The sequence below is a fragment of the Nipponia nippon genome, unplaced genomic scaffold (assembly GCF_047370975.1).
Source record: "Nipponia nippon isolate SJK-2023a ecotype South Korea unplaced genomic scaffold, ASM4737097v1 scaffold_22, whole genome shotgun sequence".
Lineage (NCBI taxonomy): Eukaryota > Metazoa > Chordata > Aves > Pelecaniformes > Threskiornithidae > Nipponia > Nipponia nippon.
Genome location: NW_028262339.1, coordinates 1,365,655 through 1,509,316, shown reverse-complemented (window position 1 = coordinate 1,509,316; position 143,662 = coordinate 1,365,655). Strand labels below are relative to the sequence as shown.

Below are 143,662 nucleotides of genomic sequence, written 5' to 3'. Positions count from 1 at the left end.
TAACCGTTACGCATGATGGAGCCCTGCTTTCCTGAGGATGGCTGAACACCTGCTTGCCTATGGGAAGTAGTGAATGAATTCCTTGCTTTGCTTTGCTTGCGCGCGCGGCTTCTGCTTTACCCATTAAACTGTCTTTATCTCAACCCATGAGTTTTCTCACTTTTACTCTTCCGATTCTCTCCCCCATCCCACTGGGGGGGAGTGAGCAAGCAGCTGTGTGGTGCTTAGTTGCTGGCTGGGGTTAAACCACGACAGTTTTTTTTGGCGCCCAATATAGGGTACAAAGGGTTCGAGATAACGACAGATTTAATTGGAACGTGCTAGATCGAAGTTATAGCAGGTATTGCTGTTTAGCTATTAATCGGCAGGCTTCTGTGCTTGCCACAGGGCTTGCTTGCCTTACTGTATATTAGAGTCTAATGCTCGTTAGTGGCTGCTTTTTGCTTTCACTGCTTGCTGTACTGCTGAACTGCTTATCATCTTACTCCGCTGTGCCTGGGAACATTTTGATAACAGCAATGGCTATGTGCCTGGGCTGGCAGATGGCCAGGGCATCTCTGCTGTTTTTCTGTACTGCTGTCCTGGACAGGCTGGAACTCCAGTGTGAACTCGAGTTGAAGGGGTGGCCTGTGGGGCACAGACGGGGCCGTCGTTACTGGGGGCTGAGCCAACAGAGGAAGGGGAGGCGCAGGGAGGCTATGGCGCAGCGGGAACAAAGGAGTCGGGAAAGGTGTTCCCGTTATGAGTGGGGAGTCTAGAGCAGCCGCCCACGGAACCTTCGGCACCTTCTGCACCAGCGGATCCACCACCTCCTCAATACCCCTGGGGCGAGTTGCAACAATGTGTGGAAAGGGAGCTGACTGATAGGTTGCTGGACTGGGTCCCGGGGGCCGATGTGGGATCCCAGCGGTATTGCGAACTACGTGAAGGAAGATGGCGGGAAGGAGAAAAGGAGGTCAAGACACCATCACCTTCTGAGGACGCCCCGTTGCATCCCAGTGATCGACGGGTGCTGGACACACAGAGAGCAGAGCGCAGGAAAAGATCTGAGGAACAAGGAGAACCGGCGTCACGGCTGACGACATCTAGGGGGGGTGGTAGGGCTCCCCCGGCGCTGCCAGTGATACCTGAGCTACCAGAGGGACCCCTTACCCCTGGGGCAGTGGGAAAGCGAACTGGTATTACTTTGCAAGATGCTCGCTCTGTGATTGTTGCTTATCCTGTGTGTTCCAAAGGTCCCCTCTGGGAGGCAGGGATAAACCCTCGAGGGTTGCAGCCCAACCAAATATGGCAGTCTGATGTTACAATTTATGAACCCTTTAATCCACATAAGTATCTGCATGTCACAGTTGATACCTGCAGTGGAGTTATTTTAGCCACTATGCATGCTAAACAAAATGCTCTCGCAGTTATTTTACATTGGCAGGACTGTATGGCGCAACTTGGCATCCCACAAAAAATTAAAACAGATAATGGAGCGGCATATGTCAGCAAGAAGACAAAGGACTTTTGCGCACGCTGGGATATTCAGTTGAGTCATGGCATTCCCTATAACAGTACGGGCCAAAGCATTGTAGAACGCGCGCACCGCACATTAAAAGGGTTACTCGACCGACTTAGGGAGGGGGAAAAGATAAGCCCAGGAACAGGGGTTCCCCCTCCCCTTGGCCCTCCCTTATTTCGGGCACAGCGTCTGTTAGCAACGGCACTAATTACCTTAAATCATACCATTTGAGGGAACACCTATAAAACCCAGACTGCAACCCAGGCACATTTCTGGCTCGATGAGAACGAAGGGCCTTACCCTTTGGTTCAAGTACGGGACCTGCAAACCCGTGAATGGAGGGGCCCGTATTCCCTCCGTTGCCTGGGACGTGGGTATGCGTGTGTGCAAACCGAGAAAGGGACGCTAGAATGGGTACCCAGTCGAAATATTTGACTGTATAGACATTAATCAATTTATTGAGTCTTATCTTGACCATTTCCCTATGCATCCTGATGGTGTGGGGGAGCAATGAGGGAGCCGCAATGAACTACTGGCTGGATTGGGCAAAATCCATGAACGTAACGGATGCGTGTCTGTATATGCCGGCTATTGGACAAGCCTCTACCTGTCTATTGTTCACCCCCTACTTCACTAGTGATAAGGAGGACAGTTGCTGCCACAAGTCAAACCAGAGCTCCACTATCCCAGGCTTACAAAACTGGAATGTTAATAACACCCAAACTTTTAATAACCGGGCTCATAGTCTTGTTACTTGTTCTTGACCTTGTTGTGCTATTACCCTGTCTGTTACGCTTAATTATGCGTTCTATGAGTCGTATATTAAGAAGTCTTACCACATATCGATTATTTTACGCGCAGCTTCCCCAGCGACATCCAGAGCTACTGGAGCTAAGGGAGGGGGAAATGTAGTAAAGATAAGGGCTGGCAACCGGAAGATCACGCGCTGTACGGAAAGAGTTAAGGGTCAACCCTCCCTTGTGTCCGCCCCTTATAACATGACACGCCTACTGCTGGGAGTATAAAGGTAAACTACTGCGCAATAAACATTGAAGCTGAACACCCACACTGTGTGTGCTGACTGTTCCTTCCCCAGCCCGGGTCGGCTGGAGATCCGCCGGTATAACCTTGATATGTAACGAATGCTACAACAAGGGTTTTTTTCCTCTCTCTTTCCAGTTGCGGGCAGTGATATTGGAAGAAACAGATAGACCCAGTCTATTAATACATGGCTCTGTGGATGGTGTCACTGCCACAATTTTGGGTTTTTTTGATAATGGGCTGGCCTACACGGCACCAGGCTTGCTGGCATCAGATGGGATTCACCTTTCTCAAAGGGGGAAGAGGGTCTTGGCTCAGGAGCTTGCCAGGCTCATTGACAGGGCTTTAAACTAGATTTGAAGGGGGAGGGGGTTGATATCAGGTTTGCCTGTGATAAGGGGTGGGATGGCACGCCATGGTTAGAGGGATGGGGTACCAGCAGGGGATGGGATGCTAGTGGGGGCCCTCAGCCGGTTGATCTGAGGCGTGCTGGAGACACTGCAGCACAGTCAAAGTCTTATGGGGATGAGCGGGGCGCTCTTGAGGTAATAGGAGCCAACAGGGCAATATCGGAGAAATTCCTCAAGGGAACCAAGGGGTGTTCCTCCAAGAAGGTGACATGGACGGCAGCCTAGCTGAAGTGCCTCTACACCAATGCACGCAGCATGGGCAACAAACAGGAGGAGCTGGAAGCTACCGTGCTGCTAGAATGCTACGACCTAGTTGCCATCACTGAAACTTGGTGGGATGAATCTCATGACTGCAGTTCAGTTATCAAAGGCTAAAGGCTGTTCAGAAGGAACAGGCAAGGTAGGAGGGGCAGAGGCGTTGCCGTCTACGTCAAGAAATGGATAGAGTGTGAAGAATTGTCCCTGAAGAATAGCCAAGAGCAGGTTGAAAGTTTATGGATAAGAATTAGAGACCGAGGCAACAAAGGGAACCTTGTGGTTGGGGTCTACTACAGGCCACCTGATCAAGGGGAGCCTATTGACGAAGCCTTTTTTCTCCAACTACAGGAAGCTTTGCACTCACAGGCTCTTGTCCTGATGGGGGATTTCAACCACCCTGACGTCTGCTGGGAAAGTAACACGGTGGGCGGTAGGCAATCTAGGAGACTCCTGGAGTGCATGGAGGACAACTTCTTAAGCCAGGTAATAGACAGCCCTACCAGAGGGGATGCAGTACTGGACCTGGTGGTCACCAATGTGAGCTCATTGGTGATGTCAGGATTGGAGGCAGCCTCGGCTGCAGTGATCACACACTGGCAGAGTTCACAATCCAGAGAGGTAAGGGTCGGGTGAAGAGTATAGTCAGGACCCTGAATTTTAGGAAAGCAAACTTCCAGCTCTTCAAGGAGTTAATTAATAGGACTCCCTGGGAAATGGCCCTCAGGGACAAGGGAGCAGAACAGAGCTGGCAGGTCTTCAAGGACGCCTTCCATAGAGCACAAGAGCTCTCAATCCCCAGGTGCAGGAAATCAGGCAAGGAAGGGAAGAGGCCGGCATGGCTGAGCCATGACCTGTGGGTCAAACTAAAGGGCAAGAAGAGAATGCACAGGCAGTGGAAGCAGGGACTGGCATCTTGGGAAGAGTACAGGGACACTGCCTGGTTGTGTAAGGATGGGATCAGGAAGGCCAAGGCTCGGCTGGAGCTGAACCTGGCAAGGGACGCAAAGAATAATACGAAGGGCTTCTATAGGTACGTCAACCAGAAAAGGAAGGTTAAGGAAAGCATACCCCCTCTGATGAGCAGAAGTGGCGAGCTGGTAACAACGGACCAGGAGAAGGCTGAGGTACTCAACAACTTCTTTGCCTCAGTCTTCACTGGCAACCTCTCTCCTCACACCTCCTGAGTCAATGGGCCATTTGACAGGGATCGGGGGGCAGAGGTCCTCCCACTGTAAGAGAAGATCAGGTTTGCAACCACCTGAGGAACCTGAACATACATAAGTCTATGGGCCCCGATGAGATGCATCCCAGAGTCCTGAGGGAATGGGCTGATGTAGTTGCCAAGCCACTCTCCATGATATTTGAAAAGTCATGGCAGTCAGGTGAAGTCCCTGGGGACTGGAAAAAGGGAAATGTTGCAGCCATTTTTAAAAAGGGTAGAAAGGAGGACCCTGGGAACTACCGACCTGTCAGCCTCACCTCTGTGCCTGGGAAGATCATGGAACAGATCCTCCTAGAAGCTATGCTAAGGCACATGGAGGACAGGGAGGTGATTCGAGACAGCCAGCATGGCTTCACCAAGGGCAAGTCCTGCTTGACCAACCTAGTGGCCTTCTATGATGGAGGGACTGCATCAGTGGATGAGGGAAGAGCTATGGATTTCATCTGTCTGGACTTCTGTAAGGCCTTTGACACGGTCCCCCACAATATCCTCCTCTCTAAATTGGAAGGATATGGATTTGATGGGCGGACTGTTCGGTGGATAGCTAATTGGCTGGATGGTCGCATCCAGAGGGTAGTGGTCAATGGCTCGATGTCCAGATGGAGAACAGTGACGAGTGGTGTCCCTCCGGGGTCCGTACTGGGGCCAGTGCTGTTCAATATCTTCATCAATGACATAGCGGGATCGAGTGCACCCTCAGCAAGTTTGCAGATGACACCAAGCTGAGCGGTGCAGTCGACACGCCTGAGGGACGGGATGCCATCCAGAGGGACCTGGACAGGCTGGAGAAGTGGGCTCATGTGAACCTCATGAGGTTCAACAAGGCCAAGTGCAAGGTCCTGCACCTGGGTCGGGGTAATCCCCGGTATCAATACAGGCTGGGGGATGAAGGGATTGAGAGCAGCCCTGAGGAGAAGGACCTGGGGGTACTGATAGATGAAAAGCTGGACATGAGCCGGCAACGTGCTCTCACAGCCCAGAAAGCCAACCATATCCTGGGCTGCATCAAAAGAAGCGTGGCCATCAGGTCGAGGGTGGTGATTCTGCCCCTTTACTCTGCTCTGGTGAGACCCCACCTGGAGTACTGCATCCAGCTCCAGGGTCCTCAATACAGGAAGGACATGGACCTGTTGGAGCAGGTCCGGAGGAGGGCCACAAAAACGATCAGAGGGATGGAACACCTCTCCTATGAGGAAAGGCTGAGAGAGCTGGGGTTGTTCAGCCTGGAGAAGAGAAGGCTGCGGGGAGACCTTATTGCAGCCTTTCAATACTTAAAGGGGGCTTAGAAGAAAGATGGGGACAGACTTTTTAGCAGGGCCAGTAGTGATAGGACAAGGGGTAATGGTTTTAAACTAAAAGAGGGTAGATTCAGACTGGATGTAAGGAAGAAATTTTTTTACGATGAGGGTAGTGAAACACTGGAACAGGTTGCCCAGAGAGGTGGTAGATGCCCCATCCTTGGAAACATTCAAGGACAGGCTGGATGGGGCTCTAAGCAACCTGATCTACTTGTAGATGTCCCTGCCAATTGCAGGGGGGAAGGACTAGATGACCTTTAAAGGTCCCTTCCATCCCAAAGCATTCTATGATTCTATGTTATACATTAAATAGCCAGTTTTCAGAGTTGGTGAAATTTTAATAGCTGATGAAAGGTGCTTGTTTTAGAAGGACATACATTCGCTCCCAATTTTTTTTGACACCAAAGCAAGCCACTTTTCAAGTCAGGTTAAAGATCTGAGATTTCTAGCATTGACTTTGTCCTCTGTGGTCTGTAGTTTCTAATGATCTGGTGAATGATGTGTTTGACTTTGCAAAGAATTTATGTTCCTTACAGCTGACTGAGGAGGAGATTGCCTTGTTTTCATATGCTGTTCTGATATCACCAGGTAATGATTCATTCCAAATACTGCAATGAATCCCGCTTTTTTTATTTTTTTATCCTTGTCCACCTGTATTTCTACCTACTTAAACAGCTGTTGCTGTGAATTAAGCAAGTGTCTTAAGCAACGGAAGAATATCTGGATTACTGCCCACTTATTTCGGTAGACTGTCAGCAGTTATACAATAGGTCCAGTGTGGTGACCCCATCATAAAAATTCAGATAGGCAGACTATGCAACTTATCAATTATACAAAGAAAAAAAGAAAAAAAACCCAATTGTTTGCTACCTGAACTTTAACTATAGGAAAAGATTGGCTGAGTTTGAATTAAGGACCATCTCCTTATTATCTGTGGGCTCTGTCACGAGACAAAAGAAATACGGAAAGGAACTTGAGAGAGACATAAGGGTTGAGAATGGGGGTAACAGACATGGAGAGGGACTGTGTGGATGAGCAGTGCAGGCTGTCATTCCTCCAGACCACATTGTCCTGGTTTCAGCTGGGATAGAGTTAATTTTCTTCCTAGTAGCTGGTATAGTGCTGTGCTTTGGATTTAGGATGAGAATAATGTTGATAACACACTGATGTTTTGGTTGTTGCTAAGTAGCATTTATACTAGTCAAGGACTTTTCAGCTTCCCATGCTCTGCCAGGTGCACAAGAAGCTGGGAGGGGACACAGCCAGGACAGCTGACCCAGACTGGCCAAAGGGCTATTCCATACCATATGATGTCATGCTCAGTATATAAACTGGGGGAGTTGGCCAGGGATCACTGCTTGGGGACGTGCTGGGCATCAGTCAGCGGGTGGTGAGCAGTTGCATTGTGCATCACTTGCTTTGTATATTCTTTATTATTTTTATTTTATTTTATTTCAATTATTAAACTGTTCTTATCTCGACCCATGAGTTTTCTGACTTTTACTCTTCTGATTTTCTCCCCATCCCACCAGGGTGGGTGGGGAGTGAGTGAGTAGCTGTGTGGTGCTTAGTTGCTGGCTAGGGTTAAACCATGACACACATATAGAGAAGCGTGATACCCAAGGAGCTACTTATTCCTCCTAGGATTTCCAGGGAGCTCAAACCTCACAGCCCTCAGCAGGTTAGAGACTCCCTAACTATGATGGGCTCTTTTTTTGTGAGGATTAGAGCAGGAGCAGTAAAAACCTGCATGAGGTCCTGTCTGAATTTAGCCACAGGTGAGACATAGTGATTCCTGGTAACTCTTCACAGGCAAGCGTACTTTGAATGACCACTGTCTGCCTGACCACTAGAAAAGAGGCTCTTCTGGCTGAATTGATTCAGAAGGTGGATCTAAGTAGATAAACTCACAGTTTAGTGTAGGATTTTAAAACACGTCTCAAGGGAGTTAGCTCCCATTAAGAATAACCTCTTGAAAGCAAAAAATCCCACCATGAATTATTTTTCCAGCCTGTTCTGCTAAAGGCTTCTTCTAGGCCACTTTGCCCTTTTACACATCTATGGTAGAGATTACATTAGACAGATTTAGACTAGCACAGATGGTGTCAACATGTTCATTCTCATCATTAATAACACCTACTGAAAGGACTCTGCTCCTTTTATTTTCCCTTCGAGCAGTATTTGTGATGGTTTGTTGTCTGCTCTGAGGTGAAAGGGATTAGCTAGTGGCTGTTTATGGTTTGAGGCCAGGATGCTCCAGAGTGGGCTCTGCAGCCCCCATCCCCATGCGTGCCCCTCAGCCATATCCCAACTATGTACAGGGGTGAAATCTGGTTGTGCACTGTCCCCCCCAGGTGCTCTGGCTTCCTCTGAGATGGGGGATTCATCGTATCCTCACAGGTGCCTCTCCGCCATCCCTCCTCCAGTCTGAGAAGACCAAACCTGTGACCATAATGAGAGGTATGTAGCCAGTGCTTGCTCTTTGTTAGTGTTAGAAGACTGTTAGATAGAGTCAGTCAGTGCAAAGCTGAAGACAAGGAATTTGTTTGGGGTCTGAGCCGTGAAGTTCTTCAATAATATGTTAACGGCAAAGGCAGCAGAAGATAGTTCAGATGTTTCCAGCTGACTTCATATTATGAAACTGAGATAAGTAGGAAGGGGGTGGAATCCTTGTAAGCAGAATCTGTATTTGTCTTTTTTTTACAGCTGGGTTTGTGTTTTACTTTGTAGTGTATTTTCTTACTGTTAGAAGTTGGAAAAGTGGGAAATAGCTGAATGGACAGAAGCATTAAGATTATTATTTCTGCTGACTTCAAAGCACTTTGGATCAGGTGGGGATCTCTCATCTGTTGAGAAAAAAGCCCTCACTGATGTGATTTATAGCCAAATTTAAAAGTCATATTTCTATCCAGCATCACCTCCTAGGTAATCTTGGAAAGGAGAGCAAGTTATAGTGCTAGCCAACAAAATCTGGTCACAGAACCATTTCAGCAACTCTGATCCTCCTGTGCCTTAGGCCTGGGCAAAGCCTAATAGTAATGGAAAGTTTCCCATTGACTTTAATGGATTTGGGGTCAAGTCATTTATGAAATGTGCTTAGCTGCAGGTAGGTACTAGATGGGTATCAAAATTCTAATTCAGCTTTGTAGTTCTTCATATGCCCTTTCAGTTTGCAAAGCACCAAAATCTCTTGCATTCTGCCAGCACTGAGAATTCGCACTCATTTCTACTTCTTGTAAAACATCTGCAGCTGTACTAAGTGCTTGAAAAAGCTAGCAGCTCATCACTGGCTTTGAGTCATCTGTATTGCAGATATATTGTGAAAGCTTTCCCATTAACTCTAGTAATGCATTTCAGTCCTGATATACAGCAGTCCTGATATGGCACTCCAGAGCTGGGTGTCTCTTGAATAGCAGCTTCTGTTTCTGTCAAGTAGCACAGATGTGTAGAAGCAATTCCAAGTTCTTTTCACCATGATCAAGCTTGAGGGTTGAAGCTGGTGGTACAAGATGAAATACTTCAATAATCTACAGTTCTACCTTTTGTGTCCAAGTTGACTTTTTCCTACATGTGGGCAAGAGGACACTTGCAGTCTATTTCTCTCCTATTTCTTTAACCAAGAAACAAATGTGGAAGTGTTTGATGCATGCTGTCTACTTCTTCCTGTAGTCTATCAGCACGTGTATCTTTAGTCATGGAAGAAGCAATAAGAAAAAAGTGATGAGCTGAAGCAGCATATACATGAAAAGACTGCAAATTTGAATTGTGCAAGTAGCTCCCCTTTCAGCTGGGCTGCTGAATTTAGGAGTGGGAAGGCAAGGAAAATCAGTACAGACTGAAGTGACATTGAAATTTGCTATTTATTTTCTTACCAAAATAACAATAAATAACAAAAAAGGAAATTATTCCCCACTATACTAAATGTTGCAGTTGCTTCACAATGCAGTGTTTCACTTTGGAAACATATGTAAAAGTAAAAAAAATAAATCATGGGTTTATGGAAATACAGCCCTGCACCAGTCCTTCCACTAGTTTAGGGACAAAGACACTCATTATGTAAAATACTCATATTCAATGTTTTTCTTCTACAGAAACTACCACCCTGAAAGTTGATTCTTGTGCTCTCAGTGTTTAGGTAGTTTACAGGAAACAGGGAAGTCCCAATGGGAATAAGGAGATCTAAAAGCATCTGCTAATGTAGTTGCTAAGGTTGCAAAGCCCAGTTTTAGACCCATTTTCTGCCTGATTCAGGGCACAGATTCACATGTTGCATTTTTCACAGGAGTGTCCTAACTACCATGCTTGTGCATAATTCTTTGACTTGATTTCTTATTTCCAAGCTTAACACATTGTAGAACGACTCCAGTAAAGGATGTTGAGGCATCTCTACCTGCAAACATGTTGGAGCCAGGTGGTAAGACATAAACTTGGCTGGCCCCCTCAGTTCTAGTCCCTCTTCTTAAATTTTGACTGATCATGTTCCTTTTTTCCATCTTCCTTTTTGCAAAAGGAGAGCTTGTAAGTTGTCCCTCTTCCTCTTTCCTACACTATGATCTGTCCTAGGTCTGTGCACTGTTTAAAGACAAATGAGTTCAAATCTTGAAAGGAAAAGCACAGAACTGAGCCAATATTTCTCATATCTACCTGTATGGGTAGCCACTGATCTATTGACTTCTTGCTACACTTTTGTGAATATAACTAGAGGTACCTGGGGAATTTGAGCCAAATTTGCAGATGGTTTTCAGATGGTAGAAACCATATTTTGAGAGACAAACAATATTCCTTGTAAAAGTTTCACCTAGCTCTTGTAATGAATTTAGTAACTCCTGTATTATATACAGCATAATTGTGACAGATAATTCATTAAATCAGTGCACCAACAGCCTCAGTCTATTTTTAAGCTTATTTTTATGACAGAAAGATAAATCTTTAAGGATTGCTCTCATTGATAAATCTTTTTAGCTCCAGTCTGCCACAATAGGGCTTGATTTAACACTATTGAAAGACATGTTTTTGCAACAACATAAAATTTGGCACCAAGCCTATGAAGTCTCAATACTGTTATATGCTTATATGTGCAAGTGCTGTTTCTATGGCCACTGGTGCTACAGAATCCATTGGCTTACCTTCCAGGATCATGGTTCTCTAAGCTTTGCAAAAAGGTGTTTTTTCCCTGATCATCTGTTAAGTATCTGGAGATATCTGCACTCCTCTCCACAGAGCTGGACAAATGACAGAATCCTGCACCTCCTGTGCTGAAATACCACTGTGATTTGGTCTCTGTGGCATGAGTGCTCACTGAAATGGTTGACTGATATTATTTCTGTGGATTATTTTAGTGACTGAAGGGAGGAAAAGAGTTCTGAAAGGGAAAGGGACTTTTCTGCATCTTTCAATTCTGACTTTAAAATTCATGCCCTGTGACAAAATAGATTTTTTTAATTTCCTTTACGAAAGTTAAAATATATACCCAAGAATCAGTCTGGATTGTGAGAGAGAGAGGGGGAAACAAGGTTGCAGCATGGGAGCACAGAAGGTTTACTGGTGGAATAAACACATTGTATTAATGGTTTGGGGATTGTCTTGGGGGTCTGCTACTTCGCTTTGTGTGTTTGTTTACAGAAGCTATGACTTGTGAGATTATAGATCTTAAGAAAGACCTATACTAAGGGTTTGAGTTCAGTAGAAACCATGTAGGTTTCCAGATAAGTGTATGTAATTTTTATTCTCCCAGATATTTTGTGTCCTTTAAAAAAAGAACATTTTTAAATAATGAGAAATGTGCACTTCAAGACATTGCAACAACTCATAATTCTTTTGAATTATTTAAGAAATTATTTTGAAGGTGTTAAGTGATGTTAAGAGAGGGGCCACCTCCTCCAGCCACTCTGGCTCAGGACTCCCTCCTGCCCAGCCAATGGAGCCCAGCTCGGTGCTCCCAGGGACCTGGGGGTCTCTGCCCAGGCTGAGGGACCTGGCTGCAGCTTTCCCATTTCCAGGTTCAACCAGTAGTGAAGCTCAGCACATATCCCAGAGACACACACACACACACACAGAGGACTCAGCCAGATACACAGGCTGCTACAGACAAGGCACTTGCCTTCAACAGCACCTACATATAGGACTCACCTAAAACAAACATAGACAGCCAAGTCCCCTTCCTCCTTTTCAGCTGGCAGAGATAGAAGTTCACTAGCTGTTGTGGTTTAGCCCCAGCCATCAACCAAGCACCACACAGCTGCTCGCTCATCCTCCCCACCCCAGTGGGATGGGGGAGAGAATCAGAAGAGCAAAAGTAAGAAAACTCGTGGGTTGAGATAAGAACAGTTTAATAATTGAAATAAAATAAAATAAAAATAATAATAAATTGTAATGAAAAGGAAAACAACAAAAAAAGAGAAAGGAACAAAACACAGGAAAAACAAGTGATGCAACTGCTCACCACCCGCTGACCGATGCCCAGCCAGTCCCTAAGCAACGATCGCTGCCCCCCTGGCCAACTCCCCTCAGTTAATATACTGAGCATGACATCATATGGTATGGAATAGCCCTTTGGCCAATTTGGGTCAGCTGTCCTGGCTATGCTGCCTCCCAGCTTCTTGGGCACCTGGCAGAGCATGGGAAGCTGAAAAAGTCCTTGACTAGCACTACTTAGCAACAACTAAAACATCAGTGTGTTATCAACATCATTCTCATCCTAAATCCAAAACACAGCACTATATCAGCTACTAGGAAGAAAATTAACTCTATCCCAGCCGAAACCAGGACGCTAGTGAAGGCACACACACAATGCTCTCTAGATTCACAAGCACATGCACATTCATGTCTCCTTTAAGAACTTGCATGGCCCCTCTTACTCCTCTTACCCACTTCACAGGTCCCCCTACTCACCAGCTAGTCCAGCTTGATGCTTGCTAGCAAACACACACGCACTCACAAGCTCATTGCAGAGGCACTCCACATTCACAAGCCCCCCTGGGCATGCCAGCATGGACCCTCTGCCTGCCTGATGCCCCATCACAGACCTGAGGCCCCCCCTACTTGCTGGCTAGTCCAGCTGGAAGTTTGCTAGTGAATATACGTGCATGCACACTCCCACGCACACCAGGTTTCCCTTTTGTAGTCTAACACATAAATTCATTAATTCATCGCTTAAGTCATTAAGTTTCTAACTCATAAGTTCTCTAATTCATAACTCAACTCGTAACTGATAACTCGTGCACCTATGAGCAAAATAGTTACCTAGCCGATGGTGAGGGTGCTCATCCTTCCTCCTCCGTCATGGTGTGGGCATCCCCTGTATCACACCGGGAAGCATGAAAGCCTCAGCAGTCCAGCTGCTGTTGGGATCCGCTTCAAAATCTTTTTGGTTAAGCTGACATTTTTATACCTCCCAACTTGGAAGTTTGGTCTATACCATTTCCATGAGTTAGCAGAGTCTGAAGAAAACTGCCAGACAATCAATATGCAAGGATTATGGCTGCAGCAGACATAATGACCTTTAGCCCTTTCTGGCCACTGTGTCCTGCCTACACGTTGCCCTCACTTTGACCTAATAGCACTGCTCCCAGCATACATCAGGCCTTAGCACAAGCTGTGTGCTAGTCAAAATATGAGCAGGAGTTGAGTGAACAGTCACAATTATATTCTATTATTTTCAAAAGAGTGAGTGTTTTCATCGATATTTTTATTATTTACGTATTAAAAAGACACTGAGATGACATGATGTTTTTCACCTAGGCAGTATGAAGCTAAAAGAACACTGACTATACCAATGGAAAATAATAGAATGCTTGGACCTTGTTTCATTTCTGCTCCCATCTTTCTCTCTAACATATTGGTTCAAACAAACAAATGCAGAGCCAACATCATGTTGCTGTAAAGTTTGTATGTGTTAAACTCTCAGATGATCCTTTAGTGGATTGAGATATTCTGCTTCTGAAGCCATGTGTTAATTATCTTGCAGTCTTTCCTCATAAGAATTATGACTGCAATGAATGCTTGCCAGCATGGGACATTGTGTCCATCCATGAGCATGCTTTCTGTGTCTTTAGCCCTTGCCTTTCTTTTTCTCAGATCTGAACCTGGTTAATAAAGCAAAGGAAGGTCCAGAAGCTTCAGGAAAAGATTTACGAGGTATTTTCCTTTATTACGTAAATGCACAGATATGGGTGTATGGTTGTGGCAGTATGCTCCCCCTGTACCCTCCTGCCCCCCCCACCTGACCTTTTCCCATGGCCCTGCTCGGGTGATAATCACCAGTGGCAGTTGTGATGGATGCATCCAGCTCGGAGTGGATTCGGGGGAGACAGGCAACAACACAACAGCCAAGGGCTAATTTATGGCGATGTGTCTACCTAACCACAGTGCTGGTCAGTGTCCAACTCAAGCTAGATTTGGAAGAAACTAACATACGGAGTTGGTATGTAAATATGACTATGAGTTAATCATCTTACCCCCATAAATAGTGAGCAGCCCAAGAGCCCTTTGAGCTCTCCTGCACGGCAGCAGGCTGCACGCCAGGATCTCCCCTTGAGTAGGGACACCTCTCAAGGTTACTCCTTGAGGTGTTTAGCATGCTAAACTTTGAAATCTTAGCTAAGTGATATAAAGGATTGGTTGTGCATATATAATCCTTTAGACATAAACCGTTGACCAAGTCTGGGACTAGGATTGGATCCAGCCACACCTAGACTCCTCTCTGAGGAGTTTAGAAAGCAATGGGGTTCTCTCTGAACCTCATGACTCAACGGGAGGGTGTCCCTGACAGTCTTGTCTGACCCTGTCCTCTATGCAGTAAATAATCGTGTATCTTGCCATCGAATCTTGTTAAAACACTGTCGCATTTATTATCAAACTTTGTTATCAATAAACATATTGCTCTTACAAGTGCACTCTCAGTCCATCCGTGACAATGGTACAAACCAGCACACCACTGATGTAAACTAACAGTTATTTATACACAGGATTTTAACATATTTAGTCATTTAATACATATTCATTGAGACTGTTAAATGATTAAAATTCTTTAAAAAGGTTAAAATTCTTCACCTACCGTGTAAATTACTATGCATGCTCACTATGATTTTCGAGACCTTTACTTCCTTAACCTTTTGGGTCGGCGAGTTTCTTGAGTGGATGGTCTTTGAGTCGGTGGTCGTGATCTCCCCCTGCAGGAATTACCTTTCCCCTAGCTTCACTTAACTTTGGCAACACTAAGCAGTCCTTCACGGGCCATTAACGAAGCAGACTATCATTCACTTTGGGTTTTTTTTCTAAGACAGATATCCTGTTTCACGATGCCATAGTATTGTTAGGGTAAAATGAGATAAATTAATCTTTACCAATATCAACAGAACTTTGATGAAGGCAAATTGTTAAAATGAAGAGCTGAGTACTCCTTAGTCCTGTGTCTCTTTTTTAGCAACTTCTCTGTGCATTGGGGCATTAATGTGAGTTAAAAGCAGCGAACTATGCTCTTGCTCTGTGTAGGAGAAGAAGGAAGGTTTGTTGCTGTCCCTGGTTGTCTTTCCTCTTACTTCTTTGTTCAATCCACTAATCACTTTGGTACCCTTGCAAGAATGAGACTGCTCTAAAAAAAAACACCCTTGGAGACAGTTTCATCTTCTTAAATGCGTTCTTTGTCATTTGGCTAAAATTTACAGGACAGTTGATTTAACCTCTAATGGTAAGAACAATGTCTGGTCCACTGGGTGGGTAGTTTTGATGGAGTTCGAAGTATTGTGTGCAGTAACCCAACAAGATGCTACCTTAGTTCATCAAACTGCAATTTATACTTAATTTACTTCCTCCTTCTTCCTCTTCTTTTTCTTTTAATATCTCACCATTAATAGCCAAGTGTCCTGGTTTCAGCTGGGATAGAGTTAATTTTCTTCTTAGTAGATGGTATAGTGCTGTGTTTTGGATTTAGGATGAGAATAATGTTGATAACACACTGATGTTTTGGTTCTTGCTAAGTAGTGCTTACACTAGTCAAAGACATTTCAGCTTCCCATGATCTGCCAGGTGCCCAAGAAGCTGGGAGGGGACACAGCCAGGACAGCTGACCCAAACTGGCCAAAGGGCTATTCCATACCATATGATGTCATGCTCAGTATATAAGCTGCGGGAAGAAGAAGGAGGGGGGGACATTCGGCGTGATGGCGTTTGTCTTCCCAAGTAACTGTTACGTGTGAGAGAGCCCTGCTTTCCTGGAGATGGCTGAACACCTGCCTGACGATGGGAAGTAGTGAATGAGTTCCTTGCTTTGCTTTGCTTGTGTGCGCGGCTTTTGCTTTACCTGTTAAACTGTTCTTATCTCAACCCATGAGTTTTCTCCCTTTTACCCTTCCGATTCTCTCCCCCATCCCACCAGGGGGGAGTGAGCGAGCAGCTGTGTGGTGCTTAGTTGCTGGCTGGGGCAAGCACGACACCAAGATACCAACCATTACTGCACTTTGCAACTTGCATGGAGAGAAACTGCAGGTATTTAAACAATCTCATCCATATATAGTGAACACACTATTTCCTCCATTATATAAGGAGCTTATCAGCCCTGACTCCACCACTGGCTGCAAGTGAAGGGGACGATAGAATTGTCATATAGTCATGGAACGCATCACTGTTAAGACAAAAGAAATGTTTTCATGAAGAATCGATTAAAATGCCACTACTGCAACACTAGGAATGTCCTGCACTTAATAGAAGTATTTTTCACTGCTACAATATAAAGAATGTAAATATGCATCTCTGAGAGGGGTTCTTTTATTTTCTTTGTTTACTTTTTTTTTTAACTGACCATGAATATAGAAATATAGGACACTGGGTGTGATCTTTTTTAAATTTTACTTTATTGGGCTATGTTTTGGGAGACGACTGTTCGATATAAATAAGTACTTTGCAGTATTACTCTTGCTGTATATTGTTCAAATATAATTCAAGAAAATTCCACTTATTAGACTTGCCTATTTCTGGTTTTAGATAGTTTAATGCATGTGGAAATTTGTAGCTGTCTTGGAAATGATTGTGCATGTATGGAATACATATATATGTATATGTGCTATAGACATATATATGTATGTATTATATGCATACATACTGTAGCTTAAAAATCCCATGTCTACTTTCAAAGGATGCTCAGCCAAGCTCTCATGCATTTCTTCCTCTCTAAGCAATATATTAGATTTACTTTGGGCAATCAAGATTTGCTTTGCCAGCCAGAGTTAAATCATCAACTGCTAATGTATAATGACAGGCTCACTTCTGAGACGTGTAATGTAGTGCATGTGTACAGTCTGCAAATGAAACATCAGGAATGTATCAGTGCTGCAAAATCCTTGTCTAGACGATTCAAGTGGAAAGATAAAAAGGGGTTTTGGAATTTTCTCCCTATTTACAGGGATAGAGCTTATATAAAAGTGAACATTGTAGGACCTGATGTCAGTAAAGTATCCAAAACAGAGTAAAAAATGTAGATTATCCCACCTGTAAATTTTTCTGATTCAACAAAAGAATTTATTTTATATATACATCTTTGAAAAGTAGTTGCAAGACTTGGTTTGGTTTTTTTTCTGAAGTCACTGGAAAGGCATATAATGACTTCAGTGAAATCATAGGGAGCCTAAAATGTAGCCCTGAAGGGTAGAGGCAGGGGAGGGAGGGAGCTGGAAAGACAAAGCGAGCAATGGCCATGGTCACAAAAGTGACCACAGTTATCACTATTTATGACACAGCCATCATCTAAATGGGACTGATGGTTTCCATTCCACATATATATGATATATACATATATATACATGCACACATACATATATAGGGTTGATTATAGGAGAGTAGGGATACATAGGGAGCAGATGCAATTCAGGAGGGGAGCAAAGGCTTGGGGCTTTCTTTTTGTCTCTCTCTGAATTGACTTTATATGCAAAGTCTTGCAAAACCAAAGACAAATATAGAGGGGAGTGGAAGACAGTCACAGATTTAATCTTGTGGATTAATTAGGTTTAATTAGAAATCATGATTAATGCATTTGAATTCTGCCAGAGCCACAAAACATAGAGTTTTTAACCTATGGAAGAGCAGGGATTCAGCTTCTGCCATGGTGCTATCCTTTTATCCTGTGGGAGCTTTTCCAGAGAAGTCTCCTCCAGGAACACCAGTGGAGGGAGTAGAACAGAAATAACTGGAAGCAGGCAGCAGAAAAGAAATGAAGTCAGGACCACAAGCAGCTGTATATACTTATTTCAAATCACATAGAAGTCAATGTAATCTGAGGCACGGTGAGGAGTAGCACGCTCACAGGGAGGTCGAAGGATCCACCATCTGTGAGGCTGCATGGCAGAGTGGTGTCATGGGGAGCCCATGGGGAGACAGCTGGTCCCCAGGGCAGATGCAGCAATGGAGGGTTGTTGTAATGATAGCTTAATGCCTCTAGCTTTTCCATGAGTCCCACATAGCTCTGGTCTCAATTTTCCATTCTTCTTTCTGCAGAACCAAATAGTTCACAGAGTATTCCAGGTATATTTTATAGAGTTTTCCCTTGTCCTCCATCAACTGGTTTCATGACACATTTCATGACAGAATCTTGTCTAGACAACATCAACAGTTGTTTGCTTTGTTCTTTCTTCTTAGTAATCCCAGACCAGATACAATGGAAGTTACAAACCCTTAGTTAATAGATGTTTCGCTGTAAGTCCATTCCACACACCCCCCAAAAAAAATGCACAGCAAAGTTAGTTGTGCTGAGAATAATTTTATTGTAAACATGACAACATTTGCAAAATTACTGTCCTGGTTCCGGCTGGGATAGAGTTAATTTTCCTCCTAGTAGCTGGTATAGTGTTGTGTTTTGGATTTAGCATGACAGTAATGTTGATAACACACTGATGTTTTAGTTGTTGCTGAGCAGTGTGTATACTAAGCCAAGGACTTTTCAGCTTGCCATGCTCTGCCAGCGCGGAAGTGCACAAGAAGCTGGGAGGGAGCATAGCCAGGACAGCTGACCCAAACTGGCCAAAGGGATGTTCCATATCATATGATGTCATGCTCAGTATATAAACTGGGGGGAGTTGGCTAGGAAGCAGTGATCGCTGCTCGGGGACTGGCTGGGCATTGGTCGGCGGGTGGTAAGTGGTTGCATCACTTGTTTTTCCTGGGTTTTGTTCCTCTCTCTTTTTTTATTGTTTTCTTTTTTATTACAATTTTTTATTATTATTATTCCATTTTATTTTACTTCAATTATTAAACTGTTCTTATCTCAACCCATGAGTTTTCTTACTTTTGCCCTTCCAGTTCTCTCCCCCATCCCACCGGGGGGGGAGGATGAGCAAGCAGCTGTGTGGTGCTTGGTTACCAACTGGGGTTAAACCACAACAGTCCTTTTTGGCACCCAACATGGGGCTCGAAGGGTTGAGATAACAACAGATCTGACCAGAGCGTGTTAAAATAAATTTGTTATAAGCATTCATTATATTAGTTTAATTGTCACTCCTAAAAAACCCTCTGACTTATGAAGGTTGTTTGCTGAATTTTGTTTCTCTTCTGCCTTTGGCCAAACAGCTTGCAGATTGGTATGATGCCAAGAAACATTCAGAGTAGGTGGAAAACTTTCATCATCACATATGCTGGTCCTTTGTCATTGATTTAGTTATTCAAAACTCTAGCTTAAACAGTAATTTCCAGCTCAGAGGTCAAACTGAACCCATTCAGTTTGTCAGTCTGTGTTGCTGCTGCACCTTTGCCCCTGCAACAATGCTTTTTAGCCTCAGAAGGGGGGCTGTAAACAGAGGGCTTTGAGCCCTCAGTAAAGCAGGTTTAAATTTTACTCATTATGCAATTTAGATGATGTTGCTAAGTAATTTTATAGTCATGTAGGTCAAACTGCAGCAATGATAGCCCATAAAGATAGGGTTGCATACCACCACCCACCTGCATTTAAAAAAAGCATTAGAAGAAGAAGAAATATTCTCTCCATCCCATCTGGCTGAATACCTCTGTGCATGTGCTGCAGCCCCAGAAGCTAGAAAGTATAGATGGGTCCCTATGGAAACACTTGGATAAGTTCAAAAATTAACTCTTTGCTCTCAAGAACAAGCAATTTGAGTGTGCTATGTGACTCGGTTGGCTCCAAGCGCTACTAGGGGACTGTGCAGCATTCCTGAGTAAGTCACTGTTGAGACACAACACTGTTCTTCCTTCCCTGTGATTTCATGTGCTTTTTTGGGCAGTCACAATGCTAACCAACTGGATATGGGTGAAACAAATCGGAGCCTGTTTGCCCGCAAAGTCCTGTATGTATCTGAGGTGCATTTCTACATGCAGAGTGGTTGTTTGGGGAGCTACTCTGCTGAAATATGTTTATGCGAAATAGAGAATGCAGTGAAAGTACAAGGTTTCTGTAACAAGTGCTGAAGGTATGGAGACAGTAAGGTTTATAGGAATATGGAAAATGTGAAGCAATGTGAAGGCGTCAATGGAAGAGGGAAATAATGAAGTTTAGTAAGGAGATGGAGCCCACACTCTAGCTCAGGTGCTACAGCACACCAAATTCTCCCAGTCCCCCAGTTTCCCCTCTCAGTGAAATCTATTTTAATTCTCTGTGCTTCTTCTCCACTTCAATTTGAATTCAGACCTCCTTGAAATAATGTATTCTGCCCATTTAACTCCAACAGGAGCAGAGAACTGCCAGGTCCACCAGTCTGTCCTGACTGCTCTGTAGCCCTGAGGCACCTTTTGTGAGTGACTGGGACTCACCCAAGTAGCTACAAAGTGCGAGTAGATACACTACAGCTACAACTCTGTGTGACGCAGTGCATCCTGCTGTAAGGTAAGTTCACTAATTAGAGGACATCACCGTGCTAATAGAGCTAGTCAGCTTCTGGACTTGCATCTAACTCACAGAGGGAGTAGGCACAGATCTTGCATCCACCTCCCTTCCCTGATTAACACTCAGCCCTCAGAGATGGTCCCAAGCATTGCCTCCTCCGTCAATGGGTAAAGATGAACCATGCTTTTTGAACCAAGTTCTTCCAAAGGGCCTATCATTCTTCTCTGTAACTGTAATGCAAGAATTATTATGGCTCTGGTCCTTGTTTTCTGGTGGAGATAGCTTCAGGCATTTAAGGTCTCACCAATCCCCAGCATCCACGCTGCCCCTTTGCTGGGTGTTATTGGTTGTGGAATTGGCATGTTGGCCCCCTACATCTCACAAGCTGATGTATTAACCAAAGCCACCTTCATCTCTTTCACACTGAGATTTGCTAGAAAGTAGTAGTCAGCTTTTAGGTTACAATAGGTAACAATTAGGTACAATAACAGTAACAAATAGGTACAATTAGGTTGACAAGAAATGTTTCTTGTAGAGCATATAGACCCTGATAAGCATATGAATTCCTGCTTGATAACCTGGGAATCCCTGGACAGAAGCCTCTTCTGACTACAAAAATCTGTGAAGGAACTTGATGCTAAAAGCCTTCAGTCTGAGAAATGCTGTTTAGTTTTATCTTTGTCTCCTCTCCCAGTTTGTTTCCAAGGCACAAGAGTCAGAAGCAGATAACAATGTGAGAGGGTACAGGAAAAAAGCTAGGAAAGAAACTAGGCAACATACCTATCTGGAAAGCAGAGGACTCTAGTCTATCCTCCCTAATATGGGCTGACAAGTTTGACTGACCAGCTCTTATTTCTCAACCTTCCAATGCCAGGGAAGGAAAACTCTTCTCTAGCAGTGCCTTCATTAGAGAGGAACAATTGGCTCCATATTTAATGCAACCCATAATTAAACTAGTCCATAATTGCTCTGCCCGGAGGTGGGGGTGTGTACAAACCTTTTAGGCTGATGCTATTGACTCTTCAGGAGACATTAAAGAATCTCTCAGGAAAAAAACAGCCTTGTTTGGCCATGAGTTTACAAACAAAAAAAGAAATAATCCCACCTTCAAAAGCCTTAAAAGAAAACAAGCTTCAGTCAAAGTGGTGTTACTCATGCTCAGTCTATTCCCCCCTCACTGTATATCAGTGCAGTTTTCAACTAACAAGAATGGGTGCCCTATTTGACCTGACAAACCCTATTTCCCCTGGAGGGAGAAGCACTTACTGTCACCGAAATTGGGAATAAACCTCTTAACACCAATGTAGCATTAAGAAGCAGGCATTCTCTTTATTGCAGCGCTGGATGCACGGGGGACAGTTTCACCTAACGTGCGTGCATGCCGTATGTTGCATCAGTCAAAGCTTATATCCCCCTGTTACATACATACGCATTGGATTTCCCAGAATTACTACACCTATTCATTCTATTTCCTGGAACTAATTATCATATTTGCATAGTCTTTACACATACGGCCTGAGTCTCCCAGGGCTTCCGTGGGGGGTCTTCGATGGTCCCTGGTGGTTCCTAGTGGTTACTGAAGAGGTGTCTCTTAGTGTTCTTTTCATGAACTCTGAGTCTTTTCTTCCAAATGTGGTCTTGTCTTCTCAGGTTCTTTGTCTTGGTTTCAATGGGTTTATCTGCACTCCCCCAGGATATGCCAGTCACAGTTGGAAAGTCCTGTCCTTGGGTGCATTCTTGTCTGAGGCCCCTGATAACAATCTGCATTCTTGTCTGAGGCTCCTGATAACAAATCCAGATGAAATGGTAGTTTGGACCATGTAAAATGAAGATGAAGGATAAGGGTAATAGTCTGAGACTCAAGTGAATGAGATTAGCATTTCATTTCCATGTTGGCTAAGGGAGGCTTAGTGGGTTTGGTTGGGATGGAGTTAACTTTCCCCACAACAACCCTCATATTGCTGTGCTTTGTATTTGTAGCTAGAAGGGTGTTGATGACACATCAGTTTTTTGGCTACTGCTGAGTAGTGCTCACACAGCATCAAGGCTGTGTCTCCAACATCCACCCCACCCCCGCCAAAGACCAGTAGGCTGGGGGTGGACAAGAGGTTGGGAGGGGACACAACTGGGACAGCTGACCCAAACTGACCAAAGGAATATTCCATACCATATGACATCATGGTCAGCAATAAATCTAAGAGAAAGGAAGAAGAGAAGGGGCATTCATTATTAAATCATTTGTCTTCTGAAGCAACCACTATGCATACTAAGGCCCTACTTCCCAGGAAGTGGCTGGACATCGCCTGCTGATGAGAAGTAGAGCATAAATCTTTTTGTTTCCTTTTCTTCCACATGCGACCTTTGCTTTTTTTTTCATTAAACTGCCTTTATCTCAACCCATGAGTTTTTCCATCGTATTTTCTCCCCCATACCGCTGAGGAGGGGGAGTGAGAGTGATACAAAAATTCACGGATGCTTCTCCTCACAGTCCAAATCTCCCCAAGGGAGAAACAGAGTATTCAGAGAGTCCCTGAAATGAAAGTCAATAGCAACGAAGTTACTATTAAGCAGGTATCCTTTATTGCAGTGCTGGGCAGCACTGGGGATTCTCCACTGAAAGGGTTAAAGCGAAGATAGACAAAGCCACTGCATCAAAATGCCTCCTGAAAAGCCTAGGGGCAAGGAGTATATTTAAATATCTTAGTCACTTAACTAAACAAAAGAAAGGCCTTTGTGATTTAGGGAGTAGTTAGAACGGTTGTAAGATAAGGGGGCTCAGGGATAATCCCATCTCAGACAACTGGGCCTTGGGAGAACAAATGCACGGAAGATAGGAGGTCACAAAAGAATGACAACAGCCTTGAAGGACACCCTTTACGTGATGCTGGGACTGAGTTTGCGCAGAAGCAAAGGTCAATCAGCAAACACAGTGAAGAAGACTACAAGCCTTCATCTGAAGACCCCCAAAGACCACCTGAAGACCACCACGGGAGACGACTGCGCATGCGGATCGTACATTTGCATATGTTAATGAATCCCAGGAAACCTCATGTTTATGTAAATGATTTATCGGAAATCCTGTGAATATGTAGGATTTTATAGTATATAATCTCTGAAAGTCCACCAAATCGGTGGAGCACTTATGGTGGAGAATCCCCAGTGCTGCCCAGGGCTGCAATAAAGGATACCTGCTTAATAGTAACTTCGTTGCTATTGAGTTTCATTTCAGGGACTCTCTGAATACTCCGTTTCTCCCTTGGGGGATTCGGACTGTGAGGAGAAGCATCCATGAATTTTTGTATCAGTTTTGGCACCCCAGATGGGACCCTTCTCTGCTCGGCTGCAGGACCCATTGAGAACGGGACTCCCTAGGAAAATTTCCGGAGGGACTCCTTGCCTCAGTCGGATCGCTGCGGGAGCAGACAAGGACCGTCTTCGGAAAAAGGTATTCTTTCTTAAATTTGGTTTGGGACTAGTCATCTGTCGGAAACCCCTGTAAGCCGTGAGTGGTTCACGCTTGGTGGAGTATACCGGGCTGCTAGCGCCTTAAAGGCATACACTGGGGAGCACTTCGGTGCTCATCTGGGAGTACTTCGGTGTCCATTTGGGGGCACTTCGGTGCCCATCTGGGAGCACTTCGGTGTCTATTTGGAACGCTTGCATTTGAGTATATTGGAGCTTGGCTTTGGAACTCGGTTATTTGATTTTGGGATTGTGTTTGGCATGTTATAAGGACAAGTAGTTGCTCTGTGTTTGCTTTTAGGATTTTTGTTCATTGTATTGGTATGTGAGCGTTTTTGTTGTCAAAAGTGTCTATACTGTCCTGCGCGTCTGTGAATGAGATGTACATTGTATTGGTATTTGAGTGTTTTGTCGTCAAAAGTGTGTATGCTGTCCTGCGCGTGTGTGAATGAGACGTACTCTTAGTACGAAGCGAGTGCGGAGTCCTGATCCGCGGTTTCGTTGTCCCGCGAGGGAAACGGCCGGAGACGGACGAAGAGAAAGAAAAAGGTTGTAAGGACGTAAAACAGTAATTCTGTAACCCTCTAAGTGGTAAAGTGTGGACCGTGGAACTAACTGTTAAGATACTGCGGGAATACAGGAGAGAACTGGGACCAATAAAATGGGAGGGTCACAACAAAGTAAAGAGATACCAAAGAAATATCCATTAGGTTGCATTTTATATCACTGGAAGGACATAGGGGGTCCTCCTGGAGGAAATGTGAATAAGAAAACTCTGTATTGTAATCAGTGATGGCCATTGTATAAATTAGATGATGAAGAAAAGTGGCCTTTGAATGGGACTCTGAAGTATAATGCCTTGCTGCAACTCCTGTTATTTTTAAGGAGCGAGGGAAAATGGGACGAAGCTATGTATGCGGATATGTTTTTCACCCTCCGAAATCACCCTGAGTCCCAGAAAGATTGTGGTTTTAATTTTGCTCCCCAAGATCCCATGGTGTTGGCTTTGGAAAAGGAAAATCAGAAAGAGTTAGGGAAGTTGAAGCAGTGTTGTTCAGCATGTAGTATTGGACAGAGGTGTTTGAAGGTGAAAGAGAGACCCAGAAAGGCAGAAGAAAAGTGCCTTTCCAGATGGATGATGTGGATAAGTGGAAGGATGCAGTTAAGAGGTACAGGGAGGACCCAAGTGGGGTTGCGAAAAGGTTTGAGTGGATTACTAAGAATTTGGACCCGGATTGGAAAGATGTGGATCTTATGCTAGATGCTATGACTGAAACTGAGAAGCAGCTTGTATTAAAGGCAGCCGGAGCTCATGTAGAAACATAGATTGAGGGACGAGTGTTACAGGGCACAGCCGAAGATCATGTGCTCTCCAGGGACCCAGGTTGGGACCCTAATGATCCAGCTCAGTACCGTTTGTTGCAACGATACCGAACCTGGATCAAATTGGGAATAGAACATGCGATCCCAAAGGCAGTTAACTGGTCCGCTCTGTATGCTATCAAGCAGGGGCAGACTGAAACGCCCACGGAGTTTTTAGATCGCTTACGGGCTGCTGTGAGAAGATTTACTACTATGGAACCGAAGTCAGAAGCTGCCACACAGCAGTTGGTATCTCTGTTTCTGGGACAATCCACTAATGACACCAGAAAGAAACTTCAGAAACTTAGGGAACCAGATATAAGGAATTTAGAAAAATTGCTGGAGGAAGCGTGGAGAGTATATCGGAATGGGGAGGGGGAGGACAGAAGGAAACTGGGAAAGGAGATAGTGGCTGCGTTAGCCACATTCTCTGTATTGAATCAAACCTTGTTACCTATATATAAGTAAACAAAATGTTAATGTTGTGGGAGCCACTGGGCAGATTGAAAAAGCCTTTTCCTTGAAACCATTAAAATTTAGAATTGGGAAGAGTGTGGGGATTCACAAATTCCTCTACCTGCCTGAGGCTCCTAGACTATTACTGCGAAGGAACCTATTAGAACAACTAAATCCCGAAATAAAATTTAGAAATGGGGAAATGGAGTTTAAAATACCAGACAAAAATCACATTGGAATTTTAAGCTTGGTTCTTACTGAACCCCAAATTAGAGAAGAAGAAATTATACAAGAAATAAAAGACCAGGTATACCCAGGAGCGTGGGCCTCAGGAATACCTGGAAAGGCTAAAAATGCTGAATTGGTTGTTGTTAAACTCAAAGAAGGGGCATGACCTGTTAAGATAAAGCAATACCCCTTGAAATTGGAAGATAGGCGAGGGGTAAAAAGTATTATAGAAGAGTTTATAAAATTTGGACTATTAATTGAATGCTCTTCAGAATATAACACTCCCATTTTGCCCGTCAAAAAGCCTGATGGCAAACCTTATCAATTGGTGCAAGATTTGCGGGTAATAAATAGTTGATGATTTGTATCCAGTAGTGGCAAACCCATATACTCTGCTGACTGGTTTAAAGGAAACCTATGAATGGTTTACTGTGCTAGATTTAAAGGATGCATTCTTTTGCCTTACCTTGGCTCCAGAAAACTGCAATTTATTTGCCTTTGAATGGGAAAACCCTGATACAGGACGAAAAACCCAACTGACCTGGACAGTGTTACCCCAAGGATTTAAAAACAGCCCTACCATTTTTGGAAATCAATTAGCTAAGGAATTGGAGACCTGGGAGAGGCCCCCAGGAAACGGGATTCTTTTGCAATATGTGGATGATATCTTAATAGCCACAGAAAAGGATGAAGAGTTCCGACAGAGACCGAAAGGAAGCTATCTGCAGAACTCCAGAACCGACCACGGTAAAAGAGCTTCAAACCTTTTGGGTAATGACAGGTTGGTGCCGATTATGGATCTATAATTATGGACTTTTGGTTAAACCTCTATATGAACTGTTGAAAATAGCCAGACACAATTAATATGGACTGATGAAGCTAAGAGGGCATTCAAGGAAGTGAAACTGGAGCTAATGAAGGCTCCAGCTTTGGGCCTACCAGATGTAACGAAACCTTTCTGGCTGTTCTCCTATGAAAGGCAAGGAGTGGCTCTGGGAATTCTGGCCCAGAAGCTGGTCCGACTGGTGGAAGCAAAGTCACCCCCTAAGGGCACATCTGCACAAGGAGCTGAAATAATTGCCCTAGTGAGAGTGTTGGAGCTGGCCGAAGGGCTGCGAGTAAATATTTGGACGGATTCAAAATATGCCTTTGGTGTAGTCCATGCCCATGGAGCAATTTGGAAGGAACGAGGACTCTTAACTGCTCAAGGGAAAGGTATAAAACATGCTGATATAATTTTACGACTTTTAGATGCTGTACAACTTCCTTTCGGTCATTCCCGAGCTGTCTTTGTCCCTTGGAAATCACGAATCCCAGGTATATTACTTCCTTCTTCAAGATTTGGGCTTTCTGTAATGAGACTCGATAACCACTTTATCCCAGAAAATTTAACAAGCTCACAGTCCATTCCTTGCACTCTTCATCCTTTTCTGTGGCTATTAAGATATCATCCACATATTGCAAAAGAATCCCGTTTCCTGGGGGCCTCTCCCAGGTCTCCAATTCCTTAGCTAATTGATTTCCAAAAATGGTAGGGCTGTTTTTAAATCCTTGGGGTAACACTGTCCAGGTCAGTTGGGTTTTTCGTCCTGTATCAGGGTTTTCCCATTCAAAGGCAAATAAATTGCAGTTTTCTGGAGCCAAGGTAAGGCAAAAGAATGCATCCTTTAAATCTAGCACAGTAAACCATTCATAGGTTTCCTTTAAACCAGTCAGCAGAGTATATGGGTTTGCCACTACTGGATACAAATCATCAACTATTTATTACCCGCAAATCTTGCACCAATTGATAAGGTTTGCCATCAGGCTTTTTGACGGGCAAAATGGGAGTGTTATATTCTGAAGAGCATTCAATTAATAGTCCAAATTTTATAAACTCTTCTATAATACTTTTTACCCCTCGCCTATCTTCCAATTTCAAGGGGTATTGCTTTATCTTAACAGGTCATGCCCCTTCTTTGAGTTTAACAACAACCAATTCAGCATTTTTAGCCTTTCCAGGTATTCCTGAGGCCCACGCTCCTGGGTATACCTGGTCTTTTATTTCTTGTATAATTTCTTCTTCTCTAATTTGGGGTTCAGTAAGAACCAAGCTTAAAATTCCAATGTGATTTTTGTCTGGTATTTTAAACTCCATTTCCCCATTTCTAAATTTTATTTCGGGATTTAGTTGTTCTAATAGGTTCCTTCGCAGTAATAGTCTAGGAGCCTCAGGCAGGTAGAGGAATTTGTGAATCCCCACACTCTTCCCAATTCTAAATTTTAATGGTTTCAAGGAAAAGGCTTTTTCAATCTGCCCAGTGGCTCCCACAACATTAACATTTTGTTTACTTATATATAGGTAACAAGGTTTGATTCAATACAGAGAATGTGGCTAACGCAGCCACTATCTCCTTTCCCAGTTTCCTTCTGTCCTCCCCTCCCCATTCCGATATACTCTCCACGCTTCCTCCAGCAATTTTTCTAAATTCCTTATATCTGGTTCCCTAAGTTTCTGAAGTTTCTTTCTGGTGTCATTAGTGGATTGTCCCAGAAACAGAGATACCAACTGCTGTGTGGCAGCTTCTGACTTCGGTTCCATAGTAGTAAATCTTCTCACAGCAGCCCGTAAGCGATCTAAAAACTCCGTGGGCGTTTCAGTCTGCCCCTGCTTGATAGCATACAGAGCGGACCAGTTAACTGCCTTTGGGATCGCATGTTCTATTCCCAATTTGATCCAGGTTCGGTATCGTTGCAACAAACGGTACTGAGCTGGATCATTAGGGTCCCAACCTGGGTCCCTGGAGAGCACATGATCTTCGGCTGTGCCCTGTAACACTCGTCCCTCAATCTATGTTTCTACATGAGCTCCGGCTGCCTTTAATACAAGCTGCTTCTCAGTTTCAGTCATAGCATCTAGCATAAGATCCACATCTTTCCAATCCGGGTCCAAATTCTTAGTAATCCACTCAAACCTTTTCGCAACCCCACTTGGGTCCTCCCTGTACCTCTTAACTGCATCCTTCCACTTATCCACATCATCCATCTGGAAAGGCACTTTTCTTCTGCCTTTCTGGGTCTCTCTTTCACCTTCAAACACCTCTGTCCAATACTACATGCTGAACAACACTGCTTCAACTTCCCTAACTCTTTCTGATTTTCCTTTTCCAAAGCCAACACCATGGGATCTTGGGGAGCAAAATTAAAACCACAATCTTTCTGGGACTCAGGGTGATTTCGGAGGGTGAAAAACATATCCGCATACATAGCTTCGTCCCATTTTCCCTCGCTCCTTAAAAATAACAGGAGTTGCAGCAAGGCATTATACTTCAGAGTCCCATTCAAAGGCCACTTTTCTTCATCATCTAATTTATACAATGGCCATCACTGATTACAATACAGAGTTTTCTTATTCACATTTCCTCCAGGAGGACCCCCTATGTCCTTCCAGTGATATAAAATGCAACCTAATGGATATTTCTTTGGTATCTCTTTACTTTGTTGTGACCCTCCCATTTTATTGGTCCCAGTTCTCTCCTGTATTCCCGCAGTATCTTAACAGTTAGTTCCACGGTCCACACTTTACCACTTAGAGGGTTACAGAATTACTGTTTTACGTCCTTACAACCTTTTTCTTTCTCTTCGTCCGTCTCCGGCCGTTTCCCTCGCGGGACAACGAAACCGCGGATCAGGACTCCGCACTCGCTTCGTACTAAGAGTACGTCTCATTCACACACGCGCAGGACAGCATACACACTTTTGACGACAAAACACTCAAATACCAATACAATGTACATCTCATTCACAGACGCGCAGGACAGTATAGACACTTTTGACAACAAAAACGCTCACATACCAATACAATGAACAAAAATCCTAAAAGCAAACACAGAGCAACTACTTGTCCTTATAACATGCCAAACACAATCCCAAAATCAAATAACCGAGTTCCAAAGCCAAGCTCCAATATACTCAAATGCAAGCGTTCCAAATAGACACCGAAGTGCCCCCAAATGGACACCGAAGTACTCCCAGATGAGCACCGAAGTGCTCCCCAGTGTATGCCTTTAAGGCGCTAGCAGCCCGGTATACTCCACCAAGCGTGAACCACTCACGGCTTACAGGGGTTTCCGACAGATGACTAGTCCCAAACCAAATTTAAGAAAGAATACCTTTTTCCGAAGACGGTCCTTGTCTGCTCCCGCAGCGATCCGACTGAGGCAAGGAGTCCCTCCGGAAATTTTCCTAGGGAGTCCCGTTCTCAATGGGTCCTGCAGCCGAGCAGAGAAGGGTCCCATCTGGGGTGCCAAAACTGATACAAAAATTCATGGATGCTTCTCCTCACAGTCCGAATCCCCCAAGGGAGAAACGGAGTATTCAGAGAGTCCCTGAAATGAAACTCAATAGCAACGAAGTTACTATTAAGCAGGTATCCTTTATTGCAGCCCTGGGCAGCACTGGGGATTCTCCACCATAAGTGCTCCACCGATTTGGTGGACTTTCAGAGATTATATACTATAAAATCCTACATATTCACAGGATTTCCGATAAATCATTTACATAAACATGAGGTTTCCTGGGATTCATTAACATATGCAAATGTACGATCCGCATGCGCAGTCGTCTCCCGTGGTGGTCTTCAGGTGGTCTTTGGGGGTCTTCAGATGAAGGCTTGTAGTCTTCTTCACTGTGTTTGCTGATTGACCTTTGCTTCTGCGCAAACTCAGTCCCAGCATCACGTAAAGGGTGTCCTTCAAGGCTGTTGTCATTCTTTTGTGACCTCCTATCTTCCGTGCATTTGTTCTCCCAAGGCCCAGTTGTCTGAGATGGGATTATCCCTGAGCCCCCTTATCTTACAACCGTTCTAACTACTCTCTAAATCACAAAGGCCTTTCTTTTGTTTAGTTAAGTGACTAAGATATTTAAAATATCCTCCTTGCCCCTAGCCTTTAATTCTTTCAGGAGGCATTTTGAGGCAGTGGCTTAGTCCATCTTGGCTTTAACCCTTTCAAGAGAGCAGCTTGGTGGGCACCTGGCAGCCAGCCAATAGTAACCCACCACAGTCCTTTGTGGTGCCCAACGTCGGGCATGAGACAACAGCAGTTTTGAATTGAGCCTGCTATAGCTATAGTTGTTATTAAGTAGCAGACTTCTGTGCAGATCATAGAGTTTACTTGCTGCACTGCTTATCTCTTTATTTTTCTTGATACCAAAGACTTAAACAATTTAGGAAAAGATCAGGCCCCTTTTGTTCTTGTCCTGGTTTCGGCTGGGATAGAGTTAATTTTCTTCCTAGTAGCTGGTATAGTGCTGTGTGTTGGATTTAGGATGAGAATAATGTTGATAACATTGGTTGGCAGTGATAGGTTAACGGTTGGACTCGATGATCTTAAGGGTCTTTTCCAACCTTAACGATTCTATGATTCTATGGTTCTATGATAACACACTGATGTTTTAGTTGTTGCTAAGTAGTGCTTACACTAGGCAAGGACTTTTTAGCTTCCCATGCTCTGCCCAGTGCACAAGAAGCTGGGAGGGGGCACAGCCAGGACAGCTGACCCAGACTGGCCAAAGGGCTATTCCATACCATATGATGTCATGCTCAGTATATAAGCTGGGGGAGTTGGCCGGGGGGCAGCGATCGCTGCTCGGGAACGGGCTTGGCATCAGTCGGTGGGTGGTGAGCAATTGTATAGTGTATCACTTGCTTTGAATATTATAATTTTATATTATTATTATTATTATTACTACTACTACTACTACTACTACTACTACTACTACTATTCTATTTCTTTTTACTTCAGTTATTAAACTGTTCTTATCTCAACCCACGAGTTTTGGTTAAACCATGACAGTCCTTTTGTGTAAATTTTGTAAGATGAGTGGCACTGCTAAAAAAACAGGCTCCTTTGGTGTAAGCTTTGTAAGATAAATGAGTCTGCATGTGTCCTGGTTTCAGCTGGAATAGAGTTAATTTTCTTCCTAGTAGCTGGTATAGTGCTGTGTTTTGGGTTTAGGATGAGAATAATATTGATACACTGATGTTTTGGTTCTTGCTAAGTAGTGTTATGCTGTTGCTAAATAGTTGCTAAGCAGTGCTTACACAGGTCAAGGACTTTTCAGCTTCCCATGCTCTGCCGGTTCCCCGGGGCGGGGGGGCGGGCACAGCCAGGGGGGCTGACCCAGACTGGCCAAAGAGCTATTCCATACCATATGATGTCATGCTCAGTATAGAAGCTGGGGGAAGAAAAAGGAAGGGGGGGACATTCGGCGTGATGGCGTTTGTCTTCCAAAGTAACGGTTACGCGTGATGGAGCCCTGCTTTCCTGGAGATGGCTCAACACCTGCCTGCCAATGGGTAGTGAATGAATTCCTTGCTTTGCTTTGTTTGCATGCACGGCTTTTGCTTTACCTATTTAACTCTTCTATTTTATTTTACTTCAATTATTAAACTGTTCTTAGCTCAACCCACGAGTTTTATCCCTTTTACCCTTCCGATTCTCTCCCCCATCCCACTGGGGGGGAGTGAGCGAGCAGCTGTGTGGTGCTTAGTTGCTAGCTGGGGTTAAACCACAACAGCATGTCAAAGGTCTCAATAGTAGTATCTCATCTGCTGGGTTGTAAAGCCTGACAGACTGAAAGCAGGATGTGATAAGGAGGAACTGAAACAATGAGATGAGGAAGGAGGAATGATTACATGTCTGAAGGAATAGTTACATGTCTGCTCAAAACCAGTTTCAAACAGTTGAGGCTTTAGAAACTTGTCCATAATCTCATCGTGTAAATTACTAACCAATCATTGTAAAGAGAATGAGCTTTGCAGTTTTTGTGTATAAATATATTGTGGAAGTCCTGTTCGGTGTGCATGTTAGGAGGAGAGATCCCCCATGCACCCAGCGCTGCAATAAACCAATGTCGGCTTTCTAAACTATCATTTGGTTTGGAGAGTTTTCTTGGTTACTATTTTCGGTAACATTCTGAGCTTGGGAACATTTCAGTACAAACAATGGCTATGTGCTTGGCCCTAGCATTGATGCCCTTACTGTGCTAGGGGAGTCGTCTTGTAGAGAGGATGAGGGAATACAGCTCCCTCTTCCTATCCAGGATTGATGTGGGTGGTTTCATTACGCAGGCTCCCAAGGTCCTTGTTTACCCTTATGTGAGCTAGGAACAAACATTGCTGGCTCATTGTCAGGTTTGTGGAATCTGATGTCATCCTGGTGTAAGAGGAGACAATTTTTGGGTGAGACAATACTTCAACATGCCCTGAGGCGGCTGGCCCCTGAGTGGCAGGGTATGTGGAAGGATTTGGGCAGGTGCATAGGGCAGTTATCACCTCCCATAACCTGTGATTTTACACATGAACAGGTGAGTAATCCTGGTAAAGTGGCACACCACCTGATAGAAGGGTGCCTTGCCTACCCCAGTGAAAATCAGCAGCTTCTAGCACTGTACTGGGGCTTTTGTGCCTATCGAGCCACAGTTCAGTACTATCAGTGCAGCATGGTTGAGAAAGGGACCTAAACTACATCTAAGAACATGATAATTGAGACAGAGACCCAACCTGCATCTGAGGACACCATGGTTGAGATAGGGACCCAAACAACAACTACAGTTATTGCCCCAGTAGCGAAAAAGAATACGGAGATCGATGGGTCCATATCATAGATTAGTCAGGGAGGAGGAGGAGGAGGAAGGGTCTGATCAGGAAGCCGGTCTTTCAGCAAAGAAACAGGAGGAAGAAGTGAGAGAAATCACCCAAGAGGTGGAAACTACCTGGTCCCTGACCTTGAAAAAACTTCGAGACATGCAGAAAGATTACAGCCGCCAGCTGTGTGAGCAGATTGCTCATCCCCACAGGCCAGTGCCTTGGCTGTCAGGGGCACCCCATGGAGCAAGTTTCCTCCTGCCCCAGTCAGAGGGAAAGGGACCCCCAGGCACATGCTGCGTGGCACACTGGTTCTTCCTGCGTGACCAGGGGGAGGACATGAGGAAGTGGGATGGTGAGCCTTTAAGCTGGAAGCCCATGTACGCAAAGTGAGGGGGAAGAGACCTGCTAAGAAGGTGCCACGCAAGGAGGCTGTCAGCATAGTTGCTGTAGAGACACAAGAAGGCAATCAGCAATCTCCCAGACATAGAAGAAGAACTGAGATCACCTCTGTTGATTCCGGTGAGGGGACTTCTGGTCTGGCACAGAAAGGGTCAGAGAGTGAATACTCCGACCAGGAACAGGAATAGAGGGTCCCTGCTTTCAGCCAGGAGGAGGAAAGGACTGGGTTTACTGGACTGTGTGGATTGGATGGCCTGGCACATCAGACACACAGAAGGCTAAAGATTTGGTAGACACTGCTGCACAGTGCCATTAGGGTATAGGGGCATGGAACCCATCTGGATCTCTGGAGTGACAGGGGGATGCCAAGAATAGTCTGTATTGGAGGCTGAGCTGAGCTTAACAGGGGACAAGTGGGAAAAGCACCCCATTTTGACCGGCCCAGAGGCCCCTTGTATCCTTGCAATAGACTGCTTCAGAAGAGGGTACTTGAAGGACCCAAAAGAGTGCCGGTGGGCTTTTGGAGTAGCTGCTGTGAATACAGAGAAGATGTAACAGCTTTCTACCTTGCCTGGCCTCTCGGAAGATCCCTTTGTTGTGGGATTGCTGTGAGTTGAAGAACAGCAGGTGCCAATTGCTACCAGGACAGTGCACTGGTGGCAATATCGCACCAACCGAGGCTCCCTGATTCCCATCCATGAGCTGATTCATCAATTGGAGAGCCAAGGAGTCATCAGCAAGACTCACTCACCCTTTAATAGTGCCATATGGCCACTCACTCACCCTTTAATAGTGCCATATGGCCAGTGACAAAGTCTGACAGAGGGTGGAGGTTAACAGTAGACTATCATGGCCTGAATGAAGTCATGCCACCGCTGAGTGCTGCTGTACCAGACATGCTAGAACTCCAATATGGACTGGAGTAGAAGGCAGCCAAGTGGTATGCTACAACTGCCATTGCCAATGCGTTTTTCTCTATCCCTTTGGCAGCAGAATGCAGGCCACAGTGTGTTTTCACATAGAGAGGTGTCCAATACACCTAGAATCGACTGCCCCAGGGGTGGAAGCACAGTCCTACCCTTTGTCATGGACTAATCCAAACTGCACTGGAACAGGGTGATGCCCCTGAACATCTGCAATACATCGATGACATCATTGTGTAGGGCAACAAGGCAGAAGAACTGTTTGAGAAGGGAAGAAGAATAATCCAGATTCTTCTGAAAGCTGTTTTCGCCATAAAAAGAAGCAAGGTCAGGGGACCTGCACAGGAGATCCACTTCTTGGGAGTAAAATGGCAGGATGAAAATCATCACATCCCTATGGATGTGATCGACAAGATAGCAACTGTGTTTCCACCAGCTACCAAGAAGGAAACACAAGCTTTCCTAGGCCTTGTGGGATTCTGGAGAATGCATATTCCAGGTTATAGTCAGCTTGTGAGCCCTCTCTATCGAGTAACCAGAAAGAAGGACTATTTTGAGTGGGACCCTTCCATCTCAATAGCAAGCCTTTGAGAAGATCAAACAGGAGATAGCTCATGTAGTAGCCCTTGGGCCTGTCCATACAGGACCAGCTGTGAAAAAAAGTGCTCTACACTGCAGCCAGGGAGCATGGTCTCACCTGGAGCTTCTGGCGGAAAACACCTGGAGAAACCCAAGGTCTACCTCTAGGGTTTTGGAGCCAGGGAGATCGAGGATCAGAAGCCCACTACACCCTGACTGAAAAAGAGATACTAGCAGCATATGAGGGGGTTTGAGACGCTTAAGAAGTTGTTGGTACAGAAGCACAGCTCCTCTTGGCACCTCAATTACCTGTGTTACACTGGAAGTTGAAAGATGCAGAAATGAAAGCCATCCAAGTTCCCTTGTGATTGCTGAACGAGAAAAGTGGCCAGTACTCTATATACCAAGTCATGGATGGTTTTCAAATGCCCTGTGTGGGTGGCTACAGCAGTGGAAGAAGATAAATTGGCAGTGCAGAGGTAAACCCATCTGGGCTGCTGCGCTGTGGCAAGACATCTCTGCCTAGGTAGAAAACGATGGATATGGATGTCATCTATCTGGACTTCTGTAAGGCCTTTGACACGGTCCCCCACAATATCCTCCTCTCTAAATTGGAAGGATATGGATTTGATGGGCGGACTGTTCGGTGGATAGCAAACTGGCTGGATGGTCGCATCCAGAGGGTAGTGGTCAATGGCTCTTGGAAACATTCAAGGACAGGCTGGATGGGGCTCTGAGCAACCTGATCTAGTTGTAGATGTCCCTGCCAATTGCAGGGGGAATGGACTAGATGACCTTTAAAGGTCCCTTCCATCCCAAAGCATTCTATGATTCTATGATTCTATGAAAACTGCACCACTGAAGAATAGTGAAACAATGAAAACAAGTAAACAAGGCTGTCAAAATTGAAGTGGCTCAGGTGGACCTGCACTGGGAGCATAAAGGCAAGCTATTTGTAGCTCGATGGGCCCACGAAACATTGGGACATCTAGGGAGAGATGCAACATACAGATGCTGGGATTTTGATACAGCAAGGCCTGGCAAATTGACTATATTGGACCACTTCCATGAACACACCAAGGCAAGCCCTACATACTCAACAGGTGGAAGCAACCACTGGGTGGCTAGAAACATACCCTGTAAACCATACCACTGCCCAAAACACCATCTTAGGCCTTGAAAGGCAAATTTTGTGGCGACATGGTACCCCAGAAAGAACTGAATCAGACAATGGGAGACATTTCCAAAATAACCTCATAAACTTCTGGGCCAAGAAACATGGCATTGACTGGGTGTATCACATCCCCTATCACCCACAAGCCTCTGGAATGATTGAAAGATATAATGGACTGTTAAAGACTATGTTGAGAGCGTTGGGCACTGGGGCATGGAAGCACTGGGATATAAATTTAGCAGAAGCCACTTGGCTGGTTAACACCAGAGGATCTGCTAACTGCCCTGGTCCTGCTCAAACAAAGCCCCTACATACTGTGGGGGGAGATAAGGTCCCCATAGTGCACATAGGCAAGTGGCTGGGGAAGGCGGTGTGGGTTGCTCCTCCCTTGGGAAAAGAAAACCTCATTCATGGGATTGTCTTTGCTCAAGGACCTGGGTGCGCTTGGTGGGTAACGCGGAAGGATGGGGAGATCTGGTGTGTGCCTCAAGATTTAACCTTGGGGAAAATACTCCATGATGTCAGTTGCATGCTGTAGGAAGTAATGTAGCAGGAACTACCTGAACCAACAAAGAGTGAGCTTCACAAGGAACTGGGCGAGTGCAACAATAACCCAAACCAAGGTAGTACTGGTGCCCAACAATCGAACATGCTGCTTTTCCTGTACTGAGCGACCACCTTGACAGACGGGGCCTGTGTGAGCCGACACAAGCAGGATGCAGGAATAACCACAAAACCACGGATGAAATGCAAAGAGTAAATTTACTTTTGTTACCTTGCAGACCAGGGGATCCTGGAAGCAGCACCCGGGCAGAGGCACACAAGCAGGAATGCAGGCACCATGGAGCTCCGTCCTTGCTAGAGGATCACTGAACCTGCTGTTTTCGCCTCTATATCAAGGATTCACGCAGGTGTAGTTTACCACTGTGCTTTTTGATCTTTCCCACAGCAGGGCAGGAATCTCAAGTATGTTTGATAGGGTGCTCTGAGTCTATCACTGGCCTATATTATCTAAACACAGATGTTCTACTTGTCAAGCACACAAGACTAAACAACAATTAGTATGATATATCTGTTTTTCTATACCCCAGCTGCAAGTCACCTGAGCATGTTTTCAATGCTCGTCACCATTCTTCCGTTATTTTCCCACAGGGCCCAAGTCATAGCCTGTTCTTCTGGACATTTGGGGGGGGGGGGTGTGGCAGAAGCCCATGGAATGGGAAAAAATATCTATCTGTCTGTTAAGGGACAGGGGATAGTAGTTAATGAGAATGTATAAATCTGTATGTTAGGTATAAAGATGTTTTAAATATGTAGTTTAAGATCACAGAATCATAGAAAGTCCTGAGTTGGAAGGGACCCACAAGGATCATTGAGTCCAACTCCTGTCCCTGCATAGGACAACTCCAAGAATCACACCATATGTCTGAGGGCATTGTCCAAATGCTTCTTGAATGTTGTCAGGCTCAGCACCATAACTACCTCCCGGGGGAGACTGTTCCAGTGCTCCACCACCCTCTGGGTGAAGAACCTTTTCCTAATGTCCAACCTAAACCTCCCCTGGCATATCTTCCTGCTGTTCCCTCCGGTCCTATCATTGGTCGCCAGGGAGAAGAGATCAGCACCTGCCCCTCCTCCTTCCCTTGTGAGGAAGCTGTAGACCGTGATGAGGTCTCCCCTCAATCTCCTCTTCTCCAGGCTGAACAGACCAAGTGACTTCAGCCGCTCCTCGTACGGCTTCCCCTCTAAACCCTTCACCATCTTCGTGGCTCTCCTCTGGACACTCTCTAGTAGCTTTGTATCCTTTTTGTACTGTGGCGCCCAAAACTGCACACAGTACTCAAGATGAGGCCGCACCAGTGCGGAGTAGAGCGGGACAATCACCTCCCTCGACCGGCTAGCAATACAGTGCTTGATGCACCCCAGGACACGGTTGGCCCTCCTGGCTGCCAGGGCACACTGTTGGCTCATGTTCAACTTGCCGTCGACCAGAAGCCCCAGATCCCTCTCCGCGGGGCTGCTCTCCAGCCTCTCGTTCCCCAGTCTGTATGTACATCCAGGGTTGCCCTGTCCCAGGTGCAAAATCCGGCACTTGCCCTTGTTAAACTTCATACAGTTGGTGATTGCCCAGCTCTCTAATTTGTCCAGATCTCTCTGCAGGGCCTCTCTGCCCTCGAGAGTGTCAACGGCTCCTCCCAGTTTTGCGTCATCGGCAAACTTTGATAACAAACCATCCAGTCCTGCATCCAAGTCATTTATGAAGATATTGAAGAGCACTGGCCCTAAGATGGATCCCTGCAGAACCCCGCTAGTGACTGGTCATCAGCCCGATGTAACCCCATTCACTATAACCCTTTGAGCCTGACCCGTCAGCCAATTGCACACCCATTGCATTCTGTGTTTATCCAGCTGTATGCTGGACATTTTGTCCAGGAGGATACTGTGAGAGACAGTATCGAAGGCTTTACTGAAGTCCAAAAAGATTACATCAACTGGCTTCCCTTGATAAGAAGGGATTTCAGTAATGAGAATTAAATACAGTGGAAAAGTTAGAAGATATATATATGTAATAAATTATGTGGGACCTGAGCATGACACAAATGGAATGGAATAAGGGTTGGAGATTGTATTGGGTCTGGCTGGGATGGAGTTAACTTTCCCCATAGCAGCCCTCATAGTGCTGTGCTTTGTAGTTGTAGCTAGAAAGGTGTTGATAACACACCAGTGTTTTGGCTACTGCTGAGCAGTGCTCCCACAGCATCAAGGCTGTCTCTCCAACCCACCCCCTGCCCACAAAGGCCAGTAGGCTGGTGGTGGGCAAGAGGTTGGGAGGGGACACAGCTGGGACAGATGACCCAAACTGACCAAAGGGTTATTCCGTACCATATGACATTGTGCTCAACAATAAAAGCTAAGAGAAGGGGGCGGGGGGGGCATTCCTTATTAAGTCATTTGTTTTCTGAAGCAACCGCTACGTGTACTGAGGCCCTACTTCCCAGGAAGTGGCTGGACATTGCCTACTGATAGGAAGTAGAGCATAAGTCATCTTTTTCTTTGCATTGCTTCCATGTATAGCCTTTGCTTTTTTTATTAAACTACCTTTATATTTTATATAAATAAAGTAGCTGCAAGAATCAATGATGTGTATGGGGGGGTAATTTTCTAACTCGGGGGGTCATACTTTTCTAATTTTAATCTTAAGTCTTTTCCAGTGGCTATGCATTTATATTTTACCAGAGTACACTGATACTCAGTGTACTCAGAATACACAGAATCATCTAGGTAACATGGTCACCCATAAGTTATAATTTTATTAAAGCAAAGGAGCGGCTAGGTGGGCACCTGGTAGCCAGCCAACTTTAACCCACCACAGTAGGGCCACTGCAATGACACTGGCCTTCACATCAACTGTGAGCACACCAGAGTTGTCAGCCCTTTCCTTGTTGATAGACCTTTTACAAAAAACGCTATTACTTTTCAGTTTTTCTTTACTGTACTCGTTATATCTTGAATTATTCTGGAAAACACTTTGATCATTGTAATTTTTTGTAACAGTAGTATAAGGATAAATTTTATCCAAGATAAAAGTGACAGGTACTGCACCCCCAGCTTCTGGCAGAAGTCCTGCCCCATCCCTTCAGGCAGCCACGTATACCATTTGCCCCAGAATTTACTCCCCTCTTCTGGTTACATGGTCTGTTGTGACTGGCTGGCAGGACGAGACAATGCTTCCAGTTTATCCCAGAAGGATGTAACTAATTATGTGGGATCTGCCATGTTGTTTCATCTGTCATTTTATGGCAGGTAATTGCCATTTTCAACAATGTCATGCCTCATGTGTTTTCATACTGCTCTGTAATTGGCTGGCAGGAATAGCCTCCCCTACCAGTGTACCCAGAAGCAAGTCAGAAAAGGAAGTACTCTCTCACTCAGCAGCCCCTGAGCTGGGAGATGAAGATAGGATGCAGAGTGAAGTCCCAGTTGTTGAAGAGGTGGCAGTCACTGACCTGCTCCTCCACCTGGATGCCCACAAGTCCATGGGGCCAGATAGGATCCACCCGAGGATACTGAGGGAGCTGGCAGAGGAGCTGGCCAAGCCACTCTCCATCATTCATCAGCAGTCCTGGTCAACCGGGGAGGTCCCAGATGACTGGAAGTTAGCAAATGTGACACCCCTCTACAAGAAGGGACAGAAGGAGGATCCGGGGAACTACAGGCCTGTCAGCCTGACCTCGGTGCCAGGGAAGGTCATGGAGCAGATCATCTTGAGTGCCATTATGCGGCAAGCGCGGGACAATCGGGGGATCAGGCCCAGCCAGCATGGGTTTATGAAAGGGAGGTCCTGCTTGACTAACCTGGTCTCCTTCTATGACAAGGTGACCCACTTACTGAATGAGGGGAAGGCTGTGGATGTTGTCTACTTGGACTTTAGTAAGGCCTTTGACACTGTCTCCCACAGCATTCTCCTGGAGAAGCTGGCTGCACACAGCTTGGATGGGTGCACTCTGCGCTGGGTTAAAAACTGGCTGGACGGCCGAGCCCAGAGAGTGGTGGTGAATGGAGTCAAATCCAGTTGGCGGCCGGTCACAAGTGGTGTTCCCCAGGGCTCAGTACTGGGGCCGGTCCTGTTCAACATCTTCATTGATGATCTGGATGAGGGGATCGAGTTCACCCTCAGGAAGCTTGCAGATGACACCAAGTTGGGTGGAAGTGCTGATCTGCTGGAGGATAGGAAGGCCCTACAGAGGGACCTGGACAGGCTGCATCGATGGGCCGAGGCCAACTGCATGAGATTCAACAAGGCTAAGTGCTGAGTCCTGCACTTGGGTCACAACAACCCCATGCAACACTACAGGCTTGGGGAGGAGTGGCTGGAGAGCTGCCTGGCGGAAAAGGACCTGGGGGTGCTGGTTGACAGCTCCCTGAACATGAGCCAGCAGTGTGCTCAGGTGGCCAAGAGGGCCAATGGCATCCTGGCTTGTATCAGGAACAGTGTGGCCAGCAGGACCAGGGAGGTGATAGTGCCCCTGTACTCGGCCCTGGTGAGGCCGCACCTTGAGTACTGTGTTTAGTTTTGGGCCCCTCACTACAAGAAGGACATTGAGGTGCTGGAGCGTGTCCAGAGGAGGGCAACGAAGTTGGTGAAGGGTCTAGAGCACAAGTCTTATGAGGAGCAGCTGAGGGAACTGTGGCCGTTTAGCCTGGAGAAGAGGAGGCTGAGGGGAGACCTTATCACTCTCTACAACTACCTGAAAGGAGGTTGTAGCGAGGTGGGGGTCGGTCTCTTCTCCCTAGTAACGAGTGATAGGACGAGAGGAAATGGCCTCAAGCTCCGCCAGGGGAGGTTTAGCTTAGATATTAGGAAAAACTTCTTCACTGAAAGGGTGGTCAAGCATTGGAACAGGCTGCCCAGGGAAGTGGTTGAGTCCCCATCCCTGGAGGTATTTAAAGAACGGATAGATGTGGTGCTCGAGGACATGGTATAGATGGACTTGGCAGTGTTAGGTTAACGGTTGGACTTGATGATCTTAAGGGTCCTTTCCAACCTTGACGATTCTATGATTCTATGATTCTATGATTTGACACTCATTCTCCATGTATTTTCATACTGCGTTGTGATTGGCTGATAGCCATTTTTGACACTGTCGTACCCACTTGTTCTCAAATCTCCTTCTGGCTGCCTACTTCCTTTCTACCAGGAAGTGCTCAGATATAAAGAATATACATTTATATACAATATATACATATATAGAAATATATTTAAAGGAGTATATGCTATTTTTATATATTCTTATGTATGTATATTATATATGTGCATTTATAAAGATATAAAAATTAAACATATATATCTGTAAAAGCATAGGTATAAAATTGATAAAACATTCTTTAATAAGAGCTGATGGAATGAATAATTAAAGATTAAATGGGAATAGAAAATAATTAAACGAAAGTAAAAGGCAGGTTCCGGGTCCTCTCACTTTACAAGGCTGCAGAACAAGCCCTAACATGTTGGGGGGGGGGGCGGGGGGGGAGGGTGCAGAATTCAAGAGGATGGAGGGGGTGCCAAAAGGATGCGGGGAACATGGACAAATTGGAACATGCCTGAGGGCTACGGGACCCTTCTAGGAGGCCCAACAAGGGGCACCCTGCACAAATCCTGTCATGTGCAAAGAAGAGCCCAGTCCTGTGAGCTGGACTGAGAGGTCCAGTCTAACAGGATGACTATGCAGTATTATTGGGAAAGACTTTGGGCTTTGCATGGTGCTACAAGATGTCATAGGCAATGCTGTCTGTGAAAATGGAAAACCAGAAACAAATGCTATCTTTTGAAGAACACATGCATGGGGACAATAAGAAAAAGACCATAAGGGGTTCCCCCCCAAAAAAGCATGCAAACCAGAAGAATTGGCCAAAGGGCCCGTGAATCGGAAACTGGATTTCAAGGTGTCACACAGAGAGTGTGGGGGGTGGTGGAGATCCCTTTGCCCATGGTTGTGGTGGATCTTCCTTACAGCTACCTGTAAGACCATTATGGGGTGCAGGCTGGTGCTATATATGTTTCCTTATCCTTAGGGCAATGCTGAAAAGAAGAGGCAGGAGACCGAGCATGCAATCAAGACAGTCCTGTTAGACAACGATTACTGCAAAAGCAGCAAGATCCAGGCTTTGGGACACAGACCACAGCCCTGTGCTCTTAGAGATCACAGCTACCACAGAAAGCAGATCAATAACAACAGTCGGGGTGTTGCAGAGCTGAAAGACCATGATTATTTTCAGGCACAAAGAAGTAGCAGGCCGGATGGTTGTGATAAAAAGGCTGGTGGGGCTGTTAGTTCTGGGGACTTGGCTTACAGGCTAGCAAAACAGAAAAATCTGTTAAAACAAAGACTGCTAATTAGGAAAGCTAAACGAGTTTTGCGTTGCTGCAAATGTCTTGTTGACAAGGGGTTACGGGGACCACAAGGGCCCTTAAATGCAAACTGTTTTTCTGAACCTGGCAGGCCAGTGAATGTCTCCCGCTAGGGTAGAAGATGACACCCTGGAAGGGACTTCCCAGTTACTGCATCCCCCTGCAGAGCAAGAGGCTGTGGAACACAACCACCCCGTGGCTTCCATGGAGCATGTTCGGCAGCGGGACTGGCCGATCCAGAGGTTCGGAGCTAGGTGGTACGTAGAAGAATACAGATTTGTTGATTTAGATCAGGTACCACTACATGAAGCTTATGAAACATTTATTTGGGGTGTAGAGCAAATATCTGACCATTTACGTTGGCTGTTTGAACCTGGTGATTAGGCTCAGCTCCATCTTGAAGCTGCCAGCATGCATGACTCTCTATATTCTCCCGCCATTAATTTAAACAGTATGAATGCTGTGAAATGTTTAGACTGGGACAGTACTCTCTTGCAAAGAGAGAGCTGTGTTTTGATCAGACTGGCTATCATTATTGTAAAAGTCATTGGGAGTGGGCTATGCAGAACCCTGCAGCCTATATCCCCCGTTCCAAAACTATAGACAAAAAGCATTGCTATTTAATTGATCTAAATAACAGCAACAATAATCTCTGTTTTGCTGGGAGTCTCACAGCGCATACAGCAGTGAAGGATCTGACAGATGCGAAACTGTTAAGCAGAGCAAAAGAGCTACATGACAAACTGGGGTGGTCTGTGCACAGGAAAGTCATGCTGAGTGACATCCCCTTGTTTGAGGAACTGCTGCATGTTAATATATGCATCATCCTCCTATATGAGGGGAAAAAGGCTTGGGGGATCTTTAAGTCAAATGACAGTCTTAGATATCCCAAGACCCGTTTCCTCCATTTACATGATGAACATTATTATGGGGTTAAGGATGTGAGGAAGGTATTTGGGGCAAGAAACTTTTGTGAGCTTTGTCATACATTGTATAACCATGGCCATATCTGTAAATATTATTGCCGGCTCTGCTTGTCTCATGACTGTGCTGTTACCTTGGGGAGAAGGATAATGTGTCCCATCTGAAGGCTGTTGTGCAGGTCTGGGGCATGTTTACAGAGGCACAAGGCCCAGGCTATTAAAAAACAAATTAATTGTTTGGCTGAGAAGTGTAAGGCCTATGTAGAAAACCGTCATGTAAAGGCTGGAAGTGTGGAACGTGCTATAAAAAGGTCCATAATGTAAGCCAGCACCAGTGTTTCATGCCCATGATCAAAAATGCAGAAGCAGGGCAGGGCTATATTATCTATGACATGGAATGTATGCAGGAAACCAGGACACATATCCAGAACTACATTTTTGCCATGGAGTTAGCTCCGGATGCCCCTTGGGATGAAGAAGAAAGGGCAGAATGGAAATTTGAAGGAGAATGGGAGTTTAAAGGGGACACATGTCTCATGAGCTTTATTCAGTTGTTTACGGACACAAAGTTTCGGGGCTACACTTTCCTAGCGCATAATGCCAAAGGCTACGATGGCTACTTTGTTGTTAGCCAGCTTCTGAAATAAAAAAATGGATGTGCAATTAATCACCAAGGTGGTAAACTCATAGAATCATGGAATGGTTGAGGTTGGAAGGAATCTCTGGAGATCATCTTGTATAACCCCCCTGCTCAAGCAGGGCCACCTAGAGCCGGTTGCCCAGGACTATGTCCAGATGACTTTTGAATATCTCCAGGGAAGGAGACTCCACAACCTCCCTGGGAAACCTGCTCCACTGCTCAGTCACCCTCAGTAATAAAGTGTTTCCTGATGTTCAGATGGAACCTCCCGTGCTTCCGTTTGTGCCCATTGCCTCTTGTCCTGCCACTGGGCACCACTGAAAAGAGCCTGGCTCCTTTTAGTTTGCACCCTCCCTTCAGATATTTCTATAAGTTGATGACATCCCCCCGAGCCTTCTCTTCTCTAGGCTAAACAGTCCCAGCTCGCTCAGCTTTTCCTCATATGAGAGATGTTCCAGTCCCTTAATCATCTTAGTGGCCCTTCACTGGACTCTCTCCAGTACATCCATGTCTCTCTTGTACTGAGGAGCCCAGAACTGGACACAGGGCTCCAGGTGTGGCCTCACCAATGCTCAGTAGAGGGGAAGAATCACCTCCCTCAAACTGCTTGCAACAATCTTCCTAATGCAGCCCAGGATACCATTAGCCTTCTTTGCAGCAAGGGCACATTGCTGGCTCATGTTCAACCTGGTGCCCACCAGGACCCCCAGGTCCTTTTCTGCAAAGCTCCTTTCCAGCCAGGCGGCCCCCAGCATATATTGGTGCATGGGGTTCTTCCTCCCCAGGTGCAGGACTTGGCATTTCCCCTTGTTGAACTTCATCAGGTTCCTGTCAGCCCATTTCTCCAGCCTGCCGAGGTCCCTCTGGATGGCAGCACGACCCTGTGGTGTATCAGCCACTCCTCCCAGTTTTGGGTCATCAGCAAACTTGCTGAGGGTACACTCTGCCCCAGCATCCAGATCAGTAATGAAGATGATGAACAGGACTGGGCCCAGTATTGACCCCTGGGGTACATCGCTAGTTACTGGCCTCCAACTAGACTTTGTGTCACTGATCACCGCCCTGTGGGCTCGGCCATTCAGCCAGTTTTCAAACCACCTCACTGTCTGCTCATCCAGCCCATACTTCATTAGCTTCTCCATGAGGCTCTAATGGGAGACAGTGTCGAAAGCCTTCCTGAAGTCTATGTAGACATCACCCATTGCTCTCCCCTCGTCTACCAGGCCAGTCACTTCATCATAGAAGTTTATCAAGTTGGTCAAGCGTGACTTCCCCTTGGTGAAGCCATGCTGACTACTCCCGATCACCGTCTTGTCCTTCATGTGCCTGGAAATGGTTTCCAGAATTAGCTGCTCCATCACCTTCCCAGCGACTGAGGTGAGGCTGACCGGCCTGTAGCTCCCTGGGTCCTCCTTCTTGCCCTTCTTGAAGGTAGGAGAGACATTTGCTTTCCTCCATTCCCCGGGCACCTCTCCCAGTCGCCATGATTGTTCAAAGATTATTGAGAGTGGCCTTGCAATGACATCTGCCAGCTCCCTCAGCCCTCCTGGGTGCATCCCATCAGGGTCCGGTTTGCTTAAGTATTCCCTGACCTGATCCTCCTCCAACAAGGGTACGTCTTCCTTGCTCCAGGCTTTCCCCCTGGTCTCTGGGACCTGGGATTCCTAGTAAAGACTGAGGCAAAGGCGGCATTCGGTACCTCAGCCTTTTCCACGTCCCATGTCACCATGCCCAGAGAGTGGTGGTGAATGGAGTCAAATCCAGTTGGCGGCCGGTCACGAGTGGTGTTCCCCAGGGCTCAGTACTGGGGCCAGTCCTGTTCAATATCTTCATTGATGATCTGGACGAGGGGATCGAGTTCACCCTCAGGAAGTTTGCAGATGACACCAAGTTGGGGGGAAGTGTCGATCTACTGGAGGGTAGGAAGGCCCTGCAGAGGGACCTGGACAGGCTGGACCGATGGGCCGGGGCCAACTGCATGAGATTCAACAAGGCTAAGTGCCGGGTCCTGCCCTTGGGTCACAACAACCCCATGCAACGCTACATGCTGGGGGAGGAGTGGCTGGAGAGCTGCCTGGCAGAAAAGGACCTGGGGGTGTTGGTTGACAGCTGCCTGAACATGAGCCAGCAGTGTGCTCAGGTGGCCAAGACGGCCAATGGCATCCTGGCCTGTATCGGGAATAGTGTGGCCAGCAGGACCAGGGAGGTGATAGTGCCCCTGTACTCGGCACTGGTGAGGCTGCACCTCGAGTAATGTGTTTAGTTTTGGGCCCCTCACTACAAGAAGGACATCGAGGTGCTGGAGCGTGTCCAGAGGAGGGCAACGAAGTTGGTGAAGGGTCTAGAGCACAAGTCTTATGAGGAGCGACTGAGGGAGCTGGGGTTGTTTAGCCTGGAGAAGAGGAGGCTGAGGGGAGACCTTATTGCTCTCTACAACTACCTGAAAGGAGGTTGTAGTGAGGTGGGGGTCGGTCTCTTCTCCCAAGTAACAAGGGATAGGACAAGAGGAAACGGCCTCAAGCTGCGCCAGGGGAGGTTTAGTTTAGACATTAGGAAAAACTTCTTCACCGAAAGGGTGGTCAAGCATTGGAACAGGCTACCCAGGGAAGTGGTTGAGTCTCCATCCCTGGAGGTATTTAAAGAACGGATAGATACGGTGCTTGAAGACATGGTATAGATGGACTTGGCAGTGCTAGGTTAACGGTTGGACTCGATGATCTCAGAGGTCTTTTCCAACCTTGACGATTCTATGATTCTATGTCTCACTCAGCAGCGGGCCCACATTTTCCCTAGCCTTCCTTTTCTCACCTATGTACTCAGAGAAGCCCTTCTTGTTCCCTTTGACATCCCTGGCCAGATTCAATTCCATTTGGGCTTTGGCTTTCCTAACCCCATCCCTGCATGCTCAGACAGTGCCTCTGTATTCCTTCCAGGTTACTCATCCTTGCTTCTACCCTCTGTATGCTTCCTTTTTGTGTTTGAGTTTGGCCAGTGTCGTGGTTTAACCCCAGGCAGCAACTAAGCACCACACAGCCGCTCGCTCACTCCCCCACAGTGGGACGGAGGAGAGAACTGGAAAAGTAAAAGCAAGAAAACTCGTGGGTTGAGATAAAGACAGTTTAATAGGTAAAGCAAAAGCCATGCGCGCAAGCAAAGCAAGGCATTCATTCACTACTTCCCATCGGCAGGCAGGTGTGCAGCCATCCCCAGGAAAGCAGGGCTCCATCACGCGTAATGGTTACTTGGGAAGACAAACGCCATCACTCCGAACGTCCCCCCTTCCTTCTTCTTCCCCCAGCTTTATATGCTGAGCATGACATCATATGGTCTGGAATATCCCTTTGGTCAGTTGGGGTCAGCTGTCCCAGCCGTGTCCCCTCCCAACTTCTTGTGCACCCCCAGCCTACTCGCTGGTGGGGTGGTGTGAGAAGCAGAAAAGGCCTTGACTCTGTGTAAGCACTGCTCAGCAATAACAAAAACAAATCCAAAACATAGCCCCATACTAGCTACTATGAAGAAAATTAACTCTATCCCTGCCAAAACCAGCACAGCCAGGAGCTCCTTGTCCATCCACGCAGGCCTCCTGGCATTTTTGCCTGACTTCCTGCTCGTTGGGATGGATCGCTCTTGAGCTTGGAGGAGGTGATGCTTGAATATTAACCAGCTTTCTTGGGCCCCTCTTCCCTCCAGGGCCTTGTCCCTTGGGACTCTGCCAAGCAGATCCCCGAAGAGGCCAAAGTTTCTCCTGAAGTTCAGGGCTGTGAGCCTGCTTTTTGCCCTGCTCCCTCCTCTCAGGATCCTCAACTCCATCATCTCATGGTCACTGCAGCCACGGCTGCCTTTGACCTTCACATCCCCATGAGGTATAGGAGTATGAGTTCCAGTAGAGCACCTCTCCTCATTGACTCCTCTATCACTTGGGTCAGGAAGTTGTCATTGATGCTCTCCAGGAACCTCCTGGATTGCTTATGCCCCACTGCGTTGTCCCTCCAGCGGATATCGAGGTGGTTGAAATTCCCCATGAGGACCAGGGCCTCTTCCCGGCCTCTCCTGATTTTGTGAGCCATTCCTGTCACATCATGTGCATAGTAGTACCCAGCCTGAGTATATGTCATTGTCCCGATCCAAAGTCGGGGGAGGTTTCGATACGATCCCAAGGACGAGATTAAGACGCAAACGAGGTCAAATGCCGTACAACCTTTTGACTTTATTTTGGCGAACGAAGGGGTGAGGACCTCGGAGGAAGACGGGGGGGGGGGGGGAAGAAAGAGAGAAAAGGAGAGAAAAAAGAGAGAAAGAGCGTGCTCAGGCGGGTGAGAAGAGAGCCACATAGGGGAACTAGCTACCGCCACTCCGAGTCCGGTGTTGTCCTGTCAATCAAAGGTCCAGTCGGTCCAGCCTCTGTGTCCGCAGGAGCAGCTTCCAAGGAGGTGCGCGGGGTATGACGAGAAGAGAAAGAGAGCCTCAAAAGGCGCACGCGGTCCTTTTATAGGGCCATGCACATGCGCAGAATGGGTCTGCGTACATGCAGTTTGCGCTTCTGCTTTTCGCGCCCTGGTGTCTGCGCAGGCGTGCGTGCAGTCCATGGCCCCGCCTTTCGCGTCCTGGCCTCTGCCTTTCGCGTCCTGGCCTCTGCGCAGGCGTGCGTGCAGTCCATGGTCCCGCCTTTCGTGTCCTGGTCTCTGCATGGGCATCCTGTGGTGGTTTCGTCGGGGGCTGGATGTCGAAACCAGAAGATGGCGGTAGAACGGCAATGTCGAGACAATTCTGGTTCCATAACAGTCCTCGACAGTCATAGACCCTTTAAAGTTTTTACCCACGAAACTAGGCTCCTGCCTTCCCCATGCTTTGGGTATTGAGGACTGAGGGGGAGAAGTCAGAAGCGTGCCGTGACTTGTCTGCATTCCTGTCTGGGCCTGCAGCAGCTAAAGAAAGGAGAACAGACATAGAAGTGACAGTAGTGTTCAAGGAAAAAAAAAGGAAAAATCCTGGAGAAGGCTGACTGGCAACCAACTCCCCTCATGCCTTTTTAATAAAGTTTCTCCGTACTTGAGTTAAAATGATTGTCCAGTGTTTCATTTCATAGATGTGTGAAGTAGCAGCGTGTTGGTAGACATGTCTATGCCGCTGCTTCTGTTAAAAGAGATTACTATGCTCCTGGGGAGGTGGGAAGCTTTGGGGTACTGACAGAGCAGCCACAAAGGTGACCTGGTAAACATACTGACAAAGGATATCTCCTTAACTGGAAAACCTCCTTGATGGGGAGTAGTTGGCAGGACAAAGAAACCTTGATGGGGGCAGGACAAAGAAACCCTGGGTATATTAAAATTAAAATTCCAAACTATTAGGCACTTGGGCGCCAAACCCTTGGATTCAAAACTCCACAGTCTCCATAGATAAAATACCAACCGAGGGGTCTAGTGCCTTTTTATCACATGCCGCGCCTAAATTGCCTAAAAGTGCCTTGACTCATGTACAACGATATCATATTAGCTCCGAAGCCTCACTAGGCATAACTAGTCTTATTCAGGATTTAGAACAACAGGGTATTATTCAGAAAACTCATTCCCCGTATAACTACCCTGTGTGGCCTGTCCATAAGCCTAATGGCACCTGGCGTTTGACAGTAGATTATCGTAAACTGAATGAAAATACTGGACCCTTACACGCTGCCGTCCCATCTATCACAGATCTTGTTTTCACTATAGAGCAAGCAGCCCATCCTTGGATGGCAGTCCTGGATGTAAAGGATGCGCTTTGCATGGTCCCATTACAACCTGAGGATCAAGAGAGATTTGCTTTCACTCGGGGCAGAACACAGTACACTTTTACCCGATTACCCCAAGGATTCAAACATAGCCCTACATTGTCACATCAGGCCTTAGCTCGGGAAATAGAACAAGTCCCACAGGAACCAGGGGTGACAGTATATCAATATATAGATGACATTTTAATTGGAGGGGATTACCTCAATAAGGTCCAAAGAATGCGTGATCGCATCCTGGTCCATCTGGAAAATAAGGGAATTACTATCCCTGAAGCTGAATGACAGGGACCTAGCCAAACGGTTCAATTTTTAGGCATAACTTGGCAAAGTGGCAGGCAGTGTATTCCCTCTGATACCTTGCAGCAAATATCCAAGTTGAGCTCACCCTCCAATAAGAAGGAGCTCCGACAAGCCCTAGGAACTTTAGGATTCTGGCGAGCCCATATTCCAAGGTTCAGTATAATTGCTCGACCCTTATATGATCTGTTGAAGAAGCGTGCTACCTGGGAATGGACAGTTACTCATGAAGAGGTGCTTCGTTTATTAATACGCAATGTTTTAGAAAATCAGGCTATGGGCCCAATAATACCAGGGGCCCCCTTTAGCCTACATATAGGACTCGCAGAAAAAGGATATCAATGGGGATTGTGGCAATGAGCTCCCAATAAGGCCCAATTGACTCCCGTACGGTTCAGGTCAAAGGGGTGGCAAGGTTCACAATCACGGTACTCACCCTGGGAAAAATCACTGCTGGCTACTTATGTAGTCCTATTAGATACAGAACTCTTCGCATTAGACGCGCCCTTAGAAATACAGACCCCATTCCCCATCCTCAAAAGAATCAGAGCATCTGCTCCCGTTCCCCAGGGAATTGCACACTCCAGTACAATCCAGAAGATGGTAATGCACATAGCACGTCGCGGCTGGGTCGAGGGGAGAACAGGACTTACAGGGAAATTGACAGAGTACAATATCCAATGGCCAGGGGGTGCCGAGCCACCCCTTGACATGCCGCCCTCACCCATTCAAAATGCGCCACCCCCATCTGATTTACAAAAGGATACCAAAGTTTGGTCTAATGTCTGGTTGTATTGGGCTTACGTGGCAGGGTTTTAGTAGCAGGGGGTGCTGCAGGGGTGGCTTCTGTGAGAAGATGCCAGAAGCTGCCCCCATGTCGGACAGAGCCAGTTCCAGCTGGCTCCAAGACGGACCCGCCGCTGGCCAAAGCTGAGCCAATCAGCGAAGGTGGTAGCGCCTCTGTGATAACATATTTAAGAAAGGATAAAAAACATGGCGCAGCAGCAGCTGTGAGAGAGAGGAGCGAGAAGAATGTGAGAGAAGCAACTATGCAGACACCAAGGTCAGTGAAGAAAGAGGGGGAATGCTAGAGCGGCTTGGTGAGCACCTGGCAGCTAGCCAAGGTCAACTCACCACACTGGTTTACAGGTGGATCAGCTCAAAGGGTTAAAGGGAAATGGAAGAGAAGGGCTGCCCTCCTGCAGCCCTCAGACAGGACATCTGAAACACAAGAGCTAGAGGCATCCTTGCTTCCACCCTCTGTATACTTCCTTTTTGTGTTTGAGTTTGGCCAGGAGCTCCTTGTTCATCCATGCAGGCCTCCTGGCATTTTTGCCTGACTTTCTGCTCATTGGAACAGGCTGCTCTTAAGTTTTATCTTCCCATGTTTCTGAAACGGGAAAGAATTTCCTGCAAAATGGTGTTATAATTTTCTGTAAAACATTTCTTCATCCATCTGTACTTACTTTGACTTCCTGTTCTATGTTTTGACTGGAAGTTGCACTTTTTAAAAGGCACTAAGCATAGTAATAAACTAAAGACTGGAATATATATTATTCAATACTGTATAGAGTATACAGTCTCCAGTGATGAAGAAGAACTTGTACTATGCAACTAAGCAAACCTCAGAGAAGGGAAGTAATGGCAAAGTGGCAGATGGATTGAGGAATGTTGCATTGTAAGCAGAACTATTATTTGGAGACATGCTCATTAATATTAATACAGCTTTTAACCTATTAGCCTCATTTACGGATGAGGCATTGCTTAACCAAGTTACATATGAGATGAACCAGACAGTAACAAGACTGCTAAATGCACAGCAACATCCACTAACTCCAATCAAGCCAATTTTATATGGTTCAGCAATGTGATACTCTCTTAAGGAGTGGTATTGTCTGCTTTTATCCTTGTTTCTAGGGATATCATGCAACTGTGATCAGAAATGTATTTGACAAAGCAATTTTTCTGTCTCTAGAGTGCAATTCATAATTTGTGTGTGTGTGTGTGTATGTAAAATGTGTATATGTATGCATGAGTGTGTGTGTGCATATAAATACATTTTGCACAGAATTATTCCATTATACATGAATGTATTCTTAGATAAAAACCACAGTTAGATTTCTCATGGTCTGCATACTGGAGAGGACAAGTTATATAACAATTTTTTTTCATTGTTGATATAACCATGTATTTAAGCTTCATAATCAGAATAGAAATGTGGTGTAATCGAATGGATTGTGCATAAATAAAACTCAGTCAATTCCTTTCTCCACTACAAGCATCCTGTGTGACCTTGGACACATCACTTAATCTTTCTGTGCCTCAGTTTACCAATCACAAAGGCAAAAGATTCGCCCTCCCCCAGACAAGTGCTAGTAAAGTGAACAAATGAAAGCCTGAGGGCCTCAAATCCTACCACCACAGGTGTTGTCTGAATCTACCTTCTCTTAGTTTAAAACCATTACCCCTTGTCCTATCGCTACAGGCAATAAAAAGTCTGGCCCCAATCTTCCTGATTTTGCCACCTGTCATTGCTTCTGCTGACATATATTGGACAAGTCCTATGTCTAGACTATCAATCCTCTCTTGCAACATTAGGTCGTGTGATAAAAACTCATCTGCACACCCACAAAGGAGCACAGAGGGACAATGGTGGGGGGCCGGGGAAGCCCAAATAATACCCTGTCCTGGCTCCTCCCAGGCCCATCACAGGAGCTCTCAGCCCATCAAAGGCCCATCTCCACAAGCCCAGAGGAGCACAGAAGCACCCCAGCTGGTGGGAACCCAAATTACAGACTCACAAGGAAGGCATACCCTGTCCATGACCCTCCCAGGGCTGTCCCAGAAGAGCCTCAGCCCCAGAGTCCAGGTGTGACACCCATCAAGATGAGTCAACAACAGAGCACTTTTTGGCCTGAGGGGGGTTACTGCTTAGGGGTATGGGACACATTATGGGATGCAGGGGAAGAGCATTTGGGGATTGCGCAAAACTTATTATGAGATATTTAGGGAAGGAACCACAGGCAGGAAAAGGGAAGGATATAGGTGATTTGGGGAGGAACAACTGCGGGAAAATAGATGAGTATGAGGATAAAAAGGGCCAGCTGTGTATAAATAGCTTGCCGGTCAGTACACTTGTCTGGCCATGTCCTGTGCCTGATCAGCGCAGCCTGTCCTATCTTCTTATTAAATTCCTTTCTAACTCTTTCCTGGATGAAGGCTCTCTGTTTTGTGTGCATGTGGATGTAATAAATGGGAATACATTTTAACCCGGGGTAGAGATTGTCAGCGGTTTAGGTATGGCCTACCCATGTCCTCAGACTAGTGCGAAATGTGTATTTTTTTTTATTACGACAATGGTTTACACACCTACCTCTACCCTCTGAGATTCAGTCAGACAATGGATCACATTGTAAAAGTAAAGATATACAGAGATGGGCTGAAGCCTGAGGAATTAGGTGGATTTTCCACATCCCTTATTATCCCCAGAAAACAGGAGTCAGGAACAACTATTCTGGGAACTGATGTCCTACACTCACTTATGTAGCTACACTAAAAAGGTATAAAAAGTAACTCGCTACCTACCCAAAATGAGCTTCTCTGCAAGAACAGCTCTGTAAGAGCTTCTCTGCAAGAGCCTCTCTGCATGAGATCTCCCAGACAGACCAGACCCTCGCTGGGGATTGCCTGGCTGACTCTGGACTCTGTGACACGGATCATCTTTGAAGTGAGACTTTTTCCATCATCCATTAGCCCCACTTCTGGGAGCGGTTTGGTGAGCGTCGTACTGGTAGCACTTCACATAAAATATTTATAGGCACGCACAGGTAAAGTTTCATAAGTATATACTTGCTTCACTAGTTTAATTCTATAATAACTTGTAATATACATATATTTGCTTTGCTCTTGTTTTATACACACACACACACACATATATACACACACTTGCTTTCCTAGTGGTAATTTTGTAGTGACTTGCAGTTTATATACATATATATATATGTTTTTACTAATAGCAGTTTTGTAGTAATTTGTAATAAAGAAATTCACAGAAACCCAGACCTCCGTATCCTTGTGTATTGCAGAATCCGGAGAACCCCACGGTCACGATCTTTATACACCTGTGGGTCAAGTAACCCTCATAGGTTGTGATGACTGTGACCGCTACAGGTACAAATCCCCCTTTTGAAGCTGCTAAAAGGTGAATTTCCGATCTGAACAGAAGCCAAGTGGCAACCTGGCTTGCAAGCAAGGACGCTTACAGCTTACACAAGGCTGCTTACAGCTTACACAAGGCTGCAAGAAAGCATTTTAAAAGAAACAGGGTGATTGTGGCACAGGTGGATGGATGTACAATGGCAGGCAGACTTGGTGGATATGCAATAGTTTTCCAGAAACAATGATGGTGTTAAGTACATCTTAACGGTGACAGACGTATTGTCCAAGCCTGCCTGGGCCGTTGGTCTAAAAGACAAAACAGGTTCTGAAATAGCCAGGGCTCTAAAAATAATTTTTAGCGGGGCGCGCAAGCCTCAGAAATTATAGACTGACCGGGGAAAAGAATTTTTAAGCCAGCCTTTAAACAAGCTTTTAAAGCAGTGTAATGTTCACCATTTTGTTACTAATAATGAAGCAAAAGCCTCCATCACAGAGTGTTTTAACAGAACACTCAAAACCAAGATGTGGAAATATTTTACAGCACACAACGCTTTTCGCTACATTGATGTGTTATCAGAGTTTATAAAAAGCTATAACCATAGCTTCCACAGAACTATCAGAGCCAGGCATGTGGATGTGAACACTTCAAACTCTGCAAGGGTTTGGAAAACTGCATATGCAGGTGTGCTTAAAATTAAACAATCTGCGCCTCTGCTCAAAAAAGGAGACCACATCAGGGTGTCTAGAACAAAAGAGAGTTTTGAGAAAGGTTATGAGCAGAGGTTCACAGATGGAATTTTCATAATAGCTGAAATTGTGAGAAGGGGACAGATACCTGTTTTCTGCTTAATAGACTATGGTTACAAAGCAATAGAGGGGACATTTTACCCTGAAGAACTTCAAAAAGTGAATGCTGACAAGGACAGAAGGTACAAAATTGAGAAGATCATTTCTGCAGAAGGGAAAAGAAGAAAGAAACAGCTGCTGGTGAAGTGCTGTGGCTGGCTTCAGAGATCTAGCAGTTGGACAGAAGTCTCCCAAGTCCAAGACATCAAGTGGAGCAGGGGGAAAAAGAAGAATGGCAGACGGAGGTTTCCACATCACACTGCCCAGCAATGCTAGCACCAAAATCTTCCCACAAAACACCAGCTTGAACTTCGCCATACATCTGGTGAGACTCCTGGAGCTCTCTGGGAAGTGGGAGGTGGGGTGTTGGAAATACACACAGCTGGAATAGCATCAATGAAGACATCATCTTTGAAATAGTGCTGCAGGGCAAGACATGGCAGTATACTTTGCGGAAAGGCTATTATCCATCCCTCTCCATGTTAGTGGAACACATGAACCATCTTATTAACCCCCACAAAAAAGCTTCAGCTGTCGACTCTCCAGCAGTGGGCCTGGTCTATGACCCCATCATAAGGAAAACAAAGCTCAAAAAGGATGAGAAGCCTTATACTTTTTTCTACAACTGGGAATCTAGCACATATTTGGGGGGCTTCTCTGGGGGCTGCTGCTAAGAAATTTCCCTCTGTGGCGGACATCACCAGAGGATTTAACTCACTCTACCTCTACATGAACCTTGTAGAGCACCAGCTTGTCAGGGACTTTGCACTTCCTTTATTTTGCTGTGTTCCAACTGGCAGTAATAACGACGAGATCATTATGGTGACATATAAGCCACACTACTTGCTGGTAAACTGCCAGCACATCAACCTGAACAGCACTGAAATAAAGACTGACCAGAACAAGCACATCTCATTTTCCTTTGGGAAGGTGATTGTCAAGCTGCATCTTCAGCCCCAGAAGCCTATTTTAAGAAAGCACACCAAAATGGTAGTGGTAAAAAATTATGGGGACCCATCTTTGTACGTGAATTATTACAGAGCCCAGGCTGGCAATGGTCTCCCTAGTTTTCAACGTATTCTTGTGATGAACGGTGTGGGCGTTGGAGGTAATATTCTGTAGCCTGTTTAGAAAGGCTGTCCCGCTTTTGAAATGGTGTTTGGAAATTGTTACGCCACACATTAAAAACACTGCTCAAGATATTGCAAAAAATGTGTTTGGCTATGTTTCCAAGGTTGTTGTGGACAAGTTGGAAATGCTGTCAAATGAGGAGGGCTCGGGACTGTAGAGAACTGCTATTGCAAAACAACGAGATGTCTCAAACAGCCTTGGTGCTAAAACCACAATGCAGAGCAACGGTCGCTAGGACCCAGGACCAGACAGTACCTGGAGTGGGGGTGAGGGAGGGAGTCCTGCGAAGGCGGGGACCCTCCCCCTCGGTCTATGAAGCCTATGAAGCACTTATTCCCCCACACACATACGGCCTGGGGGAGGGTCCTGGTATCACTTCTGTTGGTTGCCCCTCTTAATTCGACTGGTATCTCTACCACTCCTGGAACTCGGATGAGAGAAGGTTCCAGAATTCCAGAGACTGAAATCTATAAATGGGGACTCTCACTCTCTCTTGCCCTCTTTTACCCACCGAATACCCCCGTTGGCAGGTCCAACGCTGGATCCAGGACTGGTGATTCTCCTCTTCTTTCCTCTTTCTCTCTCTCTCCCTCTCTCTCTTTCACTTCTCCTAAGGTTATTAAAAGTTGTTAAATTGTAGTTAAGTACTGCACGGCCTACCTCGATTTTCCATAAAGCCGCATAGCTTAGCCGCATAGCTGGGGTAGATATAATCATGAGAGGGCTGGCCGGTATCGAATATTCGTGCTCAATATTTGTTGCTATAGAAGCTTTCCATTAAAGCTGGTATTTGTGTACGGGCCTTGAGCATTGGCTCACCTTAATCCACACGGAGAGCATTTGCGAATCTTAGTCACTCCTTCCCCCTTCCCCCAGGTGGGATGTGACAGGGACTTGCTTATATTCAAAGAAAAAGCCTTAAAAGAAAGCAAGCCATGTCACGCCCCCAGAGGGAAGGTCCGCCCCAGCCCTGTAAAAGACAAAGGAAGTGGGGCACCAGACAACAGTCTGACCAGGACAGGAAGAAGAAAAAAAACAAGCCGGGCCGAACCATGCAAAAGAAACAGAAATCCCAGAGAAAGAGGTCCCGTTCTACCACTAGAAAAGGAAATATATTTTAAAACGGATGGTTTCTGTTCATGCCTGCTCAGAAGAATGTACCAAATCTGAGCTGGATTTGTTTGAAGTGTCTGTGACACAGACCAGCATTGAGAAAAGCCTGTTTACTGAGGCGCCTCCACTTTTGGCTATTGCAGAGTCTGCACCTCTGGACTTTTTCATAGCTAGGAATGGGGAAGATTACACAGATCTGAACAACACTCTGCTGTAACTTGGCTGCAAGATTGTAAAAGCTGAAAGTTCAAACTTCAGAGCTGGTGAGGCCGTGGGTCTCATGAATTACCCACTGGCCTCTATTTTCAGCCAGCTGGACGTTATGCTGGGGGACCCACTGATAAGCCAGAGCTGTTTATGAAGAAGGTGCGGGTGGTGCCTGGAGTGCCTTTGGGGCATGCTGAGGCATTACTCATGGCCAACACTAAATACCTGGTGGACCGGGTGGGCATGAAAGTGTTCAGCATACTGACCAGCAGTCATGTCAGCAGCCAGGAAAATTTGTTTCTGGGCCAGGTACCCAAGCTTGTTGTGACTGGATTTGTAGATAATGGCACTTTTAGTGACAATTATGTGAAGAACCTTTACAACTTTAAACATTATGATATAAATTTTGTGGCCCTCTGTGTGGATGGTGAACAAACACAAACAAAACTGCTGCAGCCTGATTTCGAGAGTGGCTGCTGTGTGAGATTATACATGCAGCTCGTTCAGACAATCGGCTGCCATATGAAAGACCATTCCCTGCTGGTTGACAGGGAAGAGTTCACCCATGGCTATACCCTGTTCGCTGTTGACCTGTCTCCAGACAAAGAATGTTCTGATCACTATGCCCAATTAAAACAGGAAACCTGAGAGGAGAAGTACTCTTTGCAGGGGCCTTGACCACCACCATTAATATGATCGTGTACGGTGTATTTGACAACATGACAGAAATAAACCAGAGAAGACACATGCTCTTCGACCAGATGTGAAGATGGACACTGAACAGCTTGCTTGTTTTTTTTCAGCAGACCCCTAGCCAAGGAAACATTTCTAAGTGTTTACTCAAGTGACTGGTTCCCTAGGGCCCATGTTTCTCCAAGACCAGCGAACGTCCACAACTGAAGCATCCCCTCTCCACAGCCTGCAGATCCCGCTGTGTCTTTTTCCTACATCACCGTAACAAGGTACTACCTTATAAACAACTTTTAAAACTGTATTCTAACGATTTAGTACAAAATGCCCAGATGGTGATGCATTTTGTAAAATATGAATATGGAGATTTCCCATGACCAGAGCTACTCAAAATATGTTTCAGAAGACCCAGACCTGCATCTCTTGCAATGATTTTGATAAACATATTCTGTTGTATCTGGTTATTGTTAACTTGCCTACCGTGACTGTGGGAAATCCTAGAAAAATGAACGAAAGAAAAACAAGGAATGGCAAGTGCAACTCAAAAGTTTGGAGACCCAGTGGTGCTTGGAGAGGTTGGAAGCCCAGGTACAGAGGGACATGCTGGAAACCCAAGTACACACAGTGAGGAAGGGTCAGAGTGCCCGCACTGGGCAATGGGGGCATAGGAATCGAGCAGTCAGTTACCCCAGTGATTATGGGGACAGCGGCAGCTGGAATTCCTCTGCTGAGGAATGGACTGGAGGGTCCAAGGATGAAAATGGTAGAGCAATCCCTGTGCGCCCTTTGGTTATTAATAAAGCAAAAGGACCCCCTGGGGCACTGCAGCATGCAATATCAGCGTGGGACTACACTCAGGATGAGCTGCAGAATGTGGCAGACTCATATCGGCAGAACTCCGGGGAGAGAATGGGACAGTGGTTACTGCGAGTGTGGGACCAAGTAGGGGAGAGTGTACAACTGAGTCCCAAGAAGTAGTGCGCCTGGGAGCAGTTTCCCAACATTCAGTGGTGACGCAACGATTAAAAAGGACCCGGGCAAATGGAAATGCGAGTTATTCTCTTTGGGAATGGTTGCGGGGGGCAGTGAAAACACAACACCCCTCCCCATTTGATTGGAATGACAGAATGGTGACACGGAAGCATATAGATGTGGGGGCAGGGGGGCAATATTTGAGAGAATTGGCTATTCAACAAGGTATTTATAACCCTGCCTTCATTAGCCCCGACTCAAAGGTATTTACCTCAGGAATGCTATCCAGACTTAGTCAGGGCACCTTTTTGTCTTAAAGGGAACATCATATTGATCCTGGGAGGTGCCCAGGGGACAGCAGTTGGTGATGCAATTCTAGCGCTGAGGCAGTTAAAAGAATACCAAGCCAAAAGGGAAGAGAGGACATTACCCTTTGTGGATAAACCGCAAAAGAAAAAAGTTACCCGAAAGGAGATGCTGTTATTATTAGGTTACTTTAGTTACACATTATTATTAGGTTACTTCATCCACAAACAAAATATATTGATGGATTTCCTCTTACTGATTGGGCTCTTGAAAAAAAATGGGTTTTCACTGTGAAACTGCCTACCTTTTTGTGAAAATAAATAGGTCCACATTATTATATGTGTAATCCAATAAATTTGGGCACCCACTACGGAAACTTCAATTGAGCCAGTGGAGATATACTCAAGATGTCTCAGGCATGTCAGATGAGTTAAAATGGTTGCAACTATATTAGCTTTGATTAACCCATTATGGCCCAGCGTCTTTCTGTTATCCGTGAAGGTCTTACATGAGCTTCATTCTATCAAACTAAATTATTATCCCAGAGAAGTTATTTGTAGGTTTTGACCTAAGAGCTAGACTATGGCAGTTTCCTTGTTTCCACTCCATGCTTTGATATTTTTTCTAGCAGAATGATATAATAAATTCAAAGGATGAACAGTATTACAGCAACTACTTGCATCAACTGCTATTTTCTCCAAAATGGGAATCATCCACTGCCTGGTGTACCACAATGGTTCCCACTGAATTAAAACTTCTGTTGAGATTATTACTACTCTACTAGTCTATAGGATAGTCATGCCAGCTCTGCTGTATCTATTTAATGAAGATTTTCACTCTTAATCATAGAATCATAATATTTCAGTTCATACTATCAGATACACAGCAAAGTGGATCTATTCATTGTCTCAGCTCCGTGCTTATAGCCTAACCCTCCAAGGTGCTGATTTCAGTAGGAAGCAGTTTCAGCCAATATGACTTTCCATTCTGGAATGCTCTCCTGTCAGATGTCTGAGCCAACCTGCCTCTCAATCTTTTTTTTATCTTTTAATGTCTTTGAGACATCGAGAAATACATAACAGCAAATCTGATTATAATGACTACCTTCTGACCAGCTTTATGTTGACACAAACTGCAACAATGTCATGAGGTGAAATCTGCTTTCAAAAAGAGAATTTGTGTACCATCTGTATTTAAAACAAACAAACAAACAAACAAACAAAACCATACACAGGTTTTAAATTGGACTTAGGCTTTGGGCTTGCTATCTGTCTAGAAAATTAGTTTATCCCCAAACTCATGTTTACTACTGTATGATATACTAATTAAAATAGCAGATGGGAATTTACATTAGCTAAGCTGTTCCAGAGGTCCTTGTTCTTTATATTTTTATAGTTGTGTTTCTTTGAGTAATGAATTATCCCATTCTGAAACACCTTCTCAATCAAAAAGTTCCTCAGCATATGCAGATTACAAGCCCCATACACACGGAGATGGACATAGCCAGATCAGCATGTAAATCCCAGTTTCTCTGAAATAGCTAGAGCTATGTTGGAGAACAACACAAAGCTGATAAAACTAATGGAGAATTTTAATAACCCTTCAAATCCTGAATAAATAGGAATTGAGATCAAAGTCAAACATTGTCTCACGGTCATTGTTTGTTTCACAGAGCAAAAACACTCATGATGAAGCTCAAAAAATAAGGTTTTGTGTGATGAAGCTCTGTGGTTGCAAGAAAGACAGCCAAGAGATACCAGACTGACTCATGCATGGATGAACAGTTTGCTTTGCTTAATCCAAGGACTAGGGGAGGATGGAAGCAGGCTAAGGGAGTAGTATAGCATTGATCAGGCAACATGGAAATGTGACTATAAACCAACTTTACTGAATTTAAGAAAGCATGGCCATTATTCTATCTGCAGCAACAGATCTAAATTCAAAAGCATTTATATGGTAACTATTTTCTTCATATTTACAGACACATGGCATCAGACTAGTAAAAAATAATATGTTCTTCATTAAGGTACCGTGAAAAGACTTCAGCTAAATAGCCATGTAAGTTCAATAAGGTATAGCACCTATTTTACAACTGGCTATTTTTTTAGTTCCCTTAACATAAAGATTAAAACAATTCAGAATAATTTGGTGGTGCATATCATAGCATTATGGGTAACAAGATAAATGAATGCATGTAGGAGTCTGAAACAAGAAAATTATATTCTAGAATATCTGAAATCAAAACTTGAAGTCCCTTCCTCCTCATGGGAGATTTTTTTTCTATTTCTATTACAAAGAAAAAAGATTAAACGATGAATGAAATTTAGTTATTTAGACCATTGTATGAGAGGATTTAATCATGACATTTTAGCATAAGTAGGAATCTTGGGGTGGAAAATCCATACCCGTCAGCTTTTTTTTTTTTCCTTCAGTGATCCTGAATGGTCCTGGCTGACAGTGGGACAGTGTAAGTTGTGAATGTTTAACATTTCCAGTGGGAAAAAAAATCTTGATTTAATTTATTTTAATCCTAACTTTGTAACACTATTTCCATGACAAATTTCCTTTTCACATTGTCTCTATCTAAGCCAGTGTCATTGTCATTTCTAGTAGTCAAACAAATGACCAATAACTGAAAAATTAAATCTTTATATATGAAACAAACTCACGTTGTCGTAAGAAAGAGTATCAAACATTTCCTTAATCTGCCCTTGAAGATATTGGACGTGGTGAGTTCATAGAGTCTCTTCCCATTGCTGCAGAGCAGGTATCTAACAAATAATCACTCTGGGAAAAATTTCAAAAGCAATATTTATAGATTTAGTTCAAGAAAAGCATCTTGAATTTAAAAATTGAAGAGATATTGAAAAAAAATCTGTCACACCAACCACTTGCAACTCAGGATATGCAGCATCAACAGATAAGAATTTCATGTATCTTGCAAACCACTCATTCAGCCAGATATCATTCCCCCATTCCACAGTGAATAGATTACCAAACCACTAAAACAGATTAATATACATATTCAGAAGCAGCTAAAGAATATCCAAAGAATTTGAAGCAAACTTAGCAGGTATAATTAATGGAGAGGGGGATGAAGAACAATGAGTTTTTGCCAAAAGAATCAACAGAAATACTTCAGACAGCCAATATCTGAAAGACAAAATCCAATCAAGAGTGGAAAAATCTCTTCTCTGTCAAACAAGCCTGGTGAAGCCTTCAAAAAAATGTGTTCAAAGCTCATTCCTATGTAGTATATTACCACATCAATCTTAGCACTGATTTCTTTTTTTTTTTTTTTCTCCTTCCTTGGGAGAGTATCTTGAGTACAATACAATATTCAGAAAACCACTAGAGGAAGACCACCCGAAATTTTTAAAAATAGAAATGTATAATGCAGGGAATACTTGTGCTGGAAGACATAAAAAGACTCAAGTTGATTCTGTCTTCACAAACCCCAGATCCGAAAGGGCAAACCCCAAAATTTTAGCTCAGTCTACTATAGTGAGCCCAACCCTGTGCTTGAATGGAAAAGCACTCAAGGTTAATGTTTGCTAGGCTGCATTACTAGGGCTGGCAAACCTACACCTTTTAACTCACCAATCTAAAGGGTGCTTTTAGGATTAATGGAAATATAATCTTGAGTAGACTAATAGGGTTTTACCAAAAGTTTAGGGCTCTATTATTGGAACTATTTTTGAGAAGTAGCTAGTAAGATAGATATGTATTTTTAGCTTAATTTATAGCTCTGTATGCAAACAATATCTTTATTAGCTATTGCAGCATAGCTAGTAACTATAGCAAGTTATTAGATATGATAGCTAATAGTTATATTTCACAACTAGACTAACTGCAAACTTAAAATAATGCTAATTTATGAATCAACTGAAAACTTTTCTTAGCTTCAGTATGATTTTTAGTAAGTTGTCACTAGCTGTCAAACTTGAACTGTAGCATTAAGTTCCTGATTTATAGTTAGTTTTACCTGAACAGTAACTACTCATAAGTGATAAATTCTACATGGATATACAATTATTTCTGTTTACTATTGTGACAGAAGACAGAGTTTAAGCTGTGATCCCTAGGAGTACTGCTGAGCTAATATAGGAAAAGACTGGATTCGCTACCTTGCTGTACATTATCATCCAGGGAGGAAAGATGATCTGTAGTTATATAACTATCCAATGAGTCAATAGATGCAGAGATTAATCTTCAAAATAGAACCAGTGGTTTTGTTATCAATAATACATATAATGCCACGTCTTCATGAACATGTTTGATAAATGATCAAAACTGGACTACCTGACGAGACAGTTCATGTCCTATCACCATGGTCACCCAAAGTTTCTTAGAAGCTGAAGATGTTTTTGGATCATAAAGCAGAAAAGTGTCTCTGTAGGTAGCCAGGCCCCAGTTTTCCATAGCTCCTGACTGAAAGTCAGGGACAGCAACAAGATCTGAAAAAAAAACATGTTGTGGTTTGACCCCAGCCCGCAACTAAGCACCACACAGCCGCTCGCTCACTCCCCCCCCCCCCCCCCGGTGGGATGGGGGAGAGAATCAGAAGGGTAAAAGTGAGAAAACTCATGGGCTGAGATAAAATCAGTTTAATAATTGAAACATAATAATAATAATGATAAATTGTAATGAAAAGGAAAATAACAGAGAGAGAAATAAAACCCAAGAAAGTGATGCAAATGAAAACAATTGCTCACCACCAACCTACTGATGCCCAGCCAGTCCCCAAGCAGCGGCTCCCCAGCCAACCTTCCTCCTAGTTTATTCCTGAGCATGACGTCATATGGTATGGAATATCCCTTTGGTCAGTTGGGGTCAGCTGTCCCAGCTGTGTCCCCTCCCAGCTTCTTGTGCACCCCCAGCCCACTCGCTGGTGGGGTGGTGTGAGAAGCAGAAAAAGGCCTTGACTCTGTGTAAGCACTGCTGAGCAATAACTAAAATGTTCCTGTGTTATCAGCAGTTTCCAGCACAAATCCAAAACATAGCCCCATACTAGCTAACTCTATCCCAGCCAAAACCAGTAAAAAAGGAACCAGTATTCTTTAGAGAGAGGTTTAAAAACATAAAACTGTCATTTAAAAGAGGACTTTATCACAAGAGTGATGATTTCCAAGGTTATGAGCTTGATTATTTTTATTACAGTAATTCAGTTAGACAATATTCGTAACAGCCAGTTAGTAGTCACAAGAACTAGTGATAGATAGTCTAAATCAGATTGGACTTTTTATCCCCAGTGCGCAGAAGCAAAAGGATATTATTAGTAAAGTGATATGAACCAATACATACATTGTAACAATGGTGTTTGCTACTAAATGAGTGGAAGATAAGATAGGAGGATAAACAAAAGCCACCAAATCAAGGCATTTCAATAGAATTTTGTTTTTAAAATAACATCTCAGGATAACACAACATAACCTTCACTTTTGTCTTTTTTCTTTTTTTTTTTTTTAAATTAAAAACATGCTTGTACTGGGTCTGGCTTGGACAGAGTTAATTTTCTTCATAGCAGTCTGTATGGTGCTATGTTTTAGATTTGTGACCAAAACAGTGTTAATAATACACCAATGTTTTAGCTATTGCTGAACAGTGCATACACAGCATCAAGGACTTCTCAGTTTCTCACTCTGCCCCACAAGGAGTAGGCTGGGGATGGGCAAAAGGTTGGGAGGGGACACAGCTGGGACAGCTGACCCAAATGAACTAATGTAACTAATGTGATATTCCATACCATATGACGTCATGCTCAGCAATAAAACTGGGGGGGAGTTTGCCAGGGGTTGCCATTGCTCAGGGACTGGCTGGGCACTGGTCCGCTGGTGGTGAGTGATTGCTTTTCCATCACTTGTTTTTCTTTGTTTTGTTTTGTTTTATTTTTTTTTTTTTTACTTATTAAACTTTTATCTTTTTTCTTTATTTCAACCCACGAATTTTCTCACTTTTGCCCTTCCAATTCTCTTCCCCCATCCCACTGGGAGGGAGGAGTGAGCGAGACACTGTGTGATGCTTAGCTGCCTACCAGGGTTAACCCACAACAATGCTCAAATCATATCAGAAAAACCTCAACAATTTTACTGTTACAACTTAAAAATGGATGGATTAATCATAGAATCACAGAATCGTTAAGATTGGAAAAGACCTTTAAGATCATCGAGTCCAACTGTTAACCTAGCACTGCCAAGTCCATCACTATACCATGTCCTCGAGCACCACGTCTACCCTTCTTTTAAATACCTCCAGGGATGGAGACTCAACCACTTCCCTGGGCAGCCTGTTCCAATGCCTGACTACCCTTTCGGTGAAGAAGTTCTTCCTAATACCCAACGTAAACCTCCCCTGGTGCAGCTTGAGGCCGTTTCCTCTCATCCTATCCCTTGTTACTAGGGAGAAGAGGCCGACCCCCACCTTGCTACAACCTCCTTTCAGGTAGTTGTAGAGAGCAATAAGGTCTTCCCTCAGCCTCCTCTTCTCCAAACTAAACAACCCCAGCTCCCTCAGCTGCTTCTTATAACACTTGGTCTCCAGACCCTTCACCAACTTCGTTGCCCTTCTTTGGACACACCTTGATGTCCTTCTTGTAGTGAGGGGCCCAAAAATGAACACAGTACTCAAGGTGCAGCCTCACCAGGGCCGAGCATAGGGGCACTATCACCTCCCTGGTCCTGCTGGCCACACTATTCCCGATACAAGCCAGGATGCCATTGGCATCCTTTTGGCCACCTGAGCACACTGCTGGCTCATGTTCAGGCGGCTGTCAACCAACACCCCCAGGTCCTTTTCTGCCAGGCATCTCTCCAGCCACTCCTCCCCAAGCCTGTAGCGTTGCATGGGGTTGTTGTGACCCAAGGGCAGGACCCGGCACTTAGCCTTGTTGAATCTCATACAGTTGGCTTCAGCCCATCGATCCAGCCTGTGCAATGATGGACATCGTCTGATCCCAATGGATGTAATCAGCAAAATAACAGCCATGTCTCCACCAACCAGCAAATAGGAAACAAAAGATCCTCCTTCCGACCCTTCTTGTAGATGGGTATCACATTTGCTAACTTCCAGTCAGCTGGGACCTCCCCGGTGTACCAGGACTGCTGATAAATGATGGAAAGTGGCTTGGCAAGCTCCTCTGTCAGCTCCCTCAGTATCCTTGATTGGATCCCATCTGGTCCCATAGACTTGTGGGCATTCAGGTGGAGGAGCAAGTCGGTGACTGTTACCTCTTTGATAACTGGGGCTTCATTCTGCATCCTATCTCCATCTCCCAGCTCAGGGGCCTGAATACCCTGAGGATGACCAGTCTGACTATTAAAGACTGAGGCAAAGAAGGCATTAAGTACCTCAGCCTTCTCCTCATCCTTTGTGGCAATATTAATTAAGGCATTTCTTATTTCAGCATCAGCTCTTAACTCAGGAACTCTCAAACGTGCTGTAGAAGGGCATGCTCTGGTGGAATAAGCACATTGTCGTTCAATTCGAAGATACAAAATCTCCACCTTTTTGAGGTCTCGTCATGCCTCACAGAGGTTTCTTCCTGGGGACCAAAAATTTTAGGTTTCTAGTAAGTTCAAGCATACTTCTACTAAGCAAGGCTTATGCCTTGAGCAGGCACATAGATTATTTCTTCCAAAATCCATGAAGTTTTTGAGCCCTAAAGAGGTCATGAGGGATTCACAAGGCCACATACCTCTCTGTCTTCATACTAGGTTTTTCCTTTTTCAGTAGAGAGTCTTCAGGAATTCTCAAGCCTCTACGAGTTTGTTTTTTTCTAGCTCTGGAAAGCAACAAGAGCAGAAATATCAAATGAACATAGCACTAACTCCCAGAAAAAGGTGGTTCCTATACTTTCTGAGGAGAGGTTTGTTTCTCTTTAGGGAAGTCTGCTGTCTCCCTGGGGCCTGGGTTAAAGATGTGAAGAGAAAGCTTCCTACCCTGGTACAGCCCTCAGATTACTATCCATTATTGGTTTGTCAGGTAGGCAGTGAGGTAGTTACAACTAGAAGTCTGAAGGCAATCAAGAGAGACTTCAGGGCCTTGGGACAACTGGTTAAGGGATCAGGAGCACAAGTAGTGTTCTCCTCTATCCTTCCAATTGCAGAGGATGATGAGGGAAGACAAAGAAAGAGCCAGCAGATCAATAACTGGCTCTGAGACTGGTGTCACCTGCAGAATTTTGGGTTTTTTGATCACAGGTTGGTTTACACGACACCAGGCCTGCTGGCAACAGATGGGGCTCCTGTCTCAAAGGGGAAAAAGGATCCTGGCACAGAAGTTAGCAGGGCTCATTGAAAGAGCTTTAAACTAGATTTGAAGGGGGAAAGGGATAAAACCAGGCTCGCTAGAGATAAGCCTGGGGATGGCACACCAATATTTGAGGGACAGTGTGCTAGCGAGGTCCTTTGGTCTGCCATCTCAGTGGAGGTAGGGGATGGAGATCCATGAGGCACCAAAGGCACAAGGGCTATGGATGTGTTAGAAACCACGGAAGCGCCTGAAAATGGTCACGTAGGAATTAGGGCTTCTCCCCCAAAAAAGGTGGCAGGATCAATAGCCCAACTGAAGTGCATCTACACCAATGCACGCAGCATGGGCAACAAACAGGAGCTGTAAGCCATTATGCAGCAGGGAAACTATGACATAGTTGCCATCACGGAAACATGGTGGGACGACTCGCACAACTGGAGTGCTGCAATGGATGGCTATAAACTCTTCAGAAGGGATAGGCAAGGAAGGAGAGGCGGTGGGGTAGCCCTGTATGTTAGGGACTGTTTTGACTGTCTAGAGCTTGACAATGGTGATGAAAGGGTTGAGTGTGTATGGGTAAGAATCAGGAGGAAGGCCAACAAGGCAGATATATCATGGTGGGAGTCTGTTATAGACCACCCAACCAGGATGAAGAGGCAGACGAAATATTCTATAAGCAGCTGGGAGAAGTCTCACGATGTCGTGGTTTAACCGCAACTGGCAACTAAGCACCACACAGCCGCTCGCTCACTCCCCCACAATGGGATGGGGGAGAGAATCGGAAGGGTAAAAGGGAAAAAACTCATGGGTTGCAATAAGAACAGTTTAATAACTGAAGTAAAATAAAATAGAACAGTTTAATAGGTAAAGCAAAAGCTACTCATGCAAACAAAGCAAAACAAGGAATTCATTCACTACTTCCCATCGGCAGGCAGGCGTTCAACCACCTCCAGGAAAGCAGGGCTCCATCACGTGTACTTGGGAAGACAAACGCCATCACGCCGAATGTCCCCCCTTCCTTCTTCCAGCATATATACTGAGCATGATGTCATATCGTACGGAATAACCCTTTGGCCAGTCTGGGTCAGCCCCCCGGCTGTGCTCCCTCCCAGACCCCCCCCCCACCTCCGGGCACCCGGCAGAGCATGGGAAGCTGAAAAGTCTTTAACCAGTGTAAGCACTACTTAGCACCTATTTAGCAACAGCTTAGCACTACTTAGCAAGAACCAAAACATCCCTGTATCAACATTATTCTCATCCTAAACCCAAAACACAGCACTATACCAGCTACTAAGAAGAAAATTAACTCTATCCCAGCTGAAACCAGGACACATGATCACTAGCCCTTGTTCTTCTGGGAGACTTCAACTTACCAGATGCCTGCTGGAAATACAATACAGCGGAGAAGAAACACTCTAGGAGGTTCCTGGAGTGTGTGGAAGATAACTTCCTGACACAGCTGGTGAGGGAGCCAACTAGGGAAGGGGCCTCGCTGGACCTGTTGTTTGTGAACAGAGAAGGCCTGGTGGGTGATGTGACAGTTGGAGGCCATCTTGGGCATAGTGATCATGAAATGATGGAGTTTTCCATTCTTGGAGAAGTAAGGAGGGGGGTCAGCAGAACTGCCACCTTGGACTTTTGGAGGGCAGACTTTGGCCTGTTCAGGAGCCTGGTTGACAGAGTCCCTTGGGAGGCAGTCCTGAAGGGCAAAGGAGTCCAGGAAGGCTGGACATTCTTCAAGAAGGAAATCGTAAAGGCGCAGGAGCAGGGCATCCCCATGTGCCGAAAGATGAGCTGATGGGGGAGAAGACCGGCCTGGCTGAACAGAGAGCTTTGGCTGGAACTCAGGAATAACTCAGGAGAGTTTACGACCTTTGGAAGAAGGGGAAGACAACTCAGGAGGACTACAAGGATGTCGTAAGGTTATGCAGGCAGAGGATTAGAAGGACCAAAGTCCAGCTGGTACTTAAACTGGCTACTGCTGTAAAAGACAACAAAAAATGTTTCTACAAATACATTAGCAACAAAAGGAGAGCTAAGGAGAATCTCCATCCTTTATTGGATGCGGGGGGAAACATAGTGACAGAGGACAAGGAAAAGGCTGAGGTACTTCATGCCTTCTTTGCCTCAGTCTTTAATAGTCAGACCAGTTTTTCTTGGGGTACCCAGCCCCCTGAGCTGGAAGACAGGGACGGGAAGCAGCATGAAGCCCCCATAATCCAAGGGGAAATGGTTAGCGACCTGCTGCACCATTTAGACACACACAAGTCTATGGGGCCAGATGGGATCCACTCAAGGGGACTGAGGGAGCTGGCGGAGGTGCTCACCAAGCCACTTTCCATCATCTATCAGCAGTCCTGGAAAATTGGGGAGGTCCCAGTTGACTGGAGGTTAGCAAATGTGACGGCCATCTACAAGAAGGGCCGGAAGGAGGATCTGGGGAACTACAGGCCTGTCAGTCTGACCTCGGTGCCGGAGAAGGTTGAGCAGATCATCCTGAGTGCCATCACACGGCACGTATGGGACAACCAGGGGATCAGGCCCAGTCAGCATGGGTTCATGAAAGGGAAGATTCTGCTTGACTAACCTGGTCTCCTTCTCCACAAGGTGACCCGCTTAGTGGATGAGGGGAAGGCTGTGGATGTTGTCTACCTGGACTTTAGTAAGGCCTTCGACACCATTTCCCACAGCATTCTCCTGGAGAAGATGGCTGCTCATGGCTTGGACGGGTGTACTCTTCGCTGGGTAAAAAACTGTCTGGATGGCCAGGCCCAAAGAGTTGTGGTGAATGGAGGCAAATCCAGTTGCCGGCCGGTCACAAGTGGTGTTCCCCAGGGCTCAGTATTGGGGCCAGTTCTGTTCACTATCTTTATCCATGATCTGGATGAGGGGATCGAGTGCACCCTCAGGAAGTTTACAGATGACACCAAGTTGGGTGGAAGTGTTGACCTGCTGGAGGGTAGGAAGGCCCTACAGAGGGATCTGGACAGGCTGGATCAATGGTCTGAGGCCAATTGTACGAGGTTCAACAAGGCTAAGTGCCGGCTCCTGCACTTGGGTCACAACAACCCCATGCAACGCTACAGGCTTGGGGAGGAGTGGCTGGAGAGATGCCTGGCAGAAAAGGACCTGGGGGTTTTGGTCAACAGGTGGCTGAATATGAGCCAGCAGTGTGCCCCGGTGGCCAAGGCAGCCAATAGCATCCTGGCTTGCATCGGAAAAAGTGTGGCCAGCAGGAATAGGGAAGTGATCATCCCCCTGTACTCGGCACTGGTGAGGCCGCACCTTAAATACTGTGTTCAGTTTTGGGCCCCTCACTACAAGAAGGACATCAAGGTGCTGGAGCATGTCCAAAGAAGGGCAACGAAGCTGATGAAGGGTCTAGAGCACAAGTCTTATGAGGAGCGGCTGAGGGAGCTGGGGTTGTTTAGCCTGGAGAAGAGGAGGCTGAGGGGAGACCTTATTGCTCTCTACAACTCCCTGAAAGGAGGCTGTAGCGAGGTGGGGGGTCAGTCTATTTTCCCAGGTAACAAGTGATAGGACAAGAGGAAACGGCCTCAAGTTGCGTCAGGGGAGGTTTAGGTTGGATATTAGGAAAAAGTTCTTCACCAGAAGGGTTGTCAGGCACTGGAACAGGCTGCCCAGGGAAGTGGTTGAGTCCCCATCCCTGGAGGTATTTAAAAGATGGGTAGACGTGGTGCTTATGGACATGGTTTAGTGGTGGACTTGGCAGTGGTAGGTTAATGGTTGGACTCGATGATCTTAAATGTCTTTTCCAACCTAAATGATTCTATGATTCTAAGATCACAGATCAAGAACCAAATCTAGGTCTCTGCAATATTCAAGAACCTTTGTGTTATTTAACATAGTTTTCACTTTCTCCAAATTGGGAAAAGGGATGATACTGATACTGCCACTTCTCACATGGAGCTAGATCTTGTTTTCTCAGTTTGTTTTTGAACCAAATTGAAAACACTTATGATTATGGATCAGCAGTATTATTTTACAGTAACTATACTCAAATAATGGCATAACCCAAGCAACACCTACCTATCTAAATTTCTACTACTACAGAATACAGAATACTACAATACTACATACAGAATACTACAATTATAATACACAATTTAATGAAAAGTATGATTTTTGTTCCATGTGATTGTATGCATTTGATATTTTAAGCATCTTTTAGATATCAAATATAATAAAGTCTTCTTGTTAATATGGATACTGATATCTAAACATACTTCAACCAAGAAATTGCTTATCATAAGTTCTGAACAGGCTATGGTTTCAGTTTTCACGAAGTGTTGACCAAACCCTTTTTTGCCCTTGATTAGGCAGCCATACTGAGCAGAGTACTCCCTCCACTCAGGAGGCACAGTTGTTCCACTTCCGTAACAGCCTGCTGGTGTCTGTTTCTGGGGGAGGGAAATTCAAATAAGCAGGTCCTGGTCATGAGGGCTTAGTTAAAATTGCTGATTCAGAAGTATGCATGGTACCTTCTGCCCTCTTTACTGCACACTGGTTTATATTTGACGTGCTACCTGAAGTGATGAGTTTTGTTCATTTTCATCTTCTTGTATAACTCCTGAATGTGGCTTGAACACATTCCCCCACTCAACATGACTGTTATCAAGCTGACAACATGAAGAATCACATGGCAAAAAATGGTGCTTAGGGACATGGTTTAGTGGTGGTCTTTTCCAACCTTAACGATTCTATGATTCTATTAAATATTAATCAAAAGGAATTGACATAGCTGGACCAGTTAAAGCTACTGGAATTAGACTGGTTAGGACCACTATTTTTAAGCACAATAAATCCAAATGGTTAAAAGGTGCAATCAGAAGCTTTTTGAAATACCAATAGTGATGTGCTCTGTAATTTTATTTGTTGTTATAGAGTCAAATTCTCAATACCTGTAGTCTGTGAGTTCCCCCCCCACCAAAAAAACCCAAACCACCAAACACTAACAAACATCAGTCTCTATGTCCTCTACTTCAAGAGGAAAAGAAACAAAAGTCAGTAAGAGAAAGGAAGTAGGGAGGGAGAACATCCAAAGATATGACACAGACTGATGAGGAAAATATCCTATTTTTTCTAAGTACAGATTTTTTTGTTAAATGACTGTATTATTTTGGTTTAATAATTACATAGCACTACAAGTTGCAGCTTTTGCAGTAGTCTCCAGACCAGAAGCTTCTTATACAGACCTGCTTTTCAAAAGTAAAGATTATCTCTCGTGACTGAAGCTACATTCAATAAGTTTACATGAAGCCAGCTGTTGTTCCATGCAGAAGGCAGCTTCTGTATTCCTACAGCTTCTGATTTTTAGTGTTTTGGTCTGGTTTTAGTGTGCCTCTGCTACCAACAAAACCAGCATTAACCTCCACAGCCCTCAGAGACATCATGTAACTGACACAATTCTTGTGCTTTTCAAGTACAAGGTTACCTGTTGGCAACAGCTGCAAGGGCAACTCACAGGAAACAGCCCCAAGATTTGCCACAGTCTTGCTACAAACACCTATAGATTGAGCATTTTCGCACCATGATGTTCAGCTAGAGAACATGAAACGGAAGTTCTCAGATGGCCCGTTTAAATCTTTTTTGGAATAACTCCAAAATTTAGAGATAACCATTCCAACCTTGTTCACAATTTTACTGATCACAAAGATAGCAATAAATTTATGCATTTCTGTTGACATTCCAAATCAGTTCCATGGCTTCAGAAGTTTTCGATTCAGAAATGCTTTCTTTCATGACAATGCATCTGTACAAAGTTCAAAAAAATAAAAGATTAGTGACACTTAAGTAGGGAATGTAGCAGAAAAATCCCAGCAAGTATAAAAATAATACAAAATTATTTTTATTATGATCTTGATACTTAAACTTGTGGTAGAATTTCCAGCCTGCTGCAGAAATATTAGGGACTTTGCTCAAAGGTGTTTAGTAATTACTCTTCACTTCCTTGTTGTTTTACTGTCCAATGCACAAGAGAGCAGACTGAATCCCTCTTTAAAACAGTGTTTATTTGGATGGCATATAGAAGTAAGTAACCTTAAGTTTCTTAAATCTTTAAGATCAAGGATATTACTCTGAAAATGTTCAAGATTAGTGAAGTCTAAAATAAAAACAGTTCTTATAGAATTTCCACTGTTGTTGAACAGAGAGCTTTGTCTGGAAATCAGGAAAAAAAGGAGAGCTTACCACCTTTGGAAGAAGGGGCAGGCAACTCAGGAGGACTACAAGGATGTTGTGAGGTTATGCAGGGAGAAAATTAGAAAGGCAAAGGCCCAGCTAGAACTTAAACTGGCCACTGCAGTTAAAGATAAAAAAAAAATGTTTTTACAACTATATCAGCGACAAAAGGAGGGCCAAGAAGAATCTCCCTCCTTTGTTGGATGCGGAGGGAAACATTGCCACGAAGGATAAGGAGAAGGCTGAGGTACTTAATGCCTTCTTTGCCTCAGTCTTTAATAGTCAGACTGGTCATCCTCAGGGTTTTCAGGCCCCTGAGCTGGGAGATGGAGATAGGAAGCAGAATGAAGCCCCCATAATCCAAGGGGAAATGGTCAGCGACCTGCTGCACCACTTAGACACACACAAGTCTATGGGGCCACATGGGATCCACCCAAGGGGACTGAGGGAGCTGGCGGAGGTGCTCACCAAGCCACTTTCCATCATTTATCAGCAGTCCTGGTCAATCGGGGAGGTCCCAGATGACTAGAAGTTAGCAAATATGATGCCCCTCTACAAGAAGGGACAGAAGGAGGATCTGGGAAACTACAGGCCTGTCAGCCTGACCTCGGTGCCGGAGAAGGTTGAGCAGATCATCCTGAGTGCCATCACACGGCACGTATGGGACAACCAGGGGATCAGGCCCAGTCAGCATGGGTTCATGAAAGGGAAGATTCTGCTTGACTAACCTGGTCTCCTTCTCCACAAGGTGACCCGCTTAGTGGATGAGGGGAAGGCTGTGGATGTTGTCTACCTGGACTTTAGTAAGGCCTTCGACACCATTTCCCACAGCATTCTCCTGGAGAAACTGGCTGCTCATGGCTTGGACGGGTGTACTCTTCGCTGGGTAAAAAACTGTCTGGATGGCCAGGCCCAAAGAGTTGTGGTGAATGGAGGCAAATCCAGTTGCCGGCCGGTCACAAGTGGTGTTCCCCAGGGCTCAGTATTGGGGCCAGTTCTGTTCAATATCTTTATCCATGATCTGGATGAGGGGATCGAGTGCACCCTCAGGAAGTTTACAGATGACACCAAGTTGGGTGGAAGTGTTGACCTGCTGGAGGGTAGGAAGGCCCTACAGAGGGATCTGGACAGGCTGGATCAATGGTCTGAGGCCAATTGTACGAGGTTCAACAAGGCTAAGTGCCGGGTCCTGCACTTGGGTCACAACAACCCCATGCAACGCTACAGGCTTGGGGAAGAGTGGCTGGAGAGATGCCTGGCAGAAAAGGACCTGGGGGTTTTGGTCAACAGGTGGCTGAATATGAGCCAGCAGTGTGCCCCGGTGGCCAAGGCGGCCAATAGCATCCTGGCTTGCATCGGAAAAAGTGTGGCCAGCAGGAATAGGGAAGTGATCATCCCCCTGTACTCGGCACTGGTGAGGCCGCACCTTAAATACTGTGTTCAGTTTTGGGCCCCTCACTACAAGAAGGACATCAAGGTGCTGGAGCATGTCCAAAGAAGGGCAACGAAGCTGATGAAGGGTCTAGAGCACAAGTCTTATGAGGAGCGGCTGAGGGAGCTGGGGTTGTTTAGCCTGGAGAAGAGGAGGCTGAGGGGAGACCTTATTGCTCTCTACAACTCCCTGAAAGGAGGCTGTAGCGAGGTGGGGGGTCAGTCTATTTTCCCAGGTAACAAGTGATAGGACAAGAGGAAACGGCCTCAAGTTGCGTCAGGGGAGGTTTAGGTTGGATATTAGGAAAAAGTTCTTCACCAGAAGGGTTGTCAGGCACTGGAACAGGCTGCCCAGGGAAGTGGTTGAGTCCCCATCCCTGGAGGTATTTAAAAGATGGGTAGACGTGGTGCTTATGGACATGGTTTAGTGGTGGACTTGGCAGTGGTAGGTTAATGGTTGGACTCGATGATCTTAAATGTCTTTTCCAACCTAAATGATTCTATGATTCTAAGATCACAGATCAAGAACCAAATCTAGGTCTCTGCAATATTCAAGAACCTTTGTGTTATTTAACATAGTTTTCACTTTCTCCAAATTGGGAAAAGGGATGATACTGATACTGCCACTTCTCACATGGAGCTAGATCTTGTTTTCTCAGTTTGTTTTTGAACCAAATTGAAAACACTTATGATTATGGATCAGCAGTATTATTTTACAGTAACTATACTCAAATAATGGCATAACCCAAGCAACACCTACCTATCTAAATTTCTACTACTACAGAATACAGAATACTACAATACTACATACAGAATACTACAATTATAATACACAATTTAATGAAAAGTATGATTTTTGTTCCATGTGATTGTATGCATTTGATATTTTAAGCATCTTTTAGATATCAAATATAATAAAGTCTTCTTGTTAATATGGATACTGATATCTAAACATACTTCAACCAAGAAATTGCTTATCATAAGTTCTGAACAGGCTATGGTTTCAGTTTTCACGAAGTGTTGACCAAACCCTTTTTTGCCCTTGATTAGGCAGCCATACTGAGCAGAGTACTCCCTCCACTCAGGAGGCACAGTTGTTCCACTTCCGTAACAGCCTGCTGGTGTCTGTTTCTGGGGGAGGGAAATTCAAATAAGCAGGTCCTGGTCATGAGGGCTTAGTTAAAATTGCTGATTCAGAAGTATGCATGGTACCTTCTGCCCTCTTTACTGCACACTGGTTTATATTTGACGTGCTACCTGAAGTGATGAGTTTTGTTCATTTTCATCTTCTTGTATAACTCCTGAATGTGGCTTGAACACATTCCCCCACTCAACATGACTGTTATCAAGCTGACAACATGAAGAATCACATGGCAAAAAATGGTGCTTAGGGACATGGTTTAGTGGTGGTCTTTTCCAACCTTAACGATTCTATGATTCTATTAAATATTAATCAAAAGGAATTGACATAGCTGGACCAGTTAAAGCTACTGGAATTAGACTGGTTAGGACCACTATTTTTAAGCACAATAAATCCAAATGGTTAAAAGGTGCAATCAGAAGCTTTTTGAAATACCAATAGTGATGTGCTCTGTAATTTTATTTGTTGTTATAGAGTCAAATTCTCAATACCTGTAGTCTGTGAGTTCCCCCCCCTCCAAAAAAAACCCAAACCACCAAACACTAACAAACATCAGTCTCTATGTCCTCTACTTCAAGAGGAAAAGAAACAAAAGTCAGTAAGAGAAAGGAAGTAGGGAGGGAGAACATCCAAAGATATGACACAGACTGATGAGGAAAATATCCTATTTTTTCTAAGTACAGATTTTTTTGTTAAATGACTGTATTATTTTGGTTTAATAATTACATAGCACTACAAGTTGCAGCTTTTGCAGTAGTCTCCAGACCAGAAGCTTCTTATACAGACCTGCTTTTCAAAAGTAAAGATTATCTCTCGTGACTGAAGCTACATTCAATAAGTTTACATGAAGCCAGCTGTTGTTCCATGCAGAAGGCAGCTTCTGTATTCCTACAGCTTCTGATTTTTAGTGTTTTGGTCTGGTTTTAGTGTGCCTCTGCTACCAACAAAACCAGCATTAACCTCCACAGCCCTCAGAGACATCATGTAACTGACACAATTCTTGTGCTTTTCAAGTACAAGGTTACCTGTTGGCAACAGCTGCAAGGGCAACTCACAGGAAACAGCCCCAAGATTTGCCACAGTCTTGCTACAAACACCTATAGATTGAGCATTTTCGCACCATGATGTTCAGCTAGAGAACATGAAACGGAAGTTCTCAGATGGCCCGTTTAAATCTTTTTTGGAATAACTCCAAAATTTAGAGATAACCATTCCAACCTTGTTCACAATTTTACTGATCACAAAGATAGCAATAAATTTATGCATTTCTGTTGACATTCCAAATCAGTTCCATGGCTTCAGAAGTTTTCGATTCAGAAATGCTTTCTTTCATGACAATGCATCTGTACAAAGTTCAAAAAAATAAAAGATTAGTGACACTTAAGTAGGGAATGTAGCAGAAAAATCCCAGCAAGTATAAAAATAATACAAAATTATTTTTATTATGATCTTGATACTTAAACTTGTGGTAGAATTTCCAGCCTGCTGCAGAAATATTAGGGACTTTGCTCAAAGGTGTTTAGTAATTACTCTTCACTTCCTTGTTGTTTTACTGTCCAATGCACAAGAGAGCAGACTGAATCCCTCTTTAAAACAGTGTTTATTTGGATGGCATATAGAAGTAAGTAACCTTAAGTTTCTTAAATCTTTAAGATCAAGGATATTACTCTGAAAATGTTCAAGATTAGTGAAGTCTAAAATAAAAACAGTTCTTATAGAATTTCCACTGTTGTTGAACAGAGAGCTTTGTCTGGAAATCAGGAAAAAAAGGAGAGCTTACCACCTTTGGAAGAAGGGGCAGGCAACTCAGGAGGACTACAAGGATGTTGTGAGGTTATGCAGGGAGAAAATTAGAAAGGCAAAGGCCCAGCTAGAACTTAAACTGGCCACTGCAGTTAAAGATAAAAAAAAAATGTTTTTACAACTATATCAGCGACAAAAGGAGGGCCAAGAAGAATCTCCCTCCTTTGTTGGATGCGGAGGGAAACATTGCCACGAAGGATAAGGAGAAGGCTGAGGTACTTAATGCCTTCTTTGCCTCAGTCTTTAATAGTCAGACTGGTCATCCTCAGGGTTTTCAGGCCCCTGAGCTGGGAGATGGAGATAGGAAGCAGAATGAAGCCCCCATAATCCAAGGGGAAATGGTCAGCGACCTGCTGCACCACTTAGACACACACAAGTCTATGGGGCCACATGGGATCCACCCAAGGGGACTGAGGGAGCTGGCGGAGGTGCTCACCAAGCCACTTTCCATCATTTATCAGCAGTCCTGGTCAATCGGGGAGGTCCCAGATGACTAGAAGTTAGCAAATATGATGCCCCTCTACAAGAAGGGACAGAAGGAGGATCTGGGAAACTACAGGCCTGTCAGCCTGACCTCGGTGCCGGAGAAGGTTGAGCAGATCATCCTGAGTGCCATCACACGGCACGTATGGGACAACCAGGGGATCAGGCCCAGTCAGCATGGGTTCATGAAAGGGAAGATTCTGCTTGACTAACCTGGTCTCCTTCTCCACAAGGTGACCCGCTTAGTGGATGAGGGGAAGGCTGTGGATGTTGTCTACCTGGACTTTAGTAAGGCCTTCGACACCATTTCCCACAGCATTCTCCTGGAGAAACTGGCTGCTCATGGCTTGGACGGGTGTACTCTTCGCTGGGTAAAAAACTGTCTGGATGGCCAGGCCCAAAGAGTTGTGGTGAATGGAGGCAAATCCAGTTGCCGGCCGGTCACAAGTGGTGTTCCCCAGGGCTCAGTATTGGGGCCAGTTCTGTTCAATATCTTTATCCATGATCTGGATGAGGGGATCGAGTGCACCCTCAGGAAGTTTACAGATGACACCAAGTTGGGTGGAAGTGTTGACCTGCTGGAGGGTAGGAAGGCCCTACAGAGGGATCTGGACAGGCTGGATCAATGGTCTGAGGCCAATTGTACGAGGTTCAACAAGGCTAAGTGCCGGGTCCTGCACTTGGGTCACAACAACCCCATGCAACGCTACAGGCTTGGGGAAGAGTGGCTGGAGAGATGCCTGGCAGAAAAGGACCTGGGGGTTTTGGTCAACAGGTGGCTGAATATGAGCCAGCAGTGTGCCCCGGTGGCCAAGGCGGCCAATAGCATCCTGGCTTGCATCGGAAAAAGTGTGGCCAGCAGGAATAGGGAAGTGATCATCCCCCTGTACTCGGCACTGGTGAGGCCGCACCTTAAATACTGTGTTCAGTTTTGGGCCCCTCACTACAAGAAGGACATCAAGGTGCTGGAGCATGTCCAAAGAAGGGCAACGAAGCTGATGAAGGGTCTAGAGCACAAGTCTTATGAGGAGCGGCTGAGGGAGCTGGGGTTGTTTAGCCTGGAGAAGAGGAGGCTGAGGGGAGACCTTATTGCTCTCTACAACTCCCTGAAAGGAGGCTGTAGCGAGGTGGGGGGTCAGTCTATTTTCCCAGGTAACAAGTGATAGGACAAGAGGAAACGGCCTCAAGTTGCGTCAGGGGAGGTTTAGGTTGGATATTAGGAAAAAGTTCTTCACTGAAAGGGTAGTCAGGCACTGGAACAGGCTGCCCAGGGAAGTGGTTGAGTCCCCATCCCTGGAGGTATTTAAAAGATGGGTAGACGTGGTGCTTATGGACATGGTTTAGTGGTGGACTTGGCAGTGGTAGGTTAATGGTTGGACTCGATGATCTTAAATGTCTTTTCCAACCTAAATGATTCTATGATTCTAAGATCACAGATCAAGAACCAAATCTAGGTCTCTGCAATATTCAAGAACCTTTGTGTTATTTAACATAGTTTTCACTTTCTCCAAATTGGGAAAAGGGATGATACTGATACTGCCACTTCTCACATGGAGCTAGATCTTGTTTTCTCAGTTTGTTTTTGAACCAAATTGAAAACACTTATGATTATGGATCAGCAGTATTATTTTACAGTAACTATACTCAAATAATGGCATAACCCAAGCAACACCTACCTATCTAAATTTCTACTACTACAGAATACAGAATACTACAATACTACATACAGAATACTACAATTATAATACACAATTTAATGAAAAGTATGATTTTTGTTCCATGTGATTGTATGCATTTGATATTTTAAGCATCTTTTAGATATCAAATATAATAAAGTCTTCTTGTTAATATGGATACTGATATCTAAACATACTTCAACCAAGAAATTGCTTATCATAAGTTCTGAACAGGCTATGGTTTCAGTTTTCACGAAGTGTTGACCAAACCCTTTTTTGCCCTTGATTAGGCAGCCATACTGAGCAGAGTACTCCCTCCACTCAGGAGGCACAGTTGTTCCACTTCCGTAACAGCCTGCTGGTGTCTGTTTCTGGGGGAGGGAAATTCAAATAAGCAGGTCCTGGTCATGAGGGCTTAGTTAAAATTGCTGATTCAGAAGTATGCATGGTACCTTCTGCCCTCTTTACTGCACACTGGTTTATATTTGACGTGCTACCTGAAGTGATGAGTTTTGTTCATTTTCATCTTCTTGTATAACTCCTGAATGTGGCTTGAACACATTCCCCCACTCAACATGACTGTTATCAAGCTGACAACATGAAGAATCACATGGCAAAAAATGGTGCTTAGGGACATGGTTTAGTGGTGGTCTTTTCCAACCTTAACGATTCTATGATTCTATTAAATATTAATCAAAAGGAATTGACATAGCTGGACCAGTTAAAGCTACTGGAATTAGACTGGTTAGGACCACTATTTTTAAGCACAATAAATCCAAATGGTTAAAAGGTGCAATCAGAAGCTTTTTGAAATACCAATAGTGATGTGCTCTGTAATTTTATTTGTTGTTATAGAGTCAAATTCTCAATACCTGTAGTCTGTGAGTTCCCCCCCCTCCAAAAAAAACCCAAACCACCAAACACTAACAAACATCAGTCTCTATGTCCTCTACTTCAAGAGGAAAAGAAACAAAAGTCAGTAAGAGAAAGGAAGTAGGGAGGGAGAACATCCAAAGATATGACACAGACTGATGAGGAAAATATCCTATTTTTTCTAAGTACAGATTTTTTTGTTAAATGACTGTATTATTTTGGTTTAATAATTACATAGCACTACAAGTTGCAGCTTTTGCAGTAGTCTCCAGACCAGAAGCTTCTTATACAGACCTGCTTTTCAAAAGTAAAGATTATCTCTCGTGACTGAAGCTACATTCAATAAGTTTACATGAAGCCAGCTGTTGTTCCATGCAGAAGGCAGCTTCTGTATTCCTACAGCTTCTGATTTTTAGTGTTTTGGTCTGGTTTTAGTGTGCCTCTGCTACCAACAAAACCAGCATTAACCTCCACAGCCCTCAGAGACATCATGTAACTGACACAATTCTTGTGCTTTTCAAGTACAAGGTTACCTGTTGGCAACAGCTGCAAGGGCAACTCACAGGAAACAGCCCCAAGATTTGCCACAGTCTTGCTACAAACACCTATAGATTGAGCATTTTCGCACCATGATGTTCAGCTAGAGAACATGAAACGGAAGTTCTCAGATGGCCCGTTTAAATCTTTTTTGGAATAACTCCAAAATTTAGAGATAACCATTCCAACCTTGTTCACAATTTTACTGATCACAAAGATAGCAATAAATTTATGCATTTCTGTTGACATTCCAAATCAGTTCCATGGCTTCAGAAGTTTTCGATTCAGAAATGCTTTCTTTCATGACAATGCATCTGTACAAAGTTCAAAAAAATAAAAGATTAGTGACACTTAAGTAGGGAATGTAGCAGAAAAATCCCAGCAAGTATAAAAATAATACAAAATTATTTTTATTATGATCTTGATACTTAAACTTGTGGTAGAATTTCCAGCCTGCTGCAGAAATATTAGGGACTTTGCTCAAAGGTGTTTAGTAATTACTCTTCACTTCCTTGTTGTTTTACTGTCCAATGCACAAGAGAGCAGACTGAATCCCTCTTTAAAACAGTGTTTATTTGGATGGCATATAGAAGTAAGTAACCTTAAGTTTCTTAAATCTTTAAGATCAAGGATATTACTCTGAAAATGTTCAAGATTAGTGAAGTCTAAAATAAAAACAGTTCTTATAGAATTTCCACTGTTGTTGAACAGAGAGCTTTGTCTGGAAATCAGGAAAAAAAGGAGAGCTTACCACCTTTGGAAGAAGGGGCAGGCAACTCAGGAGGACTACAAGGATGTTGTGAGGTTATGCAGGGAGAAAATTAGAAAGGCAAAGGCCCAGCTAGAACTTAAACTGGCCACTGCAGTTAAAGATAAAAAAAAAATGTTTTTACAACTATATCAGCGACAAAAGGAGGGCCAAGAAGAATCTCCCTCCTTTGTTGGATGCGGAGGGAAACATTGCCACGAAGGATAAGGAGAAGGCTGAGGTACTTAATGCCTTCTTTGCCTCAGTCTTTAATAGTCAGACTGGTCATCCTCAGGGTTTTCAGGCCCCTGAGCTGGGAGATGGAGATAGGAAGCAGAATGAAGCCCCCATAATCCAAGGGGAAATGGTCAGCGACCTGCTGCACCACTTAGACACACACAAGTCTATGGGGCCACATGGGATCCACCCAAGGGGACTGAGGGAGCTGGCGGAGGTGCTCACCAAGCCACTTTCCATCATTTATCAGCAGTCCTGGTCAATCGGGGAGGTCCCAGATGACTAGAAGTTAGCAAATATGATGCCCCTCTACAAGAAGGGACAGAAGGAGGATCTGGGAAACTACAGGCCTGTCAGCCTGACCTCGGTGCCGGGGAAGGTTGAGCAGATCATCCTGAGTGCCATCACACGGCACGTATGGGACAACCAGGGGATCAGGCCCAGTCAGCATGGGTTCATGAAAGGGAAGATTCTGCTTGACTAACCTGGTCTCCTTCTCCACAAGGTGACCCGCTTAGTGGATGAGGGGAAGGCTGTGGATGTTGTCTACCTGGACTTTAGTAAGGCCTTCGACACCATTTCCCACAGCATTCTCCTGGAGAAACTGGCTGCTCATGGCTTGGACGGGTGTACTCTTCGCTGGGTAAAAAACTGTCTGGATGGCCAGGCCCAAAGAGTTGTGGTGAATGGAGGCAAATCCAGTTGCCGGCCGGTCACAAGTGGTGTTCCCCAGGGCTCAGTATTGGGGCCAGTTCTGTTCAATATCTTTATCCATGATCTGGATGAGGGGATCGAGTGCACCCTCAGGAAGTTTACAGATGACACCAAGTTGGGTGGAAGTGTTGACCTGCTGGAGGGTAGGAAGGCCCTACAGAGGGATCTGGACAGGCTGGATCAATGGTCTGAGGCCAATTGTACGAGGTTCAACAAGGCTAAGTGCCGGGTCCTGCACTTGGGTCACAACAACCCCATGCAACGCTACAGGCTTGGGGAAGAGTGGCTGGAGAGATGCCTGGCAGAAAAGGACCTGGGGGTTTTGGTCAACAGGTGGCTGAATATGAGCCAGCAGTGTGCCCCGGTGGCCAAGGCGGCCAATAGCATCCTGGCTTGCATCGGAAAAAGTGTGGCCAGCAGGAATAGGGAAGTGATCATCCCCCTGTACTCGGCACTGGTGAGGCCGCACCTTAAATACTGTGTTCAGTTTTGGGCCCCTCACTACAAGAAGGACATCAAGGTGCTGGAGCATGTCCAAAGAAGGGCAACGAAGCTGATGAAGGGTCTAGAGCACAAGTCTTATGAGGAGCGGCTGAGGGAGCTGGGGTTGTTTAGCCTGGAGAAGAGGAGGCTGAGGGGAGACCTTATTGCTCTCTACAACTCCCTGAAAGGAGGCTGTAGCGAGGTGGGGGGTCAGTCTATTTTCCCAGGTAACAAGTGATAGGACAAGAGGAAACGGCCTCAAGTTGCGTCAGGGGAGGTTTAGGTTGGATATTAGGAAAAAGTTCTTCACCAGAAGGGTTGTCAGGCACTGGAACAGGCTGCCCAGGGAAGTGGTTGAGTCCCCATCCCTGGAGGTATTTAAAAGATGGGTAGACGTGGTGCTTATGGACATGGTTTAGTGGTGGACTTGGCAGTGGTAGGTTAATGGTTGGACTCGATGATCTTAAATGTCTTTTCCAACCTAAATGATTCTATGATTCTAAGATCACAGATCAAGAACCAAATCTAGGTCTCTGCAATATTCAAGAACCTTTGTGTTATTTAACATAGTTTTCACTTTCTCCAAATTGGGAAAAGGGATGATACTGATACTGCCACTTCTCACATGGAGCTAGATCTTGTTTTCTCAGTTTGTTTTTGAACCAAATTGAAAACACTTATGATTATGGATCAGCAGTATTATTTTACAGTAACTATACTCAAATAATGGCATAACCCAAGCAACACCTACCTATCTAAATTTCTACTACTACAGAATACAGAATACTACAATACTACATACAGAATACTACAATTATAATACACAATTTAATGAAAAGTATGATTTTTGTTCCATGTGATTGTATGCATTTGATATTTTAAGCATCTTTTAGATATCAAATATAATAAAGTCTTCTTGTTAATATGGATACTGATATCTAAACATACTTCAACCAAGAAATTGCTTATCATAAGTTCTGAACAGGCTATGGTTTCAGTTTTCACGAAGTGTTGACCAAACCCTTTTTTGCCCTTGATTAGGCAGCCATACTGAGCAGAGTACTCCCTCCACTCAGGAGGCACAGTTGTTCCACTTCCGTAACAGCCTGCTGGTGTCTGTTTCTGGGGGAGGGAAATTCAAATAAGCAGGTCCTGGTCATGAGGGCTTAGTTAAAATTGCTGATTCAGAAGTATGCATGGTACCTTCTGCCCTCTTTACTGCACACTGGTTTATATTTGACGTGCTACCTGAAGTGATGAGTTTTGTTCATTTTCATCTTCTTGTATAACTCCTGAATGTGGCTTGAACACATTCCCCCACTCAACATGACTGTTATCAAGCTGACAACATGAAGAATCACATGGCAAAAAATGGTGCTTAGGGACATGGTTTAGTGGTGGTCTTTTCCAACCTTAACGATTCTATGATTCTATTAAATATTAATCAAAAGGAATTGACATAGCTGGACCAGTTAAAGCTACTGGAATTAGACTGGTTAGGACCACTATTTTTAAGCACAATAAATCCAAATGGTTAAAAGGTGCAATCAGAAGCTTTTTGAAATACCAATAGTGATGTGCTCTGTAATTTTATTTGTTGTTATAGAGTCAAATTCTCAATACCTGTAGTCTGTGAGTTCCCCCTCCAAAAAAAACCCAAACCACCAAACACTAACAAACATCAGTCTCTATGTCCTCTACTTCAAGAGGAAAAGAAACAAAAGTCAGTAAGAGAAAGGAAGTAGGGAGGGAGAACATCCAAAGATATGACACAGACTGATGAGGAAAATATCCTATTTTTTCTAAGTACAGATTTTTTTGTTAAATGACTGTATTATTTTGGTTTAATAATTACATAGCACTACAAGTTGCAGCTTTTGCAGTAGTCTCCAGACCAGAAGCTTCTTATACAGACCTGCTTTTCAAAAGTAAAGATTATCTCTCGTGACTGAAGCTACATTCAATAAGTTTACATGAAGCCAGCTGTTGTTCCATGCAGAAGGCAGCTTCTGTATTCCTACAGCTTCTGATTTTTAGTGTTTTGGTCTGGTTTTAGTGTGCCTCTGCTACCAACAAAACCAGCATTAACCTCCACAGCCCTCAGAGACATCATGTAACTGACACAATTCTTGTGCTTTTCAAGTACAAGGTTACCTGTTGGCAACAGCTGCAAGGGCAACTCACAGGAAACAGCCCCAAGATTTGCCACAGTCTTGCTACAAACACCTATAGATTGAGCATTTTCGCACCATGATGTTCAGCTAGAGAACATGAAACGGAAGTTCTCAGATGGCCCGTTTAAATCTTTTTTGGAATAACTCCAAAATTTAGAGATAACCATTCCAACCTTGTTCACAATTTTACTGATCACAAAGATAGCAATAAATTTATGCATTTCTGTTGACATTCCAAATCAGTTCCATGGCTTCAGAAGTTTTCGATTCAGAAATGCTTTCTTTCATGACAATGCATCTGTACAAAGTTCAAAAAAATAAAAGATTAGTGACACTTAAGTAGGGAATGTAGCAGAAAAATCCCAGCAAGTATAAAAATAATACAAAATTATTTTTATTATGATCTTGATACTTAAACTTGTGGTAGAATTTCCAGCCTGCTGCAGAAATATTAGGGACTTTGCTCAAAGGTGTTTAGTAATTACTCTTCACTTCCTTGTTGTTTTACTGTCCAATGCACAAGAGAGCAGACTGAATCCCTCTTTAAAACAGTGTTTATTTGGATGGCATATAGAAGTAAGTAACCTTAAGTTTCTTAAATCTTTAAGATCAAGGATATTACTCTGAAAATGTTCAAGATTAGTGAAGTCTAAAATAAAAACAGTTCTTATAGAATTTCCACTGTTGTTGAACAGAGAGCTTTGTCTGGAAATCAGGAAAAAAAGGAGAGCTTACCACCTTTGGAAGAAGGGGCAGGCAACTCAGGAGGACTACAAGGATGTTGTGAGGTTATGCAGGGAGAAAATTAGAAAGGCAAAGGCCCAGCTAGAACTTAAACTGGCCACTGCAGTTAAAGATAAAAAAAAATGTTTTTACAACTATATCAGCGACAAAAGGAGGGCCAAGAAGAATCTCCCTCCTTTGTTGGATGCGGAGGGAAACATTGCCACGAAGGATAAGGAGAAGGCTGAGGTACTTAATGCCTTCTTTGCCTCAGTCTTTAATAGTCAGACTGGTCATCCTCAGGGTTTTCAGGCCCCTGAGCTGGGAGATGGAGATAGGAAGCAGAATGAAGCCCCCATAATCCAAGGGGAAATGGTCAGCGACCTGCTGCACCACTTAGACACACACAAGTCTATGGGGCCACATGGGATCCACCCAAGGGGACTGAGGGAGCTGGCGGAGGTGCTCACCAAGCCACTTTCCATCATTTATCAGCAGTCCTGGTCAATCGGGGAGGTCCCAGATGACTAGAAGTTAGCAAATATGATGCCCCTCTACAAGAAGGGACAGAAGGAGGATCTGGGAAACTACAGGCCTGTCAGCCTGACCTCGGTGCCGGGGAAGGTTGAGCAGATCATCCTGAGTGCCATCACACGGCACGTATGGGACAACCAGGGGATCAGGCCCAGTCAGCATGGGTTCATGAAAGGGAAGATTCTGCTTGACTAACCTGGTCTCCTTCTCCACAAGGTGACCCGCTTAGTGGATGAGGAGAAGGCTGTGGATGTTGTCTACCTGGACTTTAGTAAGGCCTTCGACACCATTTCCCACAGCATTCTCCTGGAGAAACTGGCTGCTCATGGCTTGGACGGGTGTACTCTTCGCTGGGTAAAAAACTGTCTGGATGGCCAGGCCCAAAGAGTTGTGGTGAATGGAGGCAAATCCAGTTGCCGGCCGGTCACAAGTGGTGTTCCCCAGGGCTCAGTATTGGGGCCAGTTCTGTTCAATATCTTTATCCATGATCTGGATGAGGGGATCGAGTGCACCCTCAGGAAGTTTACAGATGACACCAAGTTGGGTGGAAGTGTTGACCTGCTGGAGGGTAGGAAGGCCCTACAGAGGGATCTGGACAGGCTGGATCAATGGTCTGAGGCCAATTGTACGAGGTTCAACAAGGCTAAGTGCCGGGTCCTGCACTTGGGTCACAACAACCCCATGCAACGCTACAGGCTTGGGGAAGAGTGGCTGGAGAGATGCCTGGCAGAAAAGGACCTGGGGGTTTTGGTCAACAGGTGGCTGAATATGAGCCAGCAGTGTGCCCCGGTGGCCAAGGCGGCCAATAGCATCCTGGCTTGCATCGGAAAAAGTGTGGCCAGCAGGAATAGGGAAGTGATCATCCCCCTGTACTCGGCACTGGTGAGGCCGCACCTTAAATACTGTGTTCAGTTTTGGGCCCCTCACTACAAGAAGGACATCAAGGTGCTGGAGCATGTCCAAAGAAGGGCAACGAAGCTGATGAAGGGTCTAGAGCACAAGTCTTATGAGGAGCGGCTGAGGGAGCTGGGGTTGTTTAGCCTGGAGAAGAGGAGGCTGAGGGGAGACCTTATTGCTCTCTACAACTCCCTGAAAGGAGGCTGTAGCGAGGTGGGGGGTCAGTCTATTTTCCCAGGTAACAAGTGATAGGACAAGAGGAAACGGCCTCAAGTTGCGTCAGGGGAGGTTTAGGTTGGATATTAGGAAAAAGTTCTTCACTGAAAGGGTAGTCAGGCACTGGAACAGGCTGCCCAGGGAAGTGGTTGAGTCCCCATCCCTGGAGGTATTTAAAAGATGGGTAGACGTGGTGCTTATGGACATGGTTTAGTGGTGGACTTGGCAGTGGTAGGTTAATGGTTGGACTCGATGATCTTAAATGTCTTTTCCAACCTAAATGATTCTATGATTCTAAGATCACAGATCAAGAACCAAATCTAGGTCTCTGCAATATTCAAGAACCTTTGTGTTATTTAACATAGTTTTCACTTTCTCCAAATTGGGAAAAGGGATGATACTGATACTGCCACTTCTCACATGGAGCTAGATCTTGTTTTCTCAGTTTGTTTTTGAACCAAATTGAAAACACTTATGATTATGGATCAGCAGTATTATTTTACAGTAACTATACTCAAATAATGGCATAACCCAAGCAACACCTACCTATCTAAATTTCTACTACTACAGAATACAGAATACTACAATACTACATACAGAATACTACAATTATAATACACAATTTAATGAAAAGTATGATTTTTGTTCCATGTGATTGTATGCATTTGATATTTTAAGCATCTTTTAGATATCAAATATAATAAAGTCTTCTTGTTAATATGGATACTGATATCTAAACATACTTCAACCAAGAAATTGCTTATCATAAGTTCTGAACAGGCTATGGTTTCAGTTTTCACGAAGTGTTGACCAAACCCTTTTTTGCCCTTGATTAGGCAGCCATACTGAGCAGAGTACTCCCTCCACTCAGGAGGCACAGTTGTTCCACTTCCGTAACAGCCTGCTGGTGTCTGTTTCTGGGGGAGGGAAATTCAAATAAGCAGGTCCTGGTCATGAGGGCTTAGTTAAAATTGCTGATTCAGAAGTATGCATGGTACCTTCTGCCCTCTTTACTGCACACTGGTTTATATTTGACGTGCTACCTGAAGTGATGAGTTTTGTTCATTTTCATCTTCTTGTATAACTCCTGAATGTGGCTTGAACACATTCCCCCACTCAACATGACTGTTATCAAGCTGACAACATGAAGAATCACATGGCAAAAAATGGTGCTTAGGGACATGGTTTAGTGGTGGTCTTTTCCAACCTTAACGATTCTATGATTCTATTAAATATTAATCAAAAGGAATTGACATAGCTGGACCAGTTAAAGCTACTGGAATTAGACTGGTTAGGACCACTATTTTTAAGCACAATAAATCCAAATGGTTAAAAGGTGCAATCAGAAGCTTTTTGAAATACCAATAGTGATGTGCTCTGTAATTTTATTTGTTGTTATAGAGTCAAATTCTCAATACCTGTAGTCTGTGAGTTCCCCCCCCTCCAAAAAAAACCCAAACCACCAAACACTAACAAACATCAGTCTCTATGTCCTCTACTTCAAGAGGAAAAGAAACAAAAGTCAGTAAGAGAAAGGAAGTAGGGAGGGAGAACATCCAAAGATATGACACAGACTGATGAGGAAAATATCCTATTTTTTCTAAGTACAGATTTTTTTGTTAAATGACTGTATTATTTTGGTTTAATAATTACATAGCACTACAAGTTGCAGCTTTTGCAGTAGTCTCCAGACCAGAAGCTTCTTATACAGACCTGCTTTTCAAAAGTAAAGATTATCTCTCGTGACTGAAGCTACATTCAATAAGTTTACATGAAGCCAGCTGTTGTTCCATGCAGAAGGCAGCTTCTGTATTCCTACAGCTTCTGATTTTTAGTGTTTTGGTCTGGTTTTAGTGTGCCTCTGCTACCAACAAAACCAGCATTAACCTCCACAGCCCTCAGAGACATCATGTAACTGACACAATTCTTGTGCTTTTCAAGTACAAGGTTACCTGTTGGCAACAGCTGCAAGGGCAACTCACAGGAAACAGCCCCAAGATTTGCCACAGTCTTGCTACAAACACCTATAGATTGAGCATTTTCGCACCATGATGTTCAGCTAGAGAACATGAAACGGAAGTTCTCAGATGGCCCGTTTAAATCTTTTTGGAATAACTCCAAAATTTAGAGATAACCATTCCAACCTTGTTCACAATTTTACTGATCACAAAGATAGCAATAAATTTATGCATTTCTGTTGACATTCCAAATCAGTTCCATGGCTTCAGAAGTTTTCGATTCAGAAATGCTTTCTTTCATGACAATGCATCTGTACAAAGTTCAAAAAAATAAAAGATTAGTGACACTTAAGTAGGGAATGTAGCAGAAAAATCCCAGCAAGTATAAAAATAATACAAAATTATTTTTATTATGATCTTGATACTTAAACTTGTGGTAGAATTTCCAGCCTGCTGCAGAAATATTAGGGACTTTGCTCAAAGGTGTTTAGTAATTACTCTTCACTTCCTTGTTGTTTTACTGTCCAATGCACAAGAGAGCAGACTGAATCCCTCTTTAAAACAGTGTTTATTTGGATGGCATATAGAAGTAAGTAACCTTAAGTTTCTTAAATCTTTAAGATCAAGGATATTACTCTGAAAATGTTCAAGATTAGTGAAGTCTAAAATAAAAACAGTTCTTATAGAATTTCCACTGTTGTTGAACAGAGAGCTTTGTCTGGAAATCAGGAAAAAAAGGAGAGCTTACCACCTTTGGAAGAAGGGGCAGGCAACTCAGGAGGACTACAAGGATGTTGTGAGGTTATGCAGGGAGAAAATTAGAAAGGCAAAGGCCCAGCTAGAACTTAAACTGGCCACTGCAGTTAAAGATAAAAAAAAAATGTTTTTACAACTATATCAGCGACAAAAGGAGGGCCAAGAAGAATCTCCCTCCTTTGTTGGATGCGGAGGGAAACATTGCCACGAAGGATAAGGAGAAGGCTGAGGTACTTAATGCCTTCTTTGCCTCAGTCTTTAATAGTCAGACTGGTCATCCTCAGGGTTTTCAGGCCCCTGAGCTGGGAGATGGAGATAGGAAGCAGAATGAAGCCCCCATAATCCAAGGGGAAATGGTCAGCGACCTGCTGCACCACTTAGACACACACAAGTCTATGGGGCCACATGGGATCCACCCAAGGGGACTGAGGGAGCTGGCGGAGGTGCTCACCAAGCCACTTTCCATCATTTATCAGCAGTCCTGGTCAATCGGGGAGGTCCCAGATGACTAGAAGTTAGCAAATATGATGCCCCTCTACAAGAAGGGACAGAAGGAGGATCTGGGAAACTACAGGCCTGTCAGCCTGACCTCGGTGCTGGGGAAGGTAATGGAGCAGATCATCCTGAGTGCCATCACACGGCACGTGCAGGACAATTGGGGCATCAGGCTCAGCCAGCATGGGTTCACAAAAGGGAGGTCCTGCTTCACTAACCTGGCCTCCTTCTATGACAAGGTGACCCGCTTAGTGGATGAGGGGAAGGCTGTGGATGTTGTCTACCTGGACTTTAGTAAGGCCTTCGACACCATTTCCCACAGCATTCTCCTGGAGAAGATGGCTGCTCACGGCTTGGAAAAGGGCACTCTGTGCTGGGTTAAAAACTGGCTGGATGGCCGAGCCCAGAGAGTGGTGGTGAATGGAGGCAAATCCAGTTGGCAGCCAGTCACGAGTGGTGTTCCCCAGGGTTCAGTATTGGGGCCAGTTCTGTTCAATATCTTTATCCATGATCTGGATGAGGGGATCGAGTGCACCCTCAGGAAGTTTGCAGGTGACACCAAATTGGGCAGCAGTGTTGATCTGCTGGAGGGTAGGAAGGCCCTACAGAGGGATCTGGACAGGCTGAATTGATGGGCCGAGGCCAACTGCATGAGATTCAACAAGGCTAAGTGCCGGGTCCTGCCCTTGGGTCACAACAACCCCATGCAACGCTACAGGCTTGGGGAGGAGTGGCTGGAGAGATGCCTGGCAGAAAAGGACCTGGGGGTGTTGGTCGACAGCTGGCTGAACATGAGCCAGCAGCGTGCTCAGGTGGCCAAAAGGATGCCAATGGCATCCTGGCTTGTATCAGGAACAGTGTGGCCAGCAGGACCAGGGAGGTGATAGTGCCCCTGTACTCGGCCCTGGTGAGGCTGCACCTTGAGTACTGTGTTCATTTTTGGGCCCCTCACTACAAGAAGGACATCAAGGTGCTGGAGCATGTCCAAAGAAGGGCAATGAAGTTGGTGAAGGGTCTGGAGACCAAGTGTTATGAGGAGCGGCTGAGGGAGCTGGGGTAGTTTAGTCTGGAGAAGAGGAGGCTGAGGGGAGACCTTATTGCTCTCTACAACTCCCTGAAAGGAGGTTGTAGCGAGGTGGGGGTCGGCCTCTTCTCCCTAGTAACAAGGGATAGGATGAGAGGAAAAGGCCTCAAGCTGCGCCAGGGGAAGTTTAGGTTGGATATTAGGAAAAACTTCTTCACTGAAAGGGTAGTCAGGCATTGGAACAGGCTGCTCAGGGAAGTGGTTGAGTCTCCATCCCTGGAGGTATTTAAAAGGCGGGTAGACATGGTGCTTATGGACATGGTTTAGTGGTGGACTTGGCAGTGTTAGGTTAACGGTTGGACTCGATGATCTTAAGGGTCTTTTCCAACCTTAACGATTCTATGATTCTATGAATTCTCCTAGTACTGCTTCAATAAACTGTCCATGAAAGTAATATGGACAAAGATGTTCAGTTCACTAAGCTACAGCAGCTAGCACCAAAAGGAAATTTTTTTTCATTAAGAGCAATGCCAAATGTCTGTTACATAAAAAGCAGCAAAACTTCATTTGATATCAATATAATTACCATATAAGAACCCAAAGATCAAATAAAGATATGTGTTCAAATATTAGTGCCTTCTATTGATAGTTATGATTGAACACTGAGCTAGAAATTTACTTTCTTTTTGGCTGTTGAACTGACAAAAACAATTTAAAAGATTGTCAAAGAAAATATATCAGTGCTGGTAAAGTGTCTTCTTAACATAAAATAGAGTAATTCAGTTTTCCCTCTTCATTGCTACCTCTTAATGGCAGCAATGACCTCCTGGTTTGCACAGCTTGGCAGTTAATGAATACATGGAAGAGGCTGTTCATCAGCAACCAGCAAATATTCCTGATGATCATAACATTATTTGAATCCTCTCTTAACTTTTCACTCCATTTATCCGACTGGGTACTGTACAAGGCACATGCTTACTGAAGACACCCTGATACAAGATAACAGTCAACCAGAACATCACATCAAAAACAAAAGAAAGGCTTGTGATAGTTTGTTCTAAAACAAAAAGAGCAATGACCATTGGAAAGAAGCCAGAACATCTATTTCAATTCATTATCTTTAAATTATTGATTTAGAATTCAGTCTTCCAGAAACTGGGCACATCAAGATTGTCTATTCAACTCTTTAGATGCCTTTAACATAGAGAACACAAAAGCAGTACAGATAGAAAATAGAAAATAGACTAGAGTTGTGGCACTTCTTTCTTCTACCACACAACACACATATGGCCGAGTAAAACTCCTATAAGACAGAGCAAAAGCAGTGAGTAAATAATGGCTGCCTTGCCGTAAGAACATAGGAATAACCTTAAGACACAAAAAATGTCAGTTCAGATACACAATAAAACAAAAAGGAAGCCAGACAGATAAATGTTCACTCTTTGGAGTATTCACATTATAGGATACATTCACAGGACAATTAAACTACCAACATATTAGCCAAGCATTAAGCAATAAAAGCATTCATTCCACACTAAGTTTCTGTATTTTTAAACTCAGAAATACAGGCAGCCCAAACAGAAAAGCCATCAGTTATTATTATTTACTAACAGAAGGAAGAATGATACCATAATACAGAGGCAGAAAAAAACCTCTCTAGCTATTTAAATTAGAATAATTCATTTCACCATACAGTAAGAGTATATTAACACAATGACAGTTCTAGATGGATCAATTAAAAAAAAAAAAAACCACAAAGCAACACAGATTTCAAAGTAGTTAGCAATTTATCTTGGATAATGTACATTAATAGGAAACATTACTGACCAAAGAAACAAGTAAGGAATCCAAAGACATTTCACACTCAGGACACAAAGTTACAGCAGGGGAAAAAAATGAAAGGAAGAAACAGCAGTCCAAAAGTTGTCAAAAAATTAGTGGAATGTTTTCGATTGTATTAAAAGATTTATTTTTGCTGCAAAAGAGAAAAGGCTGCCTTGGCTTTTACAGAACTATTGGCTTTCAAATCCCTGTAAAATTTCTTTTCGACAGGTACTTTTAGAGACTGTCCTGGTTTCAGCTGCAACAGAGTTAACCTTTCTTCCTAGTAGCTGGTATAGTGCTGTGTTTTGGATTTAGGATGAGAATAATGTTGATAACACACTGATGTTCTAGTTGTTGCTAAGTAGTGCTTACACTAGTCAAGGACCTTTCAGCTTCCCATGTTCTGCCAGGTGCCCTAGAAGCTGGGAGGGGACACAGCCAGGACAGCTGACCCAAACTGGCCAAAGGGCTATTCCATACCATATGACGTCATGCTCAGTATATAAATTGGGGGGAGTTGGCTGGGGGGCAGCGATCGCTGCTCGGGAACGTGCTGGGCATTGGTCGGCGGGTGGTGAGCAATTGATTAGAGTATCACTTGCTTTGTATATTATTATTGTATTTTATTATTATTATTACTATTACTACTCCTCCTCCTCCTCCTCTTACTACTATTCTATTTCATTTTACTTCAATTATTAAACTGTTCTTATCTCAACCCACGAGTTTTCTGACTTTCACCCTTCCAATTCTCTCCCCCATCCCACCGGGGTGGGGGGATGAGCGAGCAGCTGTGTGGTGCTTAGTTGCTGGCTGGGGTTAAACCATGACAGTCCTTTATGGCACCCAACGTGGGGAACGAAGGGTTTGAGATAATAACAGATTAACCAGAGTGTATTAAGGAATTTATATCTGTTAACAGTTGCTGGTCATAATATTGATTCATCTGTTCTCGGTATTAGTCTACCTGATCTGCACCATGCTCTTGTTTTTGCAGTACGTGTTAAGGATTGGTGTTGGGTTTTGCAGTTCCCTGTGCTCTGCAGTGATTAGTGATGTTTTGCCTGGGAGATTTGTTATTAAAACACTGACCTTGAGCATTATATGGTATTTGGGTTCTGTAGCGAAGCCATTACTGTACTTCGGGTACCACCTCATGGAGACAATTAGCAATTATACCTCTTCCTCTGAGAGGTTTTTCATGGACGAAATACAGAATGGAACCTTTGCTGCCTTCTTCTATGATGTTCCATCCTTCATTACAACAACTTTTCAGTATCTTGAACAGCCTTGGGTAGTTAAGATATATCTATTGGAATTTCTTGGGAATATTGTTTCAGTTTTGTCTAAGGTTAATAAGAAGCTTAAGAATATCATCCAGAGATCTCCTCCAAGGCTGGATAGTTATGGGTGGCAGGGTGTGTGGGAGAGCATGGGCAAGTACCTAGGACAGTGGGCACCTCCAATGGTTTGGAACTTCACCCCTGAACAAGTGCAGAATCCTGAAAAACTAGTAAAGTATTTGGAAAAAGTATGCTGTCACCCTGGCAACTCCAGAGAGACACAGATCAATAAAATGTGCTGGGGCCTGGCCCATGCCTACCGAGCCCTATTCAACACTATTCAGAACCCACAAGGGGAAGAGAAGGTCTCTGGATATGACGACAAAACAACAGGCGCTGTGGCTACGCCAGGCCTGGCGACAGGCGCTGTGGCTACGCAAGCCCCAGTGACAGGCGCTGAGGCTATGCCAGCCCCAGCGACAGGTGCCACGGCTATGCCAGAGAACCAACCCGTGCCAGTATCAGTTGCCCCTATACACAAGAAAAAATACACAAGAAAATCAGCTCGTTTAGTAAAGGCGGATGATGAACCAGGGCCATCAAGAGAACAGGAGGAGGAAGAGGCAGAACCCACAAATGAGATGGTAACCACCCGATCCCTGTCCCTGAGTGAGCTGCGAGATATGCGAAACGATTTCGGTCCTCGTCCAGGTGAGCACATCATCACCTGGCTGCTCCGATGCTGGGATAATGGGGCCAGTAGCCTGGAATTAGAGGGTAGGGAAGCCAAGCAGCTGGGATCCCTTTCTAGGGAAGGGGGCATTGACAAAGCGATTGGAAAAGGGGCAAAAGCCCTCAGCCTTTGGAGGTGACTCCCTTCAGGCGTGAAGGAAAGGTATCCCTTCAAGGAAGATGTTATATATGTCACCCAGGCAAGCGGACCACCATGGAGAGAAGTATCCAGTACCTGAGGGAATTAGCCATGCTGAAAGTGATTTATAATGACCTGGACAATGAGCAGTTATCCAAAGATCCAGATGAAGTCCAATGCACACGACCCATGTGGCGGAAGTTTGTATGGAGCGCACCATCATCGTACACAAACTCATTGGCAATAACGACCTGGAAAGATGAAGAGGGACCAACGGTGGATGAAATGGCCAGCCAACTCCGACAATACGAAGAAAGTCTCTCTTCCTCCCTACGGGCCTGCATCTTGGCTGTGGAGAAACTGCCTGACATGCTAGCTGAGAAATTATCCCGGGAGTTCCAGCGATTCAAAGAGGACATGTCCTACTCCTCACCTGTATGGACCAGTAACTCAGCCATTAGGAGTAAACGTCCCTCTGTTCAAGAGAGAAGATATAGTGGATACACACCACAAGCCACCCTGGGGTTTTATCTGTGTGACCACGGAGAGGACATGAGGAAGTGGGATGGAACATCTACCTCGACCCTAGAGGCACGGGTATGTGAGTTGCAAGGAAAAACAACTACAAAAGGTGGTTCTTCCAGGAAAATTGCTGTTCCAGTTTCCAGTGAGCAGGTCCCCAGACAGAGCAGAAGGGCTGATTTTGCTTCCGATCTTAATAAAGGGACTTTTGATTCGCATTTACAAGAAGTGAGGAACGAATGCTATGAGCAGGACTAGAGGGGGCCCTGCCTCCAGCCAGGGGGAGGAAAGGGACAACCGGGTGTACTGGACTGTGTGGATTCGATGGCCTGGCACATCAGACCCACAGGAGTATAAAGCCTCTAGTGGACACCGGTGCACAGTGTACCCTAATGCCATCAAGCTATAAAGGGGCAGAACCCATCTGTATTTCTGGAGTGACAGGGGGATCCCAACAGCTGACTGCATTGGAGGCTGAAGTTACCTTAACCAGGAAGGAGTGGCAGAAGCACCCCATTGTGACTGGCCCAGAGGCTCCATGCATCCTTGGCATAGACTACCTCAGGAGAGGGCATTTCAAGGACCCAAAAGGGTACCCGTGGGCTTTTGATATAGCTGCCTTGGAGACGGAGGAAATTAAACAACTGTCTACCCTGCCCGGTCTTTCAGAGGACCCTTCTGTTGTGGGGTTGCTGAGGGTCAAAGAACAACAGGTGCCAATCGCTACCACAACGGTGCACTGGCAGCAATATCGCACCAACAGAGACTCCCTGATTCCCATCCACAAGTTGATTCGTCAACTGGAGAGCCAAGGAGTGATCGGCAAGACTCGCTCACCTTTTAACAGTCCCCTATGGCCAGTGCAAAAGTCTAATGGAGAGTGGAGACTAACAGTAGACTATCGGGGCCTGAACGAAGTCACGCCACCACTGAGCGCTGCCGTGCCAAACATGCTAGAACTTCAATACGAAGTGGAGTCAAAGGCAGCCAAGTGGTATGCCACCATTGATATCGCTAATGTGTTTTTCTCAATCCCTTTGGCGGCAGAGTGCAGGCCACGGTTTGCCTTCACTTGGAGGGGTGTCCAGTACACCTGGAATCGACTGCCCCAGGGGTGGAAACACAGCCCCACCATTTGCCATAGACTGATCCAGACTGCATTGGAACAGGGTGGGGCTCTGAAACACCTGCAATACATTGATGACATCATCGTGTGGGGCAATAAAGCAGAAGAGGTTTTTGAGAAAGGAAAGAAAAAAGTCCAAATCCTTCTGGAGGCCGGCTTTGCCATAAAACAAAGTAAGGTCAAGGGACCTGCACAGGAGATCCAGTTTTTAGGAAAAACATGGCAAGATCATAGAATCATAGAATCACAGAATCGTTAGAGTTTGGAAAAGACCCTTAAGATCATCGAGTCCAACCGTTAACCTAACACTGCCAAGTCCACCACTAAACCATGTCCTCAAGCACCACGTCTACCCGACTTTTAAACACCTCCAGGGATGGAGACTCAACCACTTCCCTGGGCAGCCTGTTCCAGTGCCTGACTACCCTTTCGGTGAAGAAGTTTTTCCTAATATCCAACCTAAACTTCCCCTGGTACAGCTTGAGGCCGTTTCCTCTCATCCTATCCCTTGTTACTAGGGAGAAGAGACCGACCCCCACCTCGCTTCAACCTCCTTTCAGGTAGTTGTAGAGAGCAATAAGGTCTCCCCTCAGCCTCCTCTTCTCCAGGCTAAACAACCCCAGCTCCCTCAGCCACTCCTCAGAAGACTTGTTCTCTAGACCCTTCACCAACTTCGTTGCTCTTCTTTGGACGCGCTCCAGCACCTCAATGTCCTTCTTGCAGTGAGGGGCCCAAAACTGAACACAGTACTCGAGGTGCGGCCCCACCAGGGCCGAATACAGGGGCACTATCACCTCCCTGGTCCTGCTGGCCACACTGTTCCTGATACAAGCCAGGATGCCATTGGCCCTCTTGGCCACCTGAGCACGCTGCTGGCTCATGTTCAGCCAGCTGTCGACCAACACCCCCAGGTCCTTTTCTGCCAGGCATCTCTCCAGCCACTCCTCCCCAAGCCTGTAGCGTTGCATGGGGTTGTTGTGACCCAAGTGCAGGACCCGGCACTTAGCCTTGTTGAATCTCATACAGTTGGCCTCGGCCCATCGTTCCAGCCTGTGCAATGATGGACATCGTCTGATCCCAATGGATGTAATCAGCAAAATAACAGCCATGTCTCCACCAACCAGCAAATAGGAAACGCAAGCTTTCTTGGGCGTTGTGGGTTTTTGGAGAATGCATATTCCAAATTACAGTCTCATTGTAAAGCCCTCTCTATCGAGTGACCCGGAAGAAGAACGATTTCAAAAGGGGCCCTGAGCAACGAAAAGCCTTTGAACAAATTAAACAGGAGATATAGTTCATGCAGTCGCCCTTGGGGCAGTCCGGGCAGGACAAGATGCAAAAAATGTGCTCTACACCGCAGCCAGGGAGAATGGCCCTACCTGGAGCCTCTGGCAGAAAGCACCAGGGGAGACTCGAGGTCGACCCCTAGGGTTTTGGAGTCAGGGATACAGAGGATCCAAGGCCCGCTATACTCCAACTGAAAAAGAGATATTGGCAGCATATGAAGGGGTTCGAGCTGCTTCGGAAGTGGTTGGTACTGAAGCACAGCTCCTCTTGGCACCCCGACTGCTGGTGCTGGGCTGGATGTTCAAAGGAAGGATGCCCTGTACACATCATGCAACTGATGCTACGTGGAGTAAGTGGCTCACACTGATCACACAACGGGCTCAAACAGTCGCCCAGGAATCTTGGAAGTGATCATGGACTGGCCAGAAGGCAAAGATTTCAGAATATCGCCAGAGGAGGAGGTGACGCATGCTGAGGAAGCCCCACCGTATAATAAACTGCCAGAAAATGAGAAGCAATATGCCCTGTTCACTGATGGGTCCTGTCGTCTGGTGGGGAAGCATCGGAGGTGGAAGGCTGATGCATGGAGTCCTATGCGACAAGTCGCAGAAACTGCTGAAGGAGAAGGTGAATCGAGTCAGTTTGCAGAGGTGAAAGCCATCCAGCTGGCTTTAGATATTGCTGAACGAGAAAAGTGGCCAATGCTCTATCTCTATACTGACTCATGGGGAGGCCTGGCAGATTGATTAGATCACACTCCCACAAACCCGCCAAGGCAAGCGCCATGTGCTCACCATGGTGGAAGCAACCACCGGATGGATGGAAACATATCCTGTGCCCCATGCCACCGCCCGGAACACTATCCTGGGCCTCGAAAAGCAAGTCCTATGGCAACATGGCACCCCAGAAAGAACTGAGACAGACAACGGGACTCATTTCCGAAACAGCCTCATAGGCACCTGGGCCAAAGAGCATGGCATTGAGTGGGTATATCACATCCCCTATCATGCACCAGCCTCGGGGAAAATTGAATGATACAATGTTAAGACTACACTGAGAGCAATGGGTGGTGGGACATTTAGACGCTGGGATACACATTTAGCAAAGGCCACCTGGTTAGTCAACACTAGGGGATCTGCCAATCGAGCTGGCCCTGCCCAATCAAGACTTTTACACACTCTAGAGGGAGATAAAGTCCCTGTAGTGCACATAAAGAATATGATGGGGAAGACAGTCTGGGTTACCCCTGCCTCGGGAAAAGGCAAACCCATTCGTGGAATTGCTTTTGCTCAAGGACCTCAGTGCATTTGGTGCGTGATGCAGGAGGATGGGGAAATCCAATGTGTACCTCAAGGGGATTTGATTTTGGGTGAGAATAGCCAATAAATTGAATTGTATAATGTTAATTGCTATGTAATACTGTATGTCATCACTTCTGTGGTTGCTATATGCCATATCAATGGTATTGCAGTAAGAATCGCACAGATTAATGAGGAATGAACTCTGAGGAAACCAAGCAAAGTGCAGCGGTGATGGAACCCGAACTGGCTTCAGCATGCAACAATCCAACACCACACACCATCTCTCCTGCCCTGAAAGACTGTTATGATGGATGAAGCCCAAAGTCATGGACTAAATGCTCGGCAAACTTTTTAGAGGGATGGCCCATAGTCTAAGGAAATGATACCTGTGTGTATATATCAAAAGACAGAAAAAGTGTTGGTGATTAATTGGAACGTATTGGAAAGTGTGGGACCTGGGCATGACGTAGATGGTATAGAATAAGGGGTGGTCTATGGGGCCAGATGGGATCCACCCGAGGATACTGAGGGAGCTGGCAGAGGAGCTCACCAAGCCATTTTCCACCATTTACCAGCAGTCCTAGTCAACCGGGGAGGTCCCAGATGACTGGAAGTTAGCAAATGTGACACCCATCTACAAGAAGGGCCAGAAGGAGGATCCGGGGAACTACAGGCCTGTCAGCCTGACCTCGGTGCTGGGGAAGGTCATGGAGCAGATCATCTTGAGTGCCATCACACGGCACGTACAGGACAACCAGGGGATCAGGCCCAGCCAGCACTGGTTCGTGAAGGGAAGATTCTGCTTGGCTAACCTGGTCTCCTTCTCCACAAGGTGTCCCGCTTAGTGGATGAGGGGAAGGCTGTGGATGTTGTCTACCTGGACTTTAGTAAGGCCTTCGACACCATTTCCCACAGCATTCTCCTGGAGAAGATGGCTGCTCACGGCTTGGATAAGGGCACTCTGCGCTGGGTAAAAAAATGGCTGAATGGCAGAGCCCAGAGAGTGGTGGTGAATGGAGGCAAATCCAGTTGGCGACCGGTCACAAGTGGTGTTCCCCAGGGCTCAGTGGTGGGGCCGGTACTGTTCAATATCTTTATCCATGATCTGGATGAGGGGATCGAGCGCATCCTCAGGAAGTTTACAGATGACACCAAGTTTGGGGGAAGTGCTGATCTGCCTGAAGGTAGGAAGGCCCTACAGAGGGACCTGGACAGGCTGGATCAATGGTCTGAGGCCAATTGTATGAGATTCAACAAGGCTAAGTGCCAGGTCCTGCACTTGGGTCACAGCAACCCCATGCAACGCTACAGGCTTGGGGAAGAGTGGCTGGAGAGCTGCCTGGCAGAAAAGGACCTGGGGGTGTTGGTCGACAGCTGGCTGAACATGAGCCAGCAGCGTGCTCAGGTGGCCAAGAGGGCCAATGGCATCCTGGCTTGTATCAGGAACAGTGTGGCCAGCAGGACCAGGGAGGTGATAGTGCCCCTATACTCGGCACTGGTGAGGCCGCACCTCGAGTACTGTGTTCAGTTTTGGGCCCCTCACTACAAGAAGTACATCGAGGTGCTGGAGCATGTCCAAAGAAGGGCAACAAAGCTGGTGAAGGGTCTAGAGAACAAGTCTTATGAGGAGCGACTGAGGGAGGTGGGGTTGTTTAGTTTGGAGAAGAGGAGGCTGAGGGGAGATCTTATTGCTCTCTACAACTACCTGAAAGGAGGTTGTAGTGAGGTGGGGGTCGGTCTCTTCTCCCTAGTAACAAGGGATAGGACAAGAGGAAACGGCCTCAAGCTGTGCCAGGGGAGATTTAGCTTAGATATTAGGAAAAATTTCTTCACGGAGAGAGTGGTTAGGCATTGGAACAGGCTGCCCAGGGAAGTGGTGCAATCACAGTCCCTGGAAGTATTCAAAAAACGTGTGGATGTGGTGCTTAGGGACATGGTTTAGAGGTGGACCAGGCAGTTAGGTTAACAGGTTGGACTCGATGATCTCAGAAGTCTTTTCCAGCCTTACCGATTCTATGATTCACCATCCTTATACAGTGGCAATGTATAATATATACATCATGTATAATATATACAATATATAATATATACATTATGTATAATATATACAATACAGGCTCAGTTCCAAGAGGGGAAGGTTTGAGATGTCGTTAGCATGGTTGGCTTTGGTTATCCTGCAATAATTGTGGCCCATGTCATCCTGGGTGGTGTATTAATAACTGTTATAAAGGTCATTGGGAGAACCATCATCGAGGTTGGGGCTGGGGAAATATAACCAGAAAAGGAGCAGACAGATACATAAACTGGTGCTGTGCATGCAGGTGGCACCAACCACCCAGTGAAGAAGAGTTAGCCGTGAGACTCAATGTTTTATTACTGGATTATCTTCAACACCTTCTTAAAATAGGAGTAGAGTGGATTACCCTAGTTCTGGTATTAACCCTTCTTTGTATAGGTGTTTTGGTTCTTTTTCTTTTATACATTTGGTCAAAACCAGCAGGCAAACCGTAGCCAAAATGGGCTCAACTATGCATTGTCGACCCCATTCTGTGAGAGTTATTCTCAAAACTGTGTTAGTACAATACCTTTCTTTACTGCTTTTACTAATACCCCCTGGTCTTACTTATAAGGAACACAATTCCTTTGTGTCATTGGCCCATCAAGTGGCCAACCTAACTAACCAAACAGATTGTTGGGTATGAGCCCATACCCCATTAACTCCCAGAATAGGTATACCCCTTATCATGATTCCTTTGACCTTAGTTGAATTGGAAGCGACAGAGAACTATACTTATAATAATCCCTCCAATTCACCTTTCTGGAATAAGACTCTTAACTCAGACCAAATATCAGGATTGGGAATATACAGCCACAGTGCTAACAGAAGGAACTTTCTGTTTTACTCATAACCAGTCTGACCAATATGCCTACCCAGTAGGAAACAGCTCATGCCTCATAACTCAGTGGAGAGATGGTTTAAAAACTGGTTTAAAAACACCCACACTTTCTGTAAAGTTCAAACCCTGTTTTTTTGAAACTATGAGCTTCAGGCCACAGAGGAACAATTGCAGTAACATCTCAACGTATTACAGCAGAATGAGCTACAAGTGGTGGAAAGGTAAAGGACAATGTAGTTTAAATGGAACTTGGGTATCTGAAGACGAAGATGGTTTTGACCGTCTGTTGGGAAGATATGGGATTTTAATCTTACATACCAGTGTACTAACGAGTAGACATTACTCCCCATTTTGGGCCCTACAAGGTCATTATTTTGTCTGTGGCTGAAAAGCTTATACTACTGGCCAATTGGACAGGCAGTTGTTATGTAGCCCGTGGGGTGACATATTTACACATTACTTCTAAATTACCTCAGGGAACAATTAGGAACGTCAGAGAAACTTCCCTCATTGAAACTCGAGAACAAACTCTTCAAAGACTAGAAGAGGCACTAGATAGCACACGGAGAAATCCACTAACAGAGGGAAAACTAATAGGATGTTCCATTTCAGGAATAATTCCGTTAGTGACCAGCCCCACCATTGCTTGTGTAGGCCGATATACCATCAGACTACAAATGGTCTTAGAAAAGGTTGCTTTAGAACTTGAAGACTCTATCAATGATCTAGGAACAGCCATTGAATCCCTCAGGGAGGAGATGCAGCAAGTAAGAATCTTTTCCCTCCAAACTAGGTTAGCCTTAGATTATCTCGTGGCATCTCAAGGAGGCGTGTGTGCATTAACTGGATCTCAATGTGGTATCTATATAAATGACAGTTCCCATGAGATATATCAAAAGGTGACTGAGGCAGAAACACTGTCCTGGTTTCAGCTGGGATAGAGTTAATTTTCTTCCTAGTAGCTGGTATAGTGCCGTGCTTTGGATTTAGGATGAGAATAATGTTGATAACACACTGATGTTTTAGTTGTTGTTGAGTAGTGCTTACACTAGTCAAGGACTTTTCAGCTTCCCATACTCTGCCAGGTGCCCTAGAAGCTGGGAGGGGGCACAGCCAGGACAGCTGACCCAGACTGGCCAAAGGGCTATTCCATACTGTATGATGTCATGCTCAGTATATAAGATGGGGGGAGTTGGCTGGGGGGCAGGGATCGCTGCTCGGGGACGTGCTGGGCGGGTGGTGAGCAATTGTATAGTGTATCACTTGCTTTGTATATTATTATTGTATTTATTATTATTATTATTATTATTATTATTATTATTATTATTATACTATTATTACTACTTCTACTACTACTCCTTTTACTACTATTCTATTTCATTTTACTTCAATTATTAAACTGTTCTTATCTCAACCCATGAGTTTTCTGACTTTCAACCTTCCAATTCTCTCCCCCATCCCACTGGGGTGGGGGGAGTGAGCGAGCGGCTGTGTGGTGCTTAGTTGCTGGCTGGGGTTAAACCACAACAAACACATGCCCGCAAAGGAGCCCAAAGTGCATACAACCCCCTGAAAGTGACTGGTTACAAAACTTGTTCTCTGGATGGGGTTTTTCACCATGGTTTAGTAGTTTATTTAGTTCATTGCTAAAAAGTCTTTTACCCGTGGTTATTATGCTTCTGATAGCCTGCTGTGTTTTTACTTGTATTCAGAATTGTTTAAAGAATATGCTTGTGAAATCTATACAAGGGTATCGAAGAGTCCTCATACAAGATAAACTATAGATGGGCAGGGATGCCTGAAAAAAACAAAGGGAGGACTGTTAGAGAAGGAGTTTGATTAACTGTATTCTTCTCTCTGAATAGTCTCGTTTAGCATTAGTAGCTTAGCACTAGTAGCTAAAGTAGTTGAAGCCTTAGGCCGCAAGAGCTGACCGAGAATAAACTTTCTGATAAAACTAATGCTGCTAACACAGAACTAGCTGAATCCAGCAGATTTTTTTTCCCATGACACTACCCTCCAATTCTCATCTTTAATAGCATCATTTAAAATTTTATCTTGGGCATTTAATATGAAAGATATGCTTATAATACAAAGAAAATACAAGAAAAAATAATACTTAAAGACATACATATTAGCAAATTAGATGTGAGCTTCCATGGCATTATGCAGCAGGAGACTAAAATGCAGAAACATTGTACAGCTATCATGGAACTACATATGGACTACTGCATTCAGCTTAACTAGCATCAAAAACACACTGACAAACTGAAGGAAACAGAGAAAAGCAACAAAAATGTTTGGATGTCTTTAGCGATAGACAAAAATATTGAAAGGGACAACAGAATTTATATCCTTGTGTCCTTCTTCATCAAGTAAAAAGGAAAATAATTACTTGGGTAGCATAAAAGTGTCTATAGGAGTATTATTTTACAAAAGATTTGATTAAGAAAGTGAAAAATACCATTCAAAAGCAGAAACACCTCTTATTGATAAGATCTTTCAAATGATGGGATATCTTCAAGTACAGAAAATGTACAGAACAGTGATCACCAACTATAGCTATCAGTTTATGCATGGCCACCATAAAAAAAATACATTTTCAAATCTGTACTGGTTTTGGCTGGGATAGAGTTAATTTTCTTCATAGTAGCTTATATGGTGCTATGTTTTGGATTTGTGATGAAAACAGCGTTGATAATACAGAGATGTTTTAGTTATTGCTGAACAGTGCTTACATGGCATCAAGTCCTTTTCTGCTTCTCAGACTGCCCCTCCAGCGAGTAGGCTGGGGGTGCACAAGAAGTTGGGAGGGGACACAGCTGGGACAGATGATCCCAACTGACCAAAGGGATATTCCATACCATATGATGCTGTGCTCAGCAATAAAAAGCTGAGGGGAAGAAGGAGGAAGTAGAGGGATGTTTGGAGTTATGGCGTTTGTCTTCCCAAGTAACCATTACGCGTGATGGAGCTGCTTTCCTGGAGATGGCTGAACACCTGCCTGCCAATGGGAAGTAGTGAATGAATCCCTTATTTTGCTCTGCTTGTGCATGCTTTTGCTTTACCTATTAAACTGTCTTTATCGCAACCCATGAGTTTTCTCACTTTTACCCTTCCAGTTCTCTCCCCCATCGCACTGTGGGGGAAGTGAGTGAGCAGCTGTGTGGTGCTTAGTTGCTGGCCAAGGTTAAACCATGACAAACTCCTTGGCTCAATACCTTGCAAGACCTGAGCCTGCTTAAAAGCTGTAATCCCTGCTTCTCTTCATGGAGTATCAACTGTACTACAATACACAAATCATTTTATAATGTCTCTTACACTAACTTCCTGAATGACTGAACCAGTCCAGGGGCTATGAAAGCAAAGAAAGTTATCAGTGCTTTGATCTCAACGGGTCCCACTGAATAAACAGGTTCTAAACCCAAGGGTGAAAAAAAGAACCATAACCCTGTAAGTCAAATGAAGTTTGCCACCAATCTGAATGGGACTAGGAATTTTTAAAATAGTGAGGAGACTACCAAAGAACACAAGGAAGGGGGAAATTTTATCAAAAGTCTATTTCCCCAAGAAGTCAATACTGGGATTCTGCCTACTTGCATTCCTCTTTCATTTCAGTTCACTACAATTTTTAGCAAGACATTAAGAACATCTCTTAGCATTGCTGAATGCTTGTAAACACCAGCTGGTTTCTATCCCATTCCAGGGAATGAAGTCACATCATACATTCTTCACTTTTAAAAGAAACCATTTCCTTAATTCTGCATTACCTTAATAATAGAAGGTGTTCCACCTATCATCTGTGGTTTGGGGACCAACTGACACTAGAACTTGATGATTTCTTCTGCTAAATAAAAGAGAGACATAACAAATGTCAGAAATTTTTATGAAGAAAAAGGAAAGCCAAGTAGAATTCTATATTAAAAATAATTAGGAGTCCATTAGAACATTTTATGCACAATCAAGTCATCCAAAAATAACTTCTCCTATGTAACTTTGATTCACATAGACTTATTTCAGACAGGTTTGCCAAGACCAGAATAGGCTGAATTCTTTTGTACTGTTTTCTGGAGTATATATAAATGTATGCTACTTCCTATGGCAGAGATACTAATTTTAATTAATCATTAAACCAACAGTAATCATATACATAAACAGTGACAATTTAGGAGTAAGATTTTAATTAAAAGTTCCAGTGAAAATAAGATGGGCAAGCAATTGCTACACAGAAATAAATTGAATGGCAATGCAGAAGGTAACATTACACCTCAGACAGGGAAGTAAATATACAAAATTAAGGGCAGAATGATGGCTTTTCTAGTTTAATAAATATACTTGCAACTGAAACAAAAACATGACTTTTCCTGCGAACCTCCAGTTCTGCACCAATGCAATTCCATTATTAGCAAGTATCACTGGAACAACTAACTCAGTGATTGCTGAAATCACATGTAACAAAGACTAGGAAAATCAGCTGTTAGTAATCATAGAATCATAGAATATCTTGAGTTGGAAGGGACCCATAAGGACTGAGTGCAATTCCCTGCTCCTCGCAGGACTACCTAAAACTAAACTATAAGAGTAAGAGCATCATCCAGACGCTCCTTGAACTCGGACAGGCTTGGTGCCGTGACCACTTCCCTGGGGAGCCTGTTCCAGTGACCGACCACCCTCTCAGTGAAGAACGTTTTCCTAATGTCCAATCTGAACTTCCCCAACGCAGATTCATACCATTAATAATGAACACAGTAAAAAGTATCAGATTTTTGGAAGCGGAAGATGGGTAAGACCTATCATTTTGTCTGATGAGTGGTAATTCAAGATTTACAACTGAACACTTCAGTGATTCTCTACAAGTAGGGAAGTCTGCAGAATGATGGTTCAAAGATCCAAAAAGCAAACTTGTATTCAAACTCAGAACCACCAGTTTTCAAATAATCAGACACTTGGGACTAAAACACTGGTAGTCTCATAGTTCCCTTTCATTGAGGTAATTGCCACCTCATGTTCTCTTTCTGATTTAGCTCTAAAACCAGGAGAGAATCTCACATAAACAAAGCTGCACATTCAAGATTAAAGTAGTCCACCTCTACATAATCAACCTCCAGTCAGAGCCCAGGGCAGAGGATCATATTCTGTTGCCATTTACATAAGATTAACATCACAAAAATTTGACCCAACAGTACAGATTCTGACACAAAGTAGGACATTTACCTCAAAGATTTCGCACTTTGTACTAGTCACACTGAAAACAATGACATCCAAGTAGGACATCACAGTATGCTACAAAAACACAAGGGTAATGGCGATTTCCCCATTATAATCCATCTCTTTCGTTCCCTTTAGAAACTGGTCTTTAGAACTGGTCTTCCAGTTCTATGTGACAATGTTCCTAGAAGCAGGTGAAGGAGGCATGATGTATTATAGTTTTGTAGAGCCAGTACTGAGATCCAGAACATCTTGGATTTTCTCTCTGATGTAGTACATTAAAGACTCGGTAATGAGCATTATCCACAAACCCTCCCATTCAACTTTTAAATAAGTTAAGTTGCTGAAAGAACACAAGATTTAAGTGCTGCCTTTCCATTTAAAAAACAAACAAACAAACAAACAAACAAACAAACAAACCAAGAAAACCACCAAACTCCATAAGTTCTCAATGTCTATCTCAGGGCCAGCTGAAATTACAGCCATTGGTTCAGAACAGGAAGTTGTCAATAGTACTTAAAAGGTGTTCAGAACTTACTTTTGGAATTCAATAATATGAGGGGGCATTCATTATTAAGGCGTTTTTCTTCTGAACCAGCTGCTACGGGTACTGAGTCCTTTCCTTCCCAGGAAGTGGCGGGACATCATCTGCTGATGGGAAGTAGAAAATAAATCTTCTTGGCTTGCTTTGCTTCTGCACACGGCCTTTGCTTTTTTCTTCATTAAACTGCTTTTATCTTGATCCATGAGTTTTTCACCTTATTTTCTCCCCCCCATCCTGCTGAGGAGGAGGAGTGAGAGAGTGGCTTGGTGGGCACCTGGCAGCCAGCCAAGATCAACCCACCACTGAGAAAATATAATGAACGGCTCGTGGGTCAAGATAAGGATGGGGAGAGATCATTCACCAATTACCGGCACAGGTAAAACAGACTCGGCTTGGGGAAATTAGCTTAATTTATTACCAATCAAATCAGAGAAGGGTAATAAGAAAGAAAATAAAATCTTAAAACACCTTCCCCCCGCCCCTCCCTTCTTCCCAGGCTCAACTTCACTCCTGATTTCTCCACCTGCTCCCCCTGAGCGGTGCAGGGGGATGGGGAATGGGGGTAGCGGTCAGTTCATCACACATTGTCTCTGCCACTCCTTCCTCCTCACAATCTTCCCCTGCTCCAGCGTGGGGTCCCTCCCATGGGAGACAGTCCTCCACGAACTTCTCCAAAGTGGGTCCTTCCCATGGGCTGCAGTTCTTCACAAACTGCTCCAGTGTGGGTCCCTTCCATGTGTCCTTTCCATGGGGTGCAGTCCTTCAGGAACAGACTGCTCCAGCATGGGTCCCCCACGGGGTCACAGGTCCTGCCTGCAAACCTGCTCCAGCATGGGCTTCTCTCCACAGGGCCACAGGTCCTGCCAGAAGCCCGCTCCAGTGCAGGCTCCCCATGGGGTCACAGCCTCCTTTGGGCACATCCACCTGCTCTGGCGTGGGGTCCTCCACGGGCTGCAGGTGGATATCTGCTCCACTGCGGACCTCCATAGGCTGCAGAGGGACAGCCTGCCTCACCATGGTCTTCGCTGCAGGGGAATCTCTGCTCTGGTGCCTGGAGCACCTCCTCCCCCTCCTTCTTCACTGACCTTGGTGTCTGCAGAGTTGTCTCTCTCACATGTTCTCACTCCTCTCTTCTGGCTGCTGTTGCACAGCAGTTTTTTTCCCTTCTTAAATATGTTATCCCAGAGGTGCTACCACCGTCGCTGATTGATTGGCTCAGCTTTGGCCAGTGGCGAGTCCATCTTTGAGCCAGCTGGCATTGGCTCTATCAGACATAGGGGAAGCTTCTGTCATCTTCTCACAGAAGCCACCCCTGTAGCCCCCCTGCTACCAAAAACTTGCCATGCAAACCCAATAGAACCACACAGACACAAGCCTTTTTTTTTTTTCCAGTCTGAACTAGCAACAGTAAACAACCTTTATTTAGAGTGAAATAAACCCTTTTTCTGAGCATAAACTTAATTATGTTAATCAATTAAATAATATGGGGGGGGAATGGTTAATGCTAACATTTCTCTGTTTCATGGTAAGTGGAACAGTGATGAAGGTACAGGTGGGAGAGAGAGAAGGAAAAGAAAAAAAAAAAAGAAATACAAAATAAATTATTTTATTCCATGTTAGAGAAAGACTACTTGGAGGTAAGCCATATGGAAAGTTAGACCACACCAGTAGTCTATTCAGTATTCTTTACTGAATATTATATAAGATAGGCTAAATAGATATTTTAGTTCCCAGGATTATCTTTTGAAAGTAACTTCTTTGGTATCTACCTCAATACATTTATAAAAGGAAAAAGATCGGCAACATTATGCTACTAGGTTCATCCTTCTCTTAGGCTTAGTAAAATAATGCTGTTGTGTGCTTCCCCAATATCCTCTACACAATGCTCCCTCCAGGCAAACTAGCTCTGATACTCTTTATCAACATAGCAGTTGATGCTGTTCCCATCTTCTCCCCCTTCTAGAAGTTTTCATATTTTTCTGTGAGTCTCAGCCCCAAGCAGCTAAAGGAAGAATCATCTTGCAGCTGTACTCACATCTGGCTTCCCAACCTGATAATAACAGACTCAATGCATTATCAAAGCATAGCTTCTTTATGAAATGAATTAGAAGAATCAACAGCCTATACAGAATTATGTGTGAAGGAATAAATGCTGTGGCATACAGATACTTATGAAGTCTACTCTTCATTATTAGCAGTGGCTTTAAAACAAAAAGCCAAAACACTATTTTCATAACAGAACTTGAATTCCTCCATGTTTAATAAAGTAGGCATAAAATACATATTCCTTTTATATGCAGATTTTCCCAGTAAAGAAATGCAATAAGATTTATGGCTAGAAATATTGATTAAATGTTGATAATTAATGGACTATATAATTCAATTGTTTGTTATGATTTTGCAATGAGAACGAATACAGTTCTGTTGTTTTCTTTTAAGATAAAACCCATCACATTAGGAAAGAATGTGCAATCTCTGTTCTGGAAATGCTTTTGACAACCCTAAGCAGTATTTCAGTTTCAGGCCCTTCTTGGCTGCAGCAGCACACTGTTCACTCATATTGAGCTTCCTGTCCACCAGGACCCCCAGGTCCCTCTCCACGGAGCTGCTCTCCAGCCAGGTGGATCCCAGTCTGTGCTGCACTCCTGGATTATGTTTTCCCAGGTGCAAGACCTTACACTTGTCCTTGTTAAACTTCATAAGGTTCCTGTTAGCCCACTCTTCCAGCCTATCCAGATCTTCCTGCAGGGTGGCTCTGCCTTCCAGAGTGTCTACTTCCCCACTCAGTTTGGTGTCATCTGCGAACTTCATCAGGCTACACTTGATCCCGTTATCCAGATCACTTATGAAGATACTGAATAGTGTTGGGACCAATATCGATCCCTGGGGGACCCCACCTGTGACGGGTTGCCAGTTTGAAAAAGAGCTATTTACCATCGCCCTTTGGGTGCGGCCCGCCAGCCAATTCCTCACCCACCGCACAGACCATTTGTCTAGGCCATAACGCATCAGTTTCTCCAGGAGGAGGCCATGGGGAACTGTATCCAAAGCCTTGGAGAAGTCCAAGTAGACAACGTCGACTGCTCACCCCATGTCAACCGAGCAGGTCACTTTATCATAGAAGGCCACCAGATTTGTCAGGCACGATCTGCCCTTGGTGAAGCCATGTTGGCTTTATCCAATCACGTGCTTCATTTGACTTGTGATGGCCCCCAGGAGGATTCGTTCCATAGAGGATGTATGTCCATAAAGGATGTATGTCCTGTTAAGTAAAGAATAATGAGCTAAGCAAGCAGCACATATTTTGTTTATGCTGCTTGAAAGCATGACTCTAGATGGTAGGATTTGTTAGGGAGGGTCCTGTTTCATACCATATCTGGTAAGAATGGCCCCATTCTAAGCTAAGGCTTCCAATTCCTAAGGTATATGACCCTGTCTTTCTTCTAATACAGCATTTTTACATTCAGACACTGGTGATGCACAGACTAGATTTTTAGACTGATACGGTAGCTCTGCTTGGTATTTCACTCTACAACAATAAAAAGAATAGCTCTTTCCAGATCATAATAACACAATCACATGACAATCATATGAATCAATTCAAAACAGAGTAGGGGCATTTCAGAGCATTCTACATGCATGTTACCATACAAACACACACAATGGGAGTGTTTGGTTTGCATCAAAATTATAAATTACACATGTAATCATGCACTAAAGTACACTTCAGCCTTCAATGGATAATGTCATATTTATATTTTTTAAATACACTGGAACTTAATATTTCCAAAGTTAACTAATCTGAACAACAACCAGCTGAATTCTAGCCTATCACCTGTTTCTTCTACAAACGTTATTTTTAATGCATACACTTCAAAGTCATTTATTCTGTCTTATGTCAAAATATTATTAAAATAAAAGCTCAGTACTGTATCTAAACCACCAAAGAATCTTACTCTGAAATCCACAAACTCAATCAAACTAGTGCTTTAGTATGCATCATAGAAGATTAGGGAGGGATTACAATTTGTACTTGAATCAATTTAGCCAAGAATCCCATAAAAAGAGTTCCTGTTTTGCCACCCCTTTGTCCCCAAGAGCCTCTGAAGGGGCAATACTGAACACAGTATTCAGCGACAGAACAGCGGGACCACATGTTATCTTCTACTCTTGAAACACTGCTTGACTTCCACAGACAAGTGAAAGGCTTTCACTTGGGATCTGCATGGTCTCCTCTCACTTGTATGTCACCTGAGCCCCATGCCATGTCATCCTCTGGAAACAACCAGGGAAAGTGGGGAAGGGCAAGAGCACCATGAAGGGGTCTGGCGTATCCTTTTACTGGGGCAAGGCACAAGGAGTGCCTGGCTCAGCACACAGTTTGCACCACTAGTGAGTGAAACGCAACTCTTCAAGCAGTTCCTACTTATTATATACGTGCAAAGTGGCAAAGGGTAACAGACAGCAGGGAGCAACTCATTGTAAAACATGAACTGCCTTACTGGGTAAGGCCAAAGATTTCCCATTTCCCTGTATCTAGCAGTAGCCAACAGTGTATATAAAAGAAAATAAAAAAGATGTAAAAATAGGTTAGGTATATGGTGATACTCCTCCCAAATATTCTCACAGATTCAAACAATTTGTGACCCAGGGACTTCTTAGTTCTAGCATATTTAATAAACTCTCCTGGGTTTTCTCTTCGGAGAACTTGTTCCATCTCCCCTTGAATACATTTTATCTTTTAGCATCCAAAGGCTTCTAAAACACTAATGCCTTCATGGAATACGAAGTCAAAACTGAGCTGAAATTGGTGGAAGGGCACATGTAAGCTGAAGACGATGTCGAGATGAAGGGTAAAGAAAAACCACACCAGCTGTCTCTCATGTGCTAACACGTCGCATAAAAAATTGTCAAAAGGGCTGGAACATTGTGAGGGAAGGAGAGTAAAGGAAACTTGCAACTTCTTACACTCAACCACTTTGCAATGGCATGCTGCAAACATGTTGATGCAGGATCATAATGTCAAAAGACACTGAGCAAGGAGAGGGATGGATACGGAAAAACTGCAGCACACTATTTACTTTTACTGGGTTGCAGATGCATCCCAGTGGCAAACATATGCAACAGCTTCAAGTGCATGAGCAACAAATTCCAACAAGAATAATTTATTTTCTGTCAATATCTACCATACACAAAAGCAATAAAAACATTTCATTACAGCAGATTCAGATTCACAAGTAGCGTCTGATTCTCTTTAGAGTGCAAGTTCAACAAACTTAAGGTTCTGAAAACCAAGACATGAAGAGCTGAGATATATACCTCTGTGACTTGAATCTTTGTCCTTGAGCAGTGCCTGATATAGAATCACAGAATCATAGAATCGTTTAGGCTGGAAAAGACCTTTGAGATCATAGAGTCCAACCGTTAACCTAGCACTGCCAAGTCCACCACTAAACCATGTCCCTAAGCACCACGTGTATCCGTCTTTTAAATACCTCCAGGGATGGAGACTCAAGCACTTCCCTGGGCAGCCTGTTCCAGTGCCTGACTACCCTTTCAGTGAAGAAGTTTTCCCTAATATCCAACCTAAACCTCCCCTGGCGCAACTTGAGGCCGTTTCCTCTTATCCTATCACTTGTTACTAGGGAGAAGAGACTGACCCCCCACCTCGCTACAACCTCCTTTCAGGGAGTTGTAGAGAGCAATAAGGTCTCCCCTCAGCCTCCTCTTCTCCAAACTAAACAACCCCAGCTCCCTCAGCCGCTCCTCATAAGACTTGTGCTCTAGACCCTTCACCAGCTTTGTTGCCCTTCTTTGGACATGCTCCAGCACCTCGATGTCCTTCTTGTAGTGAGGGGCCCAAAACTGAACACAGTACTCGAGGTGCGGCCTCACCAGTGCCCAGTACAGGGGGACAATCACTTCCCTATTCCTGCTGGCCACACTATTTCTGATGCAAGCCAGGATGCCATTGGCCTTCTTGGCCACCGGGGCACACTGCTGGCTCATATTCAGCCACCTGTTGACCAAAACCCCCAGGTCCTTTTCTGCCAGGCAGCTCTCCAGCCACTCTTCCCCAAGCCTGTAGCGTTGCATGGGGTTGTTGTGACCCAAGGGCAGGACTCGGCACTTAGCCTTGTTGAACCTCATACAATTGGCCTCGGCCCATCGATCCAGCCTGTCTAGATCCCTCTGTAGAGCCTTCCTACCCTCCAGCAGATCAACACTCCTGCCCAACTTGGTGTCATCTGCAAACATACTGAGGGTGCACTCAATCCCCTCATCCAGATCATTGATAAAGATATTAAACAGAACTGGCCCCAATACTGAGCCCTGGGGAACACCACTCGTGACCGGCCGGCAACTGGATTTAACTCCATTCACCACAACTCTTTGGGCCTGGCCATCCAGCCAGTTTTTTACCCAGCAAAGAATACGCCTGTCCAAGCCATGAGCAGCCAGTTTCTCCAGGAGAATGCTGTGGGAAATGGTGTCGAAGGCCTTACTAAAGTCCAGGTAGACAACATCCACAGCCTTCCCCTCATCCACTAAGCGGGTCACCTTGTCATAGAAGGAGATCAGGTTAGTCAAGCAGGACCTCCCTTTCAGAAACCCATGCTGGCTGGGCCTGATCCCCTGGTTGTCCTGATATCCTGCAGAAAGTGGAATTTTCCACTGAGCAAAACTATGAACCACCTGTCCTCTGTGAAGAGAATCTGGCAATAAGGAGAAGGAGCTAAAAGATAAGAAAGTATTTGTTTTATTAACGAACCGTGGAAAACTAACGACTATACGCTTGAAGAGGAGCTAATAGACTGATAAAAGGGAACATCTTGGCGCCAAAGGCTGGATGATGGCCAAAAAACCATGAAGTCAGATAAAACTGCAGTAACTGGGTGAGGGGAGATCGTGACCACTGATTCAATTCAGGACTGGAAAGTCTTGCCCCCCCCACACCTGAAAGGAGTATGTGTGCTAATTTGCATAGCAAGCAAGGCTAATTTAAATACAGTAAACCAATAGTGCATGAAATGTTAATCGCTAACCAATAAGTTTAAATTTGGGTGGGTTTATACTAATCATGTAGCAAGATAAATATGCTGTAGTTTTGTACAGAGGTGTGCTAGATTTGTGGAACTGCCACCTAGCACCCATCATTGTGCAAATATGAAGGAAATAAAATACCTTTGCTCTGTGTGTTAATTGGCGTCTGCACACCGGGCTAACGACCCCGCTTTTGGGACAATAGTCCTGTACGTGCCGTGTGATGGCACTCAAGATAATCTGCTCCATAACCTTCCCCGGCACTGAGGTCAGGCTGACAGGCCTGTAGTTCCCTGAATCTTCATTGAAATGAGGAATAAGCACAAGCTACAGCTGCCAGCTAAATTACAGCTGCCAATTAAATTAAGGAAAGCTTGCTCCACAGTTCAAATGGGAACACCCACTGACTTCAGTGAGTTCAGGACTTACCCTCTGAGCTTTGAGGAAGCTATGTATCATACAGCTGTATGCACCAGTCTGGTACTTGGTAACCTGGTTTCTTTTCTCTCCTACTGGGCTGTTGGATGACCTTAAGTAAGCCAATTCTAGTCCTGTGCTTCAACTCCTCCTCTTCCCCAAATTTTATCTATGTCAATTAAATAATGTTGCTAGTGTCCTTTATACAATGCTTTAAGATCTATGGATGGAAGTACAGCCAGTACATAACAGTTCCTCTCTGTCACTCCTTCCTCCTCACACTTCTCCCCTGCTCCAGCATGGCTCCTCTCCAGTCTGCTGCAGTGTGGATTCTCCATGGGCGGCAGAGGAATACCTGCTCCACCACGGTCTCTTCCACAAGCTGCAGGGAAATATATGCGCCGACATCTGGAGTACCTCCTCCCCCTCTTTCCTCTCTAACCTTGGTGTTTGCACTTTTGTTTCTCATGTTTTTTCCTCACTCCTCATACCATTTGCCATTTCTTAAATATGTTTTCAAAGAGGCACTACGAACTTCACTGATTCTCTCAGTTTGTCTGGAACCAGCTGTGTCTGGCACAGGGCAGCCCCTGGCCTCTTCTCACAGAGGCCATCCCTGCAGCCTCCCCACCCCCTTACCAAAACCTTGCCATATACACTCAATACAAAGGCCTCAGAAGAAGTGTTTTGATCTACTTCCACTTTTAAGCACTGTTGAGCCAATTACAAGAAAAAAAAAATGAACAAGTCAAATACACAAAACAAATTCTCAAGAGAAAACACACACACAGTATTCTCAGGGCTCAAAAACTGAAAAGCAAAAGCATCAGGACAATAAACAGCCTTCTTTTGCTAACTAGAAACAGATCTTCTCAGTGAGAGGTCAGAAACAGTAACTCTACAACCCAAACTGCAGGCTTCAACTCCCACCATTCCCACGAAGTCCACACTTCTATATAAAGAGCAACAACGTGCAGTCAAAGATTTTGGCGTTAAACTAAGAAGGTATGAAAGAATAACACTATTTAAGAAAAAAAACTAAACTGTCTAGAGAGGAAAGAAGGACCAAGTTTCCAAGTTAGACAAGCCTTTTTTGGCCAGGAAAGAAAGATAATTGCTTTAGTCATCTACCTCAGAGGACTATAATAAAAGTGTTCACTGGCCTTGATTTGCATTGCAATTAAATATACTATAGCTTTGGAGTTAAATACACTATAGCTTAGACAAAGTTATTTTGCAAATAATAGCTTCTACTATGAACTAAATATCAGGTGTACCTATTTCTGGCTTCCCATATATCAGTAATTGACATTTAAAGCCAACAAGTAAACAATTAGTAATAAATGTTTCGATGAATTATTCTCTTTCTGAATCTGCTGTTTACCTTGCATAGGGAAGTACTGTTCCTACTTGCAATAGCAGAGGTTGTTGGGGAACTAATAATCAGTACTGGCACTTACCTGCAACACTTGCTTCCTGGCTTGGACAGCACCTTCTCTTTGAAATACCAGTCTGATTCACTGTAGCTCTCAAGGACTTGTTTGGTGGCTAATGAATGAAGGCCCACTGCTTGTGGCTGCTGGGAAAGGGGTAACCCTTCATAGTACTGTTCCTAACACTGTGCACAATCCATACAGCTTTGGATTGTTAATAATAGCCACTATACTCAGACTATAAAATTGTTTATTGTAAACTCAATGTTATAACCCAGCAGGAACTCTTGAACTATAAATACCAGTTCCTGATGAGGCAGTATCTTCAAAGAGAAGCATTTTTCTAAAATACAGCACTGACCACATATATGCAAGTGTGTCAGGAGATGGCCCAGACATGCACCATCCACGTATGAACTCTCCCTTTGGAAGAAAAGCCAGGATGCAGAGAAGGTAGGAAGAGCCACAGCGCACTCCACTTCATCCCTGCTTCTGGACAATCAAAAACCCAGTACAATCAGATGCATACCAAAGTGCACCTGCACTGCAAAATAGACACATCCACTGAGATCCTGAATTTCCACTGATACATGAAATATTTAGTGAAAAGAGGAGCAAATCAAAGAAGTATTTCCATTAGGCTGCTCAGCAGCACAAGACAAAATTACATATTTCTGGAATGTATTGTGTGACTACAGTCACCAATCAATTATCTGAAAATTACTACTTTGCTATCAGAAGACAAAAATTTGTATAGGAGGAAATTAATTACCAACTTTTCTTCTTAATATGATGAAACACTTGAATTTACCTCTGCCACTTCTGCTTTTTTCTCTCCCAATTTGGAAGAAGCTCCACTTGCCTTCTTGTCACCATGCTGTAAGTATAGAAAATAAATGTGTAATTATTAAGATCTTGAATTATACCTTCTATGCAGGGAGATTCCCAAATATCTTAGTGCATATATGATCCATTTCACCTACCATAATATGAGAGAATGGAACATTATAAGTTTTCTTTCTCACTAATGTTTTACAAGATTTCTAAGTGATCCGATGGATAACTTCAAGTGAAATCACAGTTGGAAAGTAATGATCTTCAGGGCAGTATATTTAGAATCATAGAATGCTTTGGGATGGAAGGGACCTTTAAAGGTCATCTAGCCCAACCCCCCTGCAATTGGCAGGGACATCTTCAACTAGATCAGGTTGATCAGAGCCCCATCCAGCCTGTCCTTGAATGTTTCCAAGGATAGGGCATCTACCACCTCTCTGGGCAACCCGTTCCAGTGTTTCACCACCCTCATCATGAAAAATTTTTTCCTTGCGTTCAGTCTAAATCTACCCTCCTTTACTTTAAAACCATTACCCCTTGTCCTATTGCAACAGGCCCTGCTAAAAAGACTATCCCCATCTTTCTTATAAGCCCCCTTTAAGTACTGAAAGGCCGCAATAAGGTCTCCCCGCAGCCTTCTCTTCTCCAGGCTGAACAACCCCAGCCCTTTCAGCCTTTCCTCATAGCAGAGGTGTTCCAGCCCTCTGATCGTTTTTGTGGCCCTCCTCTGGACCCTCTCCAACAGGTCCATGTCCTTCCTGTGCTGAGGACTCCAGAGCTGGACGCAGTACTCCAGGTGGGGGTCTCAGGAGAGCAGAGCAGAGGGGCAGAATCACCTCCCTTGACCTGCTGGCCACGCTTCTTTTGATGCAGCCCAGGATACGGTTGGCTTTCTGGGCTGTGAGAGCACATTGCTGGCTCATGTCCAGCTTTTCGTCTATCAGTACCCCCAAGTCCTTCTCGGCAGGGCTGCACTCAATCCCTTCATCCCCCAGCCTGTATTGATACCGGGGATTGCCCCGACCCAGGTGCAGGACCTTGCACTTGGCCTTGTTGAACCTCATGAGGTTCACATAGGCCCACCTCTCCAGCCTGTCCAGGTCCCTCTGGATGGCATCCCGTCCCTCAGGCGTGTCAACTACACCACTCAGCTTGGTGTCATCTGCAGACTTGCTGAGGGCGCACTCGATCCCACTGTCTATGTCACTGATGAAGATATTAAACAGCACTGGCCCCAGTACGGACCCCTGAGGGGCACCACTTGTTACTGAGCTCCATCTGGACATGGAGCCATTGACCACTACCCTCTGGATGCAACCATCCAGCCAATTCCTTATCCACCGAACAGTCCGCCCATCAAATCCATATCCTTCCAATTTAGAGAGGAGGATATTGTGGGGGACCGTGTCAAAGGCCTTACAGAAGTCCAGATAGATGACATGCGTAGCTCTTCCCTCGTCCACTGATGCAGTCACTCCATCATAGAAGGCCACTAGGTTGGTCAGGCAGGACTTGCCCTTGGTGAAGCCATGCTGGCTGTCCCGAATCACCTCCATGTGCCATTAAACATGCAATCATGAACATCCACTCCAGCATCTGAAGTTTCCTCAGAAACATTCAAATGATCATTACGCCTAGCCCTCCTTACCTGGAAGACAACTGTTACTATAATTTTTATAATTATATTATTGATATACAAAAAATAATCTCTGTAATAGTTCAGGCACAAGTATACATTAGGGAATCCAGTTCTACTAGATTCCCCAAACCTCCTCTATCTTTCATCCCCTCCAAGGCATTAAACTTCTTGCTTTCACCTCACCTGAAATGCAATCCTGTTTGTCCCCCACATGCGACAACATACAGTAACACACAGTTTATTCAGCATCCACACAGGTATTCAGTGCAAGCTTTACTCTATATATCTGTGAAAAGCAGTGAATATGGTCCCTTAAAAAAATATTTAAAAAAAAATGTTGTTTAATCTTTATAACAGAACCCCCCAAAATGTAAAAATAAGCAAGAGATTTTACAATTACTATAAAAGACAATGTAATATAGTTATTATCAATATCTTGGCTAGTATAACTTCCCACAGCAACTCAAACATCTGAGAATGAGGATTCATGTCTGGTCTGTTTTGTTAAGTAGAGAGAGGAGATGATTTTGGACCCATTTATTCCCCTATTGTTTTGTGGGTTGAATAGCAGGAGGTAAAGTTTGCTAACCCATTAAAGCAATGAGTTCCTAAAGCATTTTCTTTACACGGCTACAGGGAGAAAATAATGATCCATGTATCAATGCACTATCTTCAACTGGAATGTGTTCAAGCTCATTAGACAGCCTGGGAAAACAGGCTGTTGAATGAACAAAATAAAACTAAAAGAAAAAAAAAAAACATGTCTCTAATCTGTCTCCATTATGGTAGTACAGAACAAAAGTTTAAAAAACTTTTTTTTTTAACAAAACCTCTAATAATTCAAGTTTTTAAAATTAGTTTTATCATCAATAAGATGATACTTGACAAGTTTTTAAATTAAAAATACTATTCTCATATTCCAATTTTGCCTCTTCAGAGGAAGAACAATTCACTTAGGTTGTCTTTTCAGGTAACAGGTGAACTGATTCACTGCCCTACTAAAGCACTTTCAGTACAGACACAATTGTACCAGTAAAAAGCACAGATAACTGGTTTAGTAAAAGCACACCACACACATACCAGTAAAAGCAATATCAGTGAGAGTGCTTTTGCTGACAAAAGCATAACTGTACCAGAGCCATCATAGCTATATGGTTCAGGAACTAGAGTTCCTACACAAAAAAGGCTCTGTAATGTAGAACAGGCCCTATTCCTAAATCAATACTCAGCATCACAAGCGCTACCCTGAATCCAGCTACAGGTCTTATTGTTATCAATGTAGATAGCATTTAGCTTGTGTAGAATTGTGAAAGCATACTGCATGTAATGCTAGGCTTCACAGGGTTGTCCAATTGGATATTTATTATCATGAAAGTTGGCTAACAATGCAAGCACGCCTTTCTGTGCATGGTCTGTAGTTTGTTTCTTTTATTTGTTTGTTTCTTTGAGTTTAGACATAGTTATAAAAGCAATAACACCAATTTAACTCCAGATTTTTTTTCTTTTCTTTTTTTCTTCCTAAATCAAGTCACAGTTCAAAGAGTTTTATGCCTCGATTCCTCCCTGGTCTCTCTAGCTTCAACTATAGAATGCAGGAGCCTTATGTAGCACTGAGCATGCCAAACTTTTATCAGGGCCAAATCAGGTGTTACCCTTCCTCCCTAAGTCCATCTCCTCGTCTCCATACAAAGGAAACCCAGGCCAGACAGGAGCCACAGCATCGATAGGATGTCCAGTCCCAGGACTAAGATGGGGGGCATACACTGTGTCTCAGCAGATGGATGAAGCTCAGTGTCCCCTCTTAGGTGTCAAGACTTGTACATTTGTCTACCTTGGCATAGACTTCTGCTGTTTTCCTATCCCTAGACCGGGCTGTCAGGTACAGTACTCTGTGGTCCCTGCAGAGCATTTGGGGGCAGGTAAAGGGCAGGACGATGGGGTTGACAGGACTCTCTCAACCACCTTTAAAGCAGAATATCAGCTCCACATCCCTGGGGGACCTCAGGCCAATTTCACTGGCCACAGACTATAAGGAATGGACAAGGACCACAGCTTTATCACCCCCAAACTCAATTAGGATGCAAATTAAATGCTTACAGTCTTTCCTCCAGAAGGATATGCCAAACAGCATCTTTAATAATGAGACTTTGACTTAAAATCCAAACACTGTTTATTTTGACAATTGCAACAAGGAATATATATCCAGATCAAAGTATTTTTTCTATCCAGTCAGTTGGAATCAGGCAGCCGTGTATACATTAAGCACCAATACTCTCTGACCTCAGATAATAAAACAGTTTATGAAAGTATTATCTCACTTAAAAGTTTGCCATCCTGAGGAGGTAACCTAGGAAAGCACAACTTCCTCATATACCTTCTGGGTAGACCACACTGATTCCCTAAACAGCTCATGTTTAAAGTAAGAAAAGGGATCTTGGTTTAAAAACTGTCTTTAACAGCTCTTTGCTGCTCTGTATTTCCAAGCTTTGAAGCTTCTAGTTAATTTTTTTTTTTTTAATTAAAAAAAAAAATCAGTCTGCTCAGCTAGAGAATAAGCTAAGTTTTTCAGGGCTAGTATGTATGTCTTGCTCCTTTACATTCCCCAAATGGGTGGGAGAGATGGGTTTTTCTTTGGTCATTCTTTCCTTTTTCTACTCATCTTTCCTTGCAGTGCCAAACCAATGTATTCACACAGTAATAACATATCCATTAGCAGACCAATTGATAGGAGCAGCTCCAGCTCTGTCACAAAAACCACTCAGCATAGTTTAAGTTATATTTTTAAGTTTAAATATCTAACAACTGTTCCTTATAGTTGTTAGAAAATCTAGTTGGTCCAAAATATTTTCCCAGTTTATTAACTAATAACATAGTATGCAAAACCACCCATAATCATAATATCTTCACAAAATCTATCCCAAAATAAACAAAGAAAAAGAAGTATCATAAACAAGAAAGTTTATCTTAAGATCTTCATCATGTTCTACAGCATACAAAAATGCCACGATGCTATCATTTTATAGACACACCTTTGCCTTCTGATATGAGCATTCATAAACTAGAAAGTAACTGACCTAAGTGAAAAGTACAGAGCAAAACACTAATAACTGAACTCACAACTGCATTTTTCAGTCTGCACTTGCAAAAATCAGAACTCAGCTAAAGGGCTTACTTCAAGCAAGACTGAAATTCTTTCTAGGCCTCAAGAGTCCCATCAGCATTAACGCATCTTTGGTTCAAAGCCATTACATAGCATCTTGGAGGACCGCAGTGATGAAATGTTCAGTAACTGGGTAAGAAGGGAAGTCTACTTGCCAGATTCTCAGCTGATGTCAACTAACATAGCACTATAGATATTAAAGGAGATATATCATTTTATGCTGATAGGAATCTGACCCTTGTTTTCAGTTGAAATAGGGAAAAAGACAGATCTGTGATGCTGTTCAGAAAACAGCAGGATGGAAAGATGTGTCAAGGAACTACAGTCGAGAAATGTAAGGAATGGATAGGTGAAAACCAGATTCTTCTTACAGCAATCACATTCTGCTTTAGATAAAACACCCAGTAAAAACCTTGATGGAAAAACTAATTAATCTCTTTTGCGTCCATTTCCTCTGTTATACCTTTCCTGCTTTGCTTACTTATCCTTTAGATCAGGTCTTCCAGGTAGAAACTGCCCTGTATGATGCATGTACAGCATTGGACAAAAGAAGACTCCAGTCTCACATGAGGTTAGCAGAGGTCAGCAGGTGATATTCTGGTGCAAATAATTATAAAGAGTGATTTCCAGCAGAGCATGTGGAGAAATGGTTTCTTTACCTGAATGCATATAGCAATGTTGTCTTAATATCTTTTCATACCTCGGATTCAATGACCCAGGACTACAGAGGCCTTTAATGTTCTTGTCATCATTTAATGCAGCAATTCCCAAACTTTGTGACTTTGTGTCACCTCTGGCGGGGGTGAGGAGGGGGGTGGGGTGGGAGGGGCACAGCTTGCACAGGCTGCACAGATGAGCCGAGCCGGAGATCACACCTATCCTGCCGGGCTGAGCCCCCTCACACCGCAGAGCCCCAGGCCCAGCCCTGCGACGCTCCTGCTCCGCCTCCTCAGTGCTCACGGCTCCGGTAGGGAGGGGCAGTGCCCCACGTATTTACCATGGCGCAAAAGCCATAGCCATCACTCGCTCCGCCTCTCGGGCAGCATACTATAGCCCAGTACCATCCCGCCCCCCACCCGCCCACTGCTGGGCCCCAAGCGGAGGCGACGTTGGTGGGGGGGAGGGCAGACGGAGCGGAGCGCGCGTCCCAGCCTACCAGGAGGGTACCCTCTGCGCTCCCCGGCTCCCTGGACCCCTCTGTCTCGCCCTACCCTACGCTGCCCGCCTTACCCTGAGCTCCTACCACTTTGCGTGCAGACCCGCTGTCCCAGAGCGGGGCTGTCCCTCCTGCCCCATGAGACAGGCCCCCCTCCCCGTTGTTTCAGCGGCCTCCGCAGGCAGTCCACAACGCAGAGCTGTGGCACAACGCGGAGGCCGTCCGCTCCCGTCCGCTCTCCCCCTGCGTCAGCCAGCACCACCTTACCGCCCAGGCCCTGGCGGCTCCAGCCCCTGCAGGCTTGGAGGAGGTCGGCTGCCTCCCTTTCCTGGGCTGAGACATGGCAGCTGAGCTCCCTCCCGGGTGTCTCTCCGGCTCTACTGCAAGCCCAGAGGCAAGCGAGGAAAAAAAAAGGGGGGGGGGGGGCGGTTACTTAAACGTGAAGCGGTTTTTCCTACGTTCCCAGAGCTAAAACCAGACTGCGTTCTAGCTCATCACTCCTCTTCCTGCAGCCGGTAAGAGCCGGGAGGGCTCACCCCGCCCGTGCTCCGCACACCCCGCAGGAGGCAGAAGAGAGTGGGGTACAGCTCGCTGTGAGATGCCTTCTGTTTATTTTTGCCTCCTAGGATAAACCTTGGGCTTCTTGTAGACCAGAGCTGGGGAGTTGCCCTGTCTAGACCCCGGAGTCACTTACCTCTCCTGTAGTGAGAACCACCTACAAATGAGCCCAGGCCTCAGTGCTCTGATCTCCAGCAGAGCTTGTCCAAAATTTGGTTGATCTGGTTCTGATTTAGATCTGTGCTTAAATGACCAGTAAGTTTTCCCTTGGCTGGTTGTAATTGTGTTTGAGGAAGTAGCCACTAAGCATTCTTTGCTGCGTAAATGTGATTTTTCAGGTAGCAAAATTACTCTTAAAACAGGAAAATCTTGCACAAAACAAGCTTGGCTTTTTTTTTTTTTTTTTTTTTTTTCTACGGTTTGGAAAAAAAGTGTAGACACTTTCCTAGATTAAGTTGCAAGTGGATGTACTAAAAGATAACTTTTTTCTCATGAAAATCAATCCCTCTGCCTTTCTGCAGAGCCCCTTGAAAAAGCATTAGTTTTTGACATCTGATCCTGAATTGATGCTTGGAGCCATTCACAGCTCCCCTCCTGGGATCCTGCTTGTTCAAAGCTTTCTGCTTTCTTTGAGCAAAGGCCAGCAGTAGTTCCAGGTACCTACCTGTTCCTGTAACTTAGGCTCCTTTAGCGTTTAACCCTTGCCATCCCAAGAACCTGAAATTGCATATAATGCAAAGGATACTTTCCCTCCAAAAGAATAGATTCAGTTTTGAAGTCTGCCCTATATCTTGTGTTGGGTTTTTTAAAGTGTAGCATTACAGCTCATATGTACTGCAACTCAGGTTATTAAATCCAAAAGCCTTGTTTTTTTTTAAAGAGTAAATTCTAAATATGTCCCAATCCATGTGAGTGTTTACACAAATGAGTTGCCCAAGATGTACTGACAGCTCTTCCAAAATACAGCAGGAATAATTAATGGTCAATCAAAGCTGCTGGAAGATTAAGCATGACCAAATGACCCTGGTCGAAAACTGAAAATATGCCATGAGTATGAATGGTATAATACTGATTCTGGATGAAAGACTTGATTTGGTTTGGCCAAGTCTCCTGTTCATCTGGATGTGTAGCTGAAATGGAAAATTCACCATTTTAAGAGCAGTTCTCCAAGACTTTCTCAGTGAAGAAACAAACTGGGATTAATGTAGTATAGTAATGTATTGGATTTGCGTGACAAGGTTTTGGTAGCAGGGGGGCTACAGGGGTGGCTTCTGTGAGAAGCTGCTAGAAGCTTCCCCTATGTCTAATAGAGCCAATGCCAGCCAGCTCCAAGAGGGACCTGTTGCTGGCCAAGGCCAAGCCAATCAGCGACGGTGGTAGCACCTCTGGCATAACATATTTAAGAAGGGGAAAAAAACTGCTGTGCAACAGCAGCTGGAAGAGAGGAGTGAGAATATGTGAGCGAGACAACTCTGCAGACACCAAAGTCAGTGAAGAAGGAGGGGGAGGAGGTGCTCCAGACGCCAGAGCAGAGATTCCCCTGCAGCCCATGGTGAAGACCATGGTGAGGCAGGCTGTTCCCCTGCAGCCTATGGAGGTCCACAGCAGAGCAGATATCCACCTGCAGCCCGTGGAGGACCCCACGCCGGAGCAGTCTGTTCCTGAAGGACTGCACCCCGTGGAAAGGACCCACACTGGAGCAGTTTGTGAAGAACTGCAGCCCGTGGGAAGGACTCACGTTGGAGAAGTTTCATAGAATCATAGAATACCAGGTTGGAAGGGACCTCAAGGATCATCTGGTCCAACCTTTCTAGCACAATCTAGATGAGATGGCCCAGCACCCTGTCCAGCTGAGTCTTAAACGTGTCCAGCGTAGCAGAGTCAACCACTTCCCTGGGGAGATTATTCCAATGGTTGACTGTTCTCATTGTGAAAAATTCTCCTCTCGTGTCCAATCGGAATCTCCCTGGGAGTAACTTGTACCCGTTACCCCTTGTCCTCACCATGTGACTCCTTGTAAAAAGGGAGTCACCATCTTCTTTGTAGCTCCCCTTTAAGTACTGGTACATGGTGATGAGATCACCTCTAAGCCTCCTTTTCTCAAGGCTGAACAAGCCCAGCTCTCTCAGCCTATCCTCATATGGCAGGCTTCCCAGACCCTTGATCATCTTGGTGGCCCTTCTCTGGACCCCCCTCCAGCCTGTCCACATCTTTTTTGTATAACGGGGACCAGAACTGTACACAGTATTCCAGGTGTGGCCTGACAAGCGCTGAGTAGAGAGGGATAATGACTTCTTTATCTCTGCTGGTGATGCCCTTGTTGATGCAACCCAGCATCCTATTGGCCTTCTTGGCTGCAGCAGCACACTGTTCACTCATGTTGAGTTTGTGGAGGACTGTCTTCCATGGGAGGGACCCCATGCTGGAGCAGGGGAAGAGTGTCAGGAGTCTTCCTCCTGAGGACGAAGGAGCAGCAGAAACGTGTTATCAACTGACCACAACCCCCATTCCCTGTCCCCCTGTGCCACTTGGGGGAAGGAGATAGAGAAATTGGGAGTCAAGCCCGGGAAGAAGGGAGGGGTGGGGGGAAGGTGTTTTAAGATTTATTTTTATTTTCTCATTACCTTACTCTGACTGGATTGGTAATAAATTAAATTAATTTTCCCCAAGTTGAGTCTGTTTTGCCCGTGACGGTAATTGGTGAACGATCTCTCCCTGTCCTTTTCTCGACCCATGAGCCTTTCGTTATATTTTCTCTCATCTGTCCAGCTGAGGAGGAGGACTGATAGAGTGACTTTGGTGGGCACCTGGCATCCAGCCAGAGCCAACCCACCACAAGTAAATATCCGTCAAACATTGTAACAAGAATGATGTAATTGATAACGTGAACTGGACTTCCAGTGAAAGGGGGTTCAAAATGCAATAGTTATCTATAAACTGGTATGCCTAGCTGTATATAGATACATACATACTCATATGCAAAGTTTATATACATGAGAAGGGGAAATTCAAATTGTAACTGTTCAGCAGTGGTAATTCATGACCAAGGAATGATCTGGCATGGAGGGCAAGAAGGCCTAACTGCAGAACGGGTTAAACTGGCTGGAAGCAGGAATGCCAGAGACAGAAGGACTCCCTGTAAGGGAGTGAAGTTTCCCTTTGTGATAAGAAATGCTGTGGTATTGTCTTGTGTCAACCTTGGAATGTTCTCAGGGTTCTGAGTTCTCAGGGGCCACCTTTGGTCAACAGAGCTGGTGCTGGGGGATGAACCAAACACTGGGCTAAGGCATCTGATGCCAACACTCACATGATTGGTGCAGGTGTATGTGTGTATAACGAATCAGCTTGTTAAGCATTTTTGCAGACTCCTTGTAGAACTGCTTATGGCAGTAGGACTCTGTCCAATGCATTGTTCATTAAATCTTTTTATATTTAAGCAGAAGCGTGTGTTTAATTCACCTCAAGGAGTACAATAAAAATTCCTCAGCACATGAATTGGCATGGTTGACTAATTTTATCTTGCTCAGATCATGTCTGTACACAGCTTAAGTAAAACAAATGCATGGTATTTAGGCTAGTTGTGCAAAACAGCTATATAATGAATTGTATTACTCCAAAGAAGTAATAGCAGCAACAGTTCCTAAACATATATATGTGCAAGAAGGCCGTGTACGTCAACAGGAGGAACCAAAAGTGTTTGCATTTTTAGGGAATGTTCACTGCCTAAGCAGCTATTCCCTGATTCCTCCAGGGCAAAGGCAGTAGGACTAAGTTACTGTGTGGGAAGTCCATAAATCCAATTAGTGCTCAAGCCCTTCCCCTGTCATATAAAGGGAGAATTAGACACATCAGAACCTCAAGTGGCTGAAGGTGAATCTCTAGAGGCCTTGGGGAATGGCTGTAACCCCAAGAGAGGAAGGATGGTTCAGACATGTCAGTTGCCTAAGGCCTTCCCTACTCTTCCTTTCTGGGTAGCTCTGTACCCTGTACAAATTTTTTTAGCTAGCCTTTGAAGTGATTAAATCTATGACATGTATGAATTTTGCACTTCACTCTATGGGTTAAGTGCCTAAAATTTTAAGTACGTAGCCCTTAACTAAGCTCTGCATTGCATCTGGCCATGAATGTGTTAAGTGGATACATAGGACTGTTTTATAAGGATGCGCATATAGGCAAGATCCTCTGGAGGAGATAAAGGTGAGGGACATGTTTAAGGGTATGACTTTTACACAAGTCTTTTGCATGTTATTTTATCTAGGGTCACTCTGGCAGGTCTAATGGATAGTACCACATTCCTAGGCTGCAGGCAGAGGATCCTCCCTGCTGACACAATACTTCAGTAAGCATTTACTGTACTTCACTGCTTTTATTGCTATGTTCCTGATGACAGCAAATTAAGCTGTCAGTAAGTGAAATTATGGAGTTACATAGTAACAAGGCAGTAATACATGATAAACTTGGTCATGTAGGTCTGTATTATGCAGAGTGCTGAGGATTCTGCTGATCCAGAACCACATTGACTTTAAGCTGTCCTATTAACAAGTTTAGTATGTAAATACAGTCTTGCCCTTAGAGACATGCACAGGTCTCGCTCCTAGAAACCCCCAGACCCTATGGTCTCTCTGGCAACTTGCCAGGACTCCCCTGCTCTCTCCGATAGCCAGCTCCTCCCATGGTCTCACCCCGGCTCCCAGGCCACTTCACCTACTCACTGGCTAGTCTGGCTTGGTCTTCACCAGTGCTCACACACTCACTCTCATACCCGCACTCACTCCAGTTGCTGGCACCCAGATACATGGGCCTCTGATCCCTGGTCCCACTCCAGTGGCTGGCACTTGGTTTCACTCACTGGGGTCTCTCCAGTCGCTGGCAATCAGGCACATGGGCCTTCTGGCCCGTGGTCCCAGTCCATTTGCTGGCACCATGGACATGTGGGCCCCTATGACCCAAGGACCCACTCCAATGGCTGGCACTTAAGTCCACTCACTCGGGTCTCTCCATTTGCTGGCACTCAGGCACACAGGCCCTCCAACCCATGGTCTGTCTCCAGTTGCTGGCACTCACACCCCCATACATCCACATGCACACAAAACAGAGAGCCTTCATCCAGGAAAGAGTTAGAAAGGAATTTAATAAGAAGATAGGACAGGCTGCGCTGATCAGGCACAGGACATGGCCAGACAAGTGTACTGACCGGCAAGCTATTTATACACAGCTGGCCCTTTTTATCCTCATACTCATCTATTTTCCCGCAGTTGTTCCTCCCCAAATCACCTATATCCTTCCCTTTTCCTGCCTGTGGTTCCTTCCCTAAATATCTCATAATAAGTTTTGCGCAATCCCCAAATGCTCTTCCCCTGCATCCCATAATGTGTCCCATACCCCTAAGCAGTAACCCCCCTCAGGCCAAAAAGTGCTCTGTTGTTGACTCATCTTGATGGGTGTCACACCTGGACTCTGGGGCTGAGGCTCTTCTGGGACAGCCCTGGGAGGGTCATGGACAGGGTATGCCTTCCTTGTGAGTCTGTAATTTGGGTTCCCACCAGCTGGGGTGCTTCTGTGCTCCTCTGGGCTTGTGGAGATGGGCCTTTGATGGGCTGAGAGCTCCTGTGATGGGCCTGGGAGGAGCCAGGACAGGGTATTATTTGGGCTTCCCCGGCCCCCCACCATTGTCCCTCTGTGCTCCTTTGTGGGTGTGCAGATGAGTTTTTATCACACGACCTAATGTTGCAAGAGAGGATTGATAGTCTAGACATAGGACTTGTCCAATATATGTCAGCAGAAGCAATGACAGGTGGCAAAATCAGGAAGATTGGGGCCAGACTTTTTATTGCCTGTAGCGATAGGACAAGGGGTAATGGTTTTAAACTAAGAGAAGGTAGATTCAGACAACACCTGTGGTGGTAGGATTTGAGGCCCTCAGGCTTTCATTTGTTCACTTTACTAGCACTTGTCTGGGGGAGGGCGAATCTTTTGCCTTTGTGATTGGTAAACTGAGGCACAGAAAGATTAAGTGATGTGTCCAAGGTCACACAGGATGCTTGTAGTGGAGAAAGGAATTGACTGAGTTTTATTTATGCACAATCCATTCGATTACACCACATTTCTATTCTGATTATGAAGCTTAAATACATGGTTATATCAACAATGAAAAAAAATTGTTATATAACTTGTCCTCTCCAGTATGCAGACCATGAGAAATCTAACTGTGGTTTTTATCTAAGAATACATTCATGTATAATGGAATAATTCTGTGCAAAATGTATTTATATGCACACACACACTCATGCATACATATACACATTTTACATACACACACACACACACAAATTATGAATTGCACTCTAGAGACAGAAAAATTGCTTTGTCAAATACATTTCTGATCACAGTTGCATGATATCCCTAGAAACAAGGATAAAAGCAGACAATACCACTCCTTAAGAGAGTATCACATTGCTGAACCATATAAAATTGGCTTGATTGGAGTTAGTGGATGTTGCTGTGCATTTAGCAGTCTTGTTACTGTCTGGTTCATCTCATATGTAACTTGGTTAAGCAATGCCTCATCCGTAAATGAGGCTAATAGGTTAAAAGCTGTATTAATATTAATGAGCATGTCTCCAAATAATAGTTCTGCTTACAATGCAACATTCCTCAATCCATCTGCCACTTTGCCATTACTTCCCTTCTCTGAGGTTTGCTTAGTTGCATAGTACAAGTTCTTCTTCATCACTGGAGACTGTATACTCTATACAGTATTGAATAATATATATTCCAGTCTTTAGTTTATTACTATGCTTAGTGCCTTTTAAAAAGTGCAACTTCCAGTCAAAACATAGAACAGGAAGTCAAAGTAAGTACAGATGGATGAAGAAATGTTTTACAGAAAATTATAACACCATTTTGCAGGAAATTCTTTCCCGTTTCAGAAACATGGGAAGATAAAACTTAAGAGCAGCCTGTTCCAATGAGCAGAAAGTCAGGCAAAAATGCCAGGAGGCCTGCATGGATGAACAAGGAGCTCCTGGCCAAACTCAAACACAAAAAGGAAGTATACAGAGGGTGGAAGCAAGGATGCCTCTAGCTCTTGTGTTTCAGATGTCCTGTCTGAGGGCTGCAGGAGGGCAGCCCTTCTCTTCCATTTCCCTTTAACCCTTTGAGCTGATCCACCTGTAAACCAGTGTGGTGAGTTGACCTTGGCTAGCTGCCAGGTGCTCACCAAGCCGCTCTAGGATTCTTTTGAGGATGGGGAACGGGGTCTGTATTTCTAAGGGCGCGTCTAATGCGAAGAGTTCTGTATCTAATAGGACTACATAAGTAGCCAGCAGTGATTTTTCCCAGGGTGAGTACCGTGATTGTGAACCTTGCCACCCCTTTGACCTGAACCGTACGGGAGTCAATTGGGCCTTATTGGGAGCTCATTGCCACAATCCCCATTGATATCCTTTTTCTGCGAGTCCTATATGTAGGCTAAAGGGGGCCCCTGGTATTATTGGGCCCATAGCCTGATTTTCTAAAACATTGCGTATTAATAAACGAAGCACCTCTTCATGAGTAACTGTCCATTCCCAGGTAGCACGCTTCTTCAACAGATCATATAAGGGTCGAGCAATTATACTGAACCTTGGAATATGGGCTCGCCAGAATCCTAAAGTTCCTAGGGCTTGTCGGAGCTCCTTCTTATTGGAGGGTGAGCTCAACTTGGATATTTGCTGCAAGGTATCAGAGGGAATACACTGCCTGCCACTTTGCCAAGTTATGCCTAAAAATTGAACCGTTTGGCTAGGTCCCTGTCATTCAGCTTCAGGGATAGTAATTCCCTTATTTTCCAGATGGACCAGGATGCGATCACGCATTCTTTGGACCTTATTGAGGTAATCCCCTCCAATTAAAATGTCATCTATATATTGATATACTGTCACCCCTGGTTCCTGTGGGACTTGTTCTATTTCCCGAGCTAAGGCCTGATGTGACAATGTAGGGCTATGTTTGAATCCTTGGGGTAATCGGGTAAAAGTGTACTGTGTTCTGCCCCGAGTGAAAGCAAATCTCTCTTGATCCTCAGGTTGTAATGGGACCATGCAAAGCGCATCCTTTACATCCAGGACTGCCATCCAAGGATGGGCTGCTTGCTCTATAGTGAAAACAAGATCTGTGATAGATGGGACGGCAGCGTGTAAGGGTCCAGTATTTTCATTCAGTTTACGATAATCTACTGTCAAACGCCAGGTGCCATTAGGCTTATGGACAGGCCACACAGGGTAGTTATACGGGGAATGAGTTTTCTGAATAATACCCTGTTGTTCTAAATCCTGAATAAGACTAGTTATGCCTAGTGAGGCTTCGGAGCTAATATGATATCGTTGTACATGAGTCAAGGCACTTTTAGGCAATTTAGGCGCGGCATGTGATAAAAAGGCACTAGACCCCTCGGTTGGTATTTTATCTATGGAGACTGTGGAGTTTTGAATCCAAGGGTTTGGCGCCCAAGTGCCTAATAGTTTGGAATTTTAATTTTAATATACCCAGGGTTTCTTTGTCCTGCCCCCATCAAGGTTTCTTTGTCCTGCCAACTACTCCCCATCAAGGAGGTTTTCCAGTTAAGGAGATATCCTTTGTCAGTATGTTTACCAGGTCACCTTTGTGGCTGCTCTGTCAGTACCCCAAAGCTTCCCACCTCCCCAGGAGCATAGTAATCTCTTTTAACAGAAGCAGCGGCATAGACATGTCTACCAACACGCTGCTACTTCACACATCTATGAAATGAAACACTGGACAATCATTTTAACTCAAGTACGGAGAAACTTTATTAAAAAGGCATGAGGGGAGTTGGTTGCCAGTCAGCCTTCTCCAGGATTTTTCCTTTTTTTTTCCTTGAACACTACTGTCACTTCTATGTCTGTTCTCCTTTCTTTAGCTGCTGCAGGCCCAGACAGGAATGCAGACAAGTCACGGCACACTTCTGACTTCTCCCCCTCAGTCCTCAATACCCAAAGCATGGGGAAGGCAGGAGCCTAGTTTCGTGGGTAAAAACTTTAAAGGGTCTATGACTGTCGAGGACTGTTATGGAACCAGAATTGTCTCGACATTGCCGTTCTACCGCCATCTTCTGGTTTCGACATCCAGCCCCCGACGAAACCACCACAGGATGCCCATGCAGAGACCAGGACACGAAAGGCGGGACCATGGACTGCACGCACGCCTGCGCAGAGGCCAGGACGCGAAAGGCAGAGGCCAGGACGCGAAAGGCGGGGCCATGGACTGCACGCACGCCTGCGCAGACACCAGGGCGCGAAAAGCAGAAGCGCAAACTGCATGTACGCAGACCCATTCTGCGCATGTGCATGGCCCTATAAAAGGACCGCGTGCGCCTTTTGAGGCTCTCTTTCTCTTCTCGTCATACCCCGCGCACCTCCTTGGAAGCTGCTCCTGCGGACACAGAGGCTGGACCGACTGGACCTTTGATTGACAGGACAACACCGGACTCGGAGTGGCGGTAGCTAGTTCCCCTATGTGGCTCTCTTCTCACCCGCCTGAGCACGCTCTTTCTCTCTTTTTTCTCTCCTTTTCTCTCTTTCTTCCCCCCCCCCCCCCCCCCCCCGTCTTCCTACGGGGTCCTCACCCCTTCGTTCGCCAAAATAAAGTCAAAAGGTTGTACGGCATTTGACCTCGTTTGCGTCTTAATCTCGTCCTTGGGATCGTATCGAAACCTCCCCCGACTTTGGATCGGGACAATGACATATACTCAGGCTGGGTACTACTATGCACATGATGTGACAGGAATGGCTCACAAAATCAGGAGAGGCCGGGAAGAGGCCCTGGTCCTCATGGGGAATTTCAACCACCTCGATATCCGCTGGAGGGACAACGCAGTGGGGCATAAGCAATCCAGGAGGTTCCTGGAGAGCATCAATGACAACTTCCTGACCCAAGTGATAGAGGAGTCAATGAGGAGAGGTGCTCTACTGGAACTCATACTCCTATACCTCATGGGGATGTGAAGGTCAAAGGCAGCCGTGGCTGCAGTGACCATGAGATGATGGAGTTGAGGATCCTGAGAGGAGGGAGCAGGGCAAAAAGCAGGCTCACAGCCCTGAACTTCAGGAGAAACTTTGGCCTCTTCGGGGATCTGCTTGGTAGAGTCCCAAGGGACAAGGCCCTGGAGGGAAGAGGGGCCCAAGAAAGCTGGTTAATATTCAAGCATCACCTCCTCCAAGCTCAAGAGCGATCCATCCCAACGAGCAGGAAGTCAGGCAAAAATGCCAGGAGGCCTGCGTGGATGGACAAGGAGCTCCTGGCTGTGCTGGTTTTGGCAGGGATAGAGTTAATTTTCTTCATAGTAGCTAGTATGGGGCTATGTTTTGGATTTGTTTTTGTTATTGCTGAGCAGTGCTTACACAGAGTCAAGGCCTTTTCTGCTTCTCACACCACCCCACCAGCGAGTAGGCTGGGGGTGCACAAGAAGTTGGGAGGGGACACGGCTGGGACAGCTGACCCCAACTGACCAAAGGGATATTCCAGACCATATGATGTCATGCTCAGCATATAAAGCTGGGGGAAGAAGAAGGAAGGGGGGACGTTCGGAGTGATGGCGTTTGTCTTCCCAAGTAACCATTACGCGTGATGGAGCCCTGCTTTCCTGGGGATGGCTGCACACCTGCCTGCCGATGGGAAGTAGTGAATGAATGCCTTGCTTTGCTTGCGCGCATGGCTTTTGCTTTACCTATTAAACTGTCTTTATCTCAACCCACGAGTTTTCTTGCTTTTACTTTTCCAGTTCTCTCCTCCGTCCCACTGTGGGGGAGTGAGCGAGCGGCTGTGTGGTGCTTAGTTGCTGCCTGGGGTTAAACCACGACACTGGCCAAACTCAAACACAAAAAGGAAGCATACAGAGGGTAGAAGCAAGGATGAGTAACCTGGAAGGAATACAGAGGCACTGTCTGAGCATGCAGGGATGGGGTTAGGAAAGCCAAAGCCCAAATGGAATTGAATCTGGCCAGGGATGTCAAAGGGAACAAGAAGGGCTTCTCTGAGTACATAGGTGAGAAAAGGAAGGCTAGGGAAAATGTGGGCCCGCTGCTGAGTGAGACATAGAATCATAGAATCGTCAAGGTTGGAAAAGACCTCTGAGATCATCGAGTCCAACCGTTAACCTAGCACTGCCAAGTCCATCTATACCATGTCTTCAAGCACCGTATCTATCCGTTCTTTAAATACCTCCAGGGATGGAGACTCAACCACTTCCCTGGGTAGCCTGTTCCAATGCTTGACCACCCTTTCGGTGAAGAAGTTTTTCCTAATGTCTAAACTAAACCTCCCCTGGCGCAGCTTGAGGCCGTTTCCTCTTGTCCTATCCCTTGTTACTTGGGAGAAGAGACCGACCCCCACCTCACTACAACCTCCTTTCAGGTAGTTGTAGAGAGCAATAAGGTCTCCCCTCAGCCTCCTCTTCTCCAGGCTAAACAACCCCAGCTCCCTCAGCCTCTCCTCATAAGACTTGTGCTCTAGACCCTTCACCAACTTCGTTGCCCTCCTCTGGACACGCTCCAGCACCTCAATGTCCTTCTTGTAGTGAGGGGCCCAAAACTAAACACATTACTCGAGGTGCAGCCTCACCAGTGCCGAGTACAGGGGCACTATCACCTCCCTGGTCCTGCTGGCCACACTATTCCCGATACAGGCCAGGATGCCATTGGCCGTCTTGGCCACCTGAGCACACTGCTGGCTCATGTTCAGGCGGCTGTCAACCAACACCCCCAGGTCCTTTTCTGCCAGGCAGCTCTCCAGCCACTCCTCCCCCAGCATGTAGCGTTGCATGGGGTTGTTGTGACCCAAGGGCAGGACCCGGCACTTAGCCTTGTTGAATCTCATGCAGTTGGCCCCGGCCCATCGGTCCAGCCTGTCCAGGTCCCTCTGCAGGGCCTTCCTACCCTCCAGTAGATCGACACTTCCCCCCAACTTGGTGTCATCTGCAAACTTCCTGAGGGTGCACTCGATCCCCTCGTCCAGATCATCAATGAAGATATTGAACAGGACTGGCCCCAGTACTGAGCCCTGGGGAACACCACTCGTGACCGGCCGCCAACTGGATTTGACTCCATTCACCACCACTCTCTGGGCATGGTGACATGGGACGTGGAAAAGGCTGAGGTACCGAATGCCGCCTTTGCCTCAGTCTTTACTAGGAATCCCAGGTCCCAGAGACCAGGGGGAAAGCCTGGAGCAAGGAAGACGTACCCTTGTTGGAGGAGGATCAGGTCAGGGAATACTTAAGCAAACCGGACCCTGATGGGATGCACCCAGGAGGGCTGAGGGAGCTGGCAGATGTCATTGCAAGGCCACTCTCAATAATCTTTGAACAATCATGGCGACTGGGAGAGGTGCCCGGGGAATGGAGGAAAGCAAATGTCTCTCCTACCTTCAAGAAGGGCAAGAAGGAGGACCCAGGGAGCTACAGGCCGGTCAGCCTCACCTCAGTCGCTGGGAAGGTGATGGAGCAGCTAATTCTGGAAACCATTTCCAGGCACATGAAGGACAAGACGGTGATCGGGAGTAGTCAGCATGGCTTCACCAAGGGGAAGTCACGCTTGACCAACTTGATAAACTTCTATGATGAAGTGACTGGCCTGGTAGACGAGGGGAGAGCAATGGGTGATGTCTACATAGACTTCAGGAAGGCTTTCGACACTGTCTCCCATTAGAGCCTCATGGAGAAGCTAATGAAGTATGGGCTGGATGAGCAGACAGTGAGGTGGTTTGAAAACTGGCTGAATGGCCGAGCCCACAGGGCGGTGATCAGTGACACAAAGTCTAGTTGGAGGCCAGTAACTAGCGATGTACCCCAGGGGTCAATACTGGGCCCAGTCCTGTTCATCATCTTCATTACTGATCTGGATGCTGGGGCAGAGTGTACCCTCAGCAAGTTTGCTGATGACCCAAAACTGGGAGGAGTGGCTGATACACCACAGGGTCGTGCTGCCATCCAGAGGGACCTCGGCAGGCTGGAGAAATGGGCTGACAGGAACCTGATGAAGTTCAACAAGGGGAAATGCCAAGTCCTGCACCTGGGGAGGAAGAACCCCATGCACCAATATATGCTGGGGGCCGCCTGGCTGGAAAGGAGCTTTGCAGAAAAGGACCTGGGGGTCCTGGTGGGCACCAGGTTGAACATGAGCCAGCAATGTGCCCTTGCTGCAAAGAAGGCTAATGGTATCCTGGGCTGCATTAGGAAGATTGTTGCAAGCAGTTTGAGGGAGGTGATTCTTCCCCTCTACTGAGCATTGGTGAGGCCACACCTGGAGCCCTGTGTCCAGTTCTGGGCTCCTCAGTACAAGAGAGACATGGATGTACTGGAGAGAGTCCAGTGAAGGGCCACTAAGATGATTAAGGGACTGGAACATCTCTCATATGAGGAAAAGCTGAGCGAGCTGGGACTGTTTAGCCTAGAGAAGAGAAGGCTCGGGGGGATGTCATCAACTTATAGAAATATCTGAAGGGAGGGTGCAAACTAAAAGGAGCCAGGCTCTTTTCAGTGGTGCCCAGTGGCAGGACAAGAGGCAATGGGCACAAACGGAAGCACGGGAGGTTCCATCTGAACATCAGGAAACACTTTATTACTGAGGGTGACTGAGCAGTGGAGCAGGTTTCCCAGGGAGGTTGTGGAGTCTCCTTCCCTGGAGATATTCAAAAGTCATCTGGACATAGTCCTGGGCAACCGGCTCTAGGTGGCCCTGCTTGAGCAGGGGGGTTATACAAGATGATCTCCAGAGATTCCTTCCAACCTCAACCATTCCATGATTCTATGAGTTTACCACCTTGGTGATTAATTGCACATCCATTTTTTTATTTCAGAAGCTGGCTAACAACAAAGTAGCCATCGTAGCCTTTGGCATTATGCGCTAGGAAAGTGTAGCCCCGAAACTTTGTGTCCGTAAACAACTGAATAAAGCTCATGAGACATGTGTCCCCTTTAAACTCCCATTCTCCTTCAAATTTCCATTCTGCCCTTTCTTCTTCATCCCAAGGGGCATCCGGAGCTAACTCCATGGCAAAAATGTAGTTCTGGATATGTGTCCTGGTTTCCTGCATACATTCCATGTCATAGATAATATAGCCCTGCCCTGCTTCTGCATTTTTGATCATGGGCATGAAACACTGGTGCTGGCTTACATTATGGACCTTTTTATAGCACGTTCCACACTTCCAGCCTTTACATGACGGTTTTCTACATAGGCCTTACACTTCTCAGCCAAACAATTAATTTGTTTTTTAATAGCCTGGGCCTTGTGCCTCTGTAAACATGCCCCAGACCTGCACAACAGCCTTCAGATGGGACACATTATCCTTCTCCCCAAGGTAACAGCACAGTCATGAGACAAGCAGAGCCGGCAATAATATTTACAGATATGGCCATGGTTATACAATGTATGACAAAGCTCACAAAAGTTTCTTGCCCCAAATACCTTCCTCACATCCTTAACCCCATAATAATGTTCATCATGTAAATGGAGGAAACGGGTCTTGGGATATCTAAGACTGTCATTTGACTTAAAGATCCCCCAAGCCTTTTTCCCCTCATATAGGAGGATGATGCATATATTAACATGCAGCAGTTCCTCAAACAAGGGGATGTCACTCAGCATGACTTTCCTGTGCACAGACCACCCCAGTTTGTCATGTAGCTCTTTTGCTCTGCTTAACAGTTTCGCATCTGTCAGATCCTTCACTGCTGTATGCGCTGTGAGACTCCCAGCAAAACAGAGATTATTGTTGCTGTTATTTAGATCAATTAAATAGCAATGCTTTTTGTCTATAGTTTTGGAACGGGGGATATAGGCTGCAGGGTTCTGCATAGCCCACTCCCAATGACTTTTACAATAATGATAGCCAGTCTGATCAAAACACAGCTCTCTCTTACTTTGCAAGAGAGTACTGTCCCAGTCTAAACATTTCACAGCATTCATACTGTTTAAATTAATGGCGGGAGAATATAGAGAGTCATGCATGCTGGCAGCTTCAAGATGGAGCTGAGCCTAATCACCAGGTTCAAACAGCCAACGTAAATGGTCAGATATTTGCTCTACACCCCAAATAAATGTTTCATAAGCTTCATGTAGTGGTACCTGATCTAAATCAACAAATCTGTATTCTTCTACGTACCACCTAGCTCCGAACCTCTGGATCGGCCAGTCCCGCTGCTGAACATGCTCCATGGAAGCCACAGGGCGGTCTGCTGCCTCCTCTACCACCTCTGCTACATTTGAGGGTAGGGGTAAAGCTGGTCTTTCCAACGCCCTCTCAGGCGTTGGGAGTGCAGCAGGTGGCCCCCCTGAGAAACATCCTCATTGTGTTCGACAGCCTCTTGCTCTGCAGGGGGATGCAGTAACCGGGAAGTCCCTTCCAGGGTGCCATCTTCTACCCTAGCGGGAGACATGTTCACTGGCCCGCCACATTCAGAAAAACAGTTTGCATTTAAGGACCCTTGTGGTCCCCGTAACCCCTTTGCCAACAAGACATTTGCAGCAATGCAAAACTCGTTTAGCTTTCCTAATTAGCAGTCTTTGTTTTAACAGGTTTTTCTGGTTTGCTAGCCTGTAAGCCAAGGCCTCAAAACCAACAGACCCACCAGCCTTTTTATCACCACCATCCGGCCTGCTACTTCTTTGTGCCTGAAAATGATCATGGTCTTTCAGCTCTGCAACACCCCATTGCTCGTACTGATCTGCTTGTTCTTTCTGCAGTAGCTGTGATCTCTAAGAGCATAGGGCTGTGGCCTGTGTCCCAAAGCCTGGATCTTGCTGCTTTTGCAGTAATCGTTGTCTAACAGGACTGTCTTGATTGCATGCTCGGTCTCCTGCCTCTTCTTTTCAGCATTGCCCTAAGGATCAGGAAACACATATAGCACCAGCCTGCACCCCATAATGGTCTTATGGGCAGCTGTAAGATCCACCACAACCATGGGCAAAGGGAGCTCCCCACCACCACCTGCCCTCTCTGTGTGGCACTTACTTACCTCGAAATCCAGTTTGAGATTCACAGGCCCATTGGCCACTTTTTCTGGTTTGCATGGTCTTTTTTTGGGAACCCCTTATGGTCTTTTTCTTATTTTCCCCACACACATGTTCTTCCAAAGTCGGCATGTGGTTCTGGTTTTCCATTTTTGCAGACAGTGCTGCCTGTATCTTGCAGCACCGTGCAAAGCCCAAAGTCTGCCCCAGTAATCCTGCATGGCCATGCTGTTGGGCTGGGCCTGGATGCAGGGGCCTCTCAGTCCAGCTCACAGGACTGGTCTCTTCTTTGCCTGTGACAGCGTTTGAGCAGGGGGCCCTTGAGTGAGCCTCCTGGGAGGGGTCTGTAGCCCTCGGGCATGTTCCAACTTGTCTGTGCCCTCCCCCCCCTTTGGTGCCCCTTCACCTTCTTGAAGTTCCCCCCCACCCCAGACATGTTAGGGCTTGTTCTGCAGCCTGGTAAAATGGGG

At 45.0% G+C, this 143,662-nt stretch overlaps 1 protein-coding gene across 3 annotated transcripts; it reads right to left on the bottom strand.

Annotated features, from left to right (window-relative positions):
- Positions 1–49,527: 49,527 nt before the first annotated feature.
- On the bottom strand, positions 49,528–127,021 carry LOC148055420 (uncharacterized). 3 transcript variants are annotated; one of them, XR_015705335.1, is made up of 4 exons: positions 126,895–127,021; positions 120,650–120,715; positions 108,963–109,039; positions 106,863–106,990 (listed from the first exon to the last, which is right to left on the bottom strand). XR_015705335.1 is itself a non-coding variant. In XM_087760264.1 (3 exons), exons 1-3 carry the CDS (start codon positions 126,967–126,969, stop codon positions 49,614–49,616), a joined length of 693 nt encoding a protein of 230 aa, XP_087616390.1. In that variant the 5' UTR covers positions 126,970–127,015; the 3' UTR covers positions 49,528–49,613. The 3 variants fall into 3 exon arrangements, 1 of the variants encoding a protein (XP_087616390.1); XM_087760264.1 differs by lacking the exons at positions 106,863–106,990; positions 108,963–109,039 and adding an exon at positions 49,528–50,165 and having other exon boundaries at positions 126,895–127,015; XR_015705334.1 differs by lacking the exons at positions 106,863–106,990; positions 108,963–109,039 and adding an exon at positions 112,456–114,206.
- Between the last annotated feature and the right edge of the window lie 16,641 nt (positions 127,022–143,662).

Excerpts from the sequence above, each read along its gene's own strand:
- LOC148055420 (XM_087760264.1), bottom strand. The coding sequence starts at position 126,969 with ATGTCTCAGCCCAGGAAAGGGAGGCAGCCGACCTCCTCCAAGCCTGCA. Across the intron at positions 120,716-126,894 it reads GAGCCGCCAGGGCCTGGGCG|CATGGTGACAAGAAGGCAAG; the intron begins GTAAGGTGGTGC and ends CTATACTTACAG. Across the intron at positions 50,166-120,649 it reads AAAAAGCAGAAGTGGCAGAG|CTGCTGCAGGCCCAGACAGG; the intron begins GTAAATTCAAGT and ends TCCTTTCTTTAG.